We start from the raw sequence: 104,178 nt of genomic DNA, 5'->3' as shown, positions 1-104,178 counted from the left end.
CCTGTGGTGCATCTTGTGTGGGGAAAAGGTAAAGGGTCCTTTAGTTTCTCTAAGACTGATTATGAGGGAGTCTTTTGCTTCCATCATCATCTTAGGTCTAGATTCCACATATACGTGAAAACATACAATATTTGACTTTTTTTTTTTTTTTTTTTTGGCCAGTCCTGGGGCCTGGACTCAGGGCCTGAGCACTGTTCCTGGCTTCTTTTTGCTCAAGGCTAGCACTCTGCCACTTGAGCCACAGCGCCACTTCTGGCCATTTTCTGTATATGTGGTGCTGGGGAATTGAACCCAGGGCCTCATGTATTCGAGGCAAGCACTCTTGCCACTAGGCCATATCCCCAGCCCAATATTTGACTTTTTGAACTTGGCTTATGTTGCTTATGTTACTCCTGATACTCTAGAAACAGTAAAACTAGAAAGTTTGAGTTGGGACTATGACAACAGTTGAGATAAGTTGGCACTCCCTACCCACCCACTTTATAGAATCCTATACATACTGACCTGCAGCTCAGTGTAGACTCAAATGGATAAAATCCTATACTAAAATTGATTGGAAAGCTAGATCATGAAAGAAAATTATGTAAATGAGGATTTTCATTTTAAAAGTGTTCTTTCCTGGGTTTCAAGAAACCAAGCCAGGATTCGAGGTTTGGTGATATCTACGAGGCGTAGTTTACCCAGCTTTTAAGTGGGGACACATTTTTTTTTTTTAACCAATGGAAGCTCAAATTTAATTTAAAAATAGTCCTAAGCAATGAATATATATCTCAAATAATAAAGGGAATTTAGGCCATGTCCAATAAGAAATAGGAACCAGAAGGAAAGCTGAGTAACAAGATCTCTCTTCTTTTCTGTGTATTTAATATGGGTTTAGAGACCTTGCAGTTATCCCATGCTAACAACAATACTCAAATCCCACACAGCCTGTTAGTGGCATGTCATAGAAACTCAAATTATTGAGATTTTTGTTACAGCATCTGCTTGCCTCCCTTCCCCCTCCCCCTTCCTTCCTTCCTTCCTTCCTTCCTTCCTTCCTTCCTTCCTTCCTTCCTTCCTTCCTTCCTTCCTTCCTCCTCCCTCCCTCCCTCCCTCCCTCCCTCCCTCCCTCCCTTCCTTCCTTTTTTCCCTTCCTACTCAGTCATCCTGAGCATCCTCCAACCCTATTGGGAGTTTTAATATTGAACTTCGTTTTGATTGATTTCTCAATTGCACATTTTCAGTGAGCCTTGGCATGTATGATGGATGGCAAACAACTGTCACTCTCTGAGCACCCAGAATTTGCTGGACCTAGTATTTGACCTGGCACACATACTTCCTTTCAATTTTAACAAAATTCAAGTTACTTGTATATAGTAAAGTTCCCAGTGGTTTATCACAAAACAATATCTGTATAAACAACTCCCTCTCCCCCAATTGGACTCCCTGCCCACACTACAGAAGCCTTCATATGCTACCCCAGGCAAGACCCTCTGTCCTTCAACGACAGCTACTATCTCAGACTAGCTTTCCCTGTTGTGGAATTTGTATTAATGGAACCATGCCATATATATTACACGTGTGTGTGTGTGTGTGTGTGTGTGTGTGCGTGAAAGCGACATCTCTCAGCTTTTTGGTGAAGGCTGGCACTCTAACACTAAGTAGGATTGCACATTAATTCAGAATTTATTCTAGAAAGAAGATGAATATAAACAAATACATATAACATCATGATAAATTAGCATCTTTTTTAGACTTAGAAAAGCTATGTGTAGGGGGGAGGGGAAAATGAGGGAGGAGGTAACAAGTTATACAAGAAATGTACCCACTGCCTTACATATGAAATGGTAACCCCTCTGTACATAATTTTGACAATAAATAAATTATTTATTTTTAAAAAAGAAAAAAGAGGAAAGAAAACAAAAAGCTATGTGTACTTTGTAGATGAAGTATAGAGAAGTTGTTAGGGCTTTAGATAAACTCAGTCCACACATTGTTTGCATGTGTGGGTTTTTTTTCACAGATACTAAATGATAGCACTTCAGTAGAAGGTAAAAGCTGATTGGAGAAGTTTCAAGATTTTGAGACTACAAAGGTAGCAGAGGAAAAAATGTTACTGTGAGTTAGTACAGCATTCTTCTTAGAAGAGAAGTCTGTATTTGATAAGTAAAATACTTTCTTGAGGGTAGAAGCTACGTGATCTTCAAGGGTGAAACCGACTGGGACTTTAATGATAAGTTCATTTACATAATAAATAGGCAGGAATGTGGTGGCTGAGGTGGTAGGAAGTACTAGGCAAATAGAGATAAACATGAGAAGAAGAATTGGGCCCAAGAATGACCCACTGTCTTGTGGGAGATGAGAGCCCAGTCATCCTAAGCACGTGCCTGTAGCCCCCTGCCCCAAGATGGTTAATGTACTTGTGGTATGGCCTCTGAAATTCCAGAAAGAAAAGGGATGTGAAGGGTATATGGGACTTTTTGGATGAGCATTATCTGCTCCCTTTAAAGGCCTTTCACAGAAATGCCGTCCAACAATACTGATCATTCTTTGGACAGAAAGAGCTATGTGCACATATGGCCATTGTAGCTGTGAAAATTGAAAAATGTTTTGTTTTTAGCCAAGTCCAGGTACATTGCCTCTCTAAATAAATGTGAAGATCTTTTTTTTTTTTTTGGCTAGTCCTGGGCCTTGGACTCAGGGCCTGAACACTGTCCCTGGCTTCCTTTTGCTCAAGGCTAGCACTCTGCCACTTGAGCCACAGCGCCACTTCTGGCCGTTTTCTGTATATGTGGTGCTGGGGAATCGAACCCAGGGCCTCATGTATAGGAGGCAAGCTCTCTTGCCACTAGGCCACATCCCCAGCCCGTGAAGATCTTTTAACAAAGGAAGAAGAGGTAAAAAGTATTGGGGTAGGCATCTAGCAGAGACTGCCAGAGACCAGAAGCCTTTCTAGTACATGGCTTCGTCTCTCTATATGATGAGACATCATGGCTGATAACCACGATGTTACTCTGCATCACAGTCTTAGAAACATCAGATTATTACAGACTCACATGGGTCTATTCTAGAAACTTCTGGTAATAAAGATTTTTTTCCACTTATATGGGATTTGTTCTCTGGTTATTTAACAAGTTAATGGGATTTTAAAAAATACTAAAATTGCTTCATATCCTTCACTGTCATGAATGATGTTGCCCGAAGACAAACATTTGAACAGCTTTAACCAAGGCATCAGATAAACTACAATTACATTCAGGAAAGAACGGCTTGATATGTGACATTAAAATGCAGTTCCCTCGGCAACTGAGAGGGAGATACATTCAATAACAACAGAGTTTCCATGAATTGCTGAGATCTTCCAGAATCTGCAGCACCTTTTATTTATTTTTCATTGACAGTTAAATTACCACTTGAAAGCATCTGTTGACTAGAAAACAAATCCTCTACTCTGAGTAAACTAGACATTCTCCCCAAATAGCAACCACCTGATGGAGGGAGAGCAGGGGAAGAGATGAGCAGTGGAAATATACCAATGGGCTGTATGGCCCTGCCATCAGACACAGGTGGGCTGGAGATGGCACTGCAGATAGATAGATGTTGATCTACGTCCAGATCATTCTGCCCCAGGTGACAAAGTACTGCCCAGTGTCCTTATCATACAGCAGTGAGGCCATCTTTCTTGGTGCATTGTGACATTTAACGATCCTAGTTAGGAACACAGTATGTGGACATTTAATATTAAATGTTACTAGTGAAGTGTGTTTGTACCTTCTGAAGCATAATTCCTTATGTCCAGACTGTCACAAAGTGCATTAAAACAAACTCATAGTGTTTACAGTACAGCCTTACCTCACTTCTTATCATCAATTACTGAAAGTCTTGAAGCAAATGTACATGACACTAACTTATGTTGTAATGTCAGAACAATTTTAACTTCTGATCTTCAGTTCATAAGAAAGAGCATGTTAAATCCCTCTGCCTATAGGCAGACTCAATCTTAAGGAAAATAGCAACAACTAAATATTCATTTTTTCCCCAAGAGAATTAAAACCTGGTAGCTTTAAGGGCTTGCTGCTAGGCGGAGCTGAGAGCTTGGCTCACAGAACCAGAGCTTTGCATCCCTTAGCCTCAGCCTTCCCACAGGGTGACAAGGGGCTGAGCAGGGTCTGGAAGAGCTGGGGCCTGCAGGCACAGCACCTAACTCCCTCAAATCTCCACCACTTGTGAGAAACCCAGGGAGTTATACTCTCCACAACCAGAAACGTTAGGAAAACACCACAGGGGTAACTTGTTGCCCACCCAAGGGGCACAAACAGGGCAACCTGTGCAGCAAGTGGGAGCTTAACTGGCCCACAGACCAGAAAGCACTGTGAAAACAGCAGTGACTTCCAATATACAAGAAGGGAAGTTTCAAAGTTGGAAGCACTCTCAACTCATGTGTAACCCCACCACCTCTACATGAGCTGTATGTGTTTATGATGATGTTTATCCTTTAGGTCTAGAATCCACAGGTGAGAGAAAACATTCAGCCTTTGCCCTTCCAAACCTGGCTTACTTTGTTTAAGATGAGGTTCTCCAGTTCCATTCATTTCACTAAAATGGACATCGTTTTATCCTTCTTCATCATTGAATAATACTTCGCTGTGTATATGCATCACATTTTCTTTTTCCATCCAGCAGAGATTATCGGAGCTGTTCTACAGTGTGGCTATCGTGAATAATGAGGGATGAAAATGCATATGTAAATGACTCTGTTATATCTAGACTTACATGCCTCTAGATATGTTCAAGAGTGGAGTTGCTGGAGCAAGTGGCAGTTCTGGTTTTGTTTTGCTGTTCATTTTTTGTATTGATACTGGTATTTGAATTCCAGAATGCGAATTCTTTCTTGTTTGTTTTTTCACTTAAATCTGACATTTTACCACTTGAGCTATACCTCTACTTCTGGCTTTCTGCTGGGTAGAATTAAAAGTCCCTCAGAGTTTTCTGCCTGGGCTGTATTTGAACCACAATTCTCAGATATCAGCCGAGAGAAAGAGAAGGGGGCGTGGTGGGCTAGATTCCTTGGTCATGACTAGACTCTGCTACTTGACCCATGCCTAGCCAGCATTTTGCCAGTTAATTGGAGATGGAGTCTTGTAGGACTTTCTGCCTGGGGTGTCTTTGGACTGTAATTCTATGATGTCAGCCTCTTGAGTAGCTAGAAATACAGACATGAGCCACTGAGTCCAGCTTTACTAAACTGCTTCTAAAGGTATTGATTATTGTGTATTCCACCAGAACTATAATCTAGTTTCCCCAGTGGATTCCAACTTCTTCACATTCTCATCAATCCTCATTAGATCTTTTTGAATGTAACTATGCTAATGGATGACAGATGCTTTCACTAGGGTTTCACCTTGTACTTTCCTCATGGCTAATGATGTTGAACATTTTATCATGTGTTTGTGGGCCAGAAATATTAATCTAAATATTTTCCCAAATTAAAATTGGGTGTCAGTGCTGGGAATGTGGCTTAGTGGTAGAATGCTTGCCTAGCATGTATGAAGCCCCAAGTTCAATTCTTCAGTACCACATACACAGAAAAAGCCGGAAGTGATGCTGTAGCTCAAGTGGTAGAGTGCTAGCATTGAGCAAAAGAAGATCAAGGACAGTGCCTAGGCCCTGAGTTCAAGCCCCAGGACTGGCCAAAAAAAAAAAAAGTGGGGGTTGTCAGTCTTTCTATTATTGAGTTGGAAGAGTGTTTCTTTACTTATACTGTACTGAGGATTTAAGTCAAGGCCTTTCACACACAAGGCCTGTGCTCTACCACTGAGCATTATCTCCAGCACCTGTAAAAGATCTTCATAGGTGATTCTAGTCTCTTTTTTTTTTTTGCTCTTTTTTTTATTATTAATTGGACATAAATTTTTTTACAAGGTGTTGTGCAAAGAGGGTGCAGTTACATAGTAGGGCAGTGTGTACATTTCTTATGATATCTTACGACCTGTTTTTCTATCCCTTGTCTAGGTCAGGTTGACATATATGCAATATACAATGTATCAAGAACCTATACAGTATTCACAGACTTGGTCTCTACTGTCTCTCCATCTCCCTTTGTTAACAGTCATATATCAGGGAGATCATGCCCCTTTGTTTTCTGTGTTCTAGGCTTGTCTCACTCAACATTATTTGTTCGAGTTCTGACCATTTCCCTGCGAATAACAGTATTTCACCATTCCTAATCGCTATGTAGTATTCCATTGTGTATAAGTACCATATTTTTTGGATCCATTCGTCTATGGAGGGGCATCTGGGTTGTTTCCATATTTTAGCTATTGTGAATTGTGCCACGATAAACATGGAAGTACAAATGCCTTTTTGATATCTTGGATTTTGCTGTTTAGGATAGATGCCTAGGAGTGGTATGGCTGGGTCATAGGGTAGGTCTATATTGAGCTTTTTGAGAAACCTCCATACTGTTCTCCAAAGTGGTTGTACTAATTTGCACTCCCACCAACAATGGAGAAGGGTTCCTCTTTCCCCACAGCCCCTCCAGCATTTGTTGTTTCCTGAGTTCAGAGTATAGGCCATTCTAACTGGGGTGAGGTGGTATCTCAGGGTTGTTTTTTATTTGCATTTCTTTTACTAGCAGGGATGTTGAGCATTTCCTCATATGTTTCTTTGCCATTTTTATATCTTCTCTTGTGAAGTCTCTCTTTAGCTCTTTTGCCCATTTCCTAATAGGTTTATTGGGCTTGGAGGGGCTTAGTTTTTTGAGTTCTCTGTAGATGACAGATATCAGTCCTTTGTCTGTTGCTGTGCTGATAAATATCCTTTCCCATATCGTTGGCTGTCTTTCTATTTTGGTGGCTATGTCCTTAGCTGTGCAGAAAGTTTTTAATTTGTAGTAGTCCCATTTGTCGAGTCTTTCCCCTATCTGTTGTGCCCCTGGGACTCTATTCAGGAAGTTCCTTCCTGTGCCTATAAGTTCTAGTGTCTTTCCTACTCTGTCCTTCAGTAGTTTCAAGGATTCAGGTCTGATGTTGAGGTCCTTGATCCATTTTGAGTTGATCTTGGTGCATGGTGATAGGCTTGGGTCTACTTTGAGTTTTCTGCATATGGCTGCCCAGTTCTCCCAGCACCAGTAGTTGAAGAGGCTATGTTTATTCCATTGTATGTCTTTAGCTCCTTTGTCGAATATCAGTTGGCTGTAAGAGTGCGGTTTTATTTCTGGGTCTTCAGTTCTAATCCATTGGTCTTCCTATCTGTTTTTATACCAATACCATGCTGTTTTTGTTATGATGGCCTTGTAGTAGAGCTTGAAGTCAGGTATTGTGATACCTCCTGCACTGCTTTTTTTGCCTAGAATTGCTTTGGCTATTCTAGGTTTTTGTTTTTTTTTTGGCCAGTACTGGGCCTTGGACTCAGGGCCTGAGCACTGTCCCTGGCTTCCTTTTGCTCAAGGCTAGCACTCTGCCACTTGAGCCACAACGCCACTTCTGGCCGTTTTCTGTATACGTGGTGCTGGGGAATCGAACCCAGGGCCTCATGTATACGAGGCAGGCACTCTTGCCACTAGGCCATATCCCCAGCCCCTATTCTAGGTTTTTTGCTGTTCCATATGAATTTATGGATTGGTTTCTCTATTTCAGTGAAGAATGTGGCTGGGATTTTGATAGGTATTGCATTGAATTTGTATAACAATTTGGGCAATATGGCCATTTTCACTATATTGATTCTGCCTACCCATGAGCATGGGAGGTCTTTCCATCTCCTTGTGTCTTCTTTGATTTCCCTTATTAGATTTTTGTAGTTTTCATTGAATAGGTCCGTCACGTCCTTGGTTAAGTTGATCCCTAGGTACTTTATTCTTTTTTTGGCTACTGTAAATGGAATTGTTTCCATAATTTCCTTTTCTGTTTGTCTATTGCTGGTGTACAGAAAAGCTGCTGACTTTTGTGGGTTGATTTTGTATCCTGCTACTTTGCCAAATTGGTTTATTAGGTGTAGGAGTTTGGGTACTGAGTTTTTTGGGTCCATCAGATATAAGATCATGTCGTCTGCGAATAGGGATAACTTGATTTCTTCCTTGCCGATGTGGATCCCTTTGATGTCCTCCTCTTGCCCTATTGCTATGGCTAGGGATTCCAGCACTATGTTGAAAAGAAGTGGGGAGAGTGGGCATCCTTGTCTTGTTCCTGAGTTTAGGGGGAATGAGTTAAGTTTCTCTCCATTTAATATGATATTAGCAGTTGGTCTGTTGTATATGGCTTTTATTGTTTTGAGGAATGTTCCATCTATTCCTGTTCTCTCCAAAGCTTTTAATAGGTATGGATGTTGTATTTTGTCAAAGGCTTTTTGGGCATCGACTGAGATAACAATGTGATTCTTGATTTTAGTTCTGTTTATGTGGTGAATTACATTGATTGATTTACGGATGTTGAACCATCCTTGTGACTGAGGGATGAAGCCTACTTGGTCATGATGTATGATATTCTTGATCAGTTTCTGGATCCTATTAGCTAATATTTTATTGAGGAGCTTTGCATCTGTGTTCATTAGTGATATTGGCCTGTAGTTCTCTTTTTTTGTTGGATATTTGCCTGGTTTGGGAATGAGTATGATATTAGCTTCGTAGAATGAGTTTGGGATTTCTCCCTCCGTTTCTATTTCGCGGAAGAGTTTGAGGAGTATTGGAATTAGCTCCTCACTAAAGGTTTTGTAGAATTCGTTGGTGAATCCATCTGGGCCTGGGCTTTTCTTAGTAGGGAGGTTCTTGATTACCTCCTGTATCTCACCATAAGTTATTGGTTTATTTAGTCGATTTATTTCTTCTTGGTTCAGTTTGGGCAGTTTGTACTTCTCTAAGAATTGATCCATTTCTGTAAAATTATTGTTTTTTGCTGAGTAGAGGTTTTGGAAATAGCTTATGATTGTTTGAATATCGTGTGTACTTGTTGTAATTTTTCCTGTGGAGTCCCTGATTTTACGAATATGAGTCTCTTCTCTTCTTTTTTTTGTAAGTCTTGCAAGGGGTCTGTTAATTTTGTTTATTTTCTTAAAGAACCAGCTTTTAGTCTTATTTATTTGTTGAATGGTCTTTCTATTTTCAATCAGATTTATCTCTTCTTTAATCTTTGTGATCTCTCCCCTCCTAGTCGTTTTAGATTCTGTCATTTCTTGTTTCTCCAGTTGTTTTAGTTTCATAGTGAGGGTATTCACCTGCTCTGCTTCCATTCTTTTAATGTGGGTGCTGAGTGCAATGATCTTGCCCCTCAGTACTGCCTTAGCTGTGTCCCATAGGTTTCTTTGTGATGTGTTTTCTTTGTCATTGTGGCTTATGAATTCGTTGATTTCATCTTTAACTTGATCTGTGGCCCAAGTGTTGGATAGCAGCGTGGGGTTTAGCCTCCAAGAGTGTGTATAGGCTCTGTGGTATCCTTTGTTGTTGAGCGTTACCTTTAATCCACTGTGATCAGATATAATACATGGGATGACGTCAATACTTTTGTATTTGCTGAGGTTCTTTGTGTGGGCTATGACGTGGTCTATTTTGGAATATGATCCATGGGCTGCTGAAAAGAAGGTGTATTGGGTCTCTGTAGGGTGAAAGGTTCTATATAGGTCTGTTAGATCCATTTGGGAAATGGTGTTATTTAGGTCCTCAGCTCCCTTACTAATCCTCTGGGTGTTGGATCTGTCTCTTGGAGAGAGAGGAGTATTAAAGTCACCCACTATGATTGTGTTTGCGTCTATCTTGCTCTGTAATTCTTTGAGAATTTGCTTGACATATGTCGGGCCTCTTTTGTTTGGTGAGTATACATTTATCACTGTGATTTCTTGATTCTGGATTTTTCCTTGTATTAATATGTAGTGTCCTTCTTTGTCTTTTTGAGTGGACTTTAAAGAGAAGTCCAGCTTGTCTGAGATCAGAATGGCTACACCTGCCGTTTTGGTGGATGCATTTGCTTGGTAGATCTTGCTCCATCCTTTCACTCGAAGCCTGTTTTTGTCCCTTGCTGTAAGGTGGGTCTCTTGTAGACAGCAGATGTCAACTTTTTGTTTGCGAATCCATTCTGCCAGTCTGCTCCTCTTTATCGGGGAGTTTAAACAATTTATATTTAAAGAGATCAAGGATAAGGGTGTTTTTTCTCCTTCCATTTTCTTGCTGGGCTGTTTTTTCTTCTTTTTTTTTTTTCTTGTCTTTAGTGAGCTTGTGTTTCTGCTGGACTTTGGCTATTGAAGTTTCTTTCTGATTCTGTCTGTGTGTCTTTTACGATCTCTGTTGGGTGGGGTTCCCCTCTTAATATTCGCTGTAGGGCTGGTTTTTATTCACATACTCCTTTAGCTCCTCTTTGGTGTGGAAAGATCTGGTTCTCCCTTCGAATGTGAACTCCAATTTTGCTGGATATTTGATCCGAGGTTGTAAATTGTTATTCTGGAGTACTTGGATGGTGTTCTTCCACTCACTTCGTGCTTGGTAAGTGTGTGTGGATAAGTCGTATGTTATTCGAATCCTCTTCCCATTGAAAAAAGTTTCCTTCTTCGCTTTGGCTGAATTCAGAATTTGCTCTTTAATCTTGAGGTCTGTAATCTTGAATATTATGTTCCTTGGGGTGGCTTTCCTGGGGTCTGGCCTGCCAGGTGTCCTATAGGCTTTGGTTACCTGGATGGGGTCCCCTGTGAGATTGGGGAAGTTTTCTGCAATAACTTTATTGAGAACATGATTAAGCCCTCTGCTCTGGTATTTGGCTCCTTCTTCTATTCCAATTATGCGCAGATTATATCTCTTGTCTTTGTCCATTAGTTCCTGGATTAGTCTTCCCTGAAGCTTCACCTTTTCTTGGAGTGTGTTCATTTTCTGGTTGTTGTCAGCTGCTTCATCGTCCAGGCGAGAGATTCTGGATTCTATATGGTCCACTCTTTGTGTTATGGTTTCAATTGCGGAGTTTATGGATGTCAGAGAGCTATTTATGGTTGTCATATCAGCTCTGATCGTGGAGATTTCTTCCTTTAAAGAGTTGTATTTTAAATCTATTTTTTCATGCATTTCAATTCTCAGGATGTGGAGATTTTCTTTAAAGGCAGCTTATATTGTATCCATTTTTGCTTCCATTTCTTTAAAGCAGGCTTGCATTGTATCCAGTTTTGCTTCCATTTCTTTCTTGGCTTCCTGGGTGTCCTTCCAGATTTCCGCTCTAAATTCCTGGAATTGTTTTCTGATTTCATTTCTGACGCTTTTGATCATTCCTGTTAACATGGCCTCATTTGATTTTTTAGTCTCCATCTCCTCTTCAGTCGTGCTGCTTTTTGAAGCTGGCGAGTTGGCTTGCCCTTTGATGAACTGAGTTATGTTTCTTTGTGATTTGCGCATCTGGAGATCTGGATGGCTTCTCAGGTTTGGTTTGTGGCTCTTCCCTCCCTCCTGTGTAGACCTGTCTATGGCAGCAGGTGCTGCCACTGTGGCCCCGCCCACCAGTGCAGGGTACGCCTACCAGAGCGGGCGCTGTCGCCGGGGGCCCCGCCCTCCTGTGCATTGTGCATCCACTGCAACAGGCACTTCGGCGGGATATGCCTCCCAGAGCAGGTCCTGGGTTGTTGGGTTGTGCTTGCGCCCTCCCACGAGTCCGTTGGGGGGGGCGGTATGTGTGGGGTCCAGTGGGATCGACTGTCCAGGTGTGGCTTGGCACCTTCAGACCTCACCTCTGCTGTGAGTGGGGGACGTGATCAGGCTCAGGTGACCCTGCTGGGCTGGTATTGCCCACCAGCGCCTGTGGTTTTAGTTGTAAGAGTCTGCGAGGTCCAGGCGCCTCGGGTGGGGTTTGCACAACCGGCCATCTCCCGGCCCCTGTTGGGAAGGGGGCGGGGCCGGTTCTGCCAGTTCAGGAACCTGTGGGGTGTTGGTGCTGCTGGGCCCTTCCCCTGCTAAACTGACTTCCCAGCGCCTGATGGGAGCTTCCCCGCCTGATTTGGGGGTTCTTTGTTCCCTCAGGGGTGGGGGAGGGGGAGGGAGAGCACTCACTTTTGCTGCTTTGTGTGTGTGTCCCGCGCAGCCGTTGGCTCTCCAGGGTTTGGCTAAGTGTCGTGGTGGCTTCCCTGGTTCCCGATTTCTGCCGTGCTGGGTTCCCTTGTCCGAACCCGGTGTGGACCCGAACTTCTCGTTGCTGCCGGTGTGTGTCTTGGTCCGCACCCTGCCTTGTGTCCGTAGGGTCTCCCATTATATGAATTCTGCGCTCCTGGCAGCCTGTCTGCCGATCGCCGGGTTCCCCTTTCCCAGCCTGACCCTGTTTGGGCCAGGGTCGGCTGGAGGGGGGAGGGTGCCCCGGTGAATCTCCGGCTCCGTGTAGGTTTTCGGTTCTTCTTTTTTGCTCCTTTTTGTTTTCCTGTGTTTCTCCACTGCTTCTGGCTGCTGGTTTTGCTGGGTTCTTGATGGGGTGTTGGGTGTTGGAGTTCCCAGCTCACTATGCCGTTGGAGCGAGTCGGGGTGGCTCCCTATTCTATCGACGCCATCTTTCCTCCTGTCTAGTCTCTTTTCAGAATATGATTTTCACGTGCTTTCTTTTATTCTGTGGGTGTTTCTTCCCATTTCCTGTTTGTTTTGTTTTTGAGATAGTGCCTCATTATGTAGCCCACCCTTGCCTTCATCTTGTAATCTTGCCTCTTGAGTGCTGGGGTATTTTCTTCTCTTTCTCAATTCTGTCTTTCTTCCTTTCTTCCTTCCTTCCTTCCTTCCTTCCTTCCTTCCTTCCTTCCTTCCTTCCTGATACTCTTCCAAATTACCAAAGTTTTAATTTTGGTAAAATACGTTGCTTCCACTTTTAGTGTCATTCATAAGAACTTTAATTACCTTAAACAAGCTAATAGAGATTTATAAGTATGGTGCCTCCTAAGATTTTTACCATTTTTACATTTAGGTCTTTAATGTATTTTCAGTTCATTTTTGCATATGGTATGAGGTAGTAGTCCAACATCTTTCTTTTTCACTTTTCCTCATTCTGTCTTTGGAAATCTTTCATCTTCTATCCAATTGTCTTAGCATCCTTGCTGCAAATCAGTTGAACATAAATGTTAAGGCTTTACTTCTGGTAGACAAATATGTTTGTATTATATTTTTTTAAATCACATCCTGTCTCATTCACTGTGTTCTCTACCCAAAGAATCTTTTGTCAGCCATATACTAGATGATTTTTATTTCTTTAGTAACTTTCATCTTTGTCCTGTGTTTTATTATCATGCTTTTCCTCATGTCAATAATTAAACTTTCAACAGCATCTACTTCACTTTTCCTAATGAATTTCATAAAAATCATGGTGCTCAATGAATTTCCTTCAATCTGGTGTTCTTTTCAGTCCTACTATTTCTTCCTGCTCTGTATAATAAAACCACTTGTGAGAGTTCTTTCTCTGTTACATGAGTTTTTTTTTTCTCCTCAGTACATTCTTTGCTTTCATGCAGCCTACATTCTACAACTTGAACATCACTAGTTGGAAAGTCAAGAATCTAAATATTTCAAAATTTTTGAGTACTTGTTTTTATATTTCAGATTTTTGTCTTAGGAATGTTCAACTGGCAAAGCCTTTACAAATATTTCCAAACCCTAGAAACGCTGAAATCTGAAACACTTCCAACCATTTCAGGTGGGGGACTCAACTCACAGATGACCCCTCCCCTTTGCTCAGTTAAGCTTTGCAAAGTTGTTGTTTTGCACAGTTGGCACCTGTGGGGCACACCTGGATGTCAACTAGCTGGCCTGGCCTGTTTCTCAGTCTTGGGGCCACATGTGGCTAAGATGGCAGCGCCTAACAACAACGCACAGCTGCTACAAGTGTCTTTGGTTATAACCCGGAGGCGGTTCTGTGGGCTGTGACACCCCGGCCCTTGATGGACAGCTCATGCCTTCCCTTCCTGCCTATCTTAGGCCTGATTGGCTCCTGTGCCTTATATTAGTGGCACATACTTCCTCAATAAAGGAGATCTTGTTCTGACTTGACTCCCAGGCTGTCTGATTGTCCTCCGGTGAGGGAGGGCTGGGTGTGGGCGGCCTGTCGACCCTTTCCTTGCTTGGCTCATCTGGTTGGGGCGTGCCTTCCCCCGCTTCTCTCCCGCAGGTTGGGGGAGGAGAGGGGGCTAAAAACCCCGACAGTCACCCAATTTCTCTGCCTTCTGCCCCTGCTGGGGTGGCTATTTCTTGACAGTCCTCTAATATTACTGTGGGGAATTTCATGTTTCCATTATAATGGGAACTCAAATTTTCCCCTTGCTTTTGTTATAGATTGGGGTTTGAGGGGCTTATGTCTACAACCTTTGTTCTGTTAAGATTCTGTTAAGATTGGAACAGATTCCATCTGTGTAAGGTCTTCTCTTCATCATTAGATCCCTTTTTGCTCATTCTTCTGAAATATTATCAAAGATGCCCTACAAGGACCATCAAGAGTTTGTTTTAAATGTACACTTCCTTTGTAAAAGGTCTTATTGTTTTCCTCGAGCCCTTGAACTTTCCTTTCACATGTTCTACTTTCCCTCCAAAAGTGCTCCATTCCTTCCTAGAAAAAGAGAGAAAATTTCAGCTTGCTTCTCCCTGTCCTTGGTGGACTTACAGAAACACTTAGGATTTTAAAAGATGTTTATATTGCTATTATAAAGGTGATATACAGAGGGGTTACAGTTACATAAGTTTACATTTCTTTTTGGACAATGCTACCTCTTTTGTTGCTGTCTTCCAACACTTAAGACTCCCTAGTCCTGCTCCTAGGACTTGGGGGTTGAGGTACTTCTCCACCTATGTCCAGAATCTCTTCCACACTTTGAATCTCAAATATACAATCTCCATCAAGTTCACCTAAACAAATTTGAGGATTTCCAGTTTCTGTCACCAGCTGCCAAATTTTAGTTTATCTGTGAACTGAGTGTGACAAATAGATGTGAGTAGGTGTAAATTTCGATGGCCCTGGTGGCAGTTGGCCTTTGATAGGTTATAACTCTCTCAACTGCCTCCTTATTCTGCCACTATCCTAGAAAATGAGAGAATTACAAAACAAATTTCTTGTCTTCGGGGAAGAAGGAAACTCCCAAACTGGTACAACCTGAAAATAAGTCCCCTACAGGGTTAAAAATATTGATGTTGTTACAATTTCTGGATGCAAATGCCTGTGGTATTTCTACTGAACTATTTTGTGCTCAATTCTGTGGAATTAACTTTATTCCTCCTTATTTCTCCTGTATGTACTTATAACCAACTCTGCCAACTGTCTACATTTTGCTGTTAGACTGTTTATGTCATGTTGATGATTTTAAAGCTTTCTTGTATTACATTTTGCTACTTGATGTTGCCAAAATAAGACTTGTTTTATCCTTTAGTGGTATGCCAATAACTAAAATAATATGTTTGGCAATAGAGTTTACTCATGAGTATCAAAGGTGAGGAGGTTCAAATCTCAAGTTGATTTTGATGAAGATGAGGTTTAGGAGTATTATGGGATAAGGAAACAAGGTAGTCTTAGGTGAGAGTGAAAGTCATTGGAGATGAAGAAAAGTGAGTGAATCACCATGTTCTTCATGTCTACAGTCAAACTTTATAGTTCTTCATAAAATGTATATTTGGCAAATGGTGATTAAGTGCTTGGAGGGTGGAAGTTTGGGTCCTCTGATATCAAATGTCATGTACTATACACTCATACAGGCTGGGAGGGAGGGGTTCCCCAGTTTGAGCTACTGCTAATTAGCAACTTTAGGCAACTAGTATTGTAACTCATACTTCAAAGGTTGCATTCATGTGTTTCAGACTTTTCATTGCTGCATCCAACAACTCAACTCAAAAACAACTCAAAAAAGGACAACTCAAAAGAGGAATGATTTACTTTGCTCACTCTTTCAGTGGTTGATGGTTGCTTGACTCCATGGTCTTGTTAGAACATCATGGTGGCAGGAGCGTGTGGTAGAGCTTCTTCACCTTATGGTGGACAGGAATCAGAGGGCTAGAAAAGGCCTGGGAATCAGATATCACCTTCAAAGGTGATTTACTTTCTCCAGGTAAGCCCCACCTCCCAAGGTTTCTACCATCTTCCTAAGTAGCTCCAGAAGCTGGGGACCAAACATTCCATACATGAGTCTGTGGGGATGTTGAAATCATAACAGATATTATTTATAGTAATGCTAATGGCAGTATTTTGCTTAGCTACATCATCTCTAAAATTGATGTTAAGAAAGTATGACTAAAAGCAAGTGAAGCAAAAGGTTTATTTAGGTTTCCCTTTGTTTCATTGCCTTCATTTTACAAGTAAATATATGGCAGGAATCTAGAGATTATACTGGGGATTGACAATAAAATAGTGATGCCTCAGTATTTGAAAAAAAAAGTTCATTTCCAGAAAAAAGGTTTTATTACAAACTTTCTTTGGGAAATTCGTGTGTGTGTGTGTGTGTGTGTGTGTGTGTGTGTGTGTGTTAATGCAAACAAATGTTTTCTTTTTGTTGTTGGTAGTGGTGGTCATGAGGCTTGAATTCAGGGTCTGGGTGCTGTCCCTGAGCTTTTTCATTCAGGTCTGACACTCTACCACTTTGAACTACAGCATGACTTCTGATTTTCTGGTGGTTAATTGGAGAGAACAATTTCACTGACTTCCCTGCCTAGGCTGGCTTTGAACCATGATCCTCAGATCTCAGCCTCCTGAGTAGCTAGTATTATGGATGTGAGCCATAGGGTCCAAACTCAAACAAATGATTTTTAAAGGAAGGCAAAAATGTTGCTACAATTTGTGTGTGTGTGTTTGTGTGTGTGTGTGTGTGTGTGTGTGTGTGTTGGTCCTGGGGCTTGAACTCAAGGTCTGGGCACTATCTGTGAGCTTTTTCATTCAAAGCTAGCACTCTACACTTGAGTCACAGCTTCACTTTTGGCTTTTTGGTAGTTAGTTGGAGATAAGAGTCTCACAGACTTTCCTGCCTGGGCTGGCTTTGAATCATGATCCTCAGATCTCAGCCTCTTGAGTAGCTAGGATTATAGGCATAATTACTGGCACCCAGCTCCTTCATTTTATTTTTAGTTTTTGTTCTTGGTAGAGTTTAAACTAGAGTTTTGATAGAGTTTAAACTCAAGGCCTCAGAGGCACTCTACCACATGAGCCATAGTCTCATCCTTTTTTGCTTCAGTTATTTTTCAGAGAGGGTAATCTGCTGGTGGCCATCCTTGGTCTTGATCCTCCTAGCTATACTTCCTATGTAGCTGGGATTATAGGCATGAACTTCCATCTCTGGCTTGTTGGCTGAGAGGCCTGAGCTGGCCTCTACTTGCAGTTCTACTGATTTCTGTCTCCCAAATACCATTACTTGCTTTTGATTTCTTCATTTCAAAAGTATCTCCCTTGGAGATACTTCTTTCACTTGTTAAATGTACAAGGCTATCCCTTGAATATTGTCTTCAGCTATGCTTGTAATAGTTTGAGATGGATGGTTAATTCTGATCAGTGAACCACTTCCTCAGAACAATTAGATGAAAGAATATTATAGGATCTTGTCACTGGAGAAAAAACCAAATATTAGGAAAGTGACAAAGAACCTTTCCAAAGGATACTTACATTAATTTATGCAATTTTGTATCTCATATCCATACTCACTTAACTTTTTAAAAACCCATTGACATGAATATAATTCATATATAGATGTTGAGAATCAATCCCAGGGCTTGGAAGCTTGGCTCAGTTGGTAGAGTGCCAGCCAATGAGTGAAAGCAAGCATCAGATAGCAAGTTTGAGTTTGAGACAAAAGACAAAAAACAAAAGACAAAAAAAAGAAAGAAAGAAAGAAAGAAAGGAATCCTAGGGCTTTGAGCATAGGCAACTACTCTATACTTTTTTTTATATATATAATGTATTTCAGCTGTACTCAGGATTGAACCAAGGTCTGGCACAGGCTAGCCAAGTGCTCTACCACTTGAGCCATCCCCTTAACTCACCTACAATTCTTTTGTTTCAGACTGACAGGGACCCTGCTGCCAATGGTTCATTTTTTTTTCCTTAATGTTTGAAACAGGATTATGCATGGAGCAGATATCCAATAAATATGAATTACAAATTGCAATGACAGAGCTGCTTTATTAGTTTAGAATAATTCTAGGAGCTTCTTTCCTGGCCTGTTTGGTCCTAAGCCTATTAATACTTGTTTATATGTCAGAAATCTCTGTAACTAATACAATATTAGTTTGACACACATTTTATTTTATTTTTTCCAATTTTTATTATCAAACTGATGTACAGAGAGGTTACAGTTTCATACATTAGGCATTGGATACATTTCTTGTACTGTTTGTTACCTTGTCCCTCATACCCCCCTCCCCCTCCCCCTTTACCCTTTCCCCCCCTGAGGTGTTCAGTTCACTTACACCAAACAGTTTTGCAAGTATTGCTTTTGTAGTTGTTTTTGACACACATTTTAAAACACATTTGGAATTATGGAATGATCCCTCAAGTGAGCAAAATGCCTATTTTTTAAAGTCAGAAAAAACAAAACAGTATCACTAATTGAGTTTAGTTAATCAATAGCATTTCACAATTTGTACTAACCCTTGGAGAAAGTAATGTCACGCGTCACTTTAAATTGATTGAATCCTGAATTTCCAAAAAAAACAAAGTTGGTTCCATGTGAATCAGCTTTTCTAGGGTCAAAGTTCTGGCTAGCACAAACATAAGCATGTAAAAGACGGCTTGTTTTAGTGGAGAAGCAAGGCAAGGAGTAGTAGAGAAAGGGCTCTGTGTTGTAATAAAATGATTCATGTAAGGTGTAAGGGAATATTTCCCTAATAGCCATCTTTCCTGAAAGCTGATTTAGGGATGGTTTATGCAGGAACGAGTGGTCATGGACTGATAGACTCTTTTTGTGCTTACCTGTGGAGTTTGTGGCCCAAAGTCATACATCTAATCTGAATACCTCATCAGGAGACAAGGAATTAGTTTCTCTGCTCTCCAAATCTGAAGAACAAGGATTATTATTTCCTTGACTATTCTTGTCACCTTAGTTTTTTCACATGCAGCTCCTTCTAGCTCCAGGCATTCTTGCTGACCACCAATAATGAAAAAACAAACAAACATTCTTTTCAGGCTTATTGTTAAAGACAAAGGTCACAAGAAGTTAACTAGGGAATCAGGCCCACATGTTTTCACAAACACCATCCTCCTACACATGAGGGCTGCTTAATGTGACACATGCCAGATGATTGACTCTCTTTCTATGGTATCAGGTTGGTTGGACACTTTTTTTTTTTTTTTGCCAGTCCTGGGGCTTGAACTCAGGGCCTAAGCACTTTGAGCCACAGCGCCACTTCTGGCTTTTTCTATTTATGTGCTGAGGAATCCAACCCAGGGCTTCATGCATGCTAGGCAAGACCGCTAAGCCACTTTCCCACATTTTTAACTATTCACATTTTTAACTGGACACATTTTTAACTATTCAGTAAAATAAGTCACAATATTCTCTGGCTTTTTGTGTGTGTGTGTGTGTGTGTGTGTGTGTGTGTGTGTGTGTGCCAGCCAGTCCTGGGACTTGAACTCAAGGGGTGGTCGCTGTCCCAGCTTTTTTGGGTAGTTTATTGGAGATAAGGGTCTCACAAACTTTCGGGCTGGCTTTGAACCGTGATTTCAGCCTCGTGAGTAGCTAGAATTACAGGCATGAACCACTGGCGCCCCAGTTCTCTTGATTTTAAAACTCAGGAATTTGCCTGTAATCCTAGCTGTTCAGGAAGCTGAGATCTGAAAATTGTGGTTAAAACACAGCTTGGCTTTGACTGGTTATCTTATCTAGGGCTTTTCAGGGTCCCTTTTTCAGCAAGGTCATCGGTTTGCTTATCCTTCGTGTGGCCGAGGGACCAGGGCACTTCTGATGCAGGTCTTATTTCTCTTAAGAAAAGTGGGGTTGCAGATCCCAGATGCCTGCCTATCAATAAGCTGAGCAGGCAGGTCTTCAGCCAAGGCCGGAGTTTAGGGGCCACCTCCGAGGGCGGGGTCAAGGGGCGGAGCGAACGCCAGTGACGCAAAAGGTTTTGACCAATAAGGACACCCGCGGTGCCCGCTGCTCCGCGCCCCTATAAATAGGCGGAGCTGGCCAGCTCGCCAGCTGGCGGCTGCTTGGCGCGTCTTCGGCGGCTTGGCTGTCTACCTTCGGGGACTCGGGCCATAGGTCACTGCTGCCCGCGGTCGCCAGCCAAATTCAGCCGCAGGCCTTGAAACGCCCCGGTGTCTCTCTCGAGGTGTAGCGCGGGGCTCATGGAGAAGGGCCCGGTACCGCAGGAGAAGCCGCGGGGCACCAGGTGCACCAATGGGTTCCGGGAGCGGGAGCCGTCGCGGCCTGGGTCCAGCCGGCCGCTGGCCGAGAGATCCCCGCGGATCCCCGCCACCAAGAGTTCCCAGCCCGCCGACGACTGGAAGAGGGAGCGGCCCCGTAGCGAGGAGGACAACGAGCTGAACCTCCCCAACCTGGCGGCCGCCTACTCGTCCATCCTGCGCTCGCTGGGCGAGGATCCCCAGCGGCAGGGGCTGCTCAAGACGCCCTGGAGGGCGGCCACCGCCATGCAGTTCTTCACCAAGGGCTACCAAGAGACCATCTCAGGTGGGTGCGCGGGAGCCGGGAAAGGGAGGCGGCGGCGGCAGGAAGCGCGGGGCGCTCCAGGAACTTTCCCGAGTTGCTTCACTCTGGGCGGACGGGCCGAATGCAGTCACCTCACAAACCCCGCCCGCGGCCGGGCCCGCGCTGGGCCGTGGCACGGTGCTGTGTGGCGTGCACTGCGGGCCACCTGGGGATCCGCCGCAAGCAGCGTGTGTGTGTGTGTGTGTGTGTGTGTGTGTGTGTGTGTGTGTGTTGCTCCTGGCTCCAGGCACGTGGCATCTCCTCTAGGGGACGTGGTCGCATGGGTGGAATCACTGCCCATCCCTCCGGAGCTCCCCGGCAGGCGGATATCTGGGGTCCCCCTCACTGGAGCGCTCAGAGCGTGTCTGGGACCCACTTTGGCCAGCCATACCTGAGCACCTGTTGGAGCGACAGTTTCTGAGTCGGTCGTTTTTCTGAGATCCCTTGGTTTCTTTTCTTTTTCTTTTCTTTTCTTTCTTTCTTTCTTTTTTTTTTTTTTAATAGGTCCAGGTGTGTGGGATGTGAGTGTTTGTGAAGCCCAGGGTTCTTGAGCTTTCATCACTCTCAGCGGGCCTTGAGCCACCTTGTCCAGGACCTGTGCTCTGACTGATTTGCCACCGGGCTGGCATCCTGTGGAGAGCTGTGATTCTTCACCTCGTTAACTCTGGCTAAGAACTTTCCCAAAATTTGACACTGTTCTGGGCTTGCGAGTCCCTGGAGTTTAGGTGGGGGATTTCTTGGGCTAGTTTGCCTCCTAAAAGCCTTCTCTTCCTTCCCAGAAGAAATAAAGCAACTCCCTGCCACTGTGCCGGGAGGAGTCCCGGAGGCACGTTGGGTAGGTCTGGGATTTCTGCCCTCGGCATCCCTCCCCCCAGATCTGCGGGGTTGATCCCGTGCTGATGGAGCCAGCTTGTCTCAGCAGGTGTGCTGGCAGTGTTGGTGGTGGTGCCTAGGCAGGGTGAAGGAGAAGTGAAAAAGGCCTGTTTGTCCGTGAGCGTTGTAGGTTGTCATTATTGTTTTTGTTGCTGTTGTCTGTTATTGGGCTTGAAGTCAGGGTCTGGGTGCTGTTCCTGAGCTTCCATGCTCAAGGCTAGTGCTCTACCACTTTGAACTTCAGTTCCACTACCAGTTTTCTGGTGACTAATCTCATAGACTTTTCTTTCCTGGACTGGCTTTGAGCAGCAATCCTCAGATCTCAGCCACCTGAGTAGCTAGGATTACAGGCGTGAGCCACCAGCCCCCATCATCATCACTATTATTATTATTGTTATTATTATTATTATCTTATGGCTTCTTTGGCTGGACCCAGAAACGTTTTTATTTCACATAATTTGTGCACCTGGGTGACATTTCTGTTTGGCTGAAGAAACTTACTGCTTTCTCCTAGAAAAACAGTGCTTCTTTGAAAGGTACCTTCCCAGCCTGTTCTTGTCATTTCCCTGAAAGAATGTGGAGCAACTCAGAATACATCTGAAAAGAATAAAGTCATTTCTGCCCAGTCTTCCCCACCCCCAAGGAAGGGTGGGAAATTAGAGTGTGGGAAGGGTGGGGCCCTCAAAGGAAACAATACTACCACATCTAAAGCCAAGATGTGGACCTCTCATTTTGTGCTGGGTTCTGTTGTTTTTTTAATCCTGAATGACCAAGTTTGGGGAAGAGGATCTCAAAAAGTAGTTTCAAGATGCAAAGACTAAAGAACAGCCATTCAGTTTTCCAGGAGCTCAGCTTTGGGGAAGATTGATTGGTGTGCTGTTTCAGGATGTACTGAAGAAGGAAATTTTAATTTTCTTTTTAGTGCAGGTACTGGGGCTTGAATACAGGCCTGGGCATTGTCCTTTAGTCTTTTGCTCAAAGCTAGTGCTTTACCACTTGAGCCACAGCTCTATTTCTAGCCTTTGGTAGTTAACTGGAGATAAGAGTCTCAGACTTCCCTGGTTTTGAACCTTGACCCTCAGATCTCAGCTTCCTGAGTAGCTAGGATTACAGATGTGAGCCACTGACACCCAGAAGGAAGGATCTTACTGGGGTCTTGCTCATTCTGCCTCTTGCAGACATAGAAGGTGGCTTTCTATATAGTATTGCTCAAGAAAGTGGTAATCTTTCTATAACTTAACATGGATTTCACCTCCCCAAAGGGGAAGTCTTTCTCACCCTGACATTGTTCACAGAATTATCTACTGATGTGCCTGTTTACTTGAGAAATGGTTAACAGAAGCTTATCTCATGAGCCAAGATTCCTCTAAAGAGGACTAGGGACTCTAAGAGGACCTCATTTCACCTTAGAAAACATTTTTAATTAATTGTTAATTTATTAATAAGACGTCCACAGTCATAGAGACAGAAAGATTAGTGTCTGCCCACAGGGAAAGAAGGAAGAATGGGGAATGGATATGAGGTTTCCCTTAGGGTGATGCAAATGATCACTAGTGTAATGATGGCCGAGAATGCTATGGAATTGCACACTTCAGAATGGTGAAAGGGGGGATGGGAATATGGCCTAGTGGCAAGAGTGTTTGTAAAACCCTGGGTTCAATACCTCAGCACCACATATGTAGAAAAGGCCAGAAGTGGCACTGTGGCTCAAGTGGCAGAGTTCTAGTAGCCTTAAGCAAAAAAGAAGCCAGGCCCTGAGTTCAAGCCCCAGGACTGGCAAAAAACAAAAACAGAATGGTGAAAGGGAAGTCTCTTTATGGGTGTTTTACCATAGGAAAAAGTTTTCAGATCCTTTAAGATTAAGATCAGTAGCTACTAATAGACTAAGTGCTTTATGTGTCTCATTTTGCTTAGTTCTCAACTTTGAGGTAAGCACTGTTTTCTTATCTCCTAGAAAGGAAATGGAGGCAGCAGGGTGGACAGCTTCAACGTCATAGGCAGTGTATCTGCTCAGTTCTCAGTACTTCCTTCCTTAGCCTGAACCACAATGAGATAGGGGGATCTATACACTCTATCTACCAAGTATTTCTAACTGTGATCTGGATCACTAGCCTTAAAAACAAAAGTGGAGTGGTCTGGGAATATGGCCTAGTGGCAAGAGTGCTTGCTTCATATACACGAAGCCCTGGGTGCAATTCCTTAGCACCACATGTATAGAAAAGGCCAGAAGTGGTACTGTGGCTCAAGTGGCAGTGTGCTAGCCTTGAGCAAAAAAGAAGTCAGGGACAGTCTCAGGCCCTGAGTCCAAGCCCCAGGACTGGCAAAAAAAAAGCGGAGTAGAATGGATTAGAGCACTTTATCACATGTTAGGACATTGTGAAATTATTTTAAAAGACTTCTATGTAGGATTGTGTTTGTGTGTTCATGTTCATGTTCTTGGGTGCATGTGCATTTCTTGTTGTGATTGTAATAAAAACTGAGAGCCTTCATAGGGGAGGTCATGTTTAAAGATTTATATTGGTTTTTATTTTTTAGATGTATGGTTAAAAAGAGGACAGTGAGAAGACAGGAAGAATGATGTGGAACCTGAAGGAATGGACCTGAAATGGTGGTGGTCCTTGTCTTGGATGGGAGAGAATAAGGCTACTGGTGGATATGGGAGTCAGTGACACATTTTTAAATCCATAGAAAATAAGAAGAGTGACAGAGAAAACAATCCTGAACAGTCCTAACTGTCAATTGATTTTGAGACATTAAGTCAATGACTACTGTAGCTTGTTTCTAAATAGGAATAAACTTTGCAACTCATTTTCTTTTGGCAGTACTGAGACTGAAGTTAGGACTTCAGGCTTGCGACTCCTTTGCTTTGGTTATTTTCAAGGAGAGTCTTGATTTCTGATTTGGTCTTCCTACTTGTAAGCACCACTGTGCCCAGCCATTGTGCGAGCAGGACCCAGCCATTGGTTGAAATGAATCTTATGAACCTTTATGTCCAGGCTGGCCATGAACCACGATCTTCCAATCTCTTCCTAAGTAGCTAAGTTTCTTAGGGATAGGGAATATATGGTTTGACGATTGTACAAATCATCTGGTTTGGCTCTGCCAGAGGCAACCAGAGGTAGGACTTAAAATTCAATAAGGAGCTTTTTTCATAGCAATATCAATAACAGATAACATCACACACCAAATGGACCTTTCTTTTGCTAGGCAAGGTTTCATACCACTGAGTTACTTCGCCAGTCCCAGTACTCTTCTTTTTCTTTTCCAATACTGGGGCTTGAACTCAGTGCCTGAGTGCTAACCCTTAGCTTTTCCACTTAAGGCTGGTGGTGCTTTACCACTTGAGCCATAGTTCTACTCCTGGCTTTTTGGTGTTTAGTAGGAGATAAGAGACTCATGGACATTTCTTCCCAGGCTGACTTTGAACCTCTATTCTCTGACTTCAGCCTCCTGAATAGTATGAGGCACAGTCCCCAGCCCACCTGATATTAATTTAATTATATTCACAACACTGTTTCTAGTAAGATCAAGTTATAAGGTACTTGAGGTTTAGTATGTTAATATAATTTTTTGGGAGGGGAACAGTTTGACTCATACAAGTACTAAGTACTAAATAAGACTAAATAATAGTAGTTTTACTAAATAATATAGTTTTGATTTTTTAAAAAGTATTGAGTGCTAGGTACTAAATGCTGAGAACAGAATGAGCAATGTTGAGTGTGGTTTCTGCCTTCAATGGAATGGTAAGCCTCTCAGAGGAAAGGGACATTAGAGAATCTCAGGAATGAGAAATGTGATGACAGAAACACAGCTCAGTGAGAGCATTTAGCAAAGGAACTTGATCTGCTGGGAGATTGGCTGGGACAAGTGACCCTTGAGCTGAGTGAGGTCTGAATAACTAATACTCTGATTATTCACTAGGTATTAGGTCCTGTTTTGATCTTGCTGATCTTCACAGCTGCCTTATAGAGCAGCTAATATTTCCATTGTATAAACAAGGAAACTGAAGTGCAAAAGAACTTCTTCCTGCAGATAGTTTCCTGAAAAATAACAGAGCTAGGATGATGACAGTGAGAATCATCATGATCTCTGACTTATATTTCATTTGACCATGATGTTTACTAAGCTATTAGAATCTCCCCTCTTTTGTATTTTTCTGCTGTTTTCTTTGTCTAGCTTTACAAAATTCATATTCTGGCATCCTTCCTTTCCCCAGGACTCATTTGCAGGAGATACTTTGTCATCTGAGTCCAGCATTTGGTTGAATCAGTCTGCAGTATTAAAATGCACCAGAAGAGGGCCACTGTCTAATCATTGGATCCTTGTTTAGGAATCTTGGATTATATGAGCAGTTCTTCATTCCAGATGACGTAAATACATGTTTTCTAGTCAGGTGTAAATTCTCTATCAAGTGTATGGTAATTACATTAGGGGATAATCTAGACTGAATTAATGAAGGAAAATCATTTGAGGGACATCTGCTATAGTCTAGGCTGGGAGAATACTCAAGTGCTAGAATTTTGTCTTGCTATTATAACCTTCAAAGCTAGGTCTTAGAGAGAAGAGGGTTTGTCCACTTCATCTTTGTATCTTTAGCAAATTGCTCAGTACATGTAGTGGGCTTGATGAACAGCAGAATGGATTTCTGAAGGATGGAAACCCCTTCTTAATTTAGCATCATGTTAGGATTGTAAGTTTTTATTCTGTTGTACACATGTTCAAACATACATTAAACATGTGTAAAGAGCGTTTGGGTCCCTGTGGTACAGCTTCAATGGTAATCCCACGCCCTGGGGTCTGTCTACTTTGTCCCTCCCACCCATAACCCTTCTCACAGAAATATGTCAGTATGATTTCTATAAATCACAGAAATCAATGAAAATCATTTCACAGATAAGTACTTCACCATTTTTCTGCACTTAACAGTAACTCTTTAATATCAAATACCTAGCAAGTGTTTTTACTTCTCTAATTTTCTCACAGGCTACTTTTTTTTTCCTTTTGTTGGTCTTGGGGCTTGAAATCTGGACCTGGGCACTATTCCTGAGTTCTTTTTCTCAAAGCTAGAGCATTTTCACTCCACTTCCAGTTTTCTGGTGGTTAATTGAAGAGTCTCATAGACTTTGCTGCTTGTGCTGGCTTTGAACTGCAATCCTCAGATCTCAGCCTCCTGAGTTAGCTAGAATTACAGGCATGAGCCACCAGTGCCCAGCTCACAGGTTCTTTTAGTAAGTTAATGTCTGAATAGAGATCCAAATAAAATGTACACATTGAACTGTAGAAGTCTCCTTAGAGTTGTTTTAATTCATTACAGTATGTACTTCATTTTCAAGTCCCTAATAATAAATTGACAGAACAGGGGCATTTGTTTTGTGGAAGTTTCTACATTCTTGGATTTGCTTATTTTATTCTCTGATATAGTTAAACATGCCCCTTTAACTCCTATATTGCTCATACACAGAAATTAGACTTAGAGACCAGCTAACTTCACTGAAACCCTTAAATTTAGTCAAGAGTACTTCAGAGGTGGGGGGCTGGACATCTATCTGGCAGTAGCTAAAATATCCAGTTATTTTTACTTTCTGCACTTTTTCCCTCTTTCACTAGTATTGGGACTTGAACACTCGGCCTTGTACTTGCCAGGCAGGCACTCTACTACTTGAGCCACACTTCTGTGTGTGTGTGTGTGTGTGTGTGTGTGTGTTTGTGTGTTTGTGTTTTCCCAAGACAGGCCTCAGATCACTGGGTTTACAGTTACATACCATCATGCCTGGCTAATTAGTGAGATGAAAAGCTTGCTAACTTTTTTGCCTATGCTAGGTTTGGACCATGATGCTCAGATCTCAGCCTCCTGAGTAGCTAGGATATTTATAGGTGTGAACCACCAGTACCCAGCCAGGTTGAAGATTTAAATTTGTGACAGTTGAAGCTAAGAAAGTGGCTGAATTCTTCAGAGGTGGAACTCAGTGGAGAGGGATGAGTGTCTCAACTATAGATGTCTGCATTTAGTTAGAAAAGGGTGACAGAAAAACTCAAGAACAGTCTTTTTTTATTTGCATTTCTTTTTTTATTATTTTTTATTCAAATTTTTATTATCAAACTGATGTACAGAGAGGTTACAGTTTCATACGTTAGGCATTGGATACATTTCTTGTACTGTTTGTTACCTTGTCCCTCATACCCCCTCAAGAACAGTCTTAAAGGAAGGCACTTAGAGCCAGGATAGCCAAGAGTATAATTGTTGGGGAAAACAGTTTTAAAAGGAAGATATCTGCAACTAGAGTTCTTTGGTTCTAAAAATCTGAGAAAAATCCATCTTTTCAGGCTTTCATCCTTGGTCTAATCCTCTGTGGTTGTGGAGTCATGAAGGAGGCAGGATTGTCCTGTCCAGGGCCTGTGGAAGGCAGGTCTTGCAGAGGGAAGTACAGGGTACAGCCAGTGAAATAGCACACACTCTGCTGCCTGCCCTACTGGAACTCCCTTCTGCATTCAGTTCCAAAGATGCCTCTTCCATCCAGCAACTCCTCTTCAAAGGAAAACTAGTCGAGTCCAGCCCAATAAATTGCATCCAGAGGCAACAGGATGGAGATGTGTGATTATTCTATAATCTATTCATTCTTCTCTATCTTACACCTTATAAGACATCTGGTGTTCAGTAATAGGAGATAAAAAACAGGTAGTTATTACATATGTTAAACTTTTTAATACTTTGAGTTTTAGTAATTATAGCATAAAAATTATAATGATGCATTTAGAGAGTATATAGTGGTATTATGGTGTATATATTATGTGGGATGGTTAGTCAAGCTATTAGACAAGATGTCTTGGGACATTGTCTTCAACCAAATAACCTGGTGTTTGAAATCCTCAAGACTATCAACTGTGTGACTTATTCACTGTGCCTCAGTTGTCTTATCTGAGAAACAGGAATATTAATCATATACAACATCCCACTGGGCTAGTTTGAGGATTCAGTGGGCTTATGTGTCTATTGAATGCTAAGGAAGCAGGCGTTACTTCACTAAGCCCAGTGTCTTCGAGGTTCATTCATACTGACATCATTTTACTAGGCAAAAACCTGTGTCATTCTTGTTTGTCTTAGTAATATATTCCATATTCTTGTGTGTGGGGGGAGCTGATGGGGGTTTGAACTCAGGGCTTGGGCCTGGGCTCTTTTGCTCAAGGTTAGCAATCTACCATTGGAGCCACAGCTCTCCTGGCTTTTTTGTGGTTAACTGGAGATATAAATCTTATAGACTTTCCTGCCCAGGCTGGCTTCAACCACCATCCTTAGATCTCAGCTTCTTGAGTAGCTAGGATTACAGGCAGAGCCATTACCATTGCCAATTTTATATGTTCTTCATAAGTGCTGTGCTTGTTGTAGGGAGTACAGCTGACTCCATCTTGATTAGGGAAACATGGTAGGAAATGTTGGGGGGAGTAGATAGGTCCACTGACTGTCAAATTCTTCTTCTGTAAATGGCTTGCTTAACTTGTTGTTGCTTGCTCTACCCTGTGTGTCAAGCCCCTACATCTGTGCTATTCTTTTACCTTTATAAACTCCAATTAGAGGACTGCTTGGGGTCACAGAGTCAGCTCCCGAGTCTGCATTGTGTCCCTGGCCTGTCAGCCGCTTTTCACTGTTGCAGTTTCAGCTCCCGAGTCTGTGCTGTGTCCCTGGCTGGTCAGTTCACTTTTTTTTTTTTTTTTTTTTTTTGCCAGTCCTGGGCCTTGGGCTCTGGGCCCGGGCACTGTCCCTGGCTTCTTTTTGCTCAAGGCTAGCACTCTGCCATTTGAGCCACAGCGCCACTTCTGGCCATTTTCTGTATATGTGGTGCTGGGTAATTGAACCCAGGGCTTCTTGTATAGGAGGCAAGCACTCTTGCCACTAGGCCATATTCCCAGCCCCTCAGTTTACTTTTTGCTTCCCCAATAAACCCATCTTTTTGCTTGAGACTGTCTCTGAGTGGTGGACTGTTAGAGGGACAGGGCATCTCCTCCCTTGAACCCCGTAACAGTGCTGTGTTTCCTTATTTTAAAAAATCTTTAAGACTGATACGTTAACACACACAGGGCTGTGTGTGTGTGTGTGTGTGTGTGTGTGTGTGTGTATCAAACACCATCTCTATGCAGGACCTTGAGTTCTGTTTTGTTTTGTTTTGCCAGTCCTGGGGCTTGAACTCAGGGCCTGAGCACTGTCCCTGGCTTCTTTTTGCTTGAGGCTAGCACTCTACCACTTGAGCTATAGTGCCACTTCTGGCCATTTTCTATGTATGTGGTGCTGAGGAATCAAACCCAGGGCTTCATGTATCTGAGGCAAGCACTCTACCACTAGGCCATATTCCCAGCCCTAGGACCTTGAGTTTGAGTTTAAGAGGAAGCAAGGATGATTGGTCTGGTCTTTGCCCTCAGGGAACCCGTGGTGCATTCTCCCAGGGACCCGACACCAAGTTCCTAGAGGGAGAAACACAAGGGGTCCTATGTGGTCAGAAAGAAAATAGGTACTACTGGCAGAGAGACTAGAAAGCACTAGCCAGGGGTAGATTTGAGCTGAACCTGGAAAAAAACCAATTTATTAAAAAATAATAAGCCAGGGACTGGGAATGTGGTAGAGTGCTTGTCTAGCATGCATGAAGCCCTGGTTTCGAGTCCTCAGTACTACATACACACAAAAAGCCAAAGTGACATTGTGGCTCAAGTGGTAGAGTGCTAGTCTTGAGCAAAAGGAGCTCAGGGATTGTGTCCAGGTCCTGAGTTTAAGCCCCGCGGCTGGCACACAAATAATAAGCCAGATGACAAAGGTTCACACCTATAATCCTAGCTACTCAGGAGGCTGAGATCTGAGGACTGAGGTTCAAAGACAGCCCAGGAAAGTCCATAAGAATCTCATCCCCAATTAACCAACAAAATACTGGAAGTGTAGATGTGGCTCAAGTGGCAGAGTGTAAGCTTTGAGTAAGAGCACCAGGTTCAGGGTTCAACCCATAGTCCTGGTACACACATTCAAAGAAAGATAGTGAGATTCCAATCCAACCAATAAGCCAGATATGGTGATGTGTGATGGAAAATGACGTTGGTCTGTTGAGTTCAAATTCTGCCATTTCTTTATCTTGATACCTTCATGACTCAGTTTACTTACAGTGTCTGCCTGTGAGCCCAGCTATGAAAAGAGGTTTTAGATAGGAGAATTGAGGTCAGATGAGATCTCATGTTTGGCTGGTCTCAGACCTCAACACTCTATTACCGTTTTCTCACATAAAGCAGTTCAGTATTTCAATTTAGTGCATTGATAATTCTGAATGTCTGTTGTGTGTCTCATTTTACCCAATCACTGAGGCCCAAGCAAGAGTCTTGCCTGAAGTTTATTTTGTCTTTCTTACCTTTTCTCTTTCTCTCTTTTAAAATTTCTGATTTTGATTTCTGATTTTGCTGATCTCTACTTATCTGGACTTTACTATCTGGAGCTCTCTAGATAAGCACCCTGGTTTAGGAGAGGAACTTGGCTGTTGCTGAGTTCTGGGTTGAATTCTTTGGTGGTCTGGTTAGCCCTAATGCTTCAGCTTTCCCAGGAGCGCACTATTCTTGCTGTGAAGCATGGCAAGTGTGTATTAGTTTTTACTTGTTCTTAGTAGAAATCAGATAAAGCCCAGCCTGACAGAGACCATCAGAAAGCCTCCCAAACAAGAATGGGTCAGTGACATAGATTAAAACACATACCTGTATAGTTAATGACCTGTGGTATGATGTCCATTAGCAGCAGTGAAGGGCTGTATGTGCTGGAGTTAATGAGAAGAGGCTGCTTACTAAGTGAAGGCATTGCCTTTCTCTTAGTTTACTTCAAGGTAGCACTGCTGTAGATCATACCTGTAACTGACCGGCACCCTTTACAGGTGCTTCCACAATTGCATGAGTGCTGAGTAGGTGCCTCTCAGATTGTCCATCAGAAGCAATCTGCCTTCAGCTGTGGGGAGCAGGAAGCTAAGAGCCACCAGTTGGACTGACTCCATGAAAGCCTATGGGTTTTTTGTTTTCCTGACAGTACCAGGGCTTGAACTCAGTGCATTGTACTTGCTCACCTTCCTTGCTCACAGTGGGTGCTTTACCACTTGAGCCATGCCTCTAGTTCAGTTTAATGTTAGTTGGTTGGTGATGGGATCTTGTGGACTTTTTTTGCCCCAAAGCCTCATGGAGTAGCTACCTATGCTATTTTTAATTTCATGCTAATATGTTTTCCCCCTTTTATCTTTTTTTTTTTAAGGGATGAAATGGTTGGTAAGAGAGAGTTGCAGTCCTTGAGCTTCTTCTTTGGTGTGTTGGAAATTCTGTTCATTGATTCTAAGATCTATTTGGCATTTAGTGTGTGAGGAAAAATCCCTCTCGTACAATGGGAAGAACACCTAGGCTGAGCCAGTCATAGCATCCCTGCTAACTTGTGTGTGAGCCCAGACTGCAGGGCACACAGCTGGTCTTGAGAGGGTTTGCAGTGCTGTGGGCAGGTTGATTTCCAGCAGATGGGAGCACAGCAAACACCTCAGGGTCCTTTCAGTGCCAGGGGTGCTGTTTTCCCTGGAAATGGTCACAGAGTGGAAACTGTTTCTATAGTAACAGGAATCTTTTCTTGTGATGTAGATATTCTTTTTTGTTTTTTTTGAAAGTTCACTTGTTCATTTGGCAAAAGAATAAAATTATGCCATTTGTGGGGAAATGGACAGATCGATGATGGAGGTTGTGTGGGAGGTGGGAGAGACAGACTTATAGACCTAGAACAAGTGATGCCAAGCAAGGGAAGCCAAAGCTCAGAAAGACAGACAGACAGACAGACAGACACACACACACACACACACACACACACACACACACACACGCATACACACACACACACACATCAGGGCACATGTGTGTTTTCTCTCCGTGATGTAGATATTCTGAAAAGGTTCTTCACCTTCAGGGTCTGTGGACTTGGGACCTGTAGGCCCTTGATTAGATGAAGGTTTTATTTAGACTCCCCTCTCTATTCCTTGCTGGAGTGCTCCAGACACTTCTACCAGACAATAACCAAGTGCTAGCTTTACAAGCACTTGAGATTTTAGTCTATTAATAAGGGCTTTCTATCAACTGGAAAAGTAGTCATTCAATACGTTGGCTAAGACTGAATACTCAGGATCACACTTTAAAATTTTTCATTCTTATTTTTTGTGGTATAATATTTCCAAACACAATAGACAAAACCATATAATGGACACATATATACCCACCACCTAGACAAAATTGTATAATGGCACATATATCTACAACCTAAATACAAGTGAACAGTCTGTTCTTTTACAGGTAGTAAAGCAAAGACATGTCACTGAAGATTGCTTGCCTTTTGGGGAACCAAGAGATGGCTGAGTCTCACTGTGTAGCTCAGGCTGCACCTGGTACCCATCTGGTTTGCTTTTCCTCTTAGCAACTTACTCCAAGCTTATTAAAATTGACTGTTAATCACATACCTTCCAATGTCTAATCTATGTGTGCATTTCTTTAGTTGTCCCAAATAGCTTTTACTAATAATTTTTAACTCTTCCTGTTCTCCCCACCCATAATACTTCAGAGGTAGAAAGTTATTCCACCTTTGTGATTGTCTAATTTCTTGTTTCCTTTAATTTGTTTCTCTTCCCTCATAGGAAATGGAGTTAAGTCTAAAGATTTATTTAAACTCAAAGAGAATACTTCCAGCGTAAATGCTATGAACTTCGAATGGTGTCACAACCAGGAGACCCACGTTTTAGCTTGAAGATTTAAAGACTTTAAATATTTAAAGAGCAATTCTCTCTCCCTCCTATTCTTTTCTCCCTCTCCTCCCCTTCTTTCCTTTCCCCTTCCCCTCCCTCTTCCTCTCCCTTTCCCTTTCTCTCCCTCTTCCTTTGTCCCTCCCTCCCTCCCTCCCTCTCTGCCTCCCCCCTTTTCTCTCTGTTCCTCCTCCCTCTTTCCTAGTGCTGGGGTTCAAATTCAGGGCTTCATGCTCCTGCTTGTCTTTTTCACTCAAGGCTAGTGCTCTACCACTTGAGCCACAGCTCCACTTCCAGCTTTTTAGTGGTTAATTGGATATTCGAGTCTCAATGACTTGTGTCTCCTGAATAGCTAGGATTACAAGTGCCTGGCTTAAAGCAATTCTTTCCTTCCTTCCTTCCTTCCTTCCTTCCTTCCTTCCTTCCTTCCTTCCTTCCTTCCTTCCCTCCTTCCCTCCCTCCCTCCTTCCCTCCCTCCCTCCTTCCTTCCTTCCTTCCTTTCGATAAGCATCTCTAGAGAAATTCCTTTTTTAAAACCCTTCTTATTAGTTTGAAGATTTAATGGGAATCTTTTTCCATAAAACTGTTCCCATTTGATTTAAAAAAAGTAAAGGTCGAAGTAGGATGACATTACAGATTTTTCCTTTATAGAATCCAAATAGCTAGCTGGCAAAGCAGTGTTTTATGAATGTGCGTCCTCCCCAGGGTCTGGCTGGCCGTGGGCGTTCGTTCTCTCTCTTTCTGGTCTGCTCTCCTGAGTTCACAGGTTGCTTTCATCCTGTCTTCAGCCTCCATCACTATTTTGCTTTTCTGTTTAAGGATTGGATTAGCTTTCTTTTCTTCCTCTGCTGTCACTGGGCCTTGTCATCCTGTGGCTGACCTCAACCTACCTTAGGGCCCTCACTCTTGGGTCCATAGTTCTAAAAGGTCAGATTCACTCCTGATAGCTGCAGACCAGGGCTCTGGCCCAGAGGCAGAAGACTGAGGTCAGAATCTCTGCTTGGCTAGCTAACTAGCTAGCTATTGTTGGGCAAGCACTGTGTTTCTAAATAACAGTGTCTGTTTCTTCTGTGATAACTGCATGATAATTGTTTTTTAATTATTGCAAAGTGTTCCAGGGCTTAGGAGAGATCATGAACCATGTGTAAAACTTAATTTGAAAAGGTCTCTAAAATGGAAGGGAATCTAGTTTCTGCCCCAATGCAGCAACTAGACCCATGTGAGTGACTGGGGTACTCTGCTCTGTGTTGTTTTCAATGACTAGATCAAATCTGAATCTCCTCCTCCTCCTCCTCCCCACCCCCCCTTCCTCCTCCTCCTCCTCCTCCTCCTCCTCCTCCTCCTCCTCCTCCTCCTCCTCCTCTCCCCCCCCCCCATGGTACTGGAGTTTGAACTCAGGGCCTGGCATTGGCTAGGCAGCCCCCCCCCCTTGGAATCACCATCTTTTGTCTTGTGATGGTAATGAGGGTTCGCAATAGTTGTCAACTGTTCCCCTTGCTAAACAGCAAATTGAGGTGAGCAGTTTGTTTGTTGTCCTTAGTCACTGTCACTAACCTCTTACAATTCTATGCTCCATATGATCAAAATTCTGAGTTTGTTTGCTGGTTTGTTTATTTGCTTATGCTAGAAATTGAACCTAGGGCCTTGTGAATGCTAGGCAAACAATGTACCACTCAGCTACATCCAGCTCCTCTCTTGATATGTGTGTGTGTGTGTGTGTGTGTGTGTGTGTGTGTGTGTGTATATATACATATTTTTTTTTTTGGTAGTACTGGGGTTTGAACATAGGGCCTTGTGTTTGCTAAACAGGTCCTCTACAGCTAGACTACATCCCAGTCCTTTTTGCTTTAGTTTTGTTCTGGATGGAGTCTTGCATATATTCTCTGACTCAGGCTGAAGGACCATTCTCCTACTTATGCTTCCTGCTCAGCTGGAACAATAGGTGCAACATCACAGTTTGGAGGTACTAGGTCTTGAACTCAAGGTTTCATGAGCTAGGTAGGTGCTCTACCACTGAGACACTTGTAGCTCTGTTGTTCACTGGCTACTTTTGATACTTCCTGCTGGGTGAAGACTTGGGCTATGATCTGTCTATGGTTGCTAGGATGACAAGCACATACCATAGCATCCAGTTTCCCTCCACTGAGGTAAAGTCACATGGATTTTTCTCCTCCAGCAGGCCTAGAACCACAGCACTCCTACTCTTATTTCTTGGGTAGCTAGGATTACAAATGTGAGCCACCATACTTGGCCTTCTTGGTTGATTACAAATATATAATCTAGCCAGGTGCTGGTGGCTTACACCTGTAATACTAGCTACTCATGAAGCTGAGAGCTGAGGATGACAGGTCAAAGTCAGCCCAAGCAGAAAAATCATGAGATTTAAAAATCTCCAATTAGCCACCCCAAAGCCAGAAGTGGAACTGTGGCTCAATTGGTAAGAGCACTAGCCTTGAGCGGAAACACTAAGGGACAATACTCTGGCCCCAACACTGGCAAAAAATAAATAAATAAATAAATAAAACAAAAAACAACACCAATCTTGAGCTCACAGCCACACCTAGTGAGTATGATTTTCTTAGGGCGGTTTGGGAAGCTATATATTTTAAAACTCCATATAATTGTCCATCTTTGGGGACCTCTGCTTTGATAGTTGATTCTCTTGGCCCTTAATCATTTGTAACTAGTGGTGGTGGCTGGTACACCCTGCTTGTACTTACTTGGGTAGGATTGCAAGTGGTTCCTTAACACCATCTGTATGAAATTCATACGGAGCAAGTGAGATGGTTGGGAGTGAGTGACAGGTTTGTTGTTGGAAGCTTTAAAAGCAAATGGATGGTTTCTCATGTCAGTCATTGTGTTCATTCTTTAGAACTACTGTGAACAGGACCTTGTTATCACCATCTGTTTTTTGTAAGATCTACTTTTGGGTCTAACAGCTGGATTGTGAAAGATACACAAAATTATCCAATTGAAGAACTGAATTTGACAGGTGTGTGCTTTTTTTTTTTAAAGGATGACAACTTGAATATGCTTTGTTTTGCTCTCTTAGACACCCTCTAAATCTCTAATTTTGATCAACAAGAAATATTCAGAGTAAGTACACTGATACCTGAATGAGATTTGTTTGGCTTGATGACTTTTGAGAGTTGAAAAATGTAACATATGTGTTTAACAGCCTTTAGTTTTATTTATGAATAAATCTGAATGATTGGAAATGTTTTCTTTCCCCACATCTGTACAGAAATCCCCTATCCACTGAATGCCACGTATCTCAACAAGCTGGCTGTGTCATTTAGCATCGGTTTCATTGTCCCAGAGTTGAGAGAAACAGGAAGTTGGCAGTCACATTAGGCTCCTCCCTCAAACCCATCCTCTTGCCTATGAGGATACTGAGAACCAAATCATACAGCCTACAGAAAGCTCACTCTAGAACATAGGTCTCTGGGCTCCTCATTCATTCCTTCTACTTCACCATTCTATACCCTGTGATGTCATGGTCTCTGAATGTCAGCCAAATGATGGTGTGTGGGTAGAGAGATTATCTGTGCTGTAATTTTCCCATTACATTATTTCTATATCTTATAAATAAACTGCAACGAACAGTATTATATTCAGGAGCAGAATGTTACTGAGCAAAGAAAATTTTCTTTGTGGAACTTGAGCCCTCACCAGTTGGTGTAGTACTTGTGGCTGGACCAGCTGAGGATGGGAGTAGCTCCCTGTAGCGCAGTTGTTGAATGAAACATGCCTTGAAACAGAATAGCCAAGAGCACTTGTTTCAATAATCTCAGCTGTGTGTGTGTGTGTGTATGTGTATGTATGTGTGTGTGTGTTGGGTGTTGTGTGTGTGTTGGGTGTTATGTGTGTTGTTACTGGGGCTTAAACTCAGGGTCTTAGTCCTGTACCTTAGCTCTTTTGCTCAAGGCTGATGCTTTACCACTTGAGCTACAACTCCTCTTCTTTTTCCCCCCCCCCCAGTTAAATGGAGACAAGAGTCTCATGGACTTTTCTGCCCAAGCTGGCTTCAAACTACAATTTCTAGATCTCAGCCTCCTGAGTAACTACGATTATAGGCATGAGCTTCTAGTATCCAGCTTTCAGCTTTATTTTAATACCTTAAAAAGAAATGTGAATTTATTTCTCTCCTTTTTTTTTGTATGCTAGTTCTGGGGCTTGAACTCAAGGTGTGGGTACTGTCCCTTGAGCTTTTGTGACCAAGGCTAGTGCTCTACCACTTGAGCCATAGTGCCACTTCTGGATTTTTTTTTCTATATCTGTGGCGCTGAGGAATCAAACCCAGGGCTTCATATATATGAAGCAAGCACTCTGCCACTAGGCCATATTCCCAGCTCCATTTCTGACTTTTTTCAGTTAATTGGAGAAGAGAGTCTCACAGACCTTGCCAGGGCTGGCTTTGAATCGCAATCCACAGATCTCAACCTCTTGAGTAGCTAGGATTAAAGGCATTAGCCACTGGAAGCTGGCTTTTTAAAACACACACACACACACACACACACACACACACACACACACTTACTTGCTGTTATTTTCCTCCCTCCCTCCTTCCCTCCCTTCCTCCCTCCTTCCCCCTTCCCTCCCTCCCTTCCTTCTTTCCTTCCTCCCTCTCTTCCTCCTTCCTCCTCTTTCTCTCTTTCTTTGTTTTGAATTTCAAAAGGTTGTACAAGGGGGTTACAGCTTAACATGCTCATCTAAAGGTGTCCAGTACTTGATCAGAATGACCCCTATCCTTCTCCCTGTCCCATCTTTTCCCTCCCCCAGACTCACTTCATGTTTTCCATTTCCTTTATTACATATATACATTGAGTGTTCTGATTGTGTTGTTCTATTCCCTTTATCATTCATCCTCCCCTTGACTAACCCCCTCTTCAATCTTCCTTCAGCTCTCTTGATACTCATTTTGTTAATGGTTCAGTCCTGTGTGTTCTATTCTTTAATTAAATCATATATAAAGCATATGCCTCTTTGTATGTTTACATGGGAGGTTGTATTTTAGGTCTAAATGCTTGTATGAGAGATGTTTAATTTCTTTCTTTCTTTCTTTTTTTTTTTTCTTTTTTTTTTTTGGCCAGTCCTGGGGCTTGGACTCAGGGCCTGAGCACTGTCCCTGGCTTCTTTTTGCTCAAGGCTAGCACTCTGCCACTTGAGCCACAGCGCCACTTCTGGCCATTTTCTGTATATGTGGTGCTGAGGAATTGAACCCAGGGCCTCATGTATATGAGGCAGGCACTTTTGCCACTAGGCCATATCCCCAGCCCTCTTTTTTTTTTTTTTTTTTTTTTTTTTTGCTAGTTCTAGGACTTGGACTCAGGGCCTGGGCACTGTCCCTGGCTTCCTTTTGCTCAAGGCTAGCACTCTGCTACTTGAGCCACAGCACCACTTCCGGCCTTTTCTGTGTATGTGGTGCTGAAGAATTGAATCCAGGGTTTCATGCATGCCAGGAAAGCACTCTACCACTAAGTCACACTCCAAGCCCTAATTTCTTTTTATACATAGGAAGTCCATAGTGAATGTGGAGCATTGTTTCTACTTGATTTAGAATCATGCTCTACATGCTTTTCCCAGGATTTGTTTGTAAATGAGGCCTAGGATCACTCAATATCATTGCTAGATCTTACTGTAGGGTGTAGCTTTCTCCAAATGGAGTAATTCACAGCCAAGTGCCCAGCTTTTACAATTACCTATAAGACTGTAGTGAGGCTTCTTACATTCTCTTTGCCCTGAGAGTTCCTTCAAATCTGTTTTAAGGAAGTGATGTCACGATGGACATATTATTTGGATAAACATAGGTGATCTGTGTTTAACCTCAGCTTTGTGCATGGTACTCCAGAACTTTCTGGAAACTCCAAAAGCCTTAAGATGTAACCTTTACCTCCCAGCAGCTTATGTAACTCAAGTGGGCTGGGAAATAAGTTCAAATAACCATGGTACTAAAAGGCACAATGAAATAAGTACAGTATATCAAGGCAGCTCTGATGTTAGCTGGTACTAGCAAGGTTTGGATCTGTGATGTACTGCTTTCTCTATCAGTTGGGCTTGGCTTCTCCTTGAAAGTAACTTGAGTTGGTTTAATTCCAGAAGTATATAGAGACTTCTTGTCCATAGTAGCATTCTCTCTCTCTCTCTCTCTCTCTCTCTCTCTCTCTCTCTCTCTCTCTCTCTCTCTCATTGTAAAGCCAGTAGTGTTTTAAGACCATAAGGGGTTCTACCTAGCAGGCTAACTTCCAGAGATGGCTTCTGTGCAGTGCTGGGTACTGCCATTGCTTACTGATCACTGATGCATGAGAACATTTTATCTTCAAACTGACATTGTATGATGGTGGTATAGACAAACCTTTAACTTGGGGAGGCCGCTCCATTATCCTTTGTGGTTATGACTAACAGTAAGAAATAGAATGCTGCACCCTAGTTTCCAGGGTTACCTTCCTGCTGCTGATAACAAGCAGGAAATTAAAACAATCTGTGATAGTGTTTTGTTCTTATTATCCAAAGATGGTGGCTTTCAGATACGGTAGAGCAAAACATAAGTAAATATAGCTGGGGAACTTTATTACTGAAGAAAAAAATGATTTAGGTAGGCCAAGTTTATAGTGTGGGTTCGATTCAATGAAATAGGATATAGGCAACATATTAGTGTTTTATTACCACACCAAGCATTGAATCATATGAGGGTTCCAAGTTTATTCCTTTGGATTTTGAGTATGTAAATATTTGCATGAGTTAAAACTCAAAACTGCCTGATAAATTATATGAAGTGACAGCTCATTTCCATTCAAATCCTTCTGTTTTGAATGGCATCTGACATTAAAACCTCTTCAGCTCTGTTATCTAACAGGAAAAGAAGCCACAAAGAAACACAGTATCATTTTACTTTTACAAAACAGATACATGCCAAGTGTCAGTGGCTCACAACTATAATCCTAGCTACTCAGGAGGCTGAAATCTGAGGACTGCAGTTCAAAGCCAGATCAGGTGGGAAAGTCTGTGAGAATCTTAACTCCAACTAACATAAAAAAAAAAGCTGGAAGTAGCTGGGAGCCAGCGACTCATGCTTATAATCCCAGCTATTCAGGAGGGTGAGATATGGGGATTGCTGCTCAAAGCTAGCCTGGGCAGGGAAGTATGTGAGACTCTTATCTCCAATTAACCACCAGAAAACCAGAAGTGGAGCTGTGGTTCCAAGTGGTAGAGTGCTAGCCCTGAGCAGAAGATCTCAGAGACAGTGCCCAGGCCAAGTTCAAGCTCCATGACCAAAAAAAAAAAAAATGCTGAAAGTAGAATTGTGATTCAAGTGATAGAGTACCAGCCTTGAGTGAAAAAGCTAAGGGATATACCCAAGCCCCAATACCAGCACCAAAAACAATCCCAAAAAGATACATACATAGGAAATTCTTTAGAGATAATCATTTTTTATTATCTCTGATTAATCTCTGCATCCTTAGGTTTTGTAGATAAATGTTTGTGTGTGTGTTTATCTCCCCCTTCCACTTTCTATACATGAAAGTTCACATTCTGAACTATGATTTACAGGTGTTTTTTTTTTTTTTTTTTTTTTTTTGGTCAATTGTGAGCCTGTGCTGTTCCTGAGCTCTTTTGGTCAAGGCTACCATTCTGTCACTTTGACCTACAGCTCCACTTCCGGTTTTCAGGTGGTTAATTGGAGATAAGAGTCTCACAGCTAGGTGCTGGTGGCTCAAGTCTGTAATCCTAGCTGCTCAGGAAGCTAAAATATGAGCATCACTCTTCAAAGCCAATCTGAGCAGCAAAGTCCATGAGACTCTCCAATTAACTGCAGGTGGTGCTGTGGCTCAGTGGGGTGCTAGTCTTGAGCAGTAAGGAACATTGTCCAGGCTTTGAATTCAAGCAGAGATAGAGATAGAGATAGAGAGAGAGAGAGAGAGAGAGAGAGAGAGAGAGAGAGAGAGAGAGAGAGAGAGAGAGAGAGACTTTCCTCACATCTCAGCCTCCTGAGTAGCTAGGATTACAGATGTGAGCCACCAGCACCTGGATTAAAGATTATTTTTAAAAGTTGATTTTATATCTTCAGAAGGGTTGGGGAGGGTCCAGAACTCAAGGGAAAAAGGGTGAAAAAGTGCAGCAGTGGCGCTTACTGGACATTGATGAGAGTGAGCTTTACAAGTAGTGGGTGGAGACAAGAGGGAAGAACTGAGAGAAAATGAGGAAACAGAAGACACTGTAGGCCATTCTCATTTCCTCATCAGAGAAGTCTCTTTGTAAGTCTTTAGCCACTTGTTGAGGGGGCTATTGGTTCTTTGCGGTTTTGTTTTGGAGGAATTTAATTTTTTTAGTTCTGCATATATTTTAGATATGAGGCCTTTGTCCGTTGTGTGGCTGGTAAAGATCTTTTCCCAATCTGTGGGCTTTCTGATTATCTTGCGAGCTGTGTTCTTTGCCTGCAGAAGCTCTGCAGTTTGATGCAGTCCCATTTGTCCATCCTTTTTTTGATTTGTAGCATTTCTGGGTCTTTGTTAAGGAAGTTCCGTCCTGTGCCAAGGAGCCCAAGTGTTTCTCCCACTCCTTCTTTTAGTGTTTTCAGGGTATCTGTTTTAATTTCGAGGTCTTTGATCCATTTGGAATTGATTTTGGTGCAGGGTGATATATAAGGATCTAGTTTTAGTTTGTTGCAGGTGTTGAACCAGTTTTGCCAGCACCATTTGTTAAAGAGGCTATCTTTCTTCCATCCTATTTTTTTAAGCTCCTTTATCAAAGATTAAGTAGGCATAGTTCTGTGGGTTCATTTCTGGGTCTTCAATTCGGTTCCATTGGTCTTCAGGTCTGTTCTGGTGCCAATACCAAGCTGTTTTTATTACTATAGTTGTATAACACAGCTTGAAGTTTGGTATTGTAATTCCTCCAGCACTGTTCTTTCTGCTTAGGATTGTTTTTGCTATTCTGGGTCTTTTATTGCTCGATATGAATTTTTGGATTGCTTCCTCTATTTCATTAAAAAATGGTGTTGGGATATTAATGGGTATTGCATTGAATTTGTAGATAGCCTTTGGAAATATTGCCATTTTGACTATATTAATCCTCCCAATCCAGGAGCATGGAAGGTTTTTCCATTTCCTTAGTTCTGCCTTAATTTTTTTTTCATGTTTTTAAAGTTCTCATCATGGAGGTCTTTTACTTCTTTGGTTAAGGTTATTCCTAGGTATTTTATGTCACTGACCATAAAAGAAATGCAAATCAAAACAACATTGAGATTCCATCTCACCCCAGTAAGAATGTCCTACATCAAGAAAACTAACGGGCTGGGGATATGGCCTAGTGGCAAGCGTGCCTGCCTCGGATACACGAGGCCCTGGGTTCGATTCCCCAGCACCACATATACAGAAAACGGCCAGAAGCGGCGCTGTGGCTCAAGTGGCAGAGTGCTAGCCTTGAGCAGGAAGAAGCCAGGGACAGTGCTCAGACCCTGAGTCCAAGGCCTAGGACTGGCCAAAAAAAAAAAAAAAAAAAAAAAAGAAAACTAACAATAATAAATGTTGGAGGGAATATGGCCAAAAAGGAACCTACTTCATTGTTGGTGGGAATGTAAACTGGTTCAGCCACTCTGGAAAGTGGTATGGAGATTCCTCAGAAGGCTAAACATAGAGCTCCCCTATGACCCAGCAACCCCACTTTTGGGTATCTATCCAAAATACCACAAACAAAATCACAGTAAAGCCACCAGCACAACAATGTTCATCGCAGTACAATTTGTCATAGCTAAAATATGGAACCAACTGAGATGCTTCTCAGTAGACGAATGGATCAGGAAAATGTGGTACATATACACAATGGAATTTTATGCCTCTGTCAGAATGACATTGCCCCATTCATAAGGAAATGGAAGGACTTGGAAAAAATTATACTAAGTGAAGTGAGCCATACCCAAAGAAACATGGACTCTATGGTCTCCCTCATAGGGAATAATTAGCACTAGTTTAGGCTAGTCACAGCAGAGGATCACAAGAGCCTAATAGCTATGCCCCTATGAATGCATAAGATGATGCTAAGTGAAATGAATTCCTTGTTATGGAAATGAGTGATCTTTCACTGTTGTAATTACTTTCAACATGCCATGTGAAACCATAACTTCTATTGTTGGTGATCCTCTTGTATCCCCTTCCTGTGGTGTACCTGCACTATCACTGTATCTTATCTGAGTACATTGGAAACTGTATATACTGGTATTAGAACTAGGAAAGTGAAAGGGAATACCAAAATCGAGAGACACAGGATAAAAAGACAAGTGACTCCAAAAGCAATACTTGCAAAATCATTTGGTGTAAACCAACTGAACAACTCATAGAGGGAGAGGGAAAGGGGGAGGGGGGAATGAGGGAGGAGGTAACAAACAGTACAAGAAATGTATTCAATGCCTAATGTATGAAACTGTAACCTCTCTGTACATCACTTTGACAATAAATAAAAAAAAGACACTGTAGGGAAGGAAATGTACTCATCTGACTCTGTAACTGTAATCCCTCTGTACATCGTACCTCTATAATAACAATAAAGTACACTAATACTTTTTTTAATTTAAAGGTTCATTTTATTAAGGTATAATTAACATTTAAGAGCATTCACTACATTTACATGGACAATGTGCATTTTCAGTAGCATAGCACTCCCATTAGAATGAAGACATGGCCCTTCTGCTTTACTCAGCATCTTCTCTCCCACTTTCCTGGTTCCTGGTGAAGCACCTGTGTGCTTTCTACCATTATAGTTTTACCTTTTCCATACAAAGGTACTATTGTGTGTCACTGGACAGTTTTATTGTACAAATATCATAAATTGTACTCACATGAACTAAGATTACTGTGACATTATTAGGAGATATAATTTTACAGGCCCACTGTTGTATATGGGACCTATGATTGACTGAAATGCCATTGAACTTTTCTGTGTATATATGTATTTTGAGTTTTTTGTTGCATTTAGTTATCATATTTCCTAGCCTCCTCTCCTCCATCCTTCCATGTCTTTCATAACCCTGATGCACTAAAGTACTTAATGAGGTAGGTATGGTAGTATATGTCTTAATCCCAGCTAGTTGAGAGGGTGAAGCAGGAGGATTATTAGTTTGAGAACTAACTAGGAAACTTGATGAGACTTTGTCTCAAAACAAACACTTGCTGAGTTATTTTGTAGAATATCCTTCAATTAAGGGAAGGGGAACATCCAAATGGTGAGACAAAGGGTAAAAGGTGAACCAAGGCAACAGCAATACTTAATATGTTGTAAACTAACTCTACAACTCAGGGAGGGGGGAGATTGGGAGGAGGGCAGGTGGGAGGAAAATGAGGGAGGAGGTAATAAGTTTGACAAGAAATGTATTCACTACCTTATGTATGTAACTGTAACCTCTCTGTACATCACCTTGACAATAAAAAAGAGTATCCTTCAATTTTTCTGTTGATTATAGCATAATTATAATTTTAGGGGAAGAATACCACATAGGTGATTAAGCCCTTCACATCATCTCAGGAGCTAAATGACATCATTGTGTCTTATTACTAGCAAATTTACCCTTGATCATTCAGTTTTAAGGTAATGTCTGCTAGGTTTCTCTGCTGAAAAGTTGCTACTATTTATTTTCTGTACTGTTACAAGTCAGTTGTTGATTTTTATATTCTGATGTGTGTCCATGTGCATGGGACACAATGCTTACCAATTCTGTTAGTCTTAATTATAAAAGTAGCAACTACCATTTTGCCTATTTAGTTATGAACACATTGATTCCACGTGGCTCCCTTTAAAGTTGGTACTTTATTCATACCCAATCTATAGCCAGGAAGTCTAAGGCTCAGGGAACGTCCCTGTGTCCAACAGCTAGTAAGTGACAGACCTCAGATCGTAGCCTCACTTCAGAGTAAGTCAGTATGAGCCATATGGTTGTCAGAGCTTTGAACAGAGATTTTCTTTGCCAAAGGAAATAAATGTGTCTGACATTTGATGATCCTCCTTTGTTCTTCAAGGAATGAGTGTGTATCAATACATACACACATATGTATGGAGTATTTCTTGTGTGGCTAAAGCTTTTATTAAGGTGACACATGTAATGACATTATATTAAATACTCAGAGAAATCCAGCATACTTCTGGGAACACCAAGGAGCTATTTTTGGACTTCTTTCAGAAATGTGACCAAAGGTTAGGTCAGAATATTCAGAACAGAAAACTGCTGTTGGAGAAAGAGTATTTACTTTAAGAATGACAGTGAGTCCTTTTCTCCCCAGGGTTTACCAGCCTCTTGTACCAGGGCTATCTGTGTTTATCTGACTGTGTCACAACCCCACAATGTCCACTTCTGTGGACCACACTAATGACTTTTCTACCTCACAATCAACTGCATCTCAGAATAGCCTGACTCAGGGGATAAGAACTGTGGTTGAACTGATGACTCAGTATCTGCCGAGCTCCTGTTTGAGGAGCATCAGGGCCGCTGGAGGTCAGGCAGTGTGGGTGGACATTTGTGCATCTTGTCTGTGACTCACCAAGCAGCCTTCCTTTCTGAGGGCAAAATAGCTGTGGGTGGCTGCAAAGCTGGGTCATCCCCTACCTCCTGTGCAGCCATACGGGGTAGATTGGGTATCCCCCAAATCCTTGAAATCATAGCCACTTGTTTTGCTGTATCTGATCTGTCATGCTGTGTGAGCATCAGTGCAGGGGGTTTCCTTTTCTTTTTCTTGGTGCTGGTACTGCGGCTTGAAATAAGAGCCTGGGTGCTGTCCATTAGCTTTTTCACTCAAGGCTGGTGCTCTGTCACTTGAATCACAACTCTCCTTCTGGCTTTTTTGGTGGTTAATTGGAAAGAAGATTCTCACAGACTTTCCTGACTGGGTTGGCCTTGAACTACAATCCTCAGATTTTAGTCTCCTGAGTAGTGAGGATTGTAGGCATGAGCCATTGGCACCTGCACGTATCCATTTTACAAAAGTAAGATATTACTGTGTTTCCTTGTGGCTTCTTTTCCTCTTTGACAACAGAGCTAAGGAGGTTTTAATGTCACATGCTACTCATGAACTACACTGGGGAACTGGCTGCCATCAGTGCCATGCTGTATTACCATAGTGAAGATGGTGACATTTCCTGCCATTCCTAGGCAACATTCAGGCCAGGGCATTCTTCTAGTTGTAGAAGGTAGGGAACTCAAATGGCTCCCCCCTCCCGCATTATCTAATGAACTTTCTGTTTTGCAGACGAGTTTGTGATGTTCAGTTAGCACCACTTTTAAACAAAGTGGTTTTTGTTTTTAAATGTCCATATGTGCTACATAGCTTACATACACACTGTTCACCGCCCCCCCAAAAAAAAAACCTTCCCAGAGAAGCAAATGCATACAAACTACAGGGTTTATTTCCTTTTTTGCTTATACTAACTGAAGAAGCTTACAGGAGTAGGAAGCTATTTGGGGAGTTGATAATATAGGTCAGGAGGGTTGGAGGCAGGGCTCAGTTGGTAGAACGCTAGCCAATGGGTGAAAGCAGCCATGGGTACTGGGTCTTGAACCTAGAAAATAAAATGAAAAGATAATAGAGGTCAGGTTTATTTTCCTAAGCCCCCCTTCCTTCCTCCCTTCTTCTCTCTCCCATCTTCAGCCTTACCTCTTTTCCTTCTCCTACCATAACCATCTTTGTAATTCTACATTTGTTATGTCACATTATGTCTCAAGGATTTTTTAACTATCATTTAAAGAAAAAAAGACATTTACTAACATAGGGAACATTCAGGAGCTTCCATTTGTAAGTCTTTAATATTTTAGTGGGGATTCACCTTCTTTTAAAATTGTCTTTTTCCTATCCAATCATAGTATCCTTTTGATTGTGTTTTGTATAAAATTGACGATGTGACTAATGCAAGCCTCTGATTTCAGATGTCCTAAACGATGCCATATTTGATGAGGACCATGACGAGATGGTGATTGTGAAGGATATAGATATGTTTTCCATGTGTGAACATCATCTGGTTCCGTTTGTTGGAAGGGTAAGGTGTTCCTTCTTGTTTCCTAATCATTTAAAAAGACATAAATGAAAACTTTTAACTTAGCATAATTCTATTTAAAAGTGTCAGCTATAAATTTCTAATATCCTAAACATTTAACATTATGTTGAAATATTTACTCTTTATTAGCCTGACTAACATGATAACTAGAAGCTAGGCATAAACAAAAACAAAGCAGCAGATAGCCTCCAGGGCTTCTTACCCCCCGCCCCCATTAAATTCCATGCTTACAAGTGAAGAGAATGAGGTTAAAGTAGCATCATTGGGGATGAGATTCTGAAAACCTTTGCCCTTTATTTTGAGTGAATAAAAGGTGAGCCAGGGCATATGTATGACATGAGCAGTAGTGATTGCAGAATTTCTTGGGTCAGAGGTTATGGTATTAATAGACTGAATTTGATTCCATTGCTTCCTATATTAGGAAAAATGAATTGGATGCAAGCTAGATAGTGCATTATTTACTTTGTTGCTGTGAAATGTACCTTTGAAAACATGTGGGTTTAGGATGAAGAGTTGTTCTGTTCATCTCCACCATTATATAAATTTTATTTTGGCTATTAATAAATTTCAAACAAAAGATTTGCAGAAAATAGTACTATGAGTACTCCTATACTCATTAGCTTAATTAAATATTTGCTTCAATTTGTGTTAAAGTTCTATTTTTTTCACTTTATAAGACAAATAGAAGTCAAACATAGGAAAATACTCAAAGCACACAAAGGTGTGTTTATTTCACTGTTTCGTGTTATTGCATTACTATTTATCTGTTCTGCTCCCAATGGATGTTTGTGCTGTCCTGTTTTGGGTATTCCAAACAACACTGATATCAGTATGCATGCGTTTCTGTGAAGAACATCTCTAGGGGTGGGATTGAAAGATCCCTAGGCACTGGTGACTCATGCCTGTAATCCTAGCTACTCAGGAGACAGATCTGAGGATTGCAGTTAGAAGCCAGCCTGGACAGGAAAGTCCATGAGACTCTTATCTCTAATTAACCATCAGAAAACATGAAGTGGAGCTGTGGTACAAAGTGGTAGACTGCTAGCCTTGAGAAAAAAAGCCAGAGCCTGGACCCCGAGTTCAAGCCCTATGACCACCACCACCACCAACAACAACAACAAAAAAATAGAAGAAGAAAAAGTTTTACACTCCCAGCCATGTACAGGTGTTCTCATTTGCATTCTTCCTGACTCATTTCCAATCTAAACTTTAATATTCAACTGTAAGTATAGTATTATCTCTTTTCAAAGAAAACTTTTATCATGGAAAAATTGGAGTGTACATAACAATAAAATGGCTAATATAATAACTTCCCATGCTCATATTAGCCAGCTTCAGGAGTTATCATTAGTACAGGGCCAGTCATTGCACTAGGTTCAAGTTCATCCCAGACATTATATTACTTTGTCCATAGTTTCTCCTTACTTAAAAGCTAAGGATTCTTTTTCAAGAAAACTCAATTTGAAAATATATTGGTAATAAGTCATTTAACATATTAACATAAAGTATTATATTACAGACAAGATCATTTTTAATCACTAATTATTGGCATCCCTAAAGTATTCACTGACCAATGATAACAATTAATATGAATATCACCATCAGTTAATTGGTAATCAATACAAGTGAATCAATACACTCTAAAATATTTTTATCCACAATAGCATGATCATAAATAAAATTAATAGCAAATATTAAGTAGCATCTAGTAACATGTATTTTGATTTCTCCAGCTACTGCAAACATTTTTGGTGGATTTATAAAGGAGTCACCTTGTATCTTCGTTGGCATTTTGTGGTGTCTCTGGATTAGTTTTTTTATAAAATAGTCCCTCCTCCCCCATGGAAGAGACTAGACCTGTTATTCTGTGGAGTACCCCACCTTCTGGATTGTTTCATTCAACCTCTAGCTTTCCTAAAAACTAGATTTGCTTTAAACTTACAGAAGTAGTACACAGGGGTGCTGAGGATGTCATAGTATGTCATAGAAGAGGCATTCACAGTTAACAATGAAGGAACTTTTGAGCGCATCTCTGCCTTTTATTTTTTGTAGGTGAAACAAATTAATCTTCTTTTTTCCAAGGGCCTATGGAGAGTTAGTATCCTGGCCTGGTATGGGCTGGACCAAGACATTTGATCCTGGACTTAGCCTCTGACCACTTCATCCTGTGATAATTACCTCTGCATTCATGTTCTTACTAGCTTTGTCTTTTAGATATATTATTTAGTGGTGATTTCCTAAAATGGGCATTTAAATGTCTTAGGTCCTAAATAAAGACCAAATATAGTATAACAGACATATTCTTGTTCTGCATAAATAATTATGACAATTTCAAGTGTACAGAAGACTCTAACTTGTCTTTGTAACACCCAGGGTTCAGGTGCTACTTTGTCTTCTCCTCCTGTCTTCTAGGATGATAATGAGGTAGAATTCTCAAACTGATAAAACATAGCAGTAATGAAAAAAAATTCATCTGGTGGGTGAGAATGAGAGGGAAAAACTGGAGGAGAGCAAGGGAAGGGGAGACATGTATCAAAAACAATTGTACTCATTACTTGATTCCTGTAACTGTATATCATATATATTCATGTACCTCTATATATCAACTGTACAATAACAATGAATAAAGAATTCAGGGGCTGGGGATATAGCCTAGTGGCAAGAGTGCCTGCCTCGGATACACGAGGCCCTAGGTTCGATTCCCCAGCACCACATATACAGAAAACGGCCAGAAGCGGCGCTGTGGCTCAAGTGGCAGAGTGCTAGCCTTGAGCGGGAAGAAGCCAGGGACAGTGCTCAGGCCCTGAGTCCAAGGCCCAGGACTGGCCAAAAAAAAAAAAAAAAAAAAAGAATTCACTAAATATTACAACATCAGCAATGCTATTATCACTAAATATTATTATTGTTGTCAGTAAATATTAGCTTAGTGAATGAAGACTGTTTCTTGACAATCATGATGCAGACATATCTGTAATTTAATATCTTATTAATTTATTTCCTACAAATGTCCCCTTACTTAGTCTTTCCCAGAAAGCTTATGTTTTTTCATTCTTCATACCTAGCTTAAAAGAGAGCTAACATTTACATATTATTCAATGGTGCCTTTGAAGATTGTAGAAATGGCTTTGCCTTATAGTAGCTTTCCCTTATAGGGTCACATACAAACTTGGGTGCTGATTCTAACAGGCACTGCGATGGGGATGATGGAGCTCTACCAGCTCTCCTTTAGAAACGGGGCAGCCAAGCAAAAAAGGATGTGGAGACCTTTGTGCAAAGGACTCAGCAGTGTGATTCTTAAGCACTGTGATGTGTAGAATGGCAGCATTTGAACTTACAGTTTATGCCATTAAATAAGACTCTCCCCAAAGGATAAAAAGACAAACGACCCCAAAAACAATACTTGAAAAACCATTTAGTGTAAACCAACTGAACAACTCATGGGGGGAGAGGGAAAGGGAGAGGGGAGAATGAGGGAGGAGGTAACACATAGTACAAGAAATGTACCCATGGCCTAACGTATGAAACTGTAACCTCTCTGTACATCACTTTGACAATAAATAAGTAATTATTTAAAAAAAAAGACTCTCCCCTCTCTCTTAAGAATTTTTTCCTGTTTGTAGAGAAAACATTTTCACAATTGTATCAAGAATTTAACTTTATCAGGGAATATCACAGAAACACTTTAAATTTGTCATTTGATTAATAGACTCATTCATCTAGAATGTCATTTTGCCATCTTCATGTAATTTAAAAATACTTCCATAATTGCTTCATTTTTTTTGTCTTAATGCCTCTGAATGTTTTAAAGATACATTGGGATGGAGATGGATTTATGTGTAAGAATAGTATAGTTTACCTGTATTTCCTTATTTTATCATAAAAAATGTGCTGTGCCTTCATTGAGCTCATGGTTTCTATCTCCTCTTTGAAGGTCCATATTGGTTATCTTCCCAACAAGCAAGTCCTTGGCCTCAGCAAACTTGCAAGGTAAGTATGACTGCATGGGGTACAAAGAAACAGCTATATACAATTGCTCCTCTTCAGTGAGAGCTGCCTCACCAAGATTTTCATCTCCCTTAAAAGTATGGTTGTAAATTGGAAGTCATATTGCAAATTAACATTTATACATTGGACAACACTATCACACATTTAAATTTTAAGAGGGAAAAATTGTGTGTGTGTGTGTGTGTGTGTGTGTGTGTGTGTTGAGACTTGAATTCAAAGTCTGGGCACTGTCCCTGAGCTTTTTTGTTCAAGGCTAGCACTCTACCACTTGAGCCATAGCTCCATTTCCAGCTATTTGGTGGTTAACTGGAAATAAGAGTCTCATGGACTTTCCTGCCTGGGCTGGATTTGACCCTTCATCTTCAGATCTCAGCCTTAAGCAGCTAGAATTATAGCTGTTCAAGTGTGTATCACTGGCACCCAGCTATACTTATGTATTTTAAGTTGTGGTTTATGCATCTGTTGGAACAAATGTCTTTTTCAGTTTTATCCAAGAGTTCTCTTAGTGAGCAGATCACTTACATGGGCTCAATCCCCAGTACCAATCAGAGAAGAGAAAACAACTCTCATAATGGCAACCAAAATATAAATAAAAAATGAATTAGAGACATCACCAATAACCATAGAAAAAACATCAGGGATACTCTGTGCATATGTATGAAACTATCAAGTGAACCCCGTTTTATACAACTAGTAGATGCTAAGAAAAATCTTTTACATAAAAAGATTAATTAAAGGGGCTGGGGATATGGCCTAGTGGCAAGGGTGCTTGCCTCGTATACATGAGGCCCTGGGTTCAATTCCCCAGCACCACATATACAGAAAATGGCCAGAAGTGGCGCTGTGGCTCAAGTGGCAGAGTGCTAGCCTTGAGCAAAAAGAAGCCAGGAACAGTGCTCAGGCCCTGAGTCCAAGCCCAGGACTGGCCAAAAAATATATATATATATATATTAATTTAAAAATAATGTAGAATAAACTATGAAGCTAAAAGTTAAAGCAACAGTAGTTGGAATGATGAACAGTAATATGAATGAAATAAAGGAAAAGACAAGGAAAGGGAAAAAATAAAGACACAAGATTAAGAAAAAGAAATGAAAGAACAAGAAGGATGTGAGAAAGAGGAAGAAAAAGAAGAGATGAGAACCAAGTGCCAGTGGCTTATTCCTGTAATCTTAGCTACTTAGGAGGCTGAGATCTGAGGATTGTGGTTTGCAGCCCAGGCACGAAACTTCTTGAGACTCTTATCTCCAATGAACTACTCAGAAAAAGCCAGAAGTATTTGCTGTGGCTCAAGTGGTAAAGCTCTAGCCTTGAGCACAAAAAGGCTCAGAGACAGCACTCAGGCTCTGAATGCAAGCCCCAGGACCAGCAACACACACACACACACACACACACACACTCTCTCTCTCTCTCTCTCTCTCTCTCTCTCTCTCTTCTCTCTCTCTCTCTCTCTCTCTCTCTCTCTCTCTCTAAGAAAATTAAAACTAAAAACTCAGAATTGAGCAAACTTATTTCTGGGTCCTGTAGCATTGTAATCTATGAGGGTGGGGGGTGTGCAAGCGACTCATACCTGGAGTCTGTCTTAGTTCCTACTGTCAAGGCTGATGCTATAGCAGGCTGAGGGCTGGTCCAGGCTGGTCAAGGGATGTTATCGTTTTCAGAGCCACACTCATTTTATGTTTCCCTTCTTTGTATACCCAGAGCCACTGCTGGCCCTGACAAACTTTATGGCCTGTGGGTAGGTTCCTGCTTTCTCCAGAGGCTCCCCAGTTTGTGCACCCACACCCAAGCTGAGGTGTGTCCCCTGACTGCTTGAGAGAACAGGGAGGGAGGCAGAGAATGTAGCTTAGTGGTCAAGTGGCCTAGAATGCATGAAGCCCTGGGTTTGATTCCTTGGTACCACATAAACAAAAAATAAATAAATAAAATAAAAGGAAAAAATAACCATTAAAATTATTAAGGAAAGAAAGAAAAGAAAACAGGGGAAATAAAAGGCATTGAGATCTGTACTGGAGGCAGGAAGTGAGGGAGCCCAGAGCACCTTCTGCTGGCCTCAGTGCTTTCAGATCTTGCCAAGCACAAACCATCCTATGACAGGCAGGAGGCTGAGGAAATCCAGAGATCCTCCAGTACTAGGTGGAGAGCTCTCAGTTGTGCCTGGCAGCAAGCCACGCGCTGCAAGGAGGCACCACCAGAGTGGCCGGGAGCCATCAGTACCTGCAGTGCCCCTCAGGTGACTGGGCTTGGCCCAGGGATGAAGCCACTGACGGCCATTGTTTGGTAGCTTGAGCTCCCAGTGACCTAAATTTATCAAGTCTGTGTCTGACTCACCCATTCCCTGGCTGCCTCTGTGGCTGTCTCCCATTCAGACACTGACAGAGGGTTAATAGACTCTTTAACTTATGATTGTCCTTTATTTTCAGATCCCCAAAGTAGCTCAACCTCACACAATAGGCCCCCTCTCAAGATGGCACCTGATAATAGCACTCCAAGATGTGGAGAGGTATGAAATAGATTTCTTCTTCAGTATTGACCTTGGCCTGCCATGTAAGAGTTTTTAATTTAAGAGTCAGTGTCACATTAGTGGATTTTTTTTTGGCAATGGGATCTGAACTAGGACCTGTCACATGATTGGCAGAGTCTACTGCTGAGGAATGCCTCCAACCATTTTTCATTGGCTATTTTGAGATAAGGTGTTGGGTTTATTTTGCTTGGGCCTATGACTGTACCAGAATTTGCCTATTGTAGATGTCCTGTCATAATCACAGTTTGCATGACCCAGCATGAACCACCATGACCTGGTCTTCTATTGAGATAGTATCTTATGATTCTTCCTCCCCCAGGCTAGTCTGGAACTATGACCCTCCTCATCTCATCCTCCTATATAGCTGGGATGGTGGCATGCATCCCTGTGCATGGATTAGGCCCATGGATGGCCTCAAATTATGATCCTACTGATCTCAGCCTTTTGAGTTGCTAGGATTATAGGCATGAGCTATCAGCATCAGGCCTTGAATGGATTTAAGGTTTGCAAGAACTCTGGGCTTGGGCTGGGATATAGCTCAGTGGCAAAGTGCTTACCTAGCAAGTGCAACATCCTGGGTTTGGTCCCCAGTACCAAAACAGAAAAGACAAAAAATACAATTAAAGAAAAACATAACCGTGGGCTTATTACTGCCAGTGTGTTGTGACCAGGGCTTCCTGGCTTATCTGTGGTTTTCCTCAAACTGTGAGGTTGGAGTTACTTTTCTCAATGTTACCTTTCTGTTCCATCATGCTTTTCAGCTGTCCTGTCACCTCTTTCATAATTCCTGGTGCTCTTCCCCTCTCTCTTTTCAGAATGTAGACTCTTCTTTATTACCCCAAATCTTATTTGTGGCTGCATCAGGAAATTTCTAGTTTTCCATCTTACTCTAGAGGTGTTGGTATCTGCTCTGGGCCTTGGTATTTTGTGACTCTCCCTCTCTAGAAGTTGTATTGTGCTGGCCATGACTGATACGTCATGGGAAATGGACTCTAGAATGATTCAGTGAGGTTGTGGAGTAAATGATAGCTTCGGTGTAGAAGGGAATCATCTTGGTTATTTCTTTTCCCAAAGAAAGGAAAAGATCTCAGGTAATTATGCTTTCCTGAAACAGTACAAAGGAACTGATTATTAGCATGAAGATTGTCCTTAAACTAATAGGATTAAAACTTGAGTATAAATGGAATGCCAGGCTAACATTTTATCCAGGTGCTTATTTTTTTTTAAGAAGTAACAATATTTAGGGGGATGGAGAATAATAAGAAAGCTGTATGTCTTAGCAAAACTTCACTGTTCACTTTAATCTTGTATATGGAGTTTGTTACATGCTTGCTTTTAAACAAATGACCTTTCAGTTCCAGCAAAGTCAAATATCAAACAGTAAAACCTTAAGTAGCAAGAAAATACCAAAAGTGAGTTGATCTGTTTCAACTCAAGGAGAATTCCAGAGTAAACTTATTTTCAATGGAAATTCCTTTTGTCACTGCAAAGCTATCAAACACATATATGTTTTCTTGCCTTAAAATAGTTGGGACAAAGTTATTGTTAATAATAATTATTATTCATCATGATCATTATTTGACAACACTTGAAGTGGAACTTAGGACCCCATGCTTGGGAGGCAAGCATGTCCCACTGGAGCCATGCCTCACCCCCATTCCCAATGTAATTCAACCTTGAATTTAAAATTGTTAGTATTCTGCAGTAGCCATGGCTAGCCTGAGCATTGAGCACCAGCTGTGGAAGAGATCTGTGGTATACCAGCCACTGTGGTGGCTAGAGAAGACACAGTAATACCCTTGAGGAGGGCACCTACTAAGAGGTAGCAGGTGCCACTGAAATCCCCACTATTGGGTACAAGGCCCTCTTTTCATTCCTTGGCATGAGAAAATAAAACAATGAAAAGTTGGCATTAGTGCTCCATCATGGAGCCGCCATGATGTCAGTGGCCTGGCGGAGTTGAAGAGATCCAAGGATAGAGGGATGAGAAGAATTTTATAAATAAGGGAGAATTTCTTCTAGTACAGTTCATGCCCAAGAAAAGGCAACTAAGAGAGTAAGAGCAAGGCATATTGTAGAGGGTGCGGACCACATTTATTAATGGAAGTAACAGATTTAGGTAAAGGTAGCTGGGAGATGGTTAAAAAAAAAAAGATAGATTTGGTTACCAAGGACACTTCCCCCCCCAAAAAAAATTTCACAATTTTGATATTGTAAAAACATCATATATTAGCAGTGTATATCATACTACCCTGTTAATAGAAAGTATACTATATCATTTGATAATATGTAGCACTTCTATAACACTGGGCTTCACCGCATTTTAAATTTTGGCCAACAGGTAAATGAAACTGTTAGCTATTGTTTTGATTTGAATTTCTTTTCTTTCCTTTTATCCTGTTCTGGGATTAAATCTTATACTCATTTCCACTGAGCTATTCTTCCAGATAAACCTGAATTTCTATAATAGATTGAAAGTCAGGGTTTTCAGAATGTTCTTAATTTTCTATTGGGTTTCTTGATTATTATTTTTCAAATTAACATAAATTTTTGTAGAGCTGGAGAGATAGAAAGTACCACCAGAGGCTGCCATCTCCTCTGCCTTCCATGGGTTTCCCTCTGGAGATACATTCTGATTTTGATTTTTTATTATAATGATTACCATATTAATTGTACAAATTAATGGGTACACTGTGAGATTGTATACTTACATCTTGCATTGATCGCAACTCCCTACCTCCTCTGTCCTTCTTCCCAGGCCCTACTAGTTACTCTTCAACATTTTAGTTTAATTTTTTGTTTGTTCGTTTTTGCCAGTCCTGGGGCTTAAAATGAGGGCTTGGGCTCTGCCCCTGAGCCTCTCTATGTTAAAGGTTTGCACTCTACCACTTGAGCCACAGCACCACTTCTGGCTTTTCTTAAGTAGTTTACTGAAGATAAGAGTGTCACAGACTTTCCTGCCTGGACTGGCTTTGATCCGTGATCCTCAGCTGTCAGCCTCCTGAGTAGCTAGGATTATAGGCATGAGCCACCAGTGTCCCGCCATTCCAATCTTTTTTTTTTTTTTGGCCAGTCCTGGGCCTTGGACTCAGGGCCTGAGCACTGTCCCTGGCTTCTTCCCGCTCAAGGCTAGCACTCTGCCACTTGAGCCATAGCGCCACTTCTGGCCGTTTTCTGTATATGTGGTGCTGGGGAATTGAACCTAGGGCCTCGTGTATCCGAGGCAGGCACTCTTACCACTAGGCTATATCCCCAGCCCATTCCAATCTTTTAAAAAATATGTTTTATTATCTTTTGGTAGTTGCACAAAAGAGTTGCCATTCACCAAAGGAGCTTATCAATGCAGTGCATTTTGATCAATGTTACCCCTTTCAACATTCTCACCTACCCCTCCACTTTTTCCCTTACGTTAATTTTAGGTTATATATTAAAGTTTTTGCAACCATTCCAGTCTTTTGTTTTTAGTTTCTACATATAAGAGAATATATAATTCACACCATTCCTTGTCTGGCTTATTTTACTTACCACATTGTTTTCCAGTTCTGCCATTTTTCTGAAAACGACAAGCTTTCATTCTTCATGGCTGCACAATACTTCCTTGTGTATATATGACACATTTTATTAATCCATTGATCTGTGGATGGGCACCTTGACTGAATTATGGAATTTGGCTAATGTGAATAGCATTGCCCTACACACAAGTGTGTGCAGATGTCTCTGTTGTATGCTAACTTCATTTCCTTTGGGCAGAGCAGGATGATATGGCAGTTCTACTTTTAGTTTCTTCAAGAACCTCCATACAGGTTTCCATAGTGACTGCACTAATTTACAATTCACCCATCAGTGCATATGATCATCTCCAGTAACCCTACCAACATTTATTGTTGCTTGTTTTCTTGGTGATGGCCATTCTGACTAGGGTGAGATGGCATCTCGGTGTAGTTTTGAGTTTCATTTTCTTGGTGGTTAAAGATATTGTTTTCTTATCTTTTAATCACTAATTTGCATAAAATCTCTGAATGTTAACACCAGTAGCAGGAGGCTACCTGGAATTTTTTCCCCTAGCTTGTTATTTGATTTTGGTTTATAGAATTATTTTTGCCATAAGGAAATTTAAAACTGTTCTATAGTCGCAGACTTGTTTTTTGTCTGTTTGGATTTATAGTGCTTTAATTTAATGTTTAAACCTTTGCTTCATAGAGAGGCGTTTTGCCTAGGAATGCAGTGGCCCATCACTGCTGCTGGCCCCTCATTACCTTCTGCCGCAGCCACCTATGCTGTGCCAGTTCGGCCAGCTTGTTGCCCTTACTGCCACTCTATGTTGGGTCATTCTTCCTCCCAGTTCCTCTGTTCCTCTAACTTCTTCCAGTCTTTAAATCTGCTCTCAGGTGCTACTGAAATATTATTTTTTCATATGGATGTGATCATACACTCTCTATTTTTTATTTTATGTTTTTAAGTACTAGGGTTTGGACTCAGGGCCTCATGCTTGCTAGATTGGCACTCTGTCCAGCTCTCCATAGCTTTTAAGATAAAGCTGAGACTCCTTAGAAGATTTTTTTAAGCCCCTAAAGAATAGAAATCACAAGTCTAAAAAGTTGATCTTGTATCACAGGTTGCAGGGACATCTAATCAAAAGGGCACATTTTATTTTTGGCCAGTTCTGGGGCTGAACTCAGGGCCTGAGCACTATCCCTGGCTTCTTTTTGCTCAAGGCTAGCACTCTGCCAACTTGAGCCACAGCGCCACTTTTCTATATATGTTATGCTGAGGAATCGAACTTAGGGTTTCATGTATACGAGGCAAGCACTCTTGCCACAGGCCATATTCCCAGGCCAAGAGGGCACATTTTAATATCTAGGAAAGAGAGGAAATGTAAATTAAAAATCCTAAAAGTTCTGAGCTCTGTTGATTAACACCTAAGCCACTCAAGAGGCTGAGACTTAGAGGATTATGGTTTGTAACCGGCAGACAAAGTCTATGAGACTATATCTTCTAAATAATCAGCAAAAAGGAGGGCTGGAGATATGACTCAAATGCTAGCGTGCCAGTAGATCTAGAAAGCCAAGCAAGAGTGCAAGGCCCTGAGTTCAAGCCCTAGTACCTTCAAACAGAGTAAACTCAACAAAAAATTTTATGAGTCTTTATGAGTAGGTTAAAAAAGATGAGGTGCGAACAGAATGGGCTAGACTCAGTTAATTTTATAGACATTTTTCCTACTTTTCAAATAACTGCTGATTTCAGTTATGATACTTATTCAAGAGCATAGAAGAACCTGAAAGGCTACCCGATTGATTTGATGAAGCTTCCTATTTCTGATAACAAGGCCTGATAAGGCTAACTAATAGATAGCTACAGATTATAAATGTAGCAGTAAATATGTATAAATGTCGTGAGAATTGTGAATGTCAGAAAAACCTAACAGGCTGGTTGAAATGCCACTTCCAAATGCAAAGAGAGGTTTATTCCAAAATGAATGGTTTCTATTAGAATCCACAGTGACTAATGCTGAGTGTGGTGAGCGGTGCTCTTGCACCATTGCTGATACCTGTGTGCCCCTCACACACTGACGGAGAATGAGGCAGCTCCAGTAAAAGGGCCACAGGGATAGGGCGTACAGAGGCAACAGCCTGGGCTCCATCTTCCTGTCCCTAACCTGTAGAGGAGGTGTTTGCCTGTGATCCACAGGCACAAATCACAAGCCTGGGGTTCCAGTTCCCAGGTGCCTTCCAAAAGCCCAAGGCGGTCATTTAGTTAAAATATGGGGGGCCTCGCAGAAATAAGTCCACTTTCTCTGGTACACTTTTATCCAGGCTCTAAAGAATTCTCACAAATGCAATTCCAAGGGACACGAGCTCACCAAAAGGAAAAAGGAAAAAAGCCACATGGATGAAGAGGGCAGAGGCTGGAGTTAGACATATATATATAAAAAAATAAGATTACTGAAAATTCAGTGCGTGTCAGTGGCTCACCCCTGTAATCCTAGAAACGCAAGAAACTGAGATCTGAGGATCATGCTTTGAAGCCAGCCCAGGCAAGAGACTCTTATTTCCAATAAAGTATGCCCCTTTTCCCCCAAAGTGGAGCTGTGGCTCAAGTAATAGAGCTAAAACAGCCTAGGGAAAAGACCTCGTCCCTGGGTTCAAGCCCCATTCCCAGCCCTGGCACAAAATCAAACAAACAATAACATAAACAAAAGCTGAAAGTTTGACAAAGGAATAAGAAACTTCCAGTGTTAGCCAGGCAGATTGGAAAAGGGAGCAAATACAGCTTCTAGAAATAAAAGGTATGATGAATGAATCCCAAGCCTGGTGTGCTCACTAAGTAGCAGATTAGCTGCAGATAAAACACAGTGAATTGGAGGAAAGGTCAGAGGAAACTGTACAAAATGCAACACAGGGACAGGCATAAAATATGAATGAGAATTTAAGAGATGGAAGACCAAGAGGGTCTGCTGTACTCTTAATTAGAATTCTGAGAGCCATGAGAGGTAATGGAGCAGATACAGTATTGGAGAACATAATGCCTAGAAAAGTCTCCAAAATATAGGCAAAATAGCAGTCTGCAGATTCCAGAAGCCTCATAAATCCCAAATAAGCAGAGGAAACTGCAAAGTATACAGACTCAAATGTCATAAAAGCAGCCATGGAGAAAAAATATTGATTACCTACATGGTAACAGTGGTTAGACTTAAAATTAGGTTGCCCACAGCAATAGTGAAAGGCAGATAACTATCAGTGTTAAACTAGACTTCTATTCCCAACATATATCTCTCAACAAATTATCTTTCAAGAATGAGAGCAATGGACAATAAAGAAAATGAGACCTCATCTCAGCAAGCAAGCCAGGAACACTGTAATTCCACCTGTGAAGTAAGCTATACATAAGAGAAGAGAATTTAGGGGCTGTCTTGGGCAAAAGCAAGACCTTTTCTGAAAAACAAACAAACAAACTAATGCAAAAAGGACTGGGAAGGGTGGCTCAAATGTTTGGAGTGTCTTTCTACCAGGAATGAGGCCTTGAGTTCAAAACCCACCAAAAGAGATTGGGAAAAATAAATATTTATCTTTAACTCAAAAGGGTCCTATAAATGATGAAACAAAATGATAAAATAAATGATAAGTTAATAATTCACAATATGGTTTATTTTAGTGATTGCTAATACTTTTGCTATAAATCTTACAGCAACAATGCATCAAACCAATGGAGTAATTTTCTCTCCTTCTCTCTTTTTTATTGTCATTTGTAGGGCTTGAACTCAGGGCTGGGGCTCTGTTGCTGAGCTCTTTTTGCTCAGGGCTAATTCTATACCACTTTGAGCCACAGTTCCACTTCGGGTTTTTGAGTGGTTAATTGAAGACCAGAGTCTCAAGGGGACTTTTCTGCCCAGGCTGGCTTTGAACTTCGATCCACAGATATCAGCCTTCTGAGTAGGATTACAGGTGTGAGCCATCAGCACCCAGCAAGGGACTGACTTTTGTTTGGTTTTGTTCTTTTACCAGTCCTGGCGCTTGAACTCAGGGCCTGAGCACTGTCCCTGGCTTCTTTTTGCTCAAGGCTAGCACTCTGCCACTTGAGCCATAGTGCCACTTCTGGCTTTTTCTATATATGTGGTGCCGAGGAATCGAACCCAGGGCTTCATGTATATGAGATGAGCACTTTACCACTAGGCCATCCTCCAAGCTCCAAGGGACTGACTTTTAAGTCACTGTTTATTTACATTTCCAAATTATTTGTTCTTTGTTGCATCTAATAAACATTTATATTGTAAATGTAACTTAATGATAAATAAAAAAGTTATTTCTTCCTTAGAAGCTAATCAAACTAGCCCAAGAAATGATCTTCTTAACAGGAAAGCAGCTCTCTATCAGAAGTAGGCAGATCTTGTCCTGTTAATAAAATATTAGAGAAATTGTTATTGAAATATGGACCAACACATGGATGTCCAGTGTTACAGTTGTCTAATATAGAATGGGGATTCCACCTCAGAAAAACTAAACATCAGAAGGAAATTCTTTTAAATTCAACCATACCGCCTACTGATATGACAAGTTAATCACCTGGAAAGACAACAGAAGGAACACATACACAAATTGGACCCAATGAGCAATATGACATTAGCTTCTATCTAGAAGCTTGAAAGCCATTATTTCTCAGAATTTGTCAAAATAAACTACAGTTATCTCTGTCCAATGCTATTTCCCTACTTCGGACATGAAGAGTCAGAATGGCTCCTGTCCCCAGAGTTCCTCAGGTTGGTAAACAGGATGCTGCACATGGTACTGAGTTGGTTGACTGTAATGTAGTTGATTCTATCTGAGGGTTATACTATACTGGGGAAAGAGCCATAAAATGTGTCAGAAGGAAAATGACTTCAAGCAGAGTCCACATTCATGACTGTCAGGTTAGCTTTTAGAGCAAAGGTCCTTAGCATGAATTCTTTCTTTATGTGGGTCACCCACATGACCATCTTTGTATTTCATCACTAGAAAGGCAAGAATTCATTACCTGACAGGTTGTGTTGTAAAATCAGAAGGCTTTTATTTAGGAAGGGCAATCCTACCAAGCTAGCTCTTAATAAACAAATCTTATGAAGAGATGCCTGAGGAAATCCAATCCATTCTAATTGGATTACCCTAATTCGTTTAGTTGGTATAATAGATGGCTTGATATTAATTAACAAATCGTCTTTTCTCATTTTTTAGTTTGAACTTTAAGCTGTGATGAAACAATACGATTAATTAGAACACTTGGGACTTAGCCTAAACTTGGTGACTTGCAAGCTTTAATATTTGCTGCTCGCCTCTAATTGTGTTTTTGCTAAGTGGGTATTACACGTGGCAACTCGTGAGTTCTCAGGGATGTACAGAAACACCACTGTGTGGTGATGGATAGTCTCTTAGACTGTATATCCCTGTAGGGTTTTATCTTCCTCTCCTCTTCCCACCGGGGCACCAGCTCTGCTCACATCCTACTATTGCTTCCACTATTGCTTCCTTTATTGCTTCAACAAAGTCCTTTTCGTCTTAAGAGGGAGCATTCCAATTTCACTTCAAGCAATGCACCATTAATACAACAGTTTCTTTCTTTTCTAGGATTGTAGAAATCTACAGTAGGAGGCTACAAGGTAAACTTTTGCAATCTTTATTTACAGAAAACAGTTTTTTCTTCCTTACGGAAAAAGTATTTTGTATACAAGTGTAATGCAGATAGAATAACTATGATACACCTATGTTACAAATAACATAAATATGATCAGATATTAAAATGTCCTAGAAAGAGAAAGTCTGTCTCAAGCTTGCAAATAAATCCCTATTTTCCTTACAATCCCTTCCTTGTAGTCCTTGTAGAAATGCTGGCGGGTCAGGGGTGCTTGGGGTGGTGGGGGGGGGGGGGGCGGGGAGGGAGGAAGGGGCTCTTTAGGAACCCTAGGGCCAGTGAGGGAATTGAGCTGGGGCTTCCTGTGGCTCAGTCAACAGACAACACAGACTGACAAAAGCTGCTGTGCCTTGATGCTTTACATCTCACAGAGGTCTGCTTTTTTTTTAAGATTTGAAGTATCCTAGTGGTAAAAAGCTTTCAGCTGTTTGTATCAGATTCTCAACTTTGATCTGTGTCACATCTGCAGTGCAAGAGCGCCTCACAAAACAAATCGCTGTCGCCATCACAGAAGCCTTGCAGCCGGCTGGAGTTGGGGTGGTGGTTGAAGCAACGTAAGTCAAAACCTTTTGATAGCGTAGTATGCACAACCACTGATTCTGACTGTAGCACTTGCCCTTTCTCTAGGACTGTGATGCCTCATAGTTTTTACTAATGCTCTCCATCTCTGAGCCTGAAAGAGCCTTTATCCCTCTTGCACACACTGTCATGCTAATAGGAATCCAGGCATGGAGACAGGGTTTTGGTGAGCATTGTGGAGGAGTAGGAAGTCATAAGCTTAGCTGCAGAGATTTGCACACGTAGCATTTTATGTCATCTCTTGCTTTTTTCATTAGCTTTTTGTTGGTTCAAGCAGTTTTTTCTAATTCTTTCTTTCCTTCTTCTCTCTCCTTGCTCATCTTCCTTTCCTTTCTCTCTTCCTCCCTCTGTACCTGCTTCCTTGCTCGCTTTCTTTTTCTCCCTCCTTCCTTCCCTCCCCTTCCCTCTCTTCCCTCCTACCTCCTTCTTCTAGTTTTTCTAATATCTTGTCACACATTTTCAAAATAGGGAAAACTAAGAATTTATACAAAGGGAAACTGGAAATATTTTTTAAAGAGAAAAAGAAGTGTTTTTTTAATATTTAAAAATTTAGATTTTTTGATGGATACATAAACATGTAAAAGTCATCCATATGTATTGGGCATCCTGTGATAGTCTGATGCATACATGTTGTGTAATGTCCACAGACATTTATAATTTTTATGGGAAAAATTCCAATTCCTTTCTTCTGACTTACTGAAATGTATAGGACATCATCTTTCTCTATGTTCACCCACTTTGCCATAGCATACCGAAACTTGTTCTATCTCACTGTAACTCAGTGCCCATTGACCAAACCTCTCATCTCTCCATCTCCTGCATTCTGCAGCTCTGGAAACCTTCATTTTACTCTCAACTTACATGACATCAATTTATTTTTGGTTCACATATGAGTGAGATTGTGTATTGCTTATTTCACTCCACATAAAGATCTCCAGTGGCCAATTCTTTTTTGGGTTATAGTGGATTATGGGAATTGCACACGCCCCATGGGGACAAGTGCTCTTCCATTCTGTGTGTGAAGTACCATGCTCTGTTCTGGGTAGGTTATTTGGCTTCACTAGGTTGCTGAGATCTACTGGTTCCTTTCTCTAGATTAGGCCTGGTATGACGAGTATATTTGATTGTTTCTCTGAGTGCCTAAGCTAGCATGATGCCATCTTGGATCTGAAAGTAGATCAAGTACAAATTCTGAATTTCCTGTGATCTAGAAGTCATATATCTGTATTAGACCCTTTCTGTTATTCTCACCTAGGAAGAAAACATTTTTCCTCTCTTTTTGGATACATCAAGGCCTTAACTGCTCCTAATTAGAAAGGCTGAAAGGCTTTTTTAAAAGCTCGATAAAAAGTTTTAAGTAGGGAATATGGTTAGTGGTAGAGTGCTCACCTTGCATGTATGAATCCCTGGGTTTGATTCCTCAGCACCACATAAACAGAAAAATCTGGAAGTGGTGCTGTGGTTCAAGTGGTAGAGTGCTAGCTTTGAGTAAAAAGGAAGCCTGGGACAGTGCTCAGGCCCTGAGTCCAAGCCCCAGGACTGACAAAAAAATAAATAAATAAAATAAAACAAAAAAAAGTTTCAGGAAACATTTGTCTAAGAGGGATATATATTTAGACCCATATTATGAATCTGTTGGCCTTGCTTCACCTTTTAAAATCCAAGCTATTTAAGCCTTGGTTGTCTTGTCTTATAGGCACATGTGTATGGTAATGCGAGGGGTGCAGAAGATGAACAGCAAAACGGTGACCAGCACCATGCTGGGTGTGTTCCGGGAAGACCCAAAGACTCGGGAGGAGTTTCTAACGCTGATCAGGACCTGAGCAGCTCTCTGCAGTGGGGTGTGGATCCCACTGCTAGCTGCCCTGTCTTCGTTGTCTACATTCCACTTTCAACTGCTGTTAATGTGAACTTTACTTGTCACTGATTGTATTTAAAAATTATTTATAGAAAGTCAAATAAAAATAATTAACGAAGGGGTGAACCCTCTACTTTCTTCTTGCCACCTTTTAGTGGCAATGTTAAACTGCCAATAATAAGTTCTGTGCACAAACCACTGTCATTCAGAAAACTCTAAAGGTGCAGGCAAAGAGGAGAATCTCTGTATTTGGTTGATATTGTTTAATAATTTGTGTGATCAGCATGGGAGCATTGGACATGGATGAGAAGTGTAGGCTTTTCCTCTTCCCACAGAAATAGTACCAAGCCAGAAGAGCTTAAGTAATGTATGTGCAGGTGGTATATCGCTCCATGAATACAAAGTCCCGCAGGCTCCGCTTTCACTGTGTTGATGAAACCTCCAGTGGCATTTTATTTTGTTTAATCATTCCCTTGTAATGTTAGTCTTTGAGGGAAGGTGATGGAATATCCACATTTTTTAAATCTTTATTTCTACCTTCTAGCCTTTTAAAATTTGATTAGAGAGAAAGTCCCTGAAGTTGTTTACGAATTTATTCTCATGTCATTCTACAGGGATTGAGACCTTTAACTCTCTGTGCCTTGGTGAGACTATCACACCAATAACCATGTACTTTTTTCCTTTTTTTTTTTGTTTAAAGCCGTTATTTTCTAAGGCTTGGTATTGAATTGCAAGTAACTAGCTCTCATTGTTTCTCCTTTAGAAGTCCCTTGGGAGTTTACTTTGCATGATCCGCGTAGATGCCTTAAAGCAGGTTTTATTTTAATCCTATGAAATAGTTTTTAAAATATTTCAGGGGCTTCTGTAGTATTGTTACCCTTCCAGGGTCTGCAGAACTCCAGTGTACATGGATCTGAAATGCTCAGAGTGAGCTGGCATTGAGCTGTGCACACTGGTCTGTACCCAGAGGCTCCTGGGAGCTTTGGTCTTGTTTCCCTTCAGCTTCCCATGGGTGGTGTTCTTCACTGTAAATTTCTTTGGCTGGTATAGGTATTGCAGTCCAGTAACTTTTGCCTTATTACTGTTTATCTTAAAATTTCCTTCACTGGGGCAGTGTGGGCTAAATTAAAAAAAATTCTCTGAAACTCCCTTACAAAAAACACAAAGAAGCTGGTTGAATGAAGCAGTCTCTCATTTGATTGACATAGTGCTCTTCAAATCTGTCTCTGCCACTTAGATACCATTAAGCTTATGACAGAGCAAGAAGGCAGAGCTGTTGAGTTTTGTTTCATCTCTACTCTATCTCTGACTTTTCCTATATTTGGAATTTCTAACACTACAATGGTAGTAGATTTTGAGTTTTTATTTAAATCTAAACTGGCAAAAATATTAGCCTGCTTAATATTTAGACATTTCTAGGTAGAATCCCACATACGCCTTTTTGCTTTTTTAAAGTAAAAATAAGTCTGAGACTTGAAGGACCAAAGAAATCATTAGCTATAATTAATCTTCCTGAGATTATTTACGTTCCTCTGTTCATCCATTTTCCAGAAGTATTCTTCGAAATGTCTAATGTGTCTACAGCCTGTTGTCTTATTGATAAATGCAAAGTAATGATTGTGTCTGTTTTTCTCTGGTCTGTAGTACTTCCAGTTTTCCTTTCTATACCTGTGACACTGAGTCCACTTGGGGCATTTTAAAGACTTTGATGCATTTAAATATATTGTCCAATTACGTTTTTTATTTGAATTTTAGGCATCTGTATGTGTGTTCCTGAAGTTGGTTCTACTTAAATTATTAAAGTGGTATAACTTTGTTCTTGTGAAAGTTTCTTCTTGTCGCCAAATATGTATCCATTCATTCAATGATATCGACTCTGCCTTGTGTAGCTGAGATATCCATTGTCAGGGCTGTTGGAAGTTACCTCTCAGTGGCAGCACCATATAACCTCATGCTTTGGTACTTTCTCTTTGGTTGGGGAGTTACTGATTTCAGCCTCTTGCTGAAGGGAAGTCTGGAGTAAGAGTCGGAATCTACATGTCTTTTGTGTCCCTCTATGCTCTGGGTTCTAGGTTTACAAGTACCTTCAGCCCCTGGGTGTGGCCTGCCTCCTGAGTGGGGGCTGTTAAGGAAGGAAGATGGAGGGTGTGGGGAACATCTAGAGGAAGGGGACAGGAGTGGAAGGGGATGTCCATCACTGTTCTTGAAAGAGTCCATCCTGGGGAAAAACCTCCAGTCAGGGGCAAAGTGTTCTTACTGCCTCCTTTCTGCACTTGACTCACACCCCAACATTCTCCCCCAAGACAGCAGCTGTGGCCATGTGCCCCGGTGTGGGGCATTGAAGTGGCCTTATGCTCCCTGCAGTATCCTGTAGCCATAGGTAGTGACTCTATTGACTCCAAATATAAATGCTGACTGTAGTCATAAGCTGCTTTGTCAAATGGCAACTCCTTTGTAAAACTACTTAAAGATAATGATAAAAAGTTGAAAAACAATCCAAGAACAAAATAGTCCTAAAAGCAGAGCTCACGGGTATCTAAAAGCAAATTACTCAGCTTAGCCCAAGCTGATGTTCTAATTTCCTTTTTTCCACTGAAGACTGCTTGTTAAAGAAGGATTTGTGTCAGGGCCATGTCTAGATCTACCACAGTGGCCGCCAGTCTTCCAAAGAGCATGACAAGAAGAGGTTATCTCAGTGGAAAGTTCAAGGTAAAATCTGAAGACCTAGAATTAGAGCTGTGGCTGAAGTGATGAGAGTGCTAGCCTTGAGTGAAGTAACTAAGGGTCAGTGCCAGGCCCTGAGTTCAAGCCCTAGTACTGGTGCACACACATGCATGCACGCCCATACACACACACACACAACTACCCCATGCCTCCCAGAGACACAATATATTTTTATTTTGCTGGTCCTGGGGTTTGAACTCAGGGATGGGGCACTGTCCATGACACCATTTCCAGTTTTTTCTGAGTAGTTTATTGGAGTCTAATGGACTTTCCTGCCTGGGTTGGTTTTGAACCTTGATCCTCAGATCTCTCAGTTTCCTGAGTAGCTAGGATTATAGGTGTGGCTCACCAGTGCCCAACTTATTTTAAATTGAATTATGCCAAATAAAACAGAGTAAGATAACTAACATTTGAAGTGTGAACCTTTGAGTTCAAACCCCAGTATCACCACCACCAAAAAATAAAGAAACTTCTGATTCTCTTCTGACCCTACCTTCTTCATATAGTTTATTTGGTTATTATTTTTGTCTACTGGGGAATGCCTGTGGCTATCTAAATGAGGTGATTTAGCCCAGTTGGCCTAGGTCTTTCTGGCTTTTAGCTGTTGTAGGGAGTACAGCTGACACTGTCTTGACTAGGGAAACATGGTAGGAAATGTTGGGGGGAGTAGATTAGGTCAACCTGACCCCAAAATTCTGCTTCTCTAAGTAGCTTGCTTGTTTGTTACGTGCTCTGCCCCTGCGGCAACCCCCTACATCTGTGAACTTATTGCATGCTCTCCCCTCTGTGTCAAGCCCCTACATCTGTGCTATGCTTTTACCTTTATAAACCCCAATTTGAGGACTGCTCGGGGTCACAGTGTCAGGGTCCAAGTCTGTACTGTGTCCCTGGCCGGTCAACCCGCTTTTCACGGTCACGGTGGCAGCTCCTGAGTCTGTGCTGCGTCCCTGGCTGGTCAGTTTGCTTTTTTTTTTTAAATTTTATTGATAAGGTGATGATAAGGTAGTGAGTACATTTCTTGTCATATTTGTTACACCCTCCTTCATTTTTCTTTCCCTTCCCTAGTTCAGATAAGCATATATACAATATCTAGTGTACCAGAATCATATACAGTGACCACAGGGGGTATGTCAAAGGAAATTCACCTAGTACATTAAACATAATGACAACAGTAAAATCCTCCTGTTTCCATCTCTTGGAGTTCATTTTGCTTAGCCTCATCTTATATAATCATATGTATGTAGCTGTTGAGCTATTGCGCTCCTGGCAGGTCTATCCTAGACCTTTTTATGTTTATTTGGTAATTGTTTGGTTTTAGAGACATGATGTAAAGTCGCTGACCAAAACATGTAGAAATACCATTTGAAAAGAAGTACATGATCTCTACTGTTCTCCCCTCCCCCTCCGACAACCACATATCAGGAAGACCATGCGCCTTTGTCCTCTATGCTCTAGGCTTGTCTCAACATTATTCGTTCAAGATCTGACCATTTCCCTGTGAATGCCATTATTTTATCATTTCTTTTTTTTGCCATTAAGATTACCTTTATTTTAAACAAGAGACATTAAACAAGAGATTGATTATCTAAAATCAAATGTAACACTTTTGAAAGAGACATTCTAAAATAACAGATTTCAATGACAAAAATTTACTGAGTAGTCTTGATTTCTAAGTTTATCTTGCTATTAATTTCATTAAACATATTGACTTCAGTAGGCAGACAATTATGTTTACTTTAGAGACAATATTTTTGTTGATTATTCAGTAGAATTCATTATGTTACCTAATATGCACAGAATGGACTTTTCTATGAAATTATGTAGGATGTCATGTTATCTTCTCCATATTAATAACATAATTAACTTTTATTATGTAGTTGCCATATGTATGTGTGCATGTGTGCTTTCAGTTATCAGAATAGAGCCTAAAGTTTAAAGATGTTAAATGATTCAGTCAAGTCACAAAAGTAGCAATGAGGATGTTTCAGTAATTCTTGACATCTAAAACAATTTGTATCTAAGTCTGTGTAAATGAAACATGCGGTCCTGGCCCCACAGTTGTGCAGATATTTGTCCCAGGAGGCTACTTTTTTTTTTTAACTGAAGAGACTATTTATTGTTACAAATGTTAGTAGTACATTAGTTGACATTTACACACATGCAAACAATGTATCTTGATCAACATCTTCCTCTCTTATTCTCCTCCCTGCTCTCTCAAAGCCATTTCAACAAGTACATTGTATTTTCATATGTGCAAGTAAACTTTATGAACCATATTCTTTGTTAGCTCTCTCTACTCTGGTTCCTGCTCACCACACAATCTGAGCCTGTTTTAAGAGTTCTTTTTTAAAAATGGATTTACATTCACAAGGCTTTTTATCCTGTTTGGGTTCTCCAATGCAAACTGAGTTTTCTTCCAGGTGAAAGACATTCCACATCTATTACATTCCTAACGTTTCTCACATGTGTGAATTCTCTTAGGCCTGCTAAAGTGTGAATTTTGGTTGAAAGACTATGTTTACAAGGGTTCTCACCTGTGTGAATTCTACTATCCATGCCAAGGTCTGTCCACATTTGTTGTATTCATAAAGTTTCTCTCCTGTGTGTTCTGATGAACATGAAGGTCTGTCCGACTTCTGGGTGAAAGAATTTCCTCATTTGTTACATTCGAACTTGGAGCTCTTTGCAGCAGCGTGGAAAATCTGAACTGCCTGGTCCGACGTTCCTCCTCCAGGCTGGGAATCGGCTGAAATGATCCCAGGGTATCGCAGACACTGGAAATCTAGGCCATACCGGTAATGATAATATTATCCCATGAGCTCCGCGGGCACCTTGGACACGCCATAGATGGCCCTGGGTCTCTGAGTACAGAGGTCTGGGGTTGGGTTCCGGGGAGAGGTAGGTCCAAACGCCCCAATTGTACTGGGCACAAACAATCGTAGATTGTGTTTTGCTGCCACTTGTAGAATGTTATGCAATCCAGTTATATTCACAGCCCTGGCCAGGGACACGTTGGCTTCTCCCACGGCGCTGAGCAAGGCGCTGTAGTGCAATAGCCAGGTGATGTGGTTGTTGACCACGATCTCACGGAGGTGCTTGTAACAAGTCCAAGATGTCGGCGTAGACAAACGGGCCACTGTGGAAGAACTGAGCAGGGGGTTTCTTTATGTCTGATAAAATCACATTGTTCTTCCCAAATCGTCTCCTGAGGAGGTTGGTGAGCCCCACTCCCAGCTGGCCGAGACCCCCTGTAATCAAGACCCGTGGAAGGTCTGCTTCAGAGAAAGAGGTGGAGTGGAAGCTGGCACCTGCTGGAACTTGTCAGGGGGAGATACCCAGAAACCGGGAGGGCAGGACAGTGCTCAGGCCTGGGCAGGCCGGGTGAAGACGCAACATCCTCAAGACCTGCATTTGCTCCTCAAGATGACCTGTGGGCACAGCTTCCCGGGACGTGGAGCCGGGGCGCGGGAACTGGAGCACGGGAGCGGGGACTCAGAGCCGGGCCATGAGGGTTGTTTCATGAGTTCCAGTCATAGGTTTGAATTCGAGGTGTTTTTCTAATGGCTACAGCTCTATTACTTTCGGCTTACTGGTGGTTAATTAGAGATAAGAGTCTCATGGACTTTCCTGCCCAGGCTGGTTTGCACCAGGATCCTCAGATTTCAAGCCTTTGTGTAATACTCTTGGTTTCCCATGGGACACTTATCTCCTGGATTGAGTAGATAGGGCCATTACAAGGCAGAGGATCTGAACTGGAAAAAAGAGAGAAAGAGAAGAGAGGAGAGAGAGAGGAGAGGGGAGAGAGGGGAAGAGAGAGGAGAGAGAGGAGAGAGAGGAGAGGAGCTCAGTTCGCTTTTTGCCTCCCCAATAAATCCATCTTTTTGCTTGAGACTGAGTGGTGGACTCTTGGAGGGACGTGGAATGTCCTCCCTCAAACCCTGTAACATTAGCTTGAATAGAACTTGGCTGTGGAACTTACAGCTCTAGACCCTTAGGTTTGCCAGAGTTTTTTCACTGTCTATTCTTTCTCTTTGGGGTAGGCTTCAGTTAAGACATGGCTTCTTTGATATCACTGTGGAGTCTCACTTGGCTGCCAAGATTTTGGTTAAGGTCGGGGGTGGAGGTAGGGAGGGCTACTGTAGACCTGGAAAAGATATGTCCTATAAAGGTACATCACCTTAAGGGCCTGTCCCTGGGAAATTCCAAGATTTGGGTTGAGTGGCAGGAGCACTTGGGTTTTCCCACCTCTGACTTCAGCTGCTTTTCCATGCATGACCTTCAGGCTTGGTCTGGTATGGGTGAGAAGAGACATGACACTCCAGGCCTCACATTGAAGCAACTTCTTTTCTTCTCTCCCTAGAAATGCAGTTCAGCTTGGAAGTCCTGGTAGGCTAGCTTGCAGCACACGCATTACAGAATCCTCTTAAATCCACTCACCTTTCCTTTTATTTCTACATTCCACTGTTTGTTTTGAGCAATGTGTCCACAACCCTGACCTTCTGAGAAATCCTTTAGCTTCTAGAACTGACTGTGCAGTCCAAAGAAATGTGGTTTGACTGCTGGTAAGTGCTGAAAAGCTGCATTGAGGGAGTCCTGTGATGAAATGGTGTGTGTGTAAATTCCCTGAAGCTGTAGGTTTTCTTTTAGTTTAGGAAATTTACAAAAGGCTTATTTAATAAACTGCTGTAAGGGAACTTAGTCTCGAGAGACAGAGAAGCCACCACTAAGATGCTGAATTGGGAGTCTTTAATCAAGAGCCAGTGGCCTGCTGGTAGACTCTTGTCTCAAAGACTGGCAGCCACAAATGCAGCTAGCACAAAGCTTATATGGGCCAAAACCACATAAGGTGTGAGAAATTTATCCTAACAAGTGTTATACATAAGCAAAGCAAACCAGATGAGGACACTTAAACCTAATAAAGATGTGAAATATAAGCAAAGCAAGCCATCAAGGATGTTATCTAAAGGAAGTAAGACTTTCCTGGAGTTTAACAACTCAGGACGCATTTGTAAGCCAAAGAATGTCCTCTATTACCTCTATAGTTTTTCAGAGCTGTATAGAAAGCTCCCTCTACCCAGCAAGGCACCAAAATGGCTATAAGGATGAGGCATATTGCTCAAATCCAATCTCCTTACTTCACAAGCATGGAAAAACTGGGAGCAAGAGGAAGTAAAGGACCCTGTCTCTTTGTCCATAGGACATGGGAGCAAGAGGCTTAAGTGGTGGTCCTGATCTAGTGTTGGTTTTTGTTCCTTCTAGACTAGGCTAGGGAAACTGGCTTAATGTCTCATGGCCAAGTGGCCACCTGGAAGGTTGTTGTTTTTTTTTGTCAGTTGTGAAACTTGAACTCAGGGCCTGGGCACACTGTCCCTGAGCTCTTTTGCTCAAGGCTAGCCCTCTACCACTTTGAGCTACAGTTCCGCTTCCTGCTTTCTGGTAATTCATTGGAGATAAGAGTCTCATTGAACTTCCTTCCTACTCCAGCTTTGAACTTCGATTCTTTGATCTCAACTTAATGAGTAGCTAAGATCCCAAGTGTGAGCCACCAGTGCCCAGCTCACCTGGCAACCTTCAATCCTAATAGGAAACTGGGTTAAATTGGCTCTATAATCCTGTTTTGATATTATTACCCAATGATGGAGATAATAGGCTTAATCTTTTTGGGCATTCCAGTCTGGTCAAGTGATTACTTTCTACTCTCAAGACTAAATTCCCCGTCCAGGGAGATTACAATTCACTTAACATTTCAAAGGAAGGGGTGTGATAACACTATTTTCTTTGAAGGATTAATTTATCTTTTCTACTCTAAAAGGAAGATTATTTAGAAGACCTCTGAATCATTTAGGCGTAGCTTCTCTTTAGTATGTGGGCTACGGAAAGGGAAACAAGTTACTGTTCCAAGAACAACTCCCAAAGGAGCAGCCACTGTTATAGTATAATATCTTATTCATATTTGAAATATTTAAATGGTTTCGTTTTCTATTTATTTATTTATTTATTGGTTTCTTTTTATTCTATTTCCTAATTCTGGTTTGAATTTTTTTTTCTTGTCATCTTGCCTCAACTATTCTGCCTTATTTCCCTCTTGAATGACATTAAGTCCCTTTTCATCTTAGAAATGGTTTTAGAGGGCCATCAACTCTTCTTATGGCTGATTCCTGCTAAGAAGAGAGCTGAAAAAGCCACTCCTCTACTTTATGTAATAGATAGCTGGGAAATCCAGTGACAGGAAACTCAGTGGCAGGCTGCCAGGCTCAAAACAAAAAGACATCAAGACCATTCTTTAAAAAATACATATATGAATTTATCATTACCATTAGGGTGTTGCCCAGTGTAGTTACCATTTGATAAGTCAGGTAATGAGTACCTTTCTTTCTGGATGCCATCCCTTCCTCCACTTTCCCCCAGTTTCCCTAATCTCCCTGCCTACAAGTTGCATAGTTCATTTTCCACATTGTGTATAATGAGTACCATGACTGCATCTGTTCATCCTTCTTCCCTTTAACTATTCCTTTAACCCACATAAAAGGACAAAAGAAAAACCAAACCCAACAATTCCAAGGCAAAACCAAACAACATGAACACCACCACCACCACCAGCAGCAGCAGCAAAAACCATTTTCATTTCCTGGAATTCATTTCAATAAATAGTATTTTTAATGTTCAGGGGCATTAGGCCTTTGGGTTCCTCCTCTAAGAGTATCCTCCTTTAGTCTCACTGTATGTGTGAATACCTAAAGGCTTGTATAAGTTATCAGGTCCAGTTATATTTTAGATCTGGCCTCTACATATGAGAGAAAACATGTACCATTTGTCTCTTTGAGCTTGGCTTACTTGACTTAAGGTGATTTGTTCTAGGTCCATTCATTTCCCTGCAAATGATATAATAATATTCTTTCTAATGGACGAGTAAAATTTCATTGTGTCTATGTACCACATTTTCAAAAATCTACTCATTTATTTTAGAGCATCTGGGCCATTTCTGTAACTTGACTATTTTGAATAGTGCAGCAATGAACATGGACGTGCAAGTTTCTTTACAGTATCTTGATTTGTAATGACCTAGGTAGATGCCCACGAGTGGTATGGCTAGGTCATAGGGAAGTTCTATGTTTAGTTTTTTTGAGGAACCTCCAAACTGCCTTCCAGAATCATTGTGCTAGTTTAGATTGCCATCAACAGTGCAATAGGGTTCCTTTTCCTCACATCCCTTGCCAGCATTTGTTGTTCCAATTCTTTTTTCCCCAATCATGGGGTTTGGGACTCAGGGCCTAGGCACCCTTCCTGGCTTCTTTTTTCTCAAGGCTAGCATGCTACCACTTGAGCCACAGTGCCACTTCTGGCTTTTTCTGTGTATATGGTACTAAGGAATGGAACCCAGGGCTTCATGCATGCTAGGCAAGCACTCTACCGCTAAGCCACCTTCCCACTTGCCTTGCTGTTTCAATTCTTAATGGTGGCTAATCTAACTGAGGTGAGATGGTATCTCAAGTTGTTTTGATTTACATTTCCTTTATGACCAGATATGATGAGCTTTTTTTTTCATGTGTTTATTTGCCATTCTTATCTCTTCTTCTGAGAAGTCTCTCTTTAGCTCCCCTGTCTATTTACTGCTTAGTTTATAAGTTTTAAGGGTGTTGTTTTTTTGAGTTCTATGTATATTTTTGATATTAGGCCTTCATTGGATATATTTCTGGTAAAGATTGTCTCCCAGTCAGTTGGCTATCTTATTAGTTTAGTAACTATGTCCTTTGCTGCACAGAAACTTTTTATTTTGCTGTAATCCCATTTATCAATTCTCTTTCCTATCTGCTGTGCTCCTGGGACTCTTCAAAAAGTTCCTACCAATGCATATGAGTTCTAAAGTTTCTCCAACTCCTTTTTGCAGTAGTTTCAAAGTTTTAGATCTGGCATCGAGGTCTCTGATCCAGTTTAGTTGATTTGGGTGCCTTGTGACAAATGCGTCCTGTTGGGGTCCATCTTCCCCCCTAGATGGAAGGGGCCTGAGGCACCTCCCCCAGCTGGGGAATGCGGCCTTTCCATCCTCTATACATTGGAATCCGGAGAAACCGGTCGGGCAAAGAGACCCCCGACTTAGCTGGCAGCCAGCCTGGCGCCTACCAGCCCCGCCCTGGTTTGGCGCGCTCAGAGTGACGTAGCCCCTTGGAGGTCAAGTGACCAGCCCCTTGGAGGTCAAGTGACAGCCTTTTGGCCTATGGGAATCCTGGCCAACCCCCTTCCCCCGGATCATCTACCCTTGTCTCTTTCTCAATAAAGTTAGTTCGCTCTCAGAAGCTGACTCCGTGGTCTATGTACGTAGGTAGGAAAACGGTCACATTGCCACGCGGGTCGCGCGCACGCCAGGACGGAGACGCCCCTACGTCTCACCCCGACAGACCTGCAGGCCGAGGGTTGGGGGAGAGGACGATACGAGGGTAATAAGAGAGAAAGGAATAAGCATTTGAGCCGGAGCAGAGAAAGCAGTCCCCACAGCGTCCAATTTTAGTTGTCTACATATGGACGTCCAATTTTCCCAACACCAATGACTGGAGAGGCCATCTTTTCCCCACTGTATGTTTTTTGTCTCGTGTCCAACATGAGATAACTATTAAGTCTATGGCTTCATTTCTGGGTCTTCTAGTCTGTTCCATAGATCTTTAGGCCTGTTTTTGTGTCAGTACCAACCTTTTTGTTATTATAACTCTATAGTAGAATTTGAGGTGTGGGATTATAATAACACCAGCATTACTCTTTTCTTCTCCTAAAATTGGGTAAGCAATATTCGTTACTGATGACTACAAATTCTACCCCAGTGCATGCCAGTTTACAATAGAACTCTTAGAGTTCTGAGACTTCTCACAGTATTAGCTTCAAATCTGCCATGGCTATTTAGAGGTCTTAGGATGGTAAAAGAATTTACCAAGACAGAAGGATAGAAGAAACAAAGGTTTGTTAGGTTGTCAGTGCCGAAGAAGGACAGTAGCACTAATACTTTAGGGTTGGGAGGGGGGTTTTATGGGGCCAGATGTTGTTGTTGTTGTTGTTGTTGTTGTTGTTGTTTTTCCTGGCCATGGTGCTTGGACTTAGGTCCTGGGCACTGTCCCTGAGCTCTTTTGCTCAAGGCTAGCATTCTACCACTTTGAGCCATAGCTACAGTTTTTGAATGGTTAATTGGAGATAAGAACCTCACAGGGACTTTTCTGCCTAGGCTGGTTTCAAACTGTGATCCTCAGATCTCGGCCTCCTGAGATAGCTAGGATTACAGGCATGAGCCACCAGCGTCCAGTATGAACAGGCTACTTTAAAAAAATTATTAGTCTATTATTAAATGGTCAGACTACTTTTGATTGGTTATTATGTTTCATGGAATTGATTGGCTGTCACATTCTTCTACCATGGCTTAAATTTATGTTAGCTGGAATGGCTTGATACTTTGATTTTCCTATCTATTCCAGCTGGTCCATTTCCTAGCCTTGACTCGCTTCCTCATTCCACCTGAACTTCGGTATTCCTCTGCTTACCATGTCAACTTAATGGGGCTACCTCCACATCCTCCCCTGACAGAAGAACAAAACCAATAAAACTTGATTTTATTGGCAAAGGTCTCATCTTCCTGTAACCAATAAAACTTGATTTTAGTTAGCAAAGGTCTCATCTTCCTGTAACTGCTTTGAACTGAGTTAGGGTCATAGAGACCCATGTTTATGCATTTGTTGTTCTGGAAAGAGGATTGTGAGAGGTTCTTGGGGACTCAGCAGGATCAAATTGAATATCTGAATGAGTTTGTACAATTGCCCTGTCTAGGGGGCCATGAGGCACAAGAGGGTCACTAGCTGGAAGCCACATTGTAACACCATTTATAATGTCCAACAACAGGGAGAGATCTCCTCTGGGCTTACAGTGGTAGCTGGAAAAAAAGTGAGTATTTGGGTGTCTTAATCCTGGAGGTGTAAATCCAGGGGGAAAATACCTGAAAGTTTAACTGCTGTGAGGGGAGTTGAAATTTGGACCTTGTAATATCCATGTCCTGGACACTAAGGCTGCTTCCTAGCTTGGATATGACAGCTTCACTCAGGAGTGGGAAAGGGCAATACAGCAGTACCAGTGAATAAAGACAGTGATCCCTAGTGATCAAACAAGTAGTCCCCTTGGGGGATTGTCCATCTGTTGTGAGAAAGATCTGGCTCTGAAAAGTGGATCCAGAAAAGTGAATTAAGGCAGGATAAGAAGCCCCCAGCATCTATTAAGAAGGTGATTTTTTTAAATCTCCTGCCACATTTATGTTTGCCCAAGGCTCTTCCATAGGGTTGTAGAACATAAGAGCCTGTAGAGTCCCTGGGCCTTCCCAATACATTGGCTTACTATAGTCCAGAAACTGGGTCAAGGGCATCTGCTGGTTGCTGGGAATAGACCATCTGCAGAGGTCTTGGACTTGAGATGACTTCTCCTGGTAGGCAAAGGAAGGGCAGTCCACTTTCCAGGGCTTCTCCTGCCTGTATTGTGGTCATGGGCCTGGTAGGGGGTTGTAGATTGGCAGTTGTGCCTGAAATGTTCCAGCTGCCACAATTATAGCAGGCCAAAGAGAATTATTGAGGTGCTGGTGGCTGTGGCAGCCTATAATTAGCCCAACTAGAGTGCTATATTGAGGGTACCCCAGAAAGGGAATGGAGTTAGCAATCACAGTGGCCATATACTTGGTCTGTTGCCTCTTTACAGTTATGGGTGTCCACCCCTGGTTCTAGAAGACATGAAAGATCATTTCTAGTAAGATCAGAGAAGGAATTTGAGGACCCAGTTCTAAGTTCTGGAATTGTCTTTCTAATGTCTGATGAGGATTGGCTGATAAAAAGTATTGCTAGACTTTTTGATATCTCGGGGTTTATGGTAGTGTATTTGAGCATGGAGGGCTGGATTTGCAGTAGGACCTTGAATGATTTCCCTTCTTTTGTTGAACTTAACAGGTTTAATAGTGGCCCTATGTATGCTATCCAAGAGGCAAGTGATCATCTCATTTCTTTGACCTCTGCCTCTTGGTCCTTCCTGGTAATCCCATTTAGGATCTTCCCTCCCCCCCACCCCTCTCCCCCCCCACCCGCATCTCTTTCAAGTGAATTTTGAGTGTGGGCCCCATCAGCCCAAGCCTCAGCCTGTGACTAAATACAGAATACTTTCTCCTTCAGTTGAGATCTACTGGCTTAAGACCCATCTTTTTAGACCAGTGATAACAACCCTCAGAAAGCCACTGGTCTCATTCCAAGCAATTCTGGGCAATTGGTTCATGCTGGAGGGCATCTGTGGCTGCTCAGTTGATAAATCTAAAGGTAAATTGTCCCTTAAAAGGGACTGTCTCCAGCTTAATATAATCAGTGCTGCCATTACCTGTGTATAGATAACTTATTTCTCTGGTTTGATTTTTCTAAACATGTGCTACTTTCTCCCCAGGGTTTGTGTTTATTTACTACAGAAAACACAGCAATATTATAAATACAAAATGTAATGTAAATTGCTCAGTTGAGTAGCCCAGAAATATTTATGTTAGTATTTGTTTTTTAAATTTTGTAATATATAATATATATATATTATATATATATATGGAGAGAGAGAGATTGTGGGAGTATATAAAGCAAATCCATCTAGGCATTATTTCATCTGTATTTCCTTTTGTATGTACCACTAATACATAAGGAGTAAGACTTAGACTAACAATTACCTCATGGTTCACAAAGTTTACCATCCTGCATTGACCTTTTCCAAGATGGTCTCAAATTTCTCTGGAGTTGATTATTAACACTTGGAAGGCAACTTCTCCAGTCCCTGCCCCGCTTCCTCTAGGCTGTCCACAAGACTGGATACCCTAAGGGATGCATAACTTTCCCTTCAATACCTTACTATCGCATACTGATGTGTCTTACCTTATAGCCATGCTTAAAATGGTTATATGGGAGTCTTGTAATGATAGACTTTAAATTTTTAATTTTTGTAGTACTTTGGGTTTGAAATCAGGTTTTCACACCTATTAGGCAGGTGCTCTAATGCTTGAGCCATGCCTCCAGCCTTAGACTATTATATTATTTCCAATTATTATAAATAATGCTGTATTTCCAAAGAATGGGATTCTGTGTGAAATTCTTGGAATTGAAAAGTTAACCTCTTTCTTCCTCTTCCTTTCTTCCTCCCTCTCTGACATCCCTCCCTCCCTCCCTCCCTCCCTCCCTCCCTCCCTCCCTCCCTTCTTGTTTACTTGCAGTACAGAGGAACCCAGAGTCTTAAGTATGGTACTCAAGTTCTCTACCATTTGATCTATGCCTCAATTCTCTTAACTGTCTTACAGCTAATTTTTCTCTCTTTTTATGGCTATTATAAAGGTGATATACAGAGGGGTAACAGTTACATAAGTCAGGCAATGAGCTCATTTCTTTTTGGACAGTGTCACCTCTTTCCTCACTCTTTCCCTGTTTTTCTCTCCCTTTCCCACCCAAAGTTGTATAGTTCCTTTTCAACACAGTGTCTAGTGAATACCACTGCTGCATTTGTTCAGCCTTTATCTTTCCATTTCTGTACCCCCTTACCCCTCCCAAAGATAGATAAATGAACAAACAAGACAAAAATAAGAGAAAACAAAAACAGCAACAAAGAAAAAAAAACCTCATTTCCATTTCCTGGAGTTCATTTTGATACATATTATTGTATATGATCTGCAGCACATAAGCATTGGGCCTTTGTATTCCTTTCTTAAGAATATCCTCCTTTGGTCTCACTATGTGAGAATGTCTACGGTCCTATAATATTCCACTGTATGTTAGATCTAGCTTCTTCATATTAGAGAAAACATGTGTCATTTGTCTCTCTGAGCTTGGCTTACCTCACTTAACATGCTTTGTTCTAGGTCCATCCATTTCCCTGCAAATGACATCGTATTATTTCTTCTAATGACTGTGTAAAATTCCACTGTGTATTGATACCACATTTTTTGGGATTCACTCATCAACTGTAGGGCATCTTGGCTATTGTGAGTAGTGCAGCAATGAACATGGATGTACAAATGTCTTTACTGTTTCCTGGCCTGGAATGTGTCTGGACTGTAGGGGACCTCTAGGCTGCTATTCAGAGTGGTTGTACTAGTTTACATTCCCACCAACAGTGCAATGGGGCTCCTTTTTTCCCACATCCCCACTAACATTTGTTGTTGTTGTAATCCATGATGGTAGCCAACCTAACTGGGGTAAGGTGGAATCTCAGAATTGTTTTGATTTGCATTTCCTTTATGGTGAAGGATGATGAGCATTTCCTCGTGTGTTTCTTTGCCATTCTTACCTCTTCTGAGAAGTCTCTCCTTAGCTCCTTTGCCCATTTAGTGACTGGTTTAGTAGCTTGGGAGGGGTTAATTTCTTGAGCTTCTTGTGTATCTTGGACATTAGATCTTTGTGGGATGTATTGCTGTTAAATACCTTCTCCCAGTCTGTTGACTGTCTTTCTAGTTTAGTAACTATGTCCTTTGCTCTGTAGAAACTTTTTTTTTTTTTTGGCCAATCCTAGGCCGTGAACTCAGGGCCTGAGCATTGTCCCTGGCTTCTTTTTTGCTCAAGGCTAGCACTCTACCACTTGAGCCACAGCGCCACTTCTGGCCATTTTCTGCATATGTGGTGCTGAGGAATCAAACCCAGGGCCTCATGTATACGAGGCAAGCACTCTTGCCACTAGGCCACATTCCCAGCCCCTGTAGAAACTTTTTAATGTGATGTAATCTCATTTGTCAAGTCTCTCTCCAGTCTTCTTACACCTAAGTTTTTATAGCACACAGAAATTAATTTCTTCTTCTTTTTTTCTGTCAGCTTCCAGGCATGAAGGGGGGATCTTTGTGATCCCATTTATCTTAGCAGGTTCACATTTTCATGCTGAAATTTTTATTGGGTCAACTGTAGCTTCACATAAGTTGTAAGAAATACCCCACAGAGATCACTGGTTTCCTTTACCAGGTTTCTTCCAATGCTAACTTTAGCAAAACTAAGGTACAGTGTTACAACCAGGATATCCACATTTGCACAGGATACTTGTATTCAGATCTACCCAGTTTACCTGTGTTCATTTGTGTGTGTGTGTGTGTGTGTGTGTGTGTGTGTGTGTGTGTGTGCGTTAAGTTCTCTACAGTTGTAGCACCTATGATTTGTGATTCTGCTGTAACAGCCAAGACTGTTTCTAGCACCTCAGGACCCACCACTCACCCCCAGTTTCTTCAGTTTTAAAGTCTCTTGATAAATATTTCAAATTGCTTCCTGGTAAAGCATTACTAATTCACACTACACTATCAGTGTCAGGTATGATTTTTCTAAAAAGGTAATATATTAGTAGGTTCATCACATTTTCACTCTCTGGCTTTATGGTAAATCCCTTAATATATTTATTATCAAAATTTGTTTCAAAGCATGTCACATATATTCTCCTATAAGATACTGGGCAATTGCTGGGTGCTGGTGGGTCATATCTGTAATCCTAGCTACTCAGGAGGCTGAGACCTGAAGATTTTCAGTTCAAAGCCAGCCCAGGCAGAAAAGTCTGTGAGACTCTATCTATAATAAACTACACAGAAAGGGCTGGGGATATGGCCTAGTGTCAAGAGTGCTTGCCTCGCATACATGAAGCCCTGGGTTCGATTCCCCAGCACCACATACATAGAAAACGGCCATAGTGCTCACTTCGGCAGCACATATACTAAAAATTGGAACGATACAGAGAAGATTAGCATGGCCCTGCGCAAGCATGACACGCAAATTCGTGAAGTGTAGAAAACGGCCAGAAGCAGTGCTGTGGCTCAAGTGGCAGAGTGCTAGCCTTGAGCAAAAAAGAAGCCAAGGACAGTGCTCAGGCCCTGAGTCCAAGGCCCAGGACTGGCAAAAAAAAAATAAAAATAAAAATAAAAAAAAGAAAAGAAACTACACAGAAAAAGCCAGAAGGGGTTCTGTGGCTCAAGTAGTAGCTTTGAGTACAAAGCGGCTCAGAGATAGTACCTGGGCTCTGAGTTCAAGCCCCAGGACTGGCAAAAGAAAAAAGGAAAGAAAGAAAGAAAGAGAGAGAGAGAGAGAGAGAGAGAAAGAAAGAAAGAAAGAAAGAAAGAAAGAAAGAAAGAAAGAAAGAAAAAGGAAGGAAGGAAGGAAGGAAGGAAGGAAGGAAGGAAGGAAGGGAAGAGAGAGAGAAAGAGAGAGAGAATGAAAGGAAAGAAGGAAGGAAGGAAGGGAGGAAGGGAGGAAGGAAGGAAAGGAGGAAGGGAGGGAGGGAGGGAGGGAGGGAAAGAAAGAAAGAGGAGAGGAGGAGGAGGAGGAGGAGGAGGAGGAGGAAGAATTGGGCAACATTTTTTTATGTCTTTGGTTTTCCAATATTTGAGAACATTGTTTTCAGCAAAAATCAAATCAAGAAAATTGCCAAGTGCAATAGCATACAGATTTCCATCTTTAAACAAGCTGGCCTAGCTTATGGAAACACCATTTGTGGGGTTGAAGCAACATATGAATCAGGCCTCCTACATACTAAGCATCGTGGGCTCTTCCACTGAGCTACACCCCTAACCCAATGACTTCCTTAATAGGGTTTTCTGCCTGCCGAATGACCGGAAGTCTTTGGCTGAAGTTAACAGGGATGTTTATCTGAGGCTAAGGATATTTCTTTTCCAAATACTTTAATGAAAAAGTAATTTAATTTTCTTCAAGTGGAGATCAGCTCCTGGAGGAGGGGCTCTCGGTTTCTGCTTCTGGAAAGGGAGAATATTCTTTCTGCTTGTTGGGAGCAGAGAGCTCCTTTGTGGGGTCAGAATTCTCACTGGTACATAGTGGAAGCAGTGTGGCTCCATCAGTGGTGGAAGCCATTGATTTTGGTGGAGATAGCGTGGATGATCATGACTACCAGTGTAGAGGATGAACTTGGATAGAAGCGATGTAAATTACAGTGTGAGGCATGTGGCAGGTGACAATGCAGAATGGGGAGAAAGGTCTTTAGACAAACATAGCATAGGGAGGCAATTCTGATTTATTACCCAGCACTGATGTCTCCTATCTGTAATCTTAGCTTTCAGGACATTAAGATCTGAGGATAGAAGCCAGCTTGGGCAGAGAAGCCTGAGAGACTTTTATCTCCAATGACCAGCTGAAAATCAGAAGTAGAGGTGTGGTTCAAGTGGTAGACTGCCAGCATTTAACAACGCCCCCCCCCCCCCCAAAAAAAAGTTAAGGAGGAATGTGAAGCCCTAGGTTCAAGTCCCAATACTGTCACATAAAAAAATTGTAACTTAGGATAAATTGGTTCCCAGTTAACCTGAGTGAATTAATACACATGATGAATAAATGTAATTTTTGTCATATAGTTATACACATTTTAGATCTAGAAATCCAAATATGGAGACAGCCCTATATATGGAGAATAAACAAAGATGAACTCCTAAACATGTCTATAGATCTGTATATATACTTACCATTAAAAACAATAATGTTGCTGGTGCTAGTGGCTCATACCTGTAATCCTAACTATTCAGTAGGCTGAGATCTGAGGATCACAGTTCAAAGCCAGCACCAGCAGGAAAGGCTGTGAGACTCTTATCTCTAATTAACCACCAGAAAACTGGAAGTAGATCTGTGGTTCAGTCTATGATTGCTAGCATTGACCTGAAGAGCTCAAGGACAGCACCCAGGCCCAGAGTTCAAGCCCCACACAATCAACAACAACAATAATAATGTTGGCCAGGCACTGGTGGCTCATGCCTGTAATCCTAGCTACTCTGGAGGCTGAGATTGGAGGATCACGGTTCAAAGCCAGAGTGGGTAGGAAAGTCAGTGAGATGCTTATCTCCAATTAACCAATAGAAAACCTGAAGTGGCACTGTGGCTCAAAGTGATATAGAGTGTTAGCCTTGAGAGAAAAGCTTATGGGCTGTGCCCAGACCTTGAGTTCAAGACCTTGAGTTCAACCCAAAAAGAAAAGAAAAAGAAACTAGAGCTAAACCCAAAGCATGAGTAATGATCACAAGGTGTTTGTGTTGTGATTTTTGGGGGAACTTCTACTTAGCAGGTCTGGTTCCACTTTCTCTCTTGGGAACTGAAAGCTATGGAGTTCTTGCTTCTCTTTTTTCTTTGAGAGTTGGGAGCAGGAATGCTCAGAGGAATCTGCTTACTGGTGAAGGGTTCTAGAAGCAGACAGAACGAGCAGTACAGGATTGTCTGCTTCAGCCTTTTCTTCTGACCCCTCTTCCTTGGAATCAGAAGCCAAAGGCCCACATTATCCCTTGCTGTCAAAGCCACACAGAAGAACTCTGCCTCAGAGGGAGCATCAAATCTGTTCCTATGATTCAGAGCAGACCTCTCATCTATAGAGGAACATCTGTGCTGCCTTTTAGGTGTGTAATTGCCTTGGTAATTTGCACTATCTACTTCTAGGGGAGATCATTATTGGATACCTAGAACATCTGATTGTTTTGGCACACAGAGTTCCTCGAATAAAGCTTTCAAATGCACAGAAAAGACCAAAGAGAAGAAGAAAATGGAAAGATACCCACAGATAGAACTTCTATTTGTGGCAAGGAATATTTACATAATCATCATGTAAATACCAATTCCTAGATTAACTAAAACTGAGAGGGGGTGTCATGAGTTACATTTTCATCTGTCATAACATCTAAGACTGATTCAACTAAGAGAGAGCTATTTAAGTATATTTTTAACTAAGTAACTATCAGAAAAACTTAAAAAATTTGTATGTTATAGTCTCTTTCAGTGAGAAGATGGGTGAAGACAAAGGACTTGCTTCTATTAGAAGCCCTCTGAGCCAGCACTAGGCTCATACCTGTAATCCTAGGTACTCAGGAGGAAGCTGAGATCTAAGGATTGCAATTTGAAGCCAGCCTTGGAAGTCTGTGAGACTCTTATTTCCCATGAGCCAGTAAAAAGCTGGAAGTCAAAGGTGGTAGGGTGCTAGCCTTGAGTGAAAAAGCCAAAGTAGAGTATGAGGCCCTGATTTCACACCCCAGTCCTGGTATAAAAAAAATAGAAGCCCTCTGCCTGACACTATTTGGTAAAAAGTTGGGGCTGTACTAATTTTGTCAGAATTTGAAAAGCCTATCTATGTTTTTATCTCCATGTGTGGGTCAGGGAAATGAAGGTAAGTGCTGGCTTGTCGTGACTGCCTGGAGTGTTGTTGAATGTCACAGGGAGCCTGATGACCAGGGAAAAGGTCAAAGTGAAGCATGTGAATTCTTAGATGAAGTAAAGGAATGATCCCTTTTGCCCCATCTGGCCTGACATTTTGCATCTTCATTTCTCTGTAACTCACAGGCCTTGGATATTCTAGCTCAGGATTTAGAAAACTTTTCCTGGAAAGTGGCAGTAGTAAATATTTTAGGCTTTGCAGATGACACATTCTCTGTCATAACCATTCATCTCTGCCATTACAGAGTTGTGAAATCAACCATAGAAAAGTATGCAAATGAATGAGTCTAAGTAGATTCCAATATAACTCTATTTATGGACACTGTGACATTTGAATTTCATATAATGTTTGTGTGACATGAAGTATTGTTTTCTCATTTATTAAAAAATGTAAACAAAGCCTTTATTTGTTCATAGGCCATACAAAAAGAGACAGTGAGTAGGATTTGGCCAGCAGGCTATGCATGATTGGTGGCTGCTTATTCTGGATCTAACACATTTGTGTGATTCCCTCTCATGCATAGCAAAGAGCTCCAGCCATCTGGGCTGCTAGAGTAATTTATATGGAGTAGGAACACATCAGTGCCTCCAGCATTCACAACTGTGGAAATTACATCTTAGAGGGTTTTGAGTTCCCGATGACTATAAAAACTTCAACTTCTTGTTCCTTCCTTTTTCCTCCTTCTACTCTACTCTCATATCCAGTCTAAGTATAGAAGCACCTGTGTGAAGGAAGCCATATTCCAATGTATGCTTCATTGCTAGCAGTTTATTACAGAAGCTTCTGTATTTCTGAGAAATAGTACAAGCAGTCACAGATGTAGAGATTGATCTGTCTTGGTTGCAGGAGGGCAAGAATGGGTCCCTTGGGCCACAGAAGCTACCTGAGCAGTTGAGCATAAAGGAAACTTCTTTTTCTCTACTCACTCAGGTGAGTGGGCCAGTTGAGTCCTGGGAGTGAGGTCTTACTTTCCCTAAGATTGTCATCAGTAGAGGACATAGCTCTTTCCCTGATATGGCTTTGTGAAGGCTTTGTTCTCTTACACTTAACTGTGTTGCCTGTGGGAGAATAAAGATTAGTGAGATCACTATCTCCTTACGTGGAGGAAGGATGCATATGATGTAAGTGAATATTTGAAGCATATTAGATAAGGGACTCTGATAAATGTATGGATCTCGCAGTGGAGCGAGGAGTTGAAAATATAAGCAGAAGCAGATCACAGAGAACTTATAGATGCCCCAGTCGGAAATGGACCTGACCCTTTGGAGAGCCAGCGGCAGGATGTCGAGTAGGTGCAAGTGGTTTGTACTTGGAGCTGGAGGATGAACAGCTTAGGGACTATTAATTACATTAACTCGGGCAGGATAATGAAGCACAAAGTAGGTCAGTGGCAGTGAAGCTTAGGAAGAGAGGACAGCAGGGAGGTTTAAAAGCTGAACACTGAAGAGCTTGTCCACATCTGGGTGAGGATTAATCTGGAACAGTTCCTGGTTTGGGGGAGGGGGTTCAGTGCCTAGTGACCATGGAAGCACTGAGGGCATTTGGGAGGGGTGGGGGCTATAGGTGGGCAGTGGAGCTTCAGCTTAGACAGGTTCATTGAGGTCCCTGGGGGACACCAATGCTTAGGAGAGGGGATGGGCTGGAAGCAGAGGTCTGGAAGTCAACAGTAAAGCAGTTCCTGCTCAGTGTGTGCTGAGAGACACAGTCAGCTAGAAAGGGGACGAAAAGGAGGAAAGTGGAGGAAAGATAACTCTCTGTAACCAGGAATAAGGGGCCAGTGAGAGACAGACACACCAAGTGTCAAAGGTGGGCTCTCAGAAGAAGAGAATCTGAGAGAGCTGAGATGGGATGAATGAATACGTGTATATTTATTTTTAGTAATATTGAAAGTTGAGGTAATTTAAATATCCAACTGTCTGGGTAGTTTATAAGATACCCAGTCTCTGGTACTTGTTACAGTAGCTTGAACTGAGACATTCTCTGTTTTTGTTTTTGTTTGCTGATGATGCCCATGAAGAACATGTTTAGTGACATGTTTAAGGTCATACAGATGTCAGTGGGAAGGAAGGTGATGAGCTCTCTTTGAACATCCTAGTGAGGATCTGAGATTATTCATAACACTTATAAAGCTTTGGCCCCAAGGGGATGGTGACATGGTAAAGAAAAAACTGGCATCCAGAGGAAGCTTAAGTAGCTTGTTTTCTTTGCTTAGACTTCAAGAAGTTTACCTTATTTATCTCGCTTAATTGAAACTTGCTTAGTAACTCCCCATTGCTCCTCCCCTACCTCTAGCAAGCACCATTCCATTCTTTGATTCAATAAATTCAACTGTTTTATTATTTTATATAAGCAGAACCCCTATTATAATGTCCTCAAGGTTTATCTTTGTGGTTATGTGCTACAGGATTTCCTTTTTTTTTTTTAAAAAAAAAAAAGCTTTTCTTTATCCAATCATCTGTCAATGAACACTTAGATTGTTTATATGTCTTCATTATTGTGAAGTGTTGCAGTGAACATGGGAGTGTAGTTTTCTCTTAGAGGTCCTAATTTCAATTTATTTGGATAAATATTCAGAAGTAGGATTGCTGTATCATATGGTAGTTATATTTTTAGGGTTTTTTTGAGGAACCTCCATACTACTTTGCATAGTGGCTGCATCATTTTGCATCCCTACCAACACCAGGCAAGGATTCCATTTTTTTCTGCATCCTCAAAGCACTTGCTTCTCTCTTTTTCCTTTCTTTTTGTTTTTATAATAACCACCTGACTGGTGCTAGGAGATACATCCTGTTGCTTCGATTTCCATTGCACTTATTGACATTGATTTTTTGTGTGTGTCACATTTTAGAGATTAAATCCATTCCTTTCTTTTTACTTTATTATTTCCTTTTACTGTGTAGAAGCATTTAAATTTCATTATGTCTTTATTTGTTACTGAGGTTTGAACTCAGCACGTTGCCCTTGATCTACCACTTGAGCCATGTCTCCAGCTCTTATTTATTGCTCTACTTATTTTTGGTGGCATTTGGGTTTGCAGAGCCTTACACTTGAATAGCAGATGCTCTACTACTTGAGATACTTCTCACCCCAGTCTTTCCTCTTGTTTTTTTTTTTTCCTCCCTGGTGTTTTTTATAGTTCCAATTTCCATATTTAAGACTTTAATCCAGTCAGTGGGAGGAAGAGAGAAAGGGGGAGAGGGAGGGAGGGAGAGAAAGAGTGGGGGAGATAAGGGTCTTGTTTCATACTGGCTATTTGGTTTGATTCAGTACCATTTGTTTCATGGTGTATTCTCAAGAATCATGTTGAAGGTCAGGTTACCCTGTGTGCATAGATCTGTCCCAGGCTCTCTATTCTTTTCTTTTATACCAGTACCAGATTTTTTTTTTAAATTTCAGTAACTATGTAATACATTTTGCAGTCAGGAAGTATGTTGTCTTCAATATTATTGCTCTTTCTCAAATTAATTTGCATTTGCGGTCATTTGTAATTCCATATGCTACATCGATTTTTTCTATTTTTATTAAAAAATGCCATTGGACTTTGATAAAGGTTACAATGGATCTATAGATTTCCTTGAGTACTGTAGGCATATTAACAATATTAAATATTTTTATTGTCAAATTGATGTACAGAGGGGTACAGTTTTATATGTTAGGCCTTGGATACATTTCTTGTACTGTTTGTTACTTCCTTCCTCATTCCCCCTCATCCCTCCCCTTCTCCCTCTCCCCCTATGAGTTGTTCAGTTGGTTTACATCAAATGGTTTTGCAAGTATTGCTTTTGGAGTCATTTGTCTTTATATCCTTTGTCTCTCGATTTTGATATTCCCTTTCGCTTCCCTAGTTCTAATACCAGTATATACAGTTTCCAATGTATTCAGATAAGATACAGTGATAGCGCGAGTACAACCACAGGAAAGGATACAAAAAGATCAATAAAAAAAGAAGCTACGATTTCACATGGCATGTTGAAAGTGATTACAACAGTGATATATCACTCGTTTCCATAACATGGAGTTCATTTCACTTAGCATCATCTTATGCATTCATAGGGGCATAACTATTAGGCTCTTGTGATCCTCTGCTGTGACTAGCCTAAACCTGTGCTAATTATTCCCTATGAGGGAGATCATGAAGTCCATGTTTCTTTGGGTCTGGCTCACTTCACTTGGTACGATTTTTTCCAAGTTCTTTCATTTTCTTACGAATGGGGCAATGTCATTCTTTCTGATAGAGGCATAAAATTCCATTGTATATGTACCCCATTTTCCTGATCCATTCATCTACTGAGGGGCATCTGGGTTGGTTCCATATTTTAGCTATGACAAATTGTGCTGCAATGAACATTGTTGTGCTGGTGGCTTTAGTGTGTTCTTGTTTGTGGTCTTTTGGGTAGATGCCCAAAAGTGGGGCTGCTGGGTCACAGGGGAGCTCTATGTTTAGCCTTTTGAGGAATCTCCATACTGCTTTCCAGAGTAGCTAACCAGTTTACATTCCCACCAACAATGAAGTAGGGTTCCCTTTTGGCCACATCCCCTCCAGCATTTGTTATTGTTAGTTTTCTTGATAAAGGACATTTTTACTGGTTAAGGTGGAATCTTAATGTTGTTTTGATTTGTATTTCTTTTATGGCCAGTGACATAGAGCACTTTTTCATATGTCTCTTGGCCATTCTCACTTCCTTATCAGAGAAGTCTCTTTTTAAGTCTTTCGTCCACTTGTTGAGGGCCTGTTGGTTCTTTGTGGTTTTGTTTTGGAGGAATTTAATTTTTTTTAGTTCTGCATATATTTTAGATATGAGGCCTTTGTCCATTGTATGGCTGGTAAAGATCTTTTCCCAATCTGTGGGCTTTCTGTTTATCTTGTGAGCTGTGTCCTTTGCCCTTCAGAAGCTCTGCAGTTTGATGCAGTCCCATTTGTCCAACCTTTCTTTGATTTGTAGTATTGGGGGAGGTTAAGTTATTACATATATTTCACGGTATACATTTTGACATTCACAATGATGAAAATTGTTCTACACTACATAGCTTATGAAGTCTATGATCTTCAACAATACAGACACTTTGTCCATTTGGGGTGATATGCACTTTACGTTTCTTTTGTTTAGCAACATCCATTCCCTCCTTCATTCATTCTTTCCTTCCCAATCCCACCCATGAGATGCTTGGTTCCCTTTCCTCAGCGTCTGATATAGGGGTGGTTCCCGCTGCTATTTTATTGTTGTTGTTATTGTTACTATTCTCACACACTTTCCTCTCATTCTGTGTCCTCTTTGCTTTGTACTGTGTTTTGGTATCTTGAGACCTGTTTACTTTGCTCTGTCTCTTTGCATTTTAATTTGAACACCAGCATATCAGGGAGACCATGTGCTGTTTGTCTCTCTGTTCTTGGCTTGTCTCACTCAACATGATTTGTTCTAGTTCCATCCATTTTCCAGCAAGTGCCATTATTTTGTCCTTTCTAATGGCAGTGTAAAATTCCATTGTATATAGGTACCACAGTTTTTTAATCTATTCATCTGTAGTGGGGCTTCTAGGTTGTTTCCATATCTTGGCTATTGTGAAGATTGCGACAATGAACATGGAAGTGCAGGTGTCTTTGTAACATCCATGGTTCCTGTTGTTCAGGATAGATGCTTAGGAGTGATATGGCTGGGTTATAGGGTATTTCTATGTTTAGTTTTTTGAGGAACCTCCAGACTTCTTTCCAGAGTGGTTGTACTAGTATACATTCCCACCAGCAGTGCAGTAGGGTTCCTCTTTCTCCACATCCCCACCAGAATTTGTTGTCTGAGTTCAGAATATAGGCCATTCTTACTGGGGTAAGGTGGTATCTCTGTGTTGTTTTTATTTGTGTTTCCTTTATGGCCAAGGATGTTGAGCATTTTTTTCATGTGTTTCTTCCCCATTTTTATTTCTTCTTCTGAGAAGTGTCTACTTAGTTCCTTTGCCCATTTAGTGATTGGGTTGTTAGGTTTGCGAGGGGTTAGTTTCTTGAGCTCTCTGTAGATGATGGATATTAGGCCTTTGTCTGTGGCCTTGCTGGTAAATATCTTTTCCCAGTTGATTGGCTGTCTTTCTAGTCTTTGTCTGTGCAGAAACTTTTTATTTTAATATAGTCCCATCTGTCTAGTCTCTCTCCAATCTAATACATTGTCTTTTTATGGTGTTTTTGTTCCTTCTCTTCCTATAGCTTTAAAAATCCTGAGTGATAAATGTTATTGAATAATTTACCTTTGTCTATTGAGATGATCATATGATTTTTGTTTTTTATTTTCTTAATGTGGTATATGACATTAACTGATTTTCAGGTGTTGAACTATCCTTATACCCCTAGATAAATGTGAGCTGCTTGGATTTGGTGTTAGTATTTTTGCTTTTTTTTTTTTATGTACTGAGGATTGAAGTCAGGGTCTCATGCTTGCTAAACAGGTACTATACTGCCCTTTCTAAGCTTTAGTTATCTTTCAAATAAGATCTCACTGTCTATACCTGAACCAGCCTAAATTTCAATCTTACTTCTGGGATAGCTGGGATTGTATATGCATGCCATCATAAGTAGCATTTTTATTCATTGAGATGGGTTTGAATTTGAAGTCTTGGCTGGCCTCAAACTGCAATTTTCATGATCTCTAGGTCAGTATTTTAATTTAAACAAAAGATCATCGAGAAGGAAAAGAGAGAACTTGAACTTTTGGCAAAAACAATTATATCTGTGATCATCAGGAATATTGGCCTGTAATTTTCTTTCTTTTCTTTGTCTGGTTTTGGCATCAATATAACATTGGCTTCATAAATATTCATTTCTCTTGATATTTTTGAATGAGTTTTAAAAGGATTGGAATTAATTCTTTAAGTATTTTGTAGAATTTATTAGACAAGCTCTCTGGCCCAGAGCTTTCCTTTAGAAGTTTTTGATTAATGATTCAATCTTTATGCTTGTTATAGGCCTGTTCACACTTCCAATTTCTTCATAATTTAGGCATGATGGATAGTGTGTGCCAAGGTATTTAATCATTTCTTCTGTACCATCCAGTTTGTTGGTATATATTGTCTATAATAGTTTTTATGAACACCTTATAATCATTTTTAACTTCTATGCAATCAGTTATGTAATATCTTATTTCTTATTGTTTGAGACTCCTCTCAGGTTTTGAAGTTAGTATGGCTAAACATTTGTCAATGAATTTATCTTTTTTTTTTTGGCCAGTCTTGGGGCTTGAACTCAGGGCCTGAGTACTGTCTCTGGCTTCTTTTTGCTCAAGGCTAGCACTGAGCCACAGTGCCACTTCTAGCCTTTTCTATTTATGTGGTGCTGAGACTCAAACCTGCCGGGCTTGGGTTGCCTCCCCTGGCGTGGGGGGTGCAGGCTCTACTTCACTCTAATCACTCTTTCTCACCCTCTCCCCTGGTCACCCGACCCGTAGGTAAGGCCAGAGTGGAGTGGGGGGCTCAGGAAAGACCTCAGGTGCACGCGGCCGTAAGAGATCGCCTTACTTCCCTCCTTACCCATGGTGAAAGCCAGGCGTACTCGGATCTCTGAGACGCTTCAAGAGAAAATCTGATTTAATAAGGGAGGGGCTAGCAGCTGATATAGCAGATGGCGACGAGAAAAGGGGTCATCGACCAGAGAGCTGTCGATAGGCTGGCGACCTTGTCATAGGACTCCCTCATGAGCTAACGTCACTTGGATAGCGCCACACCAGGGGTGAAAAGCCTGCGAGAATGGGGAGCACATGGGCTGGCGAGAAAGTTGGGGGCTGGTTGCAAAGCCAGTTCTTCTGGTTCCGGACCCAGAGAATTGTGGCCTGCTTCCCCATTCCCCAGGGCTGAGGGAAGGGCAGCGTCTTGGGAGTGCTCTCAATGCCCTTCCCCCTCAAGGCCAAAGCTGAACCCCAACACAAACCCAGGGCTTCATGCATGCTAGGCAAGAACTCTACCACTAGGCCATATTCCCAGCCCCTGAATTTATCTTTTTAATAAGCTCTTCATGTTGTTGATTTTTGAAGTTTTTTCCTATTTTCTATTTTATTTAATTTTACTCTAATCTTTGTTATTTTATAGGTATGTATTATGATAAACTTCTGTACTGCTTTTACTGTATCTCCTCAGTTATGGCATGATATGTTGTTACTTTCATTTGTCTCAAGATATTTTCTTTCTCTCCCCTCTCCTTTCTTCTCCTCCCCTCCTATACCCTCCACCCTCTTTTCCTCTTCTTTCTCTTTTCTTTTCTTTTGGCAGCACAGGGGATTGAACTCGGATTCATTCCTGTTAAGCATCCATATCTACAGCTCCTGTTTCCATGGGTTATTTTCAAGATAGGGTTTTGACTTATGCCCACGCAGGCTTGGACTTTAGTATTCTTACTTATGCTTCCTTGTGTTGCTGGGGATGGCAAATGCTCACCACTGAATTCAGCCATTGTTTCAGAAAGGTTCTCTTAAATTTTTATGCCCTGGCTGGCCTCAAACTGAGATCCTCAGGTCTCTACCTCCTAATCAAGATATTTTCTGATTAACAAAAGTTCCTATTTTGGCTGTTCAAGAATATGTTAGTTTTCACATATTTATATATATTTCAATTTTCTTCTGCTATTCATTGGTTTCAGTCATTTGTGATTTAGTCTTATTAAATTTGTGAAGACTTGAGACGTAACATGTATTCTATCCTGGCCTTGTATGTTTGGGAAGAATCTGTATTCTTATTCTCTTGGGTAGAATATTCTGTCTAATTTTTTATGTCCATTTGGCTTGTAATATTGTTCAAGTCCTCTGTTACCTTATTGACAGTGTTCTCTCTGAATGTTCCATGCACTACTAAAGTAAGGAATTAAAGTCTTCTTTTGTTTTTGAGACAAAATCTTGCTCCTACTTTGCCCAGGCTGGCATCTAACTTGAGATCTTCTTGTTTTTACTTCTTAAGTAGCTGGGATTAAAGGCTGATACTACCATGCCCATCTTGAAGTTGTATTGTTACTCTTTGTCTCTTCAAGTCCATTTGATTTACATTTTCCCTTCCTAGGGAATAATAGGCAGGTGTAGATTTTGTCTATTCACTGTGGTGTGAAGGGCATCCGACTTTATAGATCATAGAAATCATGATAAAACCTCTTACCTTTATCCACCAACATGCCTTCATGTGCCCCAGAACACCTTTCTCCATAATTCAAACTCTTTACTATTTAGTTTCTCTTGCTTCTTTCCCTTCCTCTTCTGCCACTTGATTTATCCCTCTTGAGAAGAAGGGATCTTCCCTCCTAGGGATAGGAGGGGTGAGGAGAAATTAAACTGGCAATTATAAGCTTTGCTCTGACAGGTTGTCAGAGGAAGCAAGGCTGTGGACACTCCCACCATACTGTTCTGCCACTGTCTCCAAAGAAGACCTAAAGGTGAGAGGATGCCTCAAAAGCAGGTAAACCAAAAGAGTTACTTGACCAGCAAACAAGACAGGAATTAAAAGCTGTCAAGAGAATGTTATCAATGAAGTCAATGAATGAGGAACTCAATCACAGGACACATGGGCCAAGCACATTACCTACTATAGGTTAGATCTGAGCTCCTAGATCATCTTCTATCCACCTTCGTGGTGTAGCTTCTAGGTGGAAGCTTTCCCCCTCCCTGCACGTCAATGTCCTTCTGACTTCTTGGCTTTGCTCCTGTCCTAAGCAAGCTTCAGATTTGGGAAGGGCTGTTTTGACATTCTGGCTTGTCCTTTCAGTTGAGCAGGAGCTTTGATTAGCCAAGAAAGGACAAGGATCCCTGTTGTGTACTGGATCCTGCTGAAAGCTGACCATGTTCTGCTAGGTGTTAGAAACTATGACATCCATGGACAGAGCTTTTCCCACATCATTGCAGTTTCTTCCAGACTTCCTAGAGGATCTGGTGGAATGAGGAATCATTCAAAAGACACACACACACACACACACACACACACACACACACACACACACACATACATATGTTCTGTTTGTGTGAAGGCAATATTAAGAACTCTAAGCTGTATCTACTTTCTTATGATCTGTCATGAGCCTTCAAATAAATATAGAAACAACTTCTCAAGCCAACAAGTTAATCCATAAATTCTATAGAATAAATGACTAAAAAAGTTTTGTCCAATCTTATAACTAAGAGCGAAATGTTTTCTTTCCCCACAAAACCTTCTATGCTGCAGCAAACCTAATTATAAAATTAACCACCATCATAACTGAACTATTGCTCTCTCCATCCAGGGCAAGGCACTGGAGATCACATTACTATATGACACAGCAGGCCGATGAAACGACGACTTTCTCCTTGTCCTTTTCCAGCCCTCAATCATTCTGCATCCTACTGAGCTCATTTCATGAAGCAGTGGCCATGGGGAGGTAGTGGAAGACAGAAGAGCTGGAGGTAGGCTCTTGTCTTTCAGGTTCATACAGAGGAAAGAAGAAAAGATGAGGCTATGATCAGAGAGTGGATCATGGTGTGAACCATTCATTCTTTGACCAGGTTTATTCTTGCAAGTATTTAATGAACTCTGCCTGTGTACCAGGCATGGCTCTAGACATGGCTCATGTCATCCACGTCAACAATGATGGCAACGATGATGATGATGGTGATGGTGGTGATGATGGTGGGTCGTCTATTAGCGTCGTCTGGTGGCGTGTGGGAAGTAGGTGGGTTGTGGATTCACTTTATTTTTTAAGATAAACAGAGTACTTTTATTTGAAAGTGAAAGAAAAGCTGTGAGGGAAAGTAGCAAAACTCTCCATCCAGAAAGGGGCCCCAAAGAAAAGTCCAATGGAGACCTCTGGGAGAGCAGTTTTTATAGTATATGACTCCTCCCATATCTCCTCCTCTTGGCTTTGTACTGATTGCTTGATGGCTTGTGCATGTGCTACCCCAGCTCCTTTCAGTGGTTGAGTGGGCACTCAGGCATTATGGGAAGAAGAAATATTTGAGCAGGAACCCACAGTATTATGGGAAGAAAAAGCATTGGAAAGGTGTAGGCCAGGCTGGTTTTGAACTCATGATCCTCCTGTCTCATCCTGGTTTATTACTGGTGTATATCACAGCTGCCCGCTGTGCATACCTCTCTGAGGTCTCTATCTTAGGCAGAATCTGCTAACATCTACCTTAGCTAGTTTGCACATGAGGCATGAGAAAAGGAGGAAACACTAAGGCTGTAGGAAGGCAGTGGCTGAAGAGACAGGCACACCAGCCAGTCACAGAAGCAAAAGCAGAAAACTAGAGTGTGTGTATAGATGAGCATATCTAATGAGAAGGAAGTCACAAACTGGTGGCTCCTGCATGAATCTGGAAGGCAGACATATGAAGTTTGCTTATCACATACTTACTTAGAACCTGAATTCATTGCTAGTGGTTAAACTCATGGGATTTTACATTTAAAATTCTAGGCTTCCTAGATAAGGCTAGCCAATTGGAGCTGAATGACTGCACTTAGGTTCTGGGACAGGGTGTGCTGTTTTCAGTGGACAGTAATGTCCCCTACTCTCTCTTGTCTCACAGCTATCTGGGTATCACCTTCTCTGAGCCCTGGTTTCTTCATTCAAAATCCAGAGCAGGGCTGGGAATATGGCCTAGTGGTAGAGTGCGTGCCTTGCATACATGAAGCCCTAGGTTTGATTCCCAAGCACCACATATATAGAAAACGCCAGAAGTGGTGCTGTGGCTCAAGTGGTAGAGTGCTAGCCTTGAGCAAAAAGAAGCCAGGGACAGTGCTCAGGCCCTGAGTCCAAGGCCCAGGACTGGCAAAAAAAAAAAAAATCAAAATCCAGAGCAATCATAATACTTACTTCAGGGGATATTAGGGAAAATGAACAGATAACTTATATAAAATGGTATTTACTAAGGGCTCCCAGATAGTGTTCCTGTTATTGTCATTTTTTTTTTGCCAGTCCTGGGGCTTGAACTCAGGTCCTGAGCACTGTCCCTAGCTTCTTTTTGCTCAAGGCCAGTACTCTACCACTTGAGCCACAGCACCACCTCTGGCTTTCTCTATATATATTTGGTGCTGAGGAATAGAACTGAGTGCTTCATGTATATGAGGCAAGCACTCTACCACTAGGCCATATTCCCAGCCCTATTGTTGTCATTTTTGTTGCAATTTAAAAAAAATGACTTATCTGTCTGGCCTTGCTGGGCTTTTGCTTGCAGGGGGATTGCAGTGAGCTACAAGATGATTCTAACAGGGGTGGAGAGAGGAGTGAAGCTTTCCTTAATGTATGATAGCACCAAACCAGAAAGCAAGCGGCAAGAAAGCGCATCTCCCAGACACTTTGGAAATTGTGTCCGCCTGAACGGTATCAGCCCCACAAATCAGAGTTCATTTCTCTCCTTCCGCAGAGCTCGGCACAGTGGCCCCGATCACCTAGTGACTCATCTAATAGCCTCATGAGTTGGCCCAGCTTGCAGCCTCACAAATTACATTTGCAGCCTCCTTATCAGGCAAGCTAGGAAATTAAACCTAAACGGCTATGGTGTTGCTAAGTAATATGGCTGCGTACACAGACACCCGAGGCGGAGACCATCACAGCCCTATTAAAGCATCATTTCCCACTGTGGCTAATAAGGTTTGAAATCTTCTAAGGAAACCTGCTGTTCTTTTTTAAGGTCAGAAAAAACGGGATAATTTGGTTATAAGCGAGAGACAGAATTTCCCTTCCTAGATGCTTAGGGGCGTGTGGGTGTGCGTGCGTGCATGTACGCACGTGGGCTTGCAAATGCGTGTGTATTGGAAATCTGTGGTCCCCTGGATCACAGAAGTAGGAACAGACAGCCTGCCCTTCCTGCACCCCTTGGCCCTGAGCCTGGCAAGCTGGTCCAGTCCAACTTTGTGCCCCTCGCGTGAGATACTTCTGCCCATAAGATACTTGTACAATGAGCTGGACCTGGAAGTGGACTGTCTTTTTCTATTTCTCACCAGTGAGACCATCGGTCCCCAATTCAGAGTTTGGCCCCTCACCATTCCACAAAGATCAGAACTCTAGAGAGGGAGGCAGAAACAGGCCAGCCTGTAAGTCCCCTAGGGCAAGGATTTAAGAGTAGGCATCATCTTCTGTAGTCTATAACCATGCTGAGTAGATAAATGTGTTCTGCATCTTAGGCTATGCTGTGGGCAGGGGCTTGAAGCCTCTGCTCCCATAGGTTGCTTATCCGAAAGGGTGGCCTTACTTTCTCGGTCCTGAGATCCTGGGATGGGCTGGGAAAATGACCTCTGTCTTCTTTAAATAATACCACACCTTGTTTTTCTTTTAGTGGTACCGGGGATTGAACTCAGGGTCTTGTACTCACTAGGGAAGTGCTCTACCACTTGAATCAGGCCCCCAGTCCTTTTGTGTTTGTCTATCAGACAGAGGCTTATGCTTTTGACAGAATGTGCCTTAGGAAAACAAATTTCTTGCCTTTCCCTGGAATTACAGTCACCAGCCACCACACCTTTTCCACTAAATAGGATCTTTAATGACTTCTAGAGTGCTGAGGATCATTTTTCAAGACACAGTCAGATAGGTGGAGCCTCCTACCGTTTGAATGGTGACAGGAGTCAGAGGCACCCGGGACACCTGGGAGGACAGGCCTGCAGCACAGCGAGTGAGTCTGTCCTGTCCAGGTCTGAGGTGAGAGCTGAGCTCTGTCATCGCAGAGCTCTTGATAATGTGTCCCAGCCAGTCCCAGTTTTTACTACACAGAAGGTGGAGACTTCTGAAACTGCCTGTGGTACTTGTTGTGTGATAGGGAACAAAGCTACACCCAGCTTTCAGATCGGGGATGTCTCCAAATCAAACCTTCCATGAGCAAGTGGCTCCTACTTCACACTTGGCTCCATCTCCTCTCCTCAGGGAGTACTGGGGAGAAGACGCATGTCTTCCATGAAACCCTGGACCACGCCAGGATCAGAGGATTTGTTTTGTGTAAGTATGTATATGTGTATATATACACTTAGGTATGTTTATCTATAGCTATGTATCTATATTTATACATGCATCTACACATATCTATACATATGTGTATGCATATATATGCATATATACATATACAGGTATACTTATCTATATAGATATAAGTACATATCTATATAGATAGGCATGTCTAGATATAAACGTGTCTATATAAAATATATATGTATGTGTGCATATCTATATAGCTATATATGTTTCTATGTAGATATGTGTATCTCTCTATGTATTATATTTATACATAGATATATACATCTATGTATACCTACACATAGATGTATATCCATATAGAAATACATTATGTACATCTATATCATCTGTATCTATATACCATGTATATCGATCTGTGATACACATATGTATAGTATATATGCATTCTCTCATACATTTATATATTTATGAAAGTGAGAGTGTCTGATTTTGTAACCTGATTTTTCTATTGAATGTTGTATTATAAACATTTCCCCACGTAATTAAATTATTGTACATGATCATTTTTATTGTCTGTCATTTAAGATATGGAAAGGTGCTAGTTCATTTAGCCAATTCCCTTTTATATGGCATTTAGATTAGGTCCAAAATTATTTTTGCCATTATAATCATTGCTGTAATAAACATCACTGAGGTTCCTTTTTACATCAAAGTTTAGCACATTAAAAAATAACCTTCAATTAATACTACTAAGTATTCTCCCTCAAAAAAGTTGTACATACTCCTTTTGTTTTTGACATAGGGTCTTGCCATATTGCCAGGCTGGTCTCCATCTCCTAGGCTCAAACCACCCTCCCACCTTAGCCTCCAAAGGGTGAAGAACTACAGGTGTGAACCACTACACTCTAATTAATTGCATATAGTTTCCTTTTATTATAATTGCAAATCGGTTTGTCAGCTCGATCGGTGAAAAATGTGCATCTCATTTTTAATATATTGGATTAGATGAGGTTAGCATGGTCTTGTGTGTAATTGGCTGCCATGGGGCTATCCTGATCGCCTTGGCTGATTTCCAGGAGGTACAGTTTAAGTGTTGTTAGTTACCACTTAGGAAGATAAGTTGGGGTCTGCCAGGCAGCAAAGGGCTGTTAGAATGGTGACTATTGCCCTCAGATCCAAAGGCTGATCTTCCTAAGTGTCTGTTTTCAGTCACAGCAAGTGGGCCTTCTAATCAGCAGTTATCTTGCTCATCCCAGCCTGAAGCAGAGCAGATGGGTGGAAGTCGTGTGGGGCTCAGCAGGCCTGGGTGGGTCTGTGATGCAGTCAGAGGCCTGGCTGACTCATGGGTGAATTTTCTTTATTTCCAGCCTTTCCCCCTTCCTTTCCCATGCACATGCAGATAACCAATTACCTATTTGTTTTGTTCTGTCTGCCCTCTTTGGGGCTGGGGTATTTGATGCAGTGCTGATGTTTGTGGTCTGAGGTTGGTGGATAGTCTGCGGAGTCGATGGCTTAGGAGAATAAATACTGGGAAGCTTCGATGTTTCTAGGCATACATGCCAGGAGGACTTGGGAAAGGAGAGGGCAGTGTTAGGAGTCAGAGCTGATGGGTGGTCACTGTGGGCAGGGGAATTCCATCAGTTAGGCTGGTAGACTGGGGGCAGCAGCTGGTGTATCTAGGTCTTGAGAACAAGTTGGAGATCTGTGTTCCTTTCATGACTCAGAATGGCTTCAGTGTCACTCAGGACAGGTAGCTATCCTGGGGTGGACCTGACTACAGGAAGACAAAATCAGATGTTATACCAATCTTAATAACAGTTTCTAAGACAAAAAACTCAATGGTGGTGGAGGAAGCCTGGGAGGTCCTAGGTGGGGGGACCCTGGCTTCTCTTCAGATGGAGCAGGTATGGGGGGTGTGCTTATTCTAGTCAAGACTAGACTAGAACAACCATTTGCCAGCCCCATCTGTCTCCCAAAGAGATGGCAAGGCGTGTGGGAAACTGTGCTGTTACCTGGAGGCTTGAGAATTTACAGTCAGATGTAGACATAACTAATCCAGAGAGGCAAATTCAGCAAGAATGCCTAGTTACCAAGGCTCTAGAAACAGAAGAACCCAGATTAAATCTTTCTCCTTGGTTTTGATTCAGAAATAACTTGGCCAAAGCTAACCGTAGTGTATTGACAGGAAGATGCTACCCAGAAGGTGACATCTTGGTCAGAAAGGAGATTTTCACAATGGAAACTGACCTCTTGGCCTCTCTTGGCAGAGCTTAGGCAAGTTCTTTGGAGGGGATAATCCTGCACTCTCCAGAGCTTTGCTTTTGCCCCTCTGGGCTTGAACTCAGCCTGGGTGCTGTCCCTGAGCTTTGTGTACAAGGCTAGTGCTACCACTTGAGCCACAGATCCACTTTTGGCGTTTGTAACTAATTGGAGAAGATGGTCTCTCAGCTTTTCTTGTCCTGGCTAGCTCTGAACCGTGATCCTCAGATCTCAGCCTCCTAAGTAGCTAAGATTACAAGCGTAAGTGCCCAGTGCCTGGATTTCCAGAGAGCTTTAGGATTTGGGGCTGCAAACACCAAAGCACTGGGATGGGGACTTCCATCATCTCTCCTAGGATGGGGAGACTTGGCATCTCTTGGTGCTGTTTGCAGTGGTCACCAGAGAGGTCTGTGGGGAGAGGAGTGATTGGCATAAAGAACTGCCTTTTGGAAGAATCTAGAGGCATTTCGTTGATCTGAACAGAGTACCAGCATGTATGATTAATCACAGGGAAACAGCTTTGTGCTTTTTGTAATGTTTTCTTGTAGATCAGATTTGATCTTCAGAATATAAAATATTTTCCATGGGCTTATTGAATTTAAATTTTTGTCAGTATTTGAAAAAAAAACTCCTCAGCTCAAGGGACGACTTGTTTATGACAGGTGAGTAGAGGAAGGTACCTTGTCTTACAGGCTACCATAGTAAAGAGAGGAGCTGAGTTTGGACCCCCAGTCCTGATGGGGGCACTGCAGGCTGGGTAGGACCAAGTGGGTTACTTAGACCATTTGGCCACTGTAAGTTCATAGTAAACTCCCAAAAACTCCCAATGAGTTTTTGTTTGTTGGTTGGTTGGTTGGTTGGTTGTGGGGCTTGAACTCAGAGCCTGGGTACTGTCCCTGAGCTTTTTTGCTCAAGGCTATCACACCAGCATACCACCACTTTGAACCACAGCGCTACGCCAGTCTTCTAGCGGCTAATTGTAGAAAAGAGTTTCATGGATTTTCCTGCCCCAGCTGGCTTTGAACCATGATCCTCAGATCTTAGCCTCCTGAGTAGTTAGGATTATAGGCATTAGCCACTGGCATCCGCTGATATTCCTTCCTTCCTTCCTTCCTTCCTTCCTTCCTTCCTTCCTTCCTTCCTTCCTTCCTTCCTTTCCTTCCTTTCTTTCTTTCTTTCTTTCTTTCTTTCTTTTTTCTTTCTTTCTTTCTTTCTCTCTCTCTCTTTCTCTCTCCTTCCTTCCTTCCTTCCTTCCTTCTTTCCTTCCTTCCTTCCTTCCTTTCTTCCTTCCTTCCTTCCTTCCTTCCTTCCTTCCTTCCCTCTTTCCTTCTTTCTTTCTTTCTTTCTTTGATCTCAGGTTCTGTGTGTAAATGTAGGAGATTCTTTCACCTGAGAGCAGTTATCTTTGCTGAGTGATCTTTCGCCAGTCATTGGAGCTATGCTGGTCTTCATCCTTGTATGTAAAATGAGCCAATAATAGTTTCTATCTGGTAATGGTGTACTGATTCAGTTAGTTCATTTAAAGAAAAAAAATAGAGTCCTTTGACAGGCACTAGAGGCTCACATCTATAATCCTACCTATTCAGGAGGCTGAGGTCTGAGGATTGTGGTTGAAAGCCAGCCCAAGTATAAAAGCCTGATTAAACTCAAAGCTCAAATTAACCAGCAAAATGCAAAATGTAGAGGTATGAATGAAGGTAGAGCACCAGCCTTGAGCACAAAACCTAAGGGAGAGTGTGAAGTT

The 104,178-nt window shown here is 41.6% G+C and overlaps 1 protein-coding gene, 1 non-coding gene and 1 pseudogene across 3 annotated transcripts; 2 read left to right on the top strand and 1 right to left on the bottom strand.

Annotated features, from left to right (window-relative positions):
• The first annotated feature begins 20,074 nt into the window (after positions 1-20,074).
• Positions 20,075-65,907, top strand: Gch1 (GTP cyclohydrolase 1). Of its 2 annotated transcripts, none has more exons than XM_048361944.1 (6): positions 20,075-20,556; positions 47,125-47,234; positions 51,184-51,239; positions 62,877-62,908; positions 63,410-63,494; positions 65,474-65,907. In XM_048361944.1, the coding sequence occupies exons 1-6, from the start codon at positions 20,214-20,216 to the stop codon at positions 65,553-65,555; spliced, it is 708 nt and encodes a 235-aa protein (XP_048217901.1). In that variant the 5' UTR covers positions 20,075-20,213; the 3' UTR covers positions 65,556-65,907. The 2 variants fall into 2 exon arrangements, with proteins under 2 accessions (XP_048217901.1, XP_048217900.1); XM_048361943.1 differs by having other exon boundaries at positions 65,216-65,499.
• A 4,848-nt stretch (positions 65,908-70,755) lies between these two features.
• LOC125363004 lies at positions 70,756-71,497 on the bottom strand (annotated as a pseudogene).
• An 11,289-nt stretch (positions 71,498-82,786) lies between these two features.
• Positions 82,787-82,893, top strand: LOC125363751. The gene has a single exon (XR_007213332.1). It is a non-coding gene; the product is annotated as a U6 spliceosomal RNA (small nuclear RNA).
• Positions 82,894-104,178: the final 21,285 nt, after the last annotated feature.

Source organism: Perognathus longimembris, chromosome 14 (genome assembly GCF_023159225.1).
Source record: "Perognathus longimembris pacificus isolate PPM17 chromosome 14, ASM2315922v1, whole genome shotgun sequence".
Classification (NCBI taxonomy): domain Eukaryota; kingdom Metazoa; phylum Chordata; class Mammalia; order Rodentia; family Heteromyidae; genus Perognathus; species Perognathus longimembris.
This window is presented reverse-complemented; position numbering and strand designations above follow the sequence as displayed.

Excerpts from the sequence above, each read along its gene's own strand:
- Gch1 (XM_048361943.1), top strand. The coding sequence starts at position 20,214 with ATGGAGAAGGGCCCGGTACCGCAGGAGAAGCCGCGGGGCACCAGGTGC. Across the intron at positions 20,557-47,124 it reads CTACCAAGAGACCATCTCAG|ATGTCCTAAACGATGCCATA; the intron begins GTGGGTGCGCGG and ends CTCTGATTTCAG. Across the intron at positions 63,495-65,215 it reads GGGGTGGTGGTTGAAGCAAC|GCACATGTGTATGGTAATGC; the intron begins GTAAGTCAAAAC and ends CTTGTCTTATAG.